General features: G+C 45.9%; 1 protein-coding gene across 3 annotated transcripts; it reads right to left on the minus strand.

Annotated features, from left to right (window-relative positions):
- Window positions 1-5,731: 5,731 nt before the first annotated feature.
- BACE2 (beta-secretase 2) lies at window positions 5,732-115,415 on the minus strand. Of its 3 annotated transcripts, XM_055279751.2 has the most exons (9): window positions 114,404-115,415; window positions 55,246-55,334; window positions 43,865-44,081; window positions 40,087-40,215; window positions 38,533-38,667; window positions 36,026-36,127; window positions 31,435-31,584; window positions 25,017-25,185; window positions 5,732-6,950 (listed from the first exon to the last, which is right to left on the minus strand). In XM_055279751.2, exons 1-9 carry the CDS (start codon window positions 114,713-114,715, stop codon window positions 6,697-6,699), a joined length of 1,557 nt encoding a protein of 518 aa, XP_055135726.1. In that variant the 5' UTR covers window positions 114,716-115,415; the 3' UTR covers window positions 5,732-6,696. The 3 variants fall into 3 exon arrangements, with proteins under 3 accessions (XP_055135726.1, XP_055135727.1, XP_055135728.1); XM_055279752.2 differs by lacking the exon at window positions 31,435-31,584; XM_055279753.2 differs by lacking the exon at window positions 25,017-25,185 and having other exon boundaries at window positions 6,753-6,950.
- Between the last annotated feature and the right edge of the window lie 28,764 nt (window positions 115,416-144,179).

Consider the following 144,179-nt stretch of genomic DNA (forward strand, 5'->3'; position numbering starts at 1 on the left):
TAGAGCAAAATTCCCAAAGGGAAATATAAAATAATTTTAAGCATTTTCAGAAATACAAGTTACACTTAAGAAACTTGTATTAAAGGATGTTAATCTGAGATAAACACAAAACAAACATTTTGCAAAGCACTACTTTTTGCATCTGTTTGAGAATACAGTTTGCAGCTCTCCTGCCAGAAGCAAAATACTGACTCTAGCACAGCAGAAAAGGCATCAACTTTAAGAAAAAAACGAGTGGTCGCTTTCAATGACTGAACATAACATATTAAACTTTAAGAATTTTAACAATGCAAATTAACAGCAATAGTAGAAAATACATCATTTTAGATTATAAAAATTCAGCTTTTATTAGCACATGACAAATCTCATTCATTCGCTGCCCTCTCACATGTGCTGAGTAACTGCTACACAGAATTTCAAACCTCACTGATAAAAATGTGAGAGATGACATCTACAATTAGAAAAATGAGGAAAAAAATCTCGTTTTATACCACTAGCAACAAAGAACACAAAATTGTATTAAATTTGTTAAGAAATGTTATTTTGTGCAATTTTCATTATAGATTAATTAGCTTTGTTCACTTTTTTTCCTCCATCTTAAAGAGAGATAATCTTTTAATGTTTTCTTAACATTTCACTCGGGAACACTAATCTTAGAAATGCGAGGCTTGTGTAAAAGTTTACTTCAATAGGTACAATGTAGCAAGCGAAACCATACTCATATCAGGGAACTTGCAATAACCTCCACATATAGCACTCAACAGAAAAACGTAAGTCCTGACCTTTGGAGACACTTCCCTCCGTATGATATTCGTATCTGTCCATGCCTTGTGAATAAAAATGCATTTTTATTCCAACCCAAATGAAGAAAATCGTGTGGAAAAACATCAATGTCAAAGGCTAGGTTGCCAAGGACACTCAAGGTTTCTAGCCTTTTATTGATACCACTAAAGTTGACAGCTGTGCCCAACTTACTGAAATCTATATCATAAATCTATCATTTCTAATTATAAATCTATATTGGAAAAAATATTTTACTCAGATGGCTATGTGTGAGGCACACGTGTGTTCTACACAGTTTGGACTTTATCTGGTTGGTCTTACACAAATAATTATCCATCTGTAAAGGGAACTGCTCACTTCTCAGGGCTGCCCTGATTCCCAGAGGAGAGACAGATATTTTACCATCACACCCTTTCCTGAGATGCTGGCAGAGATACCAGGATGGCTGCTCTCACAATAGTGTCCAAGAAGTACCCAAGGCTCAACGGGACACCCAAGCATCAGGGACCAGGTACCCGCACGTCGCTCTTGCCATGGCTGGATTCGAATTTATCAGGAAGCTTTGTGATGTCTCTTGGCCCAGCCACTACCCACTGTGTGCTTTTTAAGCACACAAGTGTGATGTAAAAGTTACACAGTACAATTTCGTTTAGAAGCACTGGACGTCTGTGTGTAATAGCTGATAATAAGAAACCCAGAGGAAGCTCAGGGCAGGGAAGAAAATACTGTATTTATTGGGGGGAGTTACGTATCCTCAACACCTGTGATAGATTCCAGCCACTGATGCAACTTGAGGTTTTGCTGGCAGCACTACGCAGCGTGGCTTTGTTCCGACTTCCACATTCCACAGATGTGGCTAACAGCCTTTGTCCACCCCTAGGGTGACACCAACAGCCCACGGAGCCTGCTCACATCTGAAAGCCGTGGTTTCTGCTCTGCAGCCTCACCTGGAGAGCTTACTGCAATGCAGATTCCCTGTTCCCTCCTGCACTGACCCTGAATGGGGCTGGGTGTGCTCCATCCAGGACAACACGGACCTTCCGGGGACGTGGATCCCGGGGAGCAGGGCTCCCACGCTGACAGCAGTGAGACAGGAGGGAGCTCCTTTCCTGGGAGTCTCTGACAGAAGACATTCTGGAGACAGAAGCTGTCGGATGTTCGGAATGCACGGGCTGGGCTGGCTCAGCAGAGCTGGTGGAAACGGTGAGGGCCCAGCTGCAGTGCCTCTCAACGACGCTATCAGGAACTGCTGCCAGGAGCCTTCCAGATGCTCAGACTCCACAAGCCACTTTACCTGCCCCCTTTGGCCTCAGTTGCTTGACCCTTGCCTACGAACTTCCTGGTACACAACCTTGAACCTGCCTGTGTCCTGCTTGGGCCTTGAGGCATCTCTAGCTTTATTAGGACAGACGTGTTTTACACATGGCTGTCAAGCAAGTTTCTCTTGGCCTAATTTGTTCCTCTGACAAATAATCAATCCTGAGAAGTTCCTTTACAAAATACCTAAAAAGTAGACTGTGCCAAAAATGTGGGGTGAAATGAGGTGCCCACGGCATCCCGGGGACGTTCTTGGCTGGTGCGGACCTCCGTGCCCCACTGCCAACTGAGGGGTGAGACCTCTCTTCTGGCTCCTTCTTGCCCTGCCCTCTTTTCAGATTCTGGAACTTCCCAGGTCCCAGCCATCCTGTACTCTCCATCCGTTGAATGAACCAATCCTTGCTCCATGTGGGCAACACCCAGGCCGCCTGGCCACAGTCTCTCCCTTTGTCAAAGCTGTCACTTATACACGACTCCCGCTTGAATATTCCTGAAGTTTGGAATTGGTGGATCTGCAAAATAAATCACATCTCCAGTGGATTCAGCCACTTTAAGGGGAAAAGAAATCTAAGGATGGCTGGAATTAAACTGCATTTTCTTTCCTTTTTTGAGACGGAGTCTTGCTCTGTTGCCCAGGCTGGAGTGCAGTGGTGCAATCTTGGCTCACTATGACCTCCGCCTCCCCGGTTCAAGTGATTCTCCTGCCTCAGCCTCCCGAGTAGCTGGGATTTACAGACACGCACCACCACTGTTGGCTAATTTTTTGTATTTTCAGTAGAGATGGGGTTTCACCATGTTGTCCAGGCTGGTCTCAAACTCCTGACCTCAGGTGATCCACCTGCCTCGGCCTCCCAAAGTACTGGGATTACAGGCATGAGCTACCGTGCCTGGCCTAAACCGCATTTTCTAAAAAAAATGTTCTGCTTATTTTGTTAGCATACTTTTAATTATATTCTTATTCTTTCTACCCCTCTCAAAATGTATTTTTCCAGCTTGCCATCTAATTGGTAAATGGCTGTAAAGTTCAAACGTGAAATTCTTAAAACTCCCTAGAGACATACACAGTAACTTCTGTGGCATGGACTTTTCTTGGCATTAAAAAAAACCTAGTACCTCTCTTGGCCAAAACCCCTAATTTTACACTTTATGGTGTTGGGTTGTTTTTCAAAAACACAAAACAACAAAAAAACTTAGTGGCAAGTTTTTCCTCCAAACAGTTTTCTAATCAAGCCTAATAAGTTTGTGCAAGAGAAAACACATGGGGATTCCACTCAATTATTTGATTTCCACTAATCAGGGTAAAGTCTGTGAAACTCAATTACTGTTGTTTGTGGAACAGACTGTTGAACAGCGATTTATTCCCAATGATATCGAGTGGCACTAGTCCAGAACTTAGAACTGAACCACACGTGGCAGCCCCACCAAGCAGGGACAGGGAAAGAGGAATTTAACCAGTTTGCACCTGGCGTATTAAATAATTAAATCCCTCTTCACCTCTTAAATAAAATGATGGAATCCCCAACTCACAATTGCTTTTCAAAATCTATTACCCAAAGCACTGCGGAGTCATTAATGCTGTCTTCCTGGGAACTACTTTTACAATTTTGAACAGTAACTGACCCTAGATTTATCTCCAACCAAAACCTCTGTGTTTCACCATGAATCAGGTAAGGTCCTTCCAAGTGTTCAGAAGTGGAACCTGTTGTAGAAAAACATTCCCTGCGGTCACACACAGGGCATCTGTTTCTTGAGTGCTAAGTACTTGGTTTTGGTTCAGGAGAAATACAAAATTGTGTACAGTATATGCTGGGAGATCGGACACCAATCACTTGTGGCTCTTTTAAATTCCCAAGAATAAAAATAGAATTGGTCCCCATCTCATTTCTTGCTATTTTTAATAAATGGTTTCAGTTACTGAAGGCAGGATTTCATTTCAGACTTCCAAAGAAGTTATCAAGAAAATAAAGCAGCATCTTCAAATAATACCGTCTATATAGAAGTATCCACTTCCCATCAGACTTGACAAGGTTTCTGATAACAACCTAATGCTAAGTTGCACATTTTCAGGCAAGGACCGTCTTCCAGAATTTTCCACAGTGTATTACAAGGTAAAAATGACACCCTCAAAGGGTTGTTAATTCCTTTCCTGTTCCAAGCGAACCTCCTTGAAGGCTTGCTAAGCATCAATTTGCATAACTGGAGGAGGTAGGTGTCACTAACAGGGTTTTGACTGGAAGTCCGATTCTCAGCAGCAAGGCATGCCAGAAAAATGTCCCACATTCAATTGTCTATCTCATTCTTGTTGCTAAGTTATGCTTTTGTAGTTTCAGTATTTTCATCAAAATGTCACATCCAATGACATGCGATATGAAAAGATAAAGAAATCTGATATGAAATATAGAGCATGACGGCAAACTTCATTCACCTACTCTACCTGGAAACCTCACTTGTTACTTTCCTGTATTTTAAGAACTATGCCTGTTCATCTGCTGCAGGAGGAAGCTCCCCACCTCTGAAACCTAACACAATACAACAGAACAGAAGATGCCTGTATGAAGAAATAAGCGGGAAAACTAATCAGGGCATGTCTGCGATTCCCTCCTCTTATTTCAGGGGTTTGAATTTTTCACAGCAAGGGGAAGGCACAATCTAGGGGTGTTGGCTTCACTCCTGTGCAAAGCGGCCCACAAAACAGCAACCATGGAAAAAGCCAATGGGATGAGAATTGGACTTCCAGACATCTCTCCCTGTGAAATGCATTCTGAGATTATGAGTTCTCAGCAAGCTGAGAGCAGACGTGACAATGGGCCCTGATACAAGAGCCCCCTCCTCCCATTCCATGCCGTCATGTTCTTTCCAAGAGGCTGTAGCTCAAATCTTCTCTAGTGAAAACAGTGCAGAAGGTTCTTCTGGCTGCTGGAGAGTCTTCCAGGACACCATGACAAGCCGACGTGGCCTCCACGTCTCTTTGGCGGAGTCATATATTTCTCAGTATGGTGGTGACCCAGGGACCCAGGGAGCAGAGCAGATGGCTGAAACATCCACACGTAGCCTACTGGGAATACAAACGATACTTCTGCAGGAGGGGACACTTAGCACTTTTGGTGGAATTCTGTAATATAGCCAACCCACCCCAGAAGACATGCAAAGGGAACACTGAACTTGGCGCACAAGCAGGAGAGAGGGGATACTGTCTTTTAACTCTCCTCCTAATGCCATCAGGTCATATAAGGCTATGTCAAGGAAACGGCTTCCACTTTTCTTTGGCAAAGGCCTCAATAAGTGACAGAAAGTAGGGACTGCCCCCCAAGTAAGGCTACCACTGCACACCTGTTACCAAAGATTAAACACCCCCAAAGGAAGAAGCACAGAGGTCAACTGCTAAACAATTTAAGCTGATTGGATGGGTATGCTTGAGGCTAACCAGTTCTGCAAAGGGAAACACACAGCTTCGAAGCACGGGGATAAGTAGACGTTACCTCGTGTCTGCTGCACATCTTGCATCTTCCTTCCCTGACAGCTGGTCAGAAATAGGGGCATCAGGCCATTTCCCTGTTTCCCAACAGGGTAATAGCCAACCTACTTCCAGACAAGATTTGGAAAAAGAGACAACTAAGCTAGTGAAATAGAATAGTTTTTTCTCATCAAAACATGATTTATTAATTTTAAGCAAGAGTAAGCATATGTGATAGTGGCCAGCTTGGTGACAGAACTCTTCCTGGTCGATGCACAGTTCAGCACCTGTTGGGTCTTGGCTGTTGGGATAATTCTTTTGGGTAAAGGGAACAGCCATGGTCAAGGCTGCCTGCACCCCCACCCAGGCACAGAACCCTGGGCAAAGTCTTAAAAGAGGTAGTGTTTTTACTTTCGCACCAACAATACAACACAAGTATTGGGTACAAAAGAGGAGATTTCCTTCCCCTCTACCTCGGCGGGCAAAAGGCCTTCCATCTTCAGAAGAGGCTTGTGAGGACCATCGGTTGACGACCTCCTAGTGAATTCTAGCTCCCATTCAGAGCACAGAGAAACCCACAAAAGGGGCCTGTGGCTCTGTTTCCAAGTATGAAGGGTACAGCTTTGTTACATCCCCAGGCCCCAGGCTGATTCTCCTGCCATCATACTGCAAGCCTTCTTGTACCACTTTGACCCAGGTTGAGGTCTGGTGCAAAATACCCTCAAAGGCGATTAATACAACAAGATTCCTGTAAGCTAAGAGGGGTTATCAACTATATGCACTTATTTTTCCAGAGATTGAAGAGAGAAGAGAACTAGCCAAGGCTTGGTTTTGTTTTGTGTTGGTGGCACATGTGGACAGTTTGGCATAATGAACCCCATAGAGCCTGCAGCCCAATCCACTCTGTTTTGGTTTAGAAGGAAGTTTCTTTTTTAATTATTTTTCTTGGAAGTAGGGAAGATTTGAAAGCTTGAAAATCAAGAATCAAAAGACAGTGAATCTAGAAGGCATCTGGGAGCAGAACAGAGATTGAAGACGGGTGGGCACAGGAGGAAGCGCCGCCGTCGATCCCGGCTGCTGCCCTTGAAATGTGATTTTCTTAATAGCTGAGTTCATGGTTGCTTGAGGTCAGGCCTGGCTCTTCATTTCCAGCGATGTCTGACCAGAGAGGACTCATCATTGACGACCTCAGGGTCACGGGGGCGATGCTGACACCGGAACGGCAGCAGCAGCAGGACGATTAAGACAAGGAGGATGGCTCCACAGACGCTCATGAGCGCGTAGGACACGATCCACAAAATGGGCTCGCTCAAAGACTGAGCGGGGACACAGTTGCTGGCTATGTCCTCTGTTGAGAAAGGCCCGGAAATTTCAGACACTGCAGCACCTGCAATTTCTGGGGAGACAGAAAGGGAAAATCCACAGCTGTGAAATGAGCGATCCACCTCTTACATTGGACACAGACAGAACCCCTTGGTTTATTAAACCACAGTTAAAGTCCACTGAGGTCCCAGTGGCTTAGACAGCTCAGGAAGCACTGAGGGGGTCACGGCTCAGCGTGCCTTTGGGGGTCCAGTCCCTGCAAACTGGAATGATGGTGTGTTTTAAGGTATGTGGGTACTGAGCCTAGGTGTGGAGGGAAACTGCAGCAGGGCACATATGGAAGCACCCTGTGCTTCATGGAAGGCCAGTGACGCTGCAGTACTACACAGGTGAGAGTGCAGGTCAGCGCCTGGTCGTGACAGCTGTGTGGGTTGTGCTTCCTCAGTGGAGATGAAAAAAGAGGAGAAAGAGAAGGAGAGTTTACCACAGAAAGCTCAGTTGGACCTGCCTGTGTCATGGGGAATTTTCCCTGGTAGAGTCAACCTGAGTTCACTCTCTACCATGGATTCTACAACAGATAGGGACCTCATATCAGCCTGACTCATAGTCTTAGTGGGTTGTGAGACCTCCCGGGGTCAGGCTGGCTTGAGAGACCCTCCCTGCCCCACTCTTATCCTAGGTCTCATCGACAGCCAGGAGCAGTAAGTGAACGCAACACCTAATTCATGACATCACCGGTGACTAAGAGAAACAGTTAAAAGTCACCCGGTGACTTCTGCTAGAGACTCTTGAATAACTTCAAACCAAGAAAAAAGTTAAGATGATTTCTTAAAGCTGGTTTGTGGATTATCCGTAGACTTCCTTTCCCTACACTAGGCTTCTCTGCCCCTTTCAGGAATACGGAATCTTAAGCTTTACTTGAAATACGGAAAAGAAATAGGCCTCATTACCCATTTTTCCTATATTTAATCACAGAAATGAATATTTTGGCACCAGAAAATAACACTGCTAAGCATTTGATTTTTCTATAACTAAAGCCTCAAGATCTTCAGAGCTGCCAAATGATACCCTTTTCGATTGAGGAAAGAAAAAGTCAAAATAATAATGAGACCTGAAAAGAATGGTTTTAAAATCAGAGGAAAACAGGCTTGATTACTTTGCAAAGCGACTGCATTTTCTTGCTAATGTGGATTCTGTCATAACATGGCTTTCCTAAGTGCACTGAAAAAGAAAGGCAATGAACAACAGCCTGCCAACACCTGAGAACAGAAGGATGCACCCTGCAGTCAATCTACACTCCCATTTCCTGGTTTGTAGATAATGATCTTCTTGCTGTGTCTTTACATGGTGGAAGAGACAAGGGAGTTCTCTTGGACTGTCTTTAATAACGGGCAGTAATTCCATTTACAAAGAAAAGCTCATGCCCTCATGACCTAATCCCCTTCCAAAGGCCCCAACTCCAAATATCATCACCTTGGAGATTACGTTTCTGTTGTGGGAAGTCAGGGACCCCAAACAGAGGGACCGGCTGAAGCCATGGCAGAAGAACATAAATTGTGAAGATTTCACAGACATTTCTTAGTTCCTCAAATCGATATTTTTATAATTTCTTATGCCTGTCTTTACTGCAATCTCTGAACATAAATTGTGAAGATTTCATGGACATTTATCACTTCCCCAATCAACACTCTTGTTATTTCCTATACCTGTCTTTACTTTAATCTCTTAATCCCATCATCTTCATAAACTGAGGATGTATGTTGCCTCAGGACCCCGTGATGATTGCATTAACTGCACAAATTGTTTAAACAATATGAAATCTGGGCACCTTGAAAAAAGAACAAGATAACAGTGATGTTCATTCAGGGAACAAAGGAGATAACCATTAGGTCTGGCTGCCTGAGAGCCAGGTGGAACAGAGCCATATTTCTCTTCTTTCAAAAGCAAATAGGAGAAATATCGCTGAATTCTTTTTCTCAGCAAGGAACAGCCCTGAGAAAAAGAATGTGTTCCTAGGGGTTGGTCTCTGAAATGGCCACTCTGGGAATGTCTGTCTTTTACAGTTGCAGATAAGGGATGAAATAAGCCCCAGTCTCCCACAGCGCTCCCAGGCCTATCAGGACAAGGAAATTCCCGCCTAATAAATTTTGGTCAGACCAGTTGTCTGCTCTCAAACCCTGTCTCCTGATAAGATGTTATCAATGACAATGCGTGCCTGAAACTTCATTAGCAATTTTAATTTTGCCCTGGTCCTGTGATCTCGCCCTGCCTTCATTTGCCTTGTAATATTTTATTACCTTGTGAAGTATGTGATCTCTGTGCTCCACACCCTATTCGTACGCTCCCTCCCCTTTGAAAATCACTAATAAAAACTTATTGGTTTTGTGGCTCAGGGGGCATCACGAACCTGCCGACATGTGATGTCTTCCCTGGACACCCAGCTTTAAAATTTCTCTCTTTTGTACTCTTTCCCTTTATTTCTCAGACCGGCCGACACTTAAGGAAATAGAAAAGAACCTATGTGAAATAACATTGAATTATCGGGGGCAGGTTCCCCCAATAGGTTTCAACATAAGAATTTTGGCAGGACATAAACATTTATTCTATTGCACTAATTATGCAAAGGAGCCAGAAAACACAGTTCATAATAGGGAGCAAAATCAATCAGTTGGAACTTAGTAAGAAATGGCACAGATGATAGAATTAGCAGGCAGGATATCAAGATATTTATTATAACTGTATTCTACTCAGGATGCCAGAGAAAATGTTAGACATGTTAAATAGAGACACAGAAGATATTAAAGATATAAATCACATGTTTAGAGATAAAAATTGTAATATGTGAGATGAAAAATATACTGGATGGTTGTAAGAACAGATTATACACTGCAGAAAAACAGCCTAATAAATTAAAAAACAAAAGAAAACAATAGAAACCATCCAAAATGAAGCACAGAGACAAAAACCGAAAAAAAAAAGAGAGAGAGAGAACATCGGGAAACTGTGGACAACATCAAGCTGCTAAGTCATGCAATCAGAGAACTCAAAAGGAAGAAGGGATTGTGAGGCAAAACATATTTGAAAAAACCAACAAAATTTTCCAAATTTGATGAAACGATAAACCTACAGATCCAAGAAGCCCAAAGGACCCCAAACACAAGAAACATGACATAGATTATAATAGTGAACTGCTGAAAACCAGTGATAAAGAGAACATTTCTTAAAAGCAAGGAGAGAGAAAAAGGAAATATTATGTACAAATGAATAAAAATAAGGATTATAGATGATTTCATGTTGGAAGCAATGCAAACTAGAAGGCAATAGAGTAACATCTTTAAAGTACTGGGGGTAGAAAAAGCCCTGTTAACCTTCAACTCTATACCCAGCAAAAATATCTGAAAAATGAAGAAGAAATAAAAATGTTTTCAGTCATACACAAGCTGAGAGAACCCATCACAGATTTTCACTACAGAAAGCTCTTCAAGTAGAAGAAAAAGGACATCAGAAGGAAACTTGAATCTATACAAAAGAATGATGAACACCAGAAATGGGAACTATATAGTAGTTATAAAATCTTTACTTTTAATTTTAAATATTTACAAAGATAATTAACCAATTAAAGCAAAAATTATAACAATGTGCCAGGTGGCTTATAATATAGGCATAGGTGAAATGGATGACAATAGCACAAAGGGCTGAAGGTGAGAAATGGAAGTATATTGTTGTAAGGCTCTTAGACTATATGAAGTGGTAGACTGTGGTCAGTTAAAAAATTTACACTACATATCCTAAAGCAACCACTAAAATTTCACAATATAGAGTTATAGCTAATAAACTAGCCAAGGAGGTATAAAGAAATAGAAAATAATCCAAAAGAAGGCAGCAAAAAAGGAAAAAAGGGAAAAAAAATGGAACAAATGAGACAAAAAGAAAAATAGTTTTCTTTCTTGTGTTACTGGTTAAACACAGACATATCAATCATACGTTAAATATAAATAGTCTAAACCAGCATTTGGCAAACTTTTTCTGTAAAGGGCCAGATAGTAAATATGTTAAGCTTTTTAGGTTAGCTTCTTTTTGATTTTTTTCAACCCTTTAAAAATTTAAAAACTATTCTTACCTCACAGGCCATACAGAAACAAGCTACATGCTGGATTCAGCCTATAGACAGTTGTTTGTGGATCTGTGGCCTAAACATTACAACTAAAAAACAGAGACTGCTAAATTAGATAAAAAGCAAGATCCAAGTATATTCTCCCTACAGGAAACTCGCTTTTAATGTAAAGACTCAAAATGGTAAAACTAAACAGATGGAAAATAACTATCATATTCATGCTTATCAAAAGAAATTCAGAGTGGCTATATTATTAGACAGAATAGATACAGATCAAAAAAATTACTAGAGGTAAATACAGTAGTTTCATAATGATAAACTGTTCCCTTCATAAATAGGACATAAAAATCCTAATGTTTTTGTACCTAATAACAGTGTTTCAAAATACATAAAACAAGATTGATGAAAATGCAAAGAGAAATAGACAAATCCACAAATATAGTCAGAGATTCCAATATCCCTTTCTCAATAATAGAGCAAGTAGACAGAAAGTAAGTTATGATATAGAATACCTAAACAACACTATCAACTAACTTGATCTATTATAAAATAATCCACCCATCATAGCAGAATATACATTGTTTTCAAGAGCACAAGAAATATTTACTGTGATAGACTATATTCTGGACGATGAAACAAGTTTCAATAAATTTCAAAAGATTCAATTCATAAAAACTATATTGCCTGCTCACACTGAGGTTAAATTAGAATAACAGAAAGCTTCTGGAAAAATCCCTAATTATTTGGAAACTAAATAACACATTTGTGGCCAGGTGTGGTGGTGGCTCATGCCTATAATCCCAGCACTTTAGGCGACTGTGGTAGGATGATCACTTGAGGCCAGGAGATGGAGGCTGCAATGAACTATGCTCACACTACTGTACTTCAGTCTGGTGACAGAGCGAGACCCCATCTCCATTATATATATAAAATCTTTGTGTCCTGGGGTTAGGCGAAAAATTTCTTAGCTATAGTACTCAAAAGCACAATTTGTAAAAGGAAAAAAAGTGGATTTTATCAAAATTAAGTAAGAACTTCTCCCCTTTAATAGAAAATATTAACAGACTAAAAAGACTTGGCAAAAAATTTGCAAGCCAAATTTCTGATAAAGGACTTGTATTCTTAATATATAAATAACTCTGAGGACTCAATGAGAAAGCAAACAACCCTATACAAAAATGGGCAAGAACATTTGAAAAGACACTTCATTTAAAAAGATGTGTATGCATGGCAAAAAAGCACATGAAAAGATATTCAGGATTATTAGTCATTAGGGAAATGCAAATTAACATCACAATGAGACCGCTAAATATTAATACCTATTAAAATGAAAATACTGACCATAGCAAATATTGGTGAGGATGTTTAATAACTGGAACATTCATACACTGCTGGCAGGAATGTGACATAATACAGCCAACTTTGAAAATGAGTTTGGCAGCTTTTTAAGAAGTGAAACATACATGTTATATAATTCAACCATTCCACTCCTAGGTGTTTATCCAGGAGAAATAAAAAACAATATATATGTCCAAGGACTTGCATGCTATTGTTGATAGCAGCTTTATTTATAATTGCCAAAAAACCCAAAACTTGGCAACAACCCAAAAGTTCATCAACAGGTGTATGGGGATAAAGAAACTATAATACCTAATTGATCTGCAATAAAAATGAACTATTGAACATGAAACATTATAGATGAACCTCAAAACAATTTTATTGTGTGAAAGCAGTCAGACAAAATGGAATACATACTGTATGATTTCCTTTATATAAAATTTTAACAAATGCAAACTACAGTGACAGAAGGCAGGTCAGTGGTTTCCTGGGAATGGCACGGGGTCCATAAGACCTGGGAGGCAGGGAAAACAGCTCAATGCATATGATCACTACCTTGTTTGTGGCGATGGTTTCAAAGATGTGTACACATATAACGCTTATCAAACTGTATCCTTTCAGCATGAACTGTTTATTTTACACCAATTATATCCCAACAAAGCTGTTTTAAAAAGTCAAAAGAATAACATAGTCAAAGCATGTCAAAGAAGAACACATCTGTTATAATCTCATTGAGATTAGAAAAGAAAAGCCAAGGCCGGGCGCGGTGGCTCCCGCCTGTAAACCCAGCACTTTGGGAGGCCGAGGCAGGTAGATCACCTGAGGTCAGGAGTTCGAGACCAGCCTGACCAACATGGAGAAACCCCATCTCTACTAAAAGTACAAAATTAGCCAGGCGTGGTGGCACATGCCTGTAATCCCAGCTACTCGGGAGGCTGAGGCAGGAGAATCGCTTGAGCCCGAGAGGCAGAGATTGGAGTAAACTGAGATCACGCCATTGCAATCCAGCCTGGGCAACAAGAGCAAAGCTCCGTCTCAAAAAAAAAAAAAAAAAAAAAAAAAAAAAAAAGAGAAGAGAAGAAAAGAAAAAAGAAAAAACAAAGCAACCTCAGTCACGCTGACTACATGGACATTGATTTTAGTACTGTTCTTCCGGTTGAATGCCTGAGTTCATACCCATTTTTTCATATGTGCTGTGTGTGCTGTGTATAATGAAAATGCAAAAAAACCCAATAAAATTAATTTTCTTCAATGTAGATGTATTACTTTTTATTTTTTGAGATAGGGCCTGGGTATGTTGCCCAAGCTGGAATGCAGTGGCTATTTATGGGCATGATAGTAGCACACTGCAGCCTGAAACTCCTGAGCTCAAGCCATCCTCCCACCACCTCAGCCTCCCGAGTAGACATGTATCACTTTTATAGTTAGAAGAGTCATGGATTTTGTTTTTAAGTTTTTGAAAAACAGCGCCAGTTTAAGATGGTCAGGCATAAAGCATTATCTGGGAACAGCTGTATTCTCATATTTGCTAACTAGCTGCTCAGGATTAGAGGAAAGCTGATTTAAAATTCCTTCTGGGGGCTTTAACCAGGAATGCCATTCACTGCATGGTCTCTACATTTATTACTTATGCTACTAATTCTATGGTTTTAAAGCAGATTCTAATGTTTTATACTGGATTGATTTATGAGAGGCCATTGTATGCAGTGGGTGAGAGCATGACCCTGGGGCCAGACTTCTGGGGTTCCAATCCTAGCTCCCACATACAAGCTGTGTGATCTGGACCAAGTTACTTAACTTCTTTGCCCCCCAGTTTTGTCATCTATAAAATGAAGGTAGTAACAGCCCCTACACAGCAGTCTTGTAAGAACAATCAAGTTAATAGATGTTAAGCACTTAGTACGGTCCTGGGCTAAGATCAGTGCTATGTTAAGTGTCCGCTGTTACTAAATTGTTATTTTTAATTCTTTCATCAATGTCTCGAGTTACAATTTTAATTGTGTATTTTCTCTGAAAGGTCAGGATCTGGTTGATAATGAGTGCCCGTGGAAGATCTATAATTTTACCAAGGATAAAAATTATGATGGTCAGGTCTTTTTCCCTATAGCATACAAAATAATGAGAACTGTCCCCCCACACTGATTATCTGGTACTGAGATGCTTTCTGAGTAGGCATGGTTTACTTAGAAGAACGTTCTGGAGTTTCAGGATAGGGGTTCTGGACCCAGAGCCAGATTTTTTTTCTGCAACCATGTGAAAGCTATGGAATAACTGGGGCCCTTAGTGTTCTCTTCTGTAAAATGAGAAGAGTCATGGATTTTGCTTTGACAGAGCGGCCTGATCTACACCTTTGGGGTCCCCTGGCTTTGGTATCTTTTCATTGTAGTCTAAGTAGATGGCAGAGGAGTATCTCTGAAACTCTGCTCTTAACAGCTAACTTTCCTATTTTTAAACATGAGCATGTACCAGATGATCCACTTTCAACCTGCAGCAAGAAAAATTCACAGTCAAATGGCTGCCATAATCCATCATGTGCCTCAAGTTGTACAAGCTGAGATCTATACAGCTCTTGGGTGCTAAATGTCTCAATCTATAAAAAGAGATGGGTGGTATTTCATAAGCTTTGGATACATTAAAATAACAGAGAGTTGTCAATTTTAACACTCTATTATTTTCGTAGCCGTAGGACACTCGGCCCAGCAACACAGAGGCGGTTGAAAGTGCTCCAGTCCCTAGTATCTGTGTCAGATATGAGACGCTGGCCTGAGCCATAACACGCCCTGACCTCCAGCCAATCTGACTGCAGTAATGATTCTCAGCAGGGGTGGGAGTGGGCTGAGGAGAGGCAGGGGAAGCATAAGAGAAGCATCTGGGGAACTTTTTCCAAAATACCCATCACCTTCCCACCCACCGCCATCCTGCTGTGCCTTGGCTGGAAAAGGGCGTGAGGATGTTGACCAGGTGTATTTTGAAAAAGCTCCCCAGGAGATTCTATCAAGGAGCTCCCAATCACTGCTCCCCCCACCCCAACCCTTAGACTAACTGTCATCAGACAAACACAAATGACCATGAAAACACACACACACACACACACACACACATACACACACACACACACCACTGCGAGAGAAGGGCAGCTCCCAAAGATTTGGGGTCTTCAAACAGTGACTGGTGTGAAGGTAGAACCTCTTCCTGCTGCAACAAAGAGGAATGAGGATAAAATATAACTTTTTAACTCTATAACTGAGTCCAGAAGTAAGAGACATTCCTCAACCAGAAATGGGCCCTAGGGCTGGGGTTCCCATGACCGGGAGGGGCGAGAGACTTGACCCTGGGCACCAAGGAGGTGGGCACTGGGGTCAAGATGCCTGTGCAAGCCTTGCCCATTGGTGAAAGGAGCTGGGAAATTCTACCAACAAGGAAGCCTGGCTCAGCTTAGGGGCTAAGAGGTTGGGGGAGGAGGGCAAGAAACTCTCCCATGAGAAATGGAGCCCCTAAACCTCCACCTCAAACATGGCTGGCATCTAAATTCGCACCACCTGGTATACAAATCCCAAGACTCTCATGGTCTGCAGACACTCAGCAGAAACATACGCAAAATTGCTTTATAGCAACACTTTACAGCCCAAGGCACACTACACTCTCTTGGAAGAAAAAGTATGCTCCCTCTAAATATAAGCTCACAACAAAAAATTGCAAAGCAAATGAGAAAAAAGCCTACTATGAGAGAGCAGCCAGCAGACACAAAAACAAGATGAACTCCCCATCAGTGATGGAAAAATAGAACAATGTGCACAAGATTATACCATAGCTGTGTTTAAAGTGACTAAAAACCCATTAAAATACAATTTTTTTTAACTAAACAGGCTGGCTCAAAAGTTCATAAAAGAAAAGAAAAATTAAGAAAGAAGAGTTGGAAAGTTCTGAAAAAAGAATAATGAAAAGAAACTAATCCTATAAGATATATCAATGGAATAGTACAGAAAATCCAGAAACAGAGATACAGCTCCCAAATATTTACTAGAATTTGGTATGCATTAATTTTAGGATTTAAAGTAAAAAAAAAGATAAATTATTTGATAAATGTTGTAACAATGGGGTAGTCATCCTAGAGGAAAGAAGTTTAATCCACACATTCTATGCCAAGTTAAATCAAACATGAAAGTACTTGAATAAGTCACAAAACACTTTTAGTGAGGAAAGCCATTTAAAAGGTAACAGTAGTCCCAAGACCCTTAAAGCAAAATATCAAACTATTTAAATATAAAAAGTAAACATTTTTTACACTAAAACATGTCATAAGCAAAGTTTTAAAAATGTACAGTTGAGACAGAAATTATAGTTTCTTTTTCCTCCAAGCATATGGTTAATTACTCCATTACATAAAGAGTTCCTACAAATTAATACAAAAAAAGAATCCAACAGAAAACAATGGGCAAAGATATGAGTGGGTAGTTCATAGAAAAGGTCAAACAGTGACCTTAGTCATTGAAAAGAAACTCAATCTCACTCGTAGAAAGTGACACAAATTAAAACTACACTGAGATCATCATTTTTCACCTGTCAGATGACCAAAATTTCCAAGTAGGTTATCATCTACATTACAAGAGAAGGTATGGCCAGGTGTCAACGAGTATAAGCTCTATGCAAGGTAACGAGGTGATATTCATTAAAATTACAAATGTTTATACCCTTTAACTCAGCAATTCTAATAATTTAACCCAGATGTATACTTTCATATATGCAAATGATATATATAAGTGATGTTCACTGCAGTATTATTTGTAACAACAAAAGACTTAAAACAACCTAAATGCCTATCAATAATGAACTGGTTAAATAAATTAGGTGCACCCATATAATAGACGATGAGGCTCAAAAAAAAGGAAGAACTTTAGGCATTAGTACGATTACCTCTGAGGGAGTGGGACTATGTGCTATACCGTACCTTCTGAATATTACCTAGCCTTTTAAATTAAAGAAAAACTAAAAAGAAGATAAAGAAAATCCAAGTCACAATAAAATTGTTACACAACACTATAGAAAAGTTAACTGGCATATTTGTTTATTTATTTATTTAGAGTCAGAGTCTTGCTCTGTCTCCCAGGCTGGAGTGCAGTGACGTGATCATGGCTCTCTGCAGCCTTGACCTCCTGGGCTCAAGTGATCTTCCTGCCTCAGCCTCTTGTGTAGCTGGGACCATAGGTATGCTCCACCATGCTTGGCTAACCTTTTGATTTTTTGTAGACAGGGTATTACTTCGTTGTTGATATGGTTTGGCACTGTGTCTCCATCCAAATCTCATGTTGAATTGGGATCCCAAGTGTTGGAGGTGGGGCCTGGTGGGAAGTGACTGGATCACGGGGGTGGTTTCTAATACCACCCCCTAGTATTGTCTCATGATAGAATTCTCACAAGATATGGTTGTCTGAAAGTGTGGAGCACCTCCCCCCCCCCGCCCCCTGCTCTGGCCATGTGAAGACCGTGCCTGCTTCCCTTTCTTCTGCCACAATTGTAAGTTTCCTGAGGCCTCCCGAGAAGCAGAAGTCTGTACAACCTGCAGAACCATGAGCCGATTAAACCTCTTTTCTTAATCAATTACCCAGTCCCAGGTATGTCTTTATAGCAGCATGGGAATGAACTAACACAATTGCCCAGGCTAGTCTTGAACTTCTGGACTCAAGCGATCCTCCTGCCTCGGCCTCCTAAAGTTCTGGGATTACAGGTATGAGCCACTCTACCCGGCTATGGTATATTTGGAAAAGTATGAGATATAATTTCTAGAAATGAAAAATATAGTCATCGAAATGAAAAACTCAAAAGAAAAAAAAAGACCCCCAAACCAAAGACAATTAAAGAATCCAAAAATAATAAAAATAATGAAAACTAAAAGTATTAAAAAAACTCACTGAATAGGTTAAATAGATTGAACATAGCTGAACAGAGAATTAGGCCAATATAAAATGTATCTGAAGAAGTTACACAGAATGCAGCAAAGACAGAAAGGAAAACATAAATGAAGGGTCAAGGGACCTGAAATAAATAATGAGAAATCTCATTACTTCAAATGAGAGATCCAGAAGAAGAGACTAGAAAGAATGTGCATGAAGCAATAGTGGAAGAGGTAACAGCTGGGAATTCTATAAGATTGATGACAAAAGTCATGAGTTGTCAGATTCAGAGAGTGTAAAGGGTACAGCACGACAGGAAAATACCCTATCCCTAGACACATCATGGTGAAACTTCAGAACACTATTCAGAACACTAGAAATTTAAAATAAAAGCAGTCTTACTGGTAACTAAGGAGAAGCAACAGATTACCCTTAAAGGTACAATAGAGACCATCTAGGGTCTTTTCTTCAGCAATCATCACAGCCAGAGGACAACGAAACTGAATCTTCAAAATACTAAGGGAACACGGGCAATCTAGAATTCCATGTGTAGCTAAATTGTGATTCGAAATTGAGGCAAAATAAAATTTACCTTTCATAGTCTTTTATAAAAGACATCCAAAAGCACATTCTTCAGCAGAAAGAAAATTGCTGTGCAGTGTTCCACTGAATGGCAAGTCAACAATTGTTTATCTGTTTTCCTTTGGTTGACTTTTGGGATGTTTCTATTTTGATAAAAGTGATGGTTTTATGTATTTATGTAACTACTAAAGTATGTATTACTTAAGTTATTTTATGTGTAAAGCTGTTGCGAACCTTCTGGTTAAGTCTCAGCACACTTACATACTCATTTCTCCTTTGCATACACCTAAGAGTGACAACTGCTGGATTCTAGAGTAGGCATATGCTTAATGTTGAATGTTGATTATACAGTAGGCATATGTTTAATGTGGAAATTGTCAAAAAGCTTTTCCATTCGTACTGAATACTTTTCAGAAACTGGGAATCCCTAAATTTAGGACTGAGAAGGAAATTCCACAAACCTATCCTATGCATAATGCTCCATGGTGCAAAATGAGAAATATTTTCTTTAAAGTAAGAAAAAAGACAAAAAAGTCCATTATCACCATTTGTATTCAATATTGTCTCAGAGGGCATCACAAAAAATATAAATAAAAGATATAACAATTACAAGGGATTTAAAATATATTATTTGCAGATTATATGGCTGTTTTAATAGAAAATCCAAATGACTCTAAAAACCATTTCTAGAAAGGAGAACTTAGCAATGTGGCTGGATAGAAGATTAATATATAATATATAAAAGTTGCATACCCACATTCCCAACAACCCACAAGAAATGCAATGTAAAATAATCTCATTTGTGGTAAGAACTAAGAGGTATGTAGGAATAAGTCTATGTGTGAATCTTTTTGGACAAAATTATAAAACACTGCAGTAGGACATAAAAGAAAACCTAAACAAATGAAAAGATCTGGTACATTCATAGGGGAGACTTGATAATGGTAAAGATTTGGTTTCTTCTCAAGTTGATTCTGTAAGTTCAATGCAGTTGTAATAGAAATCCCAAGAGGGTTTTTCAGGGATCTCGACAAGCTGAATAAAAGGGCAAAAGTAGCCAAGAGAACTCCAAGGAAGAATAAGAAGGGTCAAGTCCCTGCCAGATATTGTCCTATAACTAAAAAAAAATAAAACTATATAGCTTAGTCCAGGGATAGACAACCTGACCAGTGGAATGGAACAGAATGCTCAGAAGTAGGCTCAGGCATAAATGGGGACTTGGTACATGACAAAGATGCTATTAAAATTCATTAGATACCTTGCAAAAAAACACTTAACTCAAGTCTAATTAAGCCTCTAGACTTAAGTTCAAGGAAATATGATGCCAAATCAATGTGGTATGTCATTAGGAAACAGATAAAACTGAATATGATACATTCTACAAGAGAACTGGCCTTCTGAAACAAAATCAAAAGCAAAACAGCTAATGAAAACATTTTGGGGACACCTGGGGAAATCTGCATGTGGCCTACATAGTCATGATATTTAGCAAATATTATTAATTTTTTAGGTGTGATTATGGTATTGTGGTTATATAGGAGAATGTCCTTATTTTTAAAATGCATAATGAAATATTTAGGGGTGAAAGTCATTATATCTGCAACTTATTTGCAAGTGGTTCAGCAAAAACTACATATTCACCTATACACACATACTGGTATATGGCAAAATGTTAAAAATTACTAAATCTAGATGGTTGGTATGCAGAACAGGATGGTATTATTTTTAGTCTTTTCTGTATATAAATTTTTTAAATGAAAAAATTGGAAAAATCAGAGGGGAAAACATCATATATTCAATAAGGATGCTGAGAAAATGGAATGTCCTTATAAAAATTAATTTCCTAATTCACATTTTGGAAGAAAATAGGAAAAATGTATACAGTATCTTTAGAAGAAAAAAATCCCTATTTTCTTGGATTAAAGAAGTATTTCTTAAATAAGCCACAGGGCATAATTCATGAGAGAAATACTGGTAAATTTGATTTCACTAAATTAAAGATATATATAAATAAAAGGCACCAAAACAAAGTAAAAAGTCAGGAAGACTAGATAGTATAACTCAGAAAAACTAATACCTCAGAAATATAAGGAAATCATGTCTATCAGTAAAAAGTATGGGTAGAAAAATGTGCGCACTATATTAGCAGAAAAATTCACCCTCAGAGAAGAAGCTCAAACATCCCCAAAAGATATCCAAAGTTGTGTGATCTTGAAAGTAATCAACTAAAATGTGACACTATTGCACATACATGGATTAGCAAAACACAAAGACAAAACAAATACAGTAATGCTTTCAGGGAATGGAAATTCTCATACAATGCTGATGTTTCAGCTACTTTAAAGACAAATTTGACTGTAGCCAATAACACTGAAGAGTTGCATAATAAATCATTTAGAAATTCCATTCCTAGATGATCTCATTCACCTACACAAAGACGTTCACTGCAGTACTGTTTATAATTGCCAATACAGAAATAATCCAAATGTAAATTAAGATAAAAACAGGTAATCTGGGTACATTCATAAAGTGAAATAGTATGCAGTCAAAACAAATAACCTAGGACTCATATCAATATGGAAGATCTAGAAAATGTAATGTCAAACAATCAAGTCGAGTTGACAAAGGATACACACCACCACAGCATTCCTATAAATTTAAAAAGAAAAAAAAATAAACCAAACAAACAAATCAACCAACCTAGGTTTTGTGATAAGTATATGGCAGGACGTTTCCAAGATGACTGTGGATGACTCCTGGCATTTACCTGCGTCGTCCCCTCCCACGTCGTATCAGGGTCATTGTGTGCGACCAACAGAGTGGGGCAGAAGTGAGAACATGCTGCTTCCAAGATTAGGTGATGAAAACCTGGGGTTTCTGTCCTGGGTGCCCTGTCATGCTCTCTTGGATCACTTGCTCAGGGCTGACCAGAGGACATCAGGCAGTCCTGGGGTGAGGTCCAAATGGTGAGGGAAGCAGGGCACCTGCCACCACAACAGTGAGCTCGGAACCAGCTCCTACAATGGACTTCAGACAGCTGCAGCCTCATGAGCAATGGTGGGCCAGAGACACTGGCGAAGCCCCTCGTCAACTCCTGGCCCTAAGAAACTCCACGAGATGGCCAGGCATGGTGGCTCACGCCTGTAATCCCAGCGCTTTGGGACACCAAGATGGGAGGATCGCTTGAGCCCAGGGGTTCAAGACCAGCCTGGGCAACATGGTGAAACCCCATCTCTACAGAAAATGCCAAAAATTTTCTGGGCATGGTGACACATGCTGTAGTCCCAGGTACTGGGGAGGCTGAGGTGGGAGGATTGCTTGAGCCTGGGAGGTGAAGGCTGCACTGAGTCAAGATCATGCCACTGCACTCCAGCCTGGTAACAGAGTGAGACCCTGTCTTTTAAAAACAAAACAAAACAAAGCCAGGCTGGGTGTGGTGGCACATGCTTGTAAACCTAGCACTTGGGGAGGCCACAGCGGGGCAGGGGGGTCGATCACTTGAGCCTGGGAGTTGGAGACCAGCCTGGGCAACATGGCAAAACCCCCTCTAGAGAAAACACAAAAAATTATCTGGGGCAGTGGTGCACACCTGTAGTCCCAGCTACTCAGGAGGTTGAGGTCAGAGGATCACCTGAACTAGGGAGGTCGACACTAAAGTGAGCCCTGATCATGCCACTGCACCCTACTGTAGCCTAAGTGACAAAGCAAGACCCTGTCTAAAAATAAAAAATAAAATAAAAATATAAAAAAGAAAGAAAGAAAAGAAAAGAAAGAAACTGCAGAAGGTGATAGAGAGTTGTGACATTTGGGGGTAAGTTGTTACATAGCAATAGATAATCAATACAAGGTCCTCATGCCCATCTAGTAAAATTATAAATGTACAGTAATTCAGATAAGAATATACACTCATCTCAGGATAATGAGTAATGCTGGGGAAGGGGGTGGGGTGAGACTTTAGCTATACTTGGTTTTTTATTTCTAAGACAAATTTTTAAAGAAAATATGACAAAATATTAAATCTAGATATTGCATAAATGCACACATAGTATATGATTTCCTGTAACAAGGTTTTTTCGTTACTTAAACATTTTATAATGAAAAATAAACACTTAAAAAAAAAAGAAAGGCAGCACAGCTATTCCATTTATTAGGGTTCTATCGAGCACTGTCTGGGGCCTTTAATTGCAGCCCTGAGGGAAGTAATTACTTTAATGGCGAAACAATCCACACGGAAGAGAAGACACATATCAGCGTTTTTTCCCACGGCTGGTAAAATCTAACATTTAAGTACCAAACCCTCAAGTACATTTTTAAAAAAGGAACAAAAGGTGTATATAAGAGCATCTAGCAAATAACTCACAGTGAAATTCAGGGAAAAAAAGTTGCCCTGCCTAGAGACGCCTAATATTACACCATTTCCAACAGTTATTCACTTAGAAAACAAATGGTTATTAGGCTCCACTGTATTAAGTGGACACTCTAATAACTGTTGCCATAGTAGCCTCTATTTAATGATATCTAACGAGAAAACAGAAATTGTGGGCAAAATTGCTTAAGTTCTTAGATTCCCTTGGTTAAAAAGAAGTAAAATAGTCACAGTTAGGAAATTCAGTGATATTTCAGTCCCACTTGCTGCCACAGAGAAAGGTCTCACTCAATGATAACTGAACAGGCTAAAAGAGTTATTGCACACGCAAAAGGTAAACATTTACTCATAGCAAAGATAAAAGCATGACAATGGGAAGGGTTCCAAGTCTGCTCACAAATGCAAAGTGAAATACGTCGGCACGGATATTTATGAAGACAAGTCATGATGTGTCATATACATACACTGGGTTGGATGATTTTATTTATACAGAATATGAATTGGCCTAATAGTCCACATGCAATCTTTCCTTTTAATATTTCTGTTCTCTAAATTGTTACTTTACTTTCCTGAAAGGCCATTCTGCTAAAGCCAGCTAATGAAGCATCCCTTATCTGCTTTATTTACCAGGAGTCCTGTTTTAAGACCATGTTTTAGGTATTAAAAAATAGTAACTGAAATCTCTCCCTCCTGGAATAATTCAGCTGTGGTCAACTTGGCATTTTGCCTGTGCACCTCATCCTGGCAGCTCTTTACCTGGGTTGAGATCAGAGCGAAGGTCTGAGTTGAGGCTCCCAGGATGGCCCAGCACTCTCACCTGTCCTCCAACAGCGTCTCACATCCGTCAAATTCCTACAAAACCCCCTTTCCTTCAACTGCATGGTGATCTTGTATTTCCCTATCGATTCCCAAATTTTGTTGTATTCTACCTCCTTGTCATCGATTCTTTTTTGACCTCACACTTAATTTTTCCCTCCTTTCACATATCACCAGCACAACTTTGGAATTCCATTCTGCTCGTGACTTCAAATCAAATGTACCAATTTTTTTTCGGTCTCTTGACACCTTATTTTGAAAGGCTGCAGTTCTCCTGACCACTTTTCTGATTCAGGCTCTTCCTCCACTTGTCTCCGGCAATTCAATCTCATGCCCACTTCTGTGATTTGCCTCTGCCTTGCAGGTTTGGACTCTCAGTCAGAAATACCTAATCCTCCCATTAAGCTGTGTGCGGTGTGAGCACTCCGTTTCAAGCAAACCGTGAAATCTGAAGACATTTTGAAGCTTATGGGATTTATCCACCCTCTTGACTTTCTCTGAAGACCTGCCAACCCTCCAGCTAGACTGCAGAGTCATGCTGCGGGCCGCCCTCACACATCTTTCAAAGGAATCCCACGAGAAACAGGGGTTCCTTGGTCTCATTATATTAGGATTTCAAGAAATCGCAACGATAGGTGTCCATTTCCTATTTCAAAATGAGGACAGCTTTACGGACAAATAAATGTACACAGCTTATATGTGAAATTTCTTCCTTACTCATTTTGCTTTAACTGTCAAAAAGTTGCAATTCAACTCCAAGGCTCCACGGCATATTTTTACTCCTAGTGACTATCAGGACTCACACTCAGCATTTCCCATGTGCTAAGCACTGAAGTTTCACATGGATGATGTCATTTAATTCTCTCAGCAACCCCATGATCCATTTTATTGAGAAGATTTTGATCACTGGTGATAGGAATGAGTGAAACAATTCAATGGTAATTGATTTGCCATCAAGAATTGCTTCCAAGTCAGCACATTTACATAAAGGACTCTTGTCGGGGATCCCTGTTTGAAGCTAGAATCACTCACCTGCACAGGGGCTCGCTGCAAAGCCCACCCTCTTCCGGGCTCTGTCAAAGATGACGTAGAAGCCCTCCATCACTGTGGCACCGATCACCAGTGCATTTGTGGATGGGGAAATGCCGAATCGGTAACATTCATAATTCAGGCCGGCCCCCATCATGGGCTGAATGTAAAGCTGTTTGTCGGAGAGAAGAGAGCAAACAAACAAGAAAAAGCACAAATCAGGCAATATCACAAAATTGCTGAGGTCACACGCATGCTCAGGACCCTCCCAGGTGCTGGGGGGAGTCACAGGGGAAGAAAGATGATCTCATCCTGCCATCCAGGAGGACAGAAGATCAAAAGCATGGTGATCAATATTATTGATCAGTGACAGCGCAGGTGACCCATATGCACCACCTGGAGTTACACACAGGTGCACACACCCAGAAGATATCTGTCCAACTGTCTGCTGATGAAAAGAGTCAAACTCTGTAAAATATTTTGAAGGGATTTATTCTGAGCCAAGTATGAGTGACCATGGCCCATGAGACAGCCTCAGGAGGTCCTGAGAACATGTGCCCGAGGTGGTTAGGGCACAGCCTGGTTTTATACAATTTTGAGAGACATGAGACATCAATCAAATACTTTTAAGATGTCCATTGGTTTGGTTCAGAAAGGCAGGACAAGTCAAAGTGGGGCTTCCAGGCTAGAGGTAAATTTAAAAATTTTCTGGTTGATAATTGGTTAAGTTTATCTAACCTGGGATCAATAGAAAGGAAATGCTTGGATTAAGAGAAAGGATTGTGGATACCAAAGTTTTATTGTGCAGAGGAAGCTTTTAGTTAGCAGGCTGTGAAGAAAAGAGGTTGTGAAATGTGTCTTACAGAATTTAAAAGGGTGCCTTCATATACACCATGGAATACTATGCAGCTATAAAAAAGGATGAGTTCATGTCCTTTGCAGGGACATGGATAAAGCTGAAAACCATCATTCTCAGCAAACTATCACAAGAACAGAAAACCAAACACCGCATGTTCTCACTCATAAGTGGGAGCTGAACAATGAGAACACATGGACATACGGAGGGGAACATCACACACCAGGGCCTGTCAGGGGGTGGGAGGCTAGGGAAGGGATAACATTAGGAGAAATACCTAATGCAGGTGACGGGTTGATGGGTGCAACAAATCACCACGCCACGTGTATACCTATGTAACAAACCTGCACATTCTGCACACGTACCCCAGAATTTAAAGTATATATGCATTTGAAAAAAAAAAAAAAAAGGTTGCCTGACTCTTAGTTGATTATCTTCTAGATCTGGAAAGAATAAAAAAAGGGAAAAGGGGATTCTCTATACGATGTAGATTTTTCTCACAAGAGACAACTCTGCAGGGCAATTTCAAAATATGAAAAGGAAATATATTTGGGGTTAAAATATTTTGATTTCTTTCCTTATTTGTCATGTGATGATGTTACGCCAGAGCCAGGCTGGAAAGCAGGCCATGTTATACAAGGTTAAATAAAACCCCTCTGGTGAAACTTTATGGTGTGTAGGGCAGACTCCCCAGGCCCCTTAGGTAGGAATTTTGGGCAAGAGAATTAAAAAAAAAGTCAAAGTTTAATCCTCATGTCCGTCTGGCCATCTGGCTATCTGCCCAGCGGTTATCCGCTGAAGACTTCACATGGCTCAGATGCTGCCCTCTGCACCAGCACTACAATGGTGAATGACACACGGTCCCTGCTCCCTCGAGGCTTCCAATCTAGGGGGGACCAGGCAGTAACCATAGGGTGGGAAGTGCCCCCACAGACCCCTTCTGTGGGTACTGCTGACCACTAATCACTTCCTCCGTGTGGAAGCTTTCTTCACTTGGACTCTAAGAGGGCTGCATTCTTCTTCTCCTTAACTCCCTGGCTGCTCCTTCCCAGGCACTGTATTGGATTTCCTTCATCTTCCTCCCCTGCAAGCATCGGAGCACTCTCAGGCTCTGGCTTCCTCTCAATCTTTCCTCCTTGGGTGACCCATCTGGCCCCACCCCATGGCCCTAGGTCACCCCGTAATCTCGCCTGAGACTCCCAACTCCTCCTCTCCAGCCCAGACCTGGGCCACCATTGCCACATGCTTGTGTCCGCCTGCCTGTCCACCTCTCAAATGGCATTTCCCGTGTAACCTGTGAAACCTGAACGCTGGCTGTTCCCCCCAAATCAGACCTCTCCCACAGTTCTCTGTCTCAGTAAATTCATGATTCACCCAGTTACTCAGGCCCTATAGTGCTGGGCCAGTCCTTTTCCCTCTTAGCCTGCATAGAGACTGTAACCAGATCCTTCTGAGCCTTCCTGTGAAACCGAAGCGGAATCTAATCACTCCCTCGCCTGACTTAGGCCAAGTCCTCACTGTCCTCATCCCTCGGGATCCACTGCAATGGCTCCTAGCTGGCCCAGAGCCCATCATGCGCCCCTCGGGCAGACAGAGTTTTAAAAGTAGGCAGCCTGATGGAGGCAGGACGATTTCCTCAGTGAAAAGAGGAAGAAGTAATCAACATCAGAGAGAAGACAGCATCTGTGGGTCAGAAGTTCTGCTGTTCAGGAGGGCCAGTTCCCACAGGTGCTATGCAGTGTTAAATGAAGATGAGTTGGCCATTGATATCTCTGGAGCCAAGAGTATGTGGGGAAATGGGTCAAACCTTAACACAATCAGTGAGCAAATCAGTATCCTATCAGCAGTAATAATTTCTTGGCTTTTGAATAGCAAATAATTCAAATGCAGGCAATTAGAGAGTATAGCAGCTGAGTATGACAAAATGCCACCTGTTTGGAGAAAAGCAAGAGTGCAAAATGAGTAAGAAAACAAAACTTCCTGTGAGTAATGATTAGCCTTAAAGGGCAGAGACAGGAAGAAAGACTTGGAGGAAAAAGGCAGACACACTAACACACAGAGTCCTGGGCCTTCCGGCTGTAGGGGGTTTGAGGGACTATGAGGGGTGATTTTGGAGGGAGCAGAAAAGACTGAGAGGAGACCAGCAGGGAGGGGCTGCCATGTGACCACACTGAAGAGCAAGTCAAGTAGGGACAAAGCAGAAGCTGTGAAGAAACCTTAGAGCTCCCCTGTGGGCTGGCGGCTGCTGTTTTGTAGCAGGCCACGTAGGATTCAGCCCATGGGATTTTGGAAAACAGTGTTGGGTATAGACAAAGTTTAAAGTAATTGCTTTTGACTTGACTCTTTTCTGCAGGAGCAATCGTTTGCTCACTTATTAGGGCTCATGTTTGAGAGGTCCCAGGTAGGGCCCCATCCTAAAACTCTGAGGACAAGAACGCTGGCGGTTTCCCTTGGTGTTAGAAAGGCTGCTGGGCAGAGCCTTTCTGCTGGGAAACATGGAGCATGTGGGGTCTCACCAGGTGATCTTTCCCAGCTTCCTATTGGAGTCCCCTCCCAGAAAGGGAATGGAAAGCAAGTGGAATGTGATGCTGAGTAAGAAATCAGGAAAACAGCAGGCAAAGTGGATTTTTAAAAATCAAGAATCTGAACATGTCAAAGACAACCAAAAAATATCTACCATTATAGGTGAAAGCAATAATGAATTCTTATGCAGAGATGTGCAAATGAGATGAAATGCTCCCAAACCCCTCTCATTCTGCTCCTGAGCTTGCCCAGTGCTGGGTCCTAAAAGCTATTGAGGAAGGCAAGCAAGCCTTCCTGGCTGTGACCCGCCTGGACTGAGAGGTTTCCCCCTAACGCCTGCCTTCTCCTCCTGCTTCTTATGAGTCCTTGGTGCCTGACATTTATTCAGCAGTGCACACCTGGGTCCTCAAGCTGGGTTTTGACATTATTACACACCACACTGATGAAATAACGTCCACATTTTGCCGCTCTACTAGCCAAAATGTAATCATCAAGAGCACATGATTTTTTTTTTTTTTTTTTTGAGATGGAGTCTCACGCTGTCATCCAGGCTGGAGTGCAGTGGCACAATCTCAGCTCACTGCAACCTCTGCCTCCCAGGTTTAAGCGATTCTCCTGCCTCAGCATCCCAGGTAGCTGGGATTACAGGTGCCTGCCACCAAGCCCAGCTAATTTTTTGTATTTTTAGTAAAGACTGGGTTTCAGTGTGTTGCCCAGGCTGGTCTCAAACTCCTGACCTCGTGATTCACCCTCCTTAGCCTCCCAAAGTGCTGGGATTACAGGCATGGGCCACTGCACCCGGCCAAGAGCACATGATTTTAAAGATGATTTAAAGATGCTGAAGACATAGCATTGTAACATCACTCAGTGCAGCGCCATTCATCCAAGCATACTGCATTCTTCTGAAAATGTGTTTGGTAGGTATTATTGTTTCTCCTTTATAGTTAAAGAGACACAGGCAGGGCTAAATGCTTTGCTCAAAGTTACGGCGTGAGGGAAGGGCAGTGCTGAGCGTGTAACTCAAGCCTCTCCTGAGAGCGTGGTATCTCCTGTCGGCCTGAATTTCTCCTGAAGCTTTCAATTCTTTCCCCAAGATCTCTCCTTTTCTGGAAAACACATCCCCACAATGTAAAGATGAAAATGGGAAAAGGCAGTAGTACCATTTACTTTTTTTCTCCTGAAATTACGCCTCCTTCTTTGTCCCTGCAGTCCAATTCCCTTTATCTCAAATTCATCAATTGCAACAAAGACACATTGATGTGTCCATTCCTGTACATCAGTACACAAACAGTTCTGATGTACTTTCCCTCCACTGCCTGGTGGCATTGGGGAAGGAAGGACAATCTTTTATCCCCACAGCTCTCATCTTCAAGGAATTTATAATTAATTGAAAACGAAATAGAAGTTAAGAAAACAGAAGTCAAATGAAAAAGGCAACAGCATAAAACGTACCCTAAAGATAAGATTCCATGCCAGATGAGCAGACCAGAAAATATGCGTGCTGAGTGGGAGGTGCAACCTCACAAATGGGTTATTCTGCTCGGCATAGTTTCAACAAAAGCTGGGTTGTTTGAGTTGAGTCTTAAAGGATGGGAAGAATCTGGATATACGGGCAGAGTAAGGAAGGGAGGGCATTTCAGGCAGGGGGGTTGGTAGAACAAAGGTTAGGAGATGGTTGCAGGCGAGAGGCCTTGAGGGTCAGTGGCCACCCAGCAGAGGGTTGGGGTGCAGTGAAAACACTGGGGAACTAGGAGGGGTCTGGTGGGAGGCCATGGACAGCGATGCCAGGAGCGAGCCCTGAGCATTTAAATAATGGGGACGCACTGCTTACTCATAGCAGGGGAGGCTCGGGTGAAAGTGGTGGTCTAGGAAGATGGATCTGACAACAGTATCAGAAAGAAGAGAGGGTGGGGGCTCGGGAGCACAGCAGCACTCTGCAGCTTACAGAGGTGCTGGTGAGAGCCACACGCATGAGGGCTCAGTAATGGAGGGGAGGAGGAAGAGGTGAGAAACGGGACTGAGGAAGACAGATGTGGTCCATTTCATTAGACGTGTAGGATAAAGAGGGAGTTAGTGGGTACTGGGAGTATAGGAAAAAAATGATGTCTTCATCTTGGGCAATCTAGTTTTTTTTTTTTTTTTCTGAGACAGAGTCTCACTCTGTCGCCAGGCTGCAATGCAGTGGTGTGATCTCGGCTCACTGCAACCTCCGCCTCCCAGGTTCAAGCAATTCTCCTGCCTCAGCCTCCCGAGTAGCTGGGATTACAGGCATGCACCATCACGCCCGGCTAATTTTTGTATTTTTAGTAGAGACGGGGTTTTGCCATGTTGGCCAGGCTGGTCTCAAACTCCTGACCTCAGGTGATTTGCCCGCCTTGGCCTCCCAAAGTGCTGGGATTACAGGCGTGAGCCACTGCGCCCAGCCCACTTTTATTCTTTATACATAAACAGGAAAAATGTATAAGGGTGATGTGGTAGGTGTGACAAAAATGTCTCCAGGTCTTCCCTTTTCCTTGTAGCCACACCCTTGGCAATGTGGCTCCGTGGCTCCTCCCAGTGCGAGGGGCATCTTTTCCTCCATCCTCGGAATCTGGGCTAGTCTTGGGCTTGTTTGGGCAGCATCATGGAAGAGACAGTGGCCAGTTCTGGGCTGACACTTCAGGAGCCCCTGTGTGGTTCGTTTCTCTCTCCTAGGTCCCTGTTACCACATGTGACTCAGACACTGAATGGAGAGAAACGCATGGCTCTGTTCCTCCATCCACCTCGTCACCAGATATGTGAGTGAGACCATCCTACACCAGCCTGGGCGGAGGCCAACAGGGACCCAGCCAACCACCAGCTGAGCAGAGACACGTGAGTGAACCCGGCCAAGGGACACCACCCTGCCTGGACTCAGCGGCAGTAATACGTGTGGCTGTCTTTTGCAGCATTATTGCGGTGATAGAGATCTAATACAGGTGTGACATCTATTACACGTGTCATGCATGGAGTGCTTTCACTTTTGCATGATAAAAAGAGCAAAGCACAAATCCCATCTCGTACCTGAGGCAGGATTGTGATACGGAATGACCTGCTGGAGTTCTCGTCTCTCAAGTAGATGGAGATTTTAGGGAAGTAAGACCAAGGTGTTTCCGAATTCGTCCAGCACGCCAGCTGGGACCCAGTCCAGAAACCGTCAGAGAATTCTGGAATCTAGACAAAACAAGATCACATGAGAAACCATGACTAGTCTGGCACGTCAACAGGAAACAGCTCCAGGCTCTCCTAGCCACCTCGCCAGATGCCCACAGGGATAAACAATGTTTAATTTGGATGGAATAGCAGGGACATTAGTCCCCTGGAAGAGTGACAGTGATGACAAAATAATAATGATTAAAATTGTCAAGACACATGAAGTACCTACTAGTACTAGTATTAGACACCTTTATAAGACCTTTGCAGCAATAGTTACTTCAATTCTCAACCAGCGTGATAGCATTATCCTCATCACTTTACAGATGAGGCAACCAAAGCACTAGAGGTGAAGTAACTTGCCCAAGGTCACACAGCAGAGGGCAGAGGCCCTTCAGAAGAGAGAAATCCTAATTGTGGCCCCCAAGGCCTTTCTGCTTTTCACTTGCCCTCTGAATTCCATGAGCCCAGCAAGTTGCCTCCTGGTACGAGCCTAGTATGGGCCCTCTGCTCTTTTGGGACATTTTTCTCCTCCTCCAGATCTCAGGTCAGATGCCGCTTCATCCAGGAAGTCCTCCCTGGCTTCCTCTTGTAACACTAAAACACCACCATGCCCCTCTCCTTCCTGGCCTTTCTCCTTGTGGCAGTTAACAATTTACACTGATTGGTGTGATACACTTCGGTGTCCTGCACTAGAATCCAAGTCTTCTCAGGACAGAGATCTGTGGCCTGGCCCCTGCTGCAGCCCTAACACCTTGCACACAGAAGAGACCTGGGAAATATTTGTGGAAAAAAATAAATGGCATCCAGGGACAAAAAGGTGGCCGGCAACACAGGACATCCACCAGCACCTCTCACCAGGGAACCGGAAGGAAGGTATCATCTGCCCATATCCACTAGTTGCTGAGATGGCAAGTTAAGGACACCTGCGTGACCTCACAGGCAGGCTCCCGAGCAGTCCGCCCTGGGCCTGCCGGCTGCTGAGGAAGGATTGTGTCTGACGTGTCTATTGTAGCATACCCAGGGCAGGGTCCCGCGTGGGGCACAGCAGGAAAAGGCCATGGCTGGGAGGAGGGGGTGTCTGTCCAGGGAGCTTCCCCAAGGAAGAAAGGCGTGAGCTGGGCTGGAGGGCCAAGCCAGCGCTGGGGAGGGGTGTGGTGGGGGTGCTGCAGAAGACGCTGCCGTGGAACCTGCCCGCTGGACATGGCTGGTGCTGAAGACAGACAGGAATGGAAGATGAGGTGGGGAGGGAACGAGGGGTGCCACTGTGAAGGAATGCCAAGCCGCATTTCATCTGCAGAGGGCTGAGTTCTGCAGCACATTGATGTGGTTCATGTGTCCAAGTGCACATGTGGGGCTCACTAGTCCTGAGTCCCCTGAGGCCAAGTGTACATGTGGGGCTCACTAGTCCTGAGTCCCCTGAGCTCCAGGGGATAGGCCTGGGCTAGACACACACTCCAGAGGCACTGACAGGTGAGCAGGAGGTATCGATGAGGCTAAGGATGGGATCACGCAGGAGGGTGTGCAGAAAGAACAGGGGGCTCAGGCCAGAAAAAGAAGCTCCATGAGGAGGGGCACAGGGACAGGGAGAGTCCAAGGAGGGGGCAGATGGGTCTTATAGAAGCCAAAAGGACAGTTAGAACAGAAGACAGGAAAATGGGACAGAACACTGCCAAGACCAGAACTGAAAACACACGTGGGTGCCCCTGGATGCATCTGCCGATGCCCACACACTGAATATCGGGGGTGGCACATGCCACGTAACCATGCAGACTGCCGACACCTGCCCTCCTCACCAGGGCGTGCAGCTGGGGAGAAAGCACCCTGTGGTTGGTTCATCCATCCCATGTTCTCCACTCAGACCATTTGTGACTGATTTGTGAAATTTCTAATGCTGGCATTAACGCATCTTTGCTTTGTAAAAAAGTGAAGTCTACTGAAGATGTGCACCACAGGGAGAGTCCCTTCTCAGACACGCTCATAAGAGGTGGGATGGTTATTTTGCTGGATTCGGCGAAGAGCTTTGGTGGCCAGGTCTGCAGCGGGACACAGGGCACAGAGCTCAGATGACAGCGCCATGACCAGCTCCAACAGCAGGTGGATAATGAGGCTCCGAGGGGCCACGTCACTGGCCTGGGCAGCTCACTTCAGATTTGGATGTGGGACTTACTGTCCCCAGAGCCATGGTCCTTAACTAAAAGTCTGGCAGCCTCCCTGGGGGTGAAGCCACGTGTCCTTCCTTGGGAGCCAGTTTCGACCCTCAGATCACACAGTTTTAAAGTTAGAAGTCATCTTCAAGTGGGTATTATTTTGTGTCTGGATTTACTCCTTGGAGAAGCGCTGGGCCTGAGCTACGCGGGCACTGCGGCAGGGTGGGAACGAGCCCAGGTCTCCGGGCCTCTGCACGGGCTACACCCTGTACAATACTCCCTGCTCCAGGTTCATTTCTAAATACAGAACTCCAAACCTTTTATTTCTAGAATCCCATCTGAACAATCCATGCCGGGGGACAGACCTCCACATTTTCATTGTCTTTCACTCTCTGAAGCCAGCCCTCCCCTTAACCAGAAGGAAACCCACGCCAAGAGGGTTGGCTTACCGGAACTGGTAGATAAGAAAAACAAACACAACTTTTGGTCCAGAGACAGTAAGACAGACACACAATGTGGCCTTTGTTATGCTTTCCCTGCCCAAGACAACCTTCCCATGTTTCTCCCTCCTGACGCAGGCACCGACTGAAATCAGAGGATAATTTTAGACAAAGCAAACAAATGTTGTGATCTCATTCCTTCTACCTCGTGGTTTTCGGCTCAGCACATGCCACGATGAGCTTGGGAGTGCGAGCGCCCCACAGCCCCGCAGCCCGCCTCTCACGGCACAGGGGCCTGGCGGTCCACGACTCGCTGGATTTTCACACTGTGCTTCAAACACGTCCTCGGGATGGTGGTCAGACTTTTCCATTCAGGATATGAAGTTGGAAGATGCTCACGTTACTTCTGCTGAGGGCATTTTTACTATTTAAGAAATGAGGGTATCGCTCCTTATTTCAAGTAGGGTCTGATTTTCAGCAAGCGTTCTAAACTTAAGGCACTAAAAATGTTACCTGCCACTTTCTCTGATTCAGCAGATAGTGGGAAAGATGGAGACTCTGCCGTGGCTTCAGCTGCAGCTGCGCCAGGCGGCTGGCCGCCTTGAGACCTGCTGCTTCAAAAAGGGCCCGCGTCCTTTCCTGCTTATTCCCCCTCTGTGTCCGTTTCATCCACGTGCCGCTCTTCCCGCAGCAGTTACAGGTGTTTGAAGTTCAGGACAACCCAAAGCCCTCTCCCGCTTGTCACGCTTCTGCTATGAGCTGTAACAAGGCAACCACCATACGTGCTCCTGTCGGCCACTCTTTGAATTCAGCCATCACAGCGGAGTAGCGGGACAATCAGCGCCACGCCAGGGCTGCAGTACAGGCTTTGTGCAGGAAACACTTTCTGACGATCTCACAAGGAAGGCCCTGAGTGGACAGATGCTATGAGAACACTCAGGAAGCCAAAAGTCTTGTTCATCTCGCATCTAAACAAATAGCAGCAACGCCGTGGTTGCACGTTTAATGGAAGCTCCAAGTATCTACTAAACACCAAGCATTTGACCCAAAACTCACAACCACCCCTCAGTTGAGAATACGGAGGCTCTCAGAGGGTACAAAACCCCTCCCCAGGCATCCAGCTAAAAGTGGCAAAAACTAGACTAAATTTAATCCTATTTCATCCCCAAAGCTGTGCTGTATCCAATGGTTATTGCCCTGAACTGAGTGGAAAGTTGGGGTCACACCAGGAATACCATCAGCCAGGTCCCCAAAGGCATGTTGTCCACAATCATAATTTTAATTGTATTTCAGAGCATGGCCATAAAATAATTATTAGATTGGCTGATTGTTCTTTGTCTTCTGTGAAAAAATGGTATTCTTTTATACAAACAGAAGCTAAGATACTAGTGCAGGGATGAAGGCCACAAAGGAGTAAAATGTTTGGTTTGTTTTGTTTTAAAGGCTATAAATGTATTATTGATTCATTGTTTATTCTAACATAGTTATATTACCAAGTATTGTTTTTCGCAGATTAAAAAAATACTATACCAACTGAACTATTATTTGAAATACTAGAGGGCATTGCACATTCAGATCCAAGTCCTCTGAGGTTCATGAAGGTATTATTTGCTAACATCAAAGAAGGGGATTGTGAAATTAACAAGTAATAGTTGAAACAAAACCCTTCAAAATATAAAGAGTTCAAATACATATAAAATATATTTACATATTCCACCTATACTATTACATATAAAGTATATAAATACACAATATGAAAATTTGAAATACATGGTGGAATAGTTCAGAGACGCTCAGAACACGCAGTGCTGCTCCTCAGCAGGTGACTGTAACTCAGCAACTCGGGGACCCGTGAGTGTTCCGAGGACTCACCAGAGATGCGCGGGCCACAGCTTCCACCACTGCATCAAACACCTTCTGGGGCAGGCGCAGCAGCGTGGTGCCACTGTCCACGATGGCCTTGTCCGCGTTATACTTGAACCGGGAGAGAAAGGGAAAGATGCGTGAGTGACAGTGGCACTCCCCGCCCCGTGTGGCTCCAGCCGCCATCACCATCTGTCTGTTACACACAAATCCAGGAAGCCACACCAGTTGTCGCGGACTGTGTAGTTCATTCATGTTCTCAGAACTGGGGAACCAGGGGTCTTCCAACCAAACACGCTCACTTCAGAGACAAGGAAACGGGCCCAGGAAAGGGAGGGGACAAGGCCCAAATTAGCAAATCAATAGTCCTCCCAAGGCACAGCTCTTTCCTTACTCAGAGGTGCCCGAGTTCCTTCATTGAGGACCCCCCACTCCTGCCCCAGGGCACAGGGAAGACCTATTTGTCTTTTGAGGCTGAAATATATTAAAAGCCACTTGTACAAACTGTACACAAATCAACTCTCTATGACCTCACTAACGAAGAGAAGAAGGACGGACAGTTTTTCAACAGACATCCCATATTTGCATTGGGAACAGAACCAGAGCCACAGTGCATCATAGACTGAGACACACACAGGCGCTGCCAGCCCTGTCCCCACCTGCAACATTCTTCATGTGGCAGAGGGAGGAGAATGGACACCAGTGGCTAACACCAGACGAGCCACCCCAACCACTACGGGCACAGCTGTGTGGGCAAGTCTACCCAGGGATGGAATGAGTCCTGGGCGACTTGATTCTCCTGCTTTAAGGCAAATCCATGAGTCGCATGACCAATACACCAATCGGGTCAAAAGGAAATAAGGGAGGAGGGGTTCAGAATTTTAAGAAAATGAAATGTACCAATGTATTAGTATTCTTCACAAATATTAAATTATTTTCAGTGTAAAAGCAAACTTAACTTAAAATATAACTTAGCTTGTTCAAAAAATTTTCAGTTTTTTAATATGTAAGAAAAGTAAATATGTAAAATATGCAAACTGAAATGTTGCGCTAAGATGTCTTGGGGTTTGTTGTTTGTTCTTTTGTGGGGTGGGCAGGAAAGAACCTAGAATCTAAGAATCACACCTCCAAATACAGGCTTTTCCTCTCTAATACACACACACACACACACACACACACACACACACATACACAGAGGTTTTGTATTTTGTTTTACATTCGGACACTTGATTCTACCACTGGGTTCTTAATTGACAAATAAGTGCCTCTTGACAATAAACACAGATTTGCAATCGTTTCTCAGAGGTGTCAGGCCTCTGAGCCCAAGCTACACCATCATATCCCCTGTGACTGTGACCTGCACGTATATGTCCAGATGGCCAGAAGCAAGTGAAGAATCACAGAAGAAGTGAAAATGGCCGGTTCCTGCCTTAACTGATGACATTCCACCACAAAAGAAGTGAAAATGGCCAGTCCCTGCCTTAACTGATGACAGTACCTTGTGAAATTCCTTCTCCTGGCTCATCCTGGCTCAAAGGCTCTCCCACTGAGCACCTTGTGACCCCCACCCTGGCCAGCCAGAGAGCAACCCCCTTTGATTGTAATTTTCCACTACCTACCCAAATCTTATAAAATGGCCCCACCCCTATCTCCCTTCACTGACTCTCTTTTCAGACTCAGCCCGCCTGCACCCAGGTGAAATAAAAACCTTGTTGCTCACACAAAGCCTGTTTTGTGGTCTCTTCACATGGACACACGTGACAAGAGGTACCTGCATATATGAGAATTGATGTTGGGATGTGATGGGTAATACGAACAGAAGTGCTAATAGGTTGGAATATAATGAAATCCCCGTGGTTTTTATAAAGCATTCTGAAAGTGCTATAGAAGACTGAGGCTCTCACAAGTCATCATAATGATAATGTCATAATGTGTCACGAACAACCCAAAACTCAGTGAGAAGGCATGAACGTGGTCCTGAGGTTTGGTGTCAGAGCTCTGCATGTGGCCACTTTAGCACTACCAAGCCACACACATCTATACACCATGACTGTTTTTTAGGAAGAATTCGGTACTCTGGGGGCCAGGCTAGCTGTGAATGGAGGATAAAAAGCTGATGATCTTTGCGGTTTCATTTTGCTTAATTTTCGTCCCTCTCTGTCCTACACTGATTAAAAATCTGCTTATTTCAACCTCTTAAACTGAGCTTAGGGACCATCAGTCCAAGATGAACGAATGGTGAAAGGTGTAGCTCAGATAGTCCTCTTCACTCACCATTTAATGGTAATTTTGCCCTATGAAGATAAGTGGTTGGGAGGATGCAATATTTGGGGTGGGGAGGGAGGACAATTAATTGATTTCAACTTACTGTACAGCAAGTCCCTCCATCTTGTCATGTAATGAGCCTTTATCTTACGAGGTAATGTACCTTCTGTTGGCATCTACGGGTTCAGCTGGCATATTTAAGGGACCCAGACACACACAGAAAGACACAACAGAGACCGTAGCATAAATACCTCTCTGCAGTCCAGATTAAGGCTTTGGCCTCCGATTTCCAATTTCAGAATTTCTATCTGGTAGTACCACTCTTCCTTAATAGGGGTGTACCAGATGTCTCCTTTATACAAACTTGGTTCAATTCCACCCAGGACCTAGGACAGAAAATATTTTCAGGTATAAGAGAAAAAAATACACAGACATATCAACAGGTTACACAGAGAAGCATGCACTTGTAAAGAGAAACTTCACTGCAATCAGGGCTTCTACTTCGTGACGACGTCATGAAACAAATATCAATGCTTAAAAAATAAACAAGGAGCCAGGCGCGGTGGCTCACGCTTGTAATCCCAGCACTTCAGGAGGCTGAGGCGGATAGATCATGAAGTCAGGAGTTCGAGAACAGTCTGGCTAGCTGAAACCCCGTCTCTACTAAAAACACAAAAATTAGCCGGGCGAGGTGGCACGCGCCTGTAGTCCCAGCTACTCAGGAGGCTGAGGCAGGAGAATCGCTTGAACAGGGAGGTGGAGGCTGCAGTGAGCTGAGATCGTGTCACTGCACTCCAGCCTGGGCGACAGAGCGAGGCTCCATCTAAAAAAAATTATAATAAATAAAATAAAATAAAATAAACAAGGAATTTTATGGGTCCACATCTGCAAAGGTCAGATGGTATTAGGCCCTCATCTAATCAAGATGCTTTGGGGGTTTCTCTTATCCAAAGAAAGTACATGCGAGTTTAGCTTTACAATATTGAGATTTTTCCTTCAAAGAAATGCAATAAAACAGTTAACCACACTGACTGACAATTATTTAGTTCCTTGGAGATCAGAGAACAGAAGAACCAGCACTTCCCTGATCAAAGCTTCATTTTGCAAACTCATAAAACATTTCCTCATAAATCCTATGCTGTCCTCTGCCTGGAAATGGTAGCAAATGAAAGTAGCTGAGGACCAGGGGTGCAGATCCTGCCTCTCATAGTCAGACAGCAAAGGGACTGGCAGCACTCTCTTCTAGTGCATTCTTCTGTCCCCTACTACTTTTGACGTCTGGGTGCCGGGCCCTGGAGGGAAGCTCAGGCTCTAGGGCCTCCGTAGTGCTGATGGTCTTGGTTCTGTTTCAGTAGCAAACACCTGTGCTGTGGTGCGTGTGTGCCTGTGTGTGTTGAGAGAGAGAGAGAGAAAAAGGATCTACAAGGGCCCCTGCTTCCCCGCCAAATTTATGAACTCTCCTTTGGCCCCCTACCCACAGTCATGGCCACTCACCACACCTCCCATCGTTCCTCACTTTTCCCTCCCCCACCCACAGAAAGCAGTGCCCTTCCAAGGGCCGTAAAGAAAAGTTTTAATGGAATTCGGAGAAGCGATGAGAATCATCCTTCCGGATGGCAGGATGACATAAAGGATTGCCTAATTTTAGCCATTTTTAAAAAGACCTACTACAAGGAGGATGAAAGTTTTACAGTACCTACGCACACCTACATGCCTAATATTTCTGCTCAGGTGTTTAATACAACAGAAAAAAACAGCCCATCCATCTGTGATTTTTCACCCCTTTAAGACTAAAAGATACCCACAAGACTACCTCCGTTGGTCCCAGATCCAGCAACGGGCAATCCGGCTCCACACATCTGCATGGAGAAAACGTTGGGGATGTTTGCTTGTGTCACCAGGGAGTCGAAGAAGGTCTCCAGAGAACTTGATGGCTGCGGGAGGGCGACAGAGAGGGACACCTGCCTAGGACTCACAGTGTAGACATGGGTCACCCAGTGTAGACACCACACACCACAGAAAACATTCCTGGTGTTTATACTCGATTTTTTCATGGTTCAACAATACACCAGCTTGTGATCGGGTCTAGGAATTCAGAAAGCCCCAGCAGAGCTTCCCACTGGTTGGCATTCTTCCTTTGGGCACGGCTCTGTTGTACAAATAAGATCGTATTTCTGGAAGCCATTCGACGCAGTCACATCTATCATCATGACTGCCTTGTGAGGGGGTGTGAGAAGCCGTGGAAGTGGGTTACCGTGGCAGGTGGTGGATCCTAATCTTAGGCATTTGAGAGTAAGGAGAGAAGAGTTTCTCTAAGAGCTGCCATGGCCGCAGACATTTTTGTTTGCCCGTCAGCCGCAGCTGTCCACCATGCAAATGAGAGGTGGCTGACCCAGGAGGACAGTATCCCCCGGGCCCCAGAGCCTGGGGTGAGGCTTAGCTCTGCCAGATGAACTCTGGCAGGAAAGAAGCAGGAAAGGCACAAATCTATACTCCAGGAGCATAAAAGCCTTCTTATTCCCCCAAGGCCAGATTTCAGAAGCCCTCATGTGCTCTGTGTATCCCTCACATCCAGCAAGACATACAGAGGATGCCCTCATTTCTCCAGAGAGACTCACAGGGAAGCAAGAAGGTCTGCAAACAGCTGTGAGGTGCGGGTGTGCCAGGGGTGCCAGCGGTCATGTAGGAAGTCAGTGATAGACCTGAGTTTAGATTTTGGCTTTGACAACTGAGAGACACTGGAGTTGGTGACCCTGAGTTGTTAGTTTTTGATGAAAACATAATTAACTATAGTAGCACGGATGCTACAGGCATCCCCTGGGTGCCCGTGGTCATTCACAGGAATGATTATTTACTATCTGTGAGAGCTAAAACTGTGATTCCAGAGGGAGTGAGGGGGAACTCCACCATGGAATAGATACGGATCTTCCCATTGGTGTAGTCCTTTTGTGTTTGACCTCCTACTTGTTTCATCTCAGCTTCTGCAGAATTCCGAGGCAGAATCTAGCACGATTTCCATATGCAATCTCTGTCAGAACATTTGTGGGCGTTTGGGTCAACCAGTGAGACAAAATCATCTCTTGGGATAACAGGGTGGGCCTGGGGGTGCCCCCAGCTGGTGTTCTACCCATCTTCTTGAGAGGCAGTAGACCAAAGCAAACACGAACGAGAGACCAGCTCTGCCACTTGCCAGCCGAGTGACTTGTTCCTTTGCTTCCTTCCCTGTGAAACAGGGATAAGGGCGGCTGCCTGGAGCCGCTCTGGGGCTTAAATGGGCCAATACCTATAAAGCACTTGGAGCGGCACCTGGCACACAGTGAAGGAGCTGCAATCATTCTGTCAAGTCCTTCACTAGGGCTGTGCCTCGGGATCCCTCTAGGGACTTAAAAGCATCCAGGTGCCCACGACCAACCCTGAGAGAACCTGATTCAGCAGCAGCGGGGCCCAGGCAGCTGTAGTGTTAGAAGCCCAGTAGGTGTTCCTGACACAGCCTTGTCAGGAAGCCCCTGGAATGGACCAGGGGCCACCACACAAGCTGACCACTGCAGGGCGCTCAGCCCACCTGTCTCAGAGACCCCGGTGGGCAGTCTGCCCCGCCCACCCTGCAGGCCCTGTCCCCAGCCACACTCTGCTTCCTGTGAGTCCTATTGCTCTCTCCTCAAACTCTGGAAATGGGGAGCCAATTGTCAGTCATCTTGGAATTTCAAAATGAAAAGATAAAATGTCACACGGAGAGTCAGAAGGTCTGAGCAAACCCAAAGGGGTCTGTTCTCACAGAAGCTTTACATATTATTCATTCCAGGCAATTTAGGTTTACTCTATCATCTTCCAAACAATTCGCATAAAACCAGTCATATACATCTTTCATTTCCAGTCACATACAGATAAAGCATTTTGAAAATGTATTTAGGAACGCAAGTTTTCATCCGTCTGCAATTCCCTATGTTGCAGAGGACAAAAGGGTTCATGAGCCAGCCCTGGCTCTGCAGACAGTGAGAAGCTCCATGCTCTGACTTCAAAGGGGCAGCAGCTCACTGACCCTCAATCCCCACATCTTGAAAATGGGGAGAATAAGGCCAGGCACAGTGGCTCATGCCATAATCCCAACACTTTGAGAGGCTGATGTGAATGGATCACTTGAGCCCAGGAGTTTGAGACCAGCCTGGCCAACATAGTGAAACCTCATCTCTACCAAAAATACAAAACGTAGCCAGGCATTGTGGCGTGTGCCTGTGGTCCCAGCTACTTGGGAGGCTGAGGTTGGAGAATCACTTGAACCCAGGAGCCAGAGGTTGCAGTGAGCTGAGATTATACTGCTGCACTCCAGCCTGGGAAATAGAGTGAGATTCTCTCTCAAAAAAAGAAAAAAGTAAAAAGAAAAAGAAAATGGGGAAAATACAACCTGTAAGAAAATGGGGAGAATACGACCTTACCAAGTATGCCTCACAGGGGAGACACGAGCACGGAGTGACCCACATCTTATCTTGCATCTTCTCAGCCTAGGGCCTAATAGGCTCTCAGTAATTGTGATTCTGTCTCCTTGGAGGGGCCAAGGGTTGTAAAATTCCTCTTGCCCTCCCCACCCCACCCCATCTGCTCATGAACTTGAGCTGGAACAGATGCTCTTCCAGACGGGAAGACTATCCTCATGGGACAGTGGGAGCCCTATTGCTCCAGCAGTCACTTCTGTTTCCTTCCACACGTAGCTCTGCTTCCAAGCCTAATGCTGAGCCAGGAGAGGCCAGGGCGTGGTGCCCAGGTACGGGGCCAGGAGAGCTGGTCTCCTTCTGCAGCTCTCGATGCATGCAAACCCATGTGGACTCCAGGAGCCCAGCACACACCCCTGGTGTCTACTCCCGCCTGACTTTGGCAATGCCTCCAGGTGGAAGTTCCTCTGCCTGCCTCCCTCCTCCTGCATACAGACATTATTTCCTTTGGGTACACCCCAAGTACAAATATTTGGGGAACATCCAATTCTGTCTTTCCCCATTTGGGGAGGCTCTGGCGACGGCAAGAGCAGGGCTCCACAATTCCTCCAGGGCTCACCACCACTGGGAAGGGCTAGCTCTCCCCAGGACATGCCTTCAGGCTGCCCATATTCCCGTGCTGGGTGTCTCCTCTGAGGTATCCCCTGTAGAGCCAGGAAAACAGGCCACGTCCCAGCCTGGCGGAGGGCACCATCCCCTGCCTGCATTCCAGGGCCACCCGCAGGCTCCATCTTCACGCAAACGTATGAATTTAATAAATGTGTTTTCTTTTAATCCTACCTTAGTAAAAACTCCTAAACACACACCACAATCTACATGATTCAAATTCTGTTAACATTTTAAACTATAAAACGAAAATAAAACAAAAAGTTAATGCTATTAGTCTCTCTTACAGCAAGGTTCCAAGAATCATGCTGTTTACCTTCAATTTAAAAAATGCTTGGAAATATAATTGTGTGAATGCTGGTCTGTTTCCACCATGTGGTTCCCACTGTCTCCAAGAACAGCCCAAGACTCATGTGTCAGCCCTTTAATGATTGATTTTCAGAATCTCGTCCTATTATTTGATTTCCTTAAATCCATGGATTAGCCTTACCTTGGCAAGTGTGGCATAAGCTAGGCCAAGTATTCCATTCCATTTAATCCCAGGCAAAAAGAAATTCTCTGATTCAAAAATAGTGGCAATGTTGACAAGAAAAGAACTATTGAAGCCTTTGGGGATGGTGACGAGGTCTTCTCCAACGAAGCCCGTCCAGCTTCCTTGTGTGTACTTCACTGTGACGTCAAAGCCCTTGGAGCGGTATGTGCTAGACCTGGAGAAAGAAAAGAAAAGCATGTGGTATTCATTTTATTTTATTTTGTTTTTATTTATTTATTTTTGAGACGGAGTCTTGCTCTGTCACCCAGGCTGGAGTGCAGTGGTGTGATCTCTGCTCACTGCAACCTCCGCCTCCCGGGTTCAAGCGATTCTCCTGCCTCAGCCTCCTGAGTAGCTGGGAATACAGGCACACATCACTACGCCCAGCTAATTTTTTGTAATTTTAGTAGAGACGGGTCTTCACCATGTTGGCCAGGATGGTCTTGATCTCTTGACCTTGTGATCTGCCTGCCTCGGCCTCCCAAAGTGCTAGGATTACAGGCGTGAGCCACTGCGCCCGGCTAAGCCCCTTGTATTCTTTTATGTATCCATGTTCCCGAACCACGAAGATAAGGTTGCCATGTCCAAGGCAGCTATCTTAAACACAGAAAATCTACTGTAAGCCTGTAAGCCATTCTTTATCACGAACAGCATCAAAGTTAACAAAGCAACAGCTTCCCCCAAAAACATAATATTTGATGTTTTGGTAACAGTGTTTTCCATGTCATGTGGAAGGGATGCACTGGTGTAAACATGTGGCTTGAGTCTAATTTTTCCCTATACCCAAGTTAAACCCTATAAGTCAGGTGCTTTGCTGGGCCACTGTAGGACATGACCCTTTGAAGGACACAACCCAATCTGGGCACCTGCCTGGCCCTCCGACTTTGCAGGGCTGCTGCGCTGCTGCTCTGTGACACAGGTAGGTGCCGGCATCCCAGAGGGAGGCTCCACCAGCCTGTGCCTGCAGCAGCTGGGGTTCAGGTTCACATATACAACTCATGTGACAAATAATGACCAAGCCCTACCTGCTGAAGCCCAGGTCCTTTATGTCACAGGTCCTTCTCAAGGTTCTCCCCCAATGCCCCAAAGGTGATTATACTCACACCAAAATATGGGCAGTGACGCTAATGGCATGCCAGAACATGAATCACTGTGACATGACCGAGAGCCTGACACTCACATGGCCCTGGAGGTAAGAGCTACTGACGCAGAACGACAGTCACAAGATCAGAGGAAAGTCCTGCCCCCTCAGTTTATGCTGCAGTGAGGAGAGACAATGAATGCGGGAATGGTGGTTACGGGGGCGACAGCCACCCAGGGAACAAAGCGGGCAAGGGGACCTCAAGTGACCCAGCGGTTGGAAAGAACTCTTGGATCTGACCATGTCTGCATGAGACCTGAATGAAGACAGTGAGACCTGGGGCTCTCTAGGGGCAGAGCCTTGTGGAGAGAGGACAGCAGGTGTCACGGCCCTGGGGAGTCCCACCCTGCAAGGTCATTCCTATGCCCATTTGAGTTTGAAAATTGCTGGAATGTAGGAAGGAACCTAAGAAACATCTCTAGGCAAATGTCTGTGAACTCTCAAACCACGCTCCTTCCAAGAAAACGATCACAATCGTAAGCTAAATATCAAATCACCCAGCAGATCACACTAAAGGGATCCTGCTCACCTGCAGGCTTGATTTCACTGTTTTAATAATCAGTCCGCGAACACTAACACATATTAATAAGTCTTTGTTGTGGGATTACATGAACTAGTGCAGTCTTGCTTAAGGTCAGTAAAGAAGTTTGGAGATGACATGATCATTCATTCATTCATTCATTTATTATTTCTTTTAAAGAAAAGGTTTTGCTCTGTCATCCAGGCTGGAGTGCCATAGCACAATCATGGCTCACTGCAGCCTCGAACTCCTGGGCTGAGGAGATCCTCCCACCTCTGCCTGCTGGGTAACTGGGACTACAGGCGCACACCATCAAGCTCAACTAATATTTTTCTTTATTTTTTTGCCGAGACAGGGTCTCATTACGTTGCCTGAGCTAGTCTCAACCTCCTGGGCTCAAGTAATCCTCCTGCCTTAGCCTCCCAAAATGCTGGGTTTACAGGCATGAGCCACCATATCTGGCCTTTTATTCATGAATTCATTCTTGGTATATCTCATAAGCGTTAAAAATGTTAACTATCTTTAATTCAGTAACTGCACTTCTGAGAATCTGACCCTAAAGAGACACCCAGGAAGCAGACAGAGGTTCATGTGCCAAGATGGTCGTGATGTTTTATGTATAACAGCAAACAGTTGGAAACCATCCAAATGCTCAGTAACAAGGAAACAGTTCAGTAAATTACAGCATATCCATATGATGCGCTATTATGTGCCAAGGAAAAAATGTTTCTTTTTCTAAGAAATTTTAAATGATGTAGAGCAAAAGTTAAAAGAAAAATAAGTCAGTGAGACAGACTCTCCTTCAAAACTCTTTATCCCACTCAAATATTAACAGTGGCCAGCTGGGGTGGCAGGACTGGGGGTGGGAGGACTCCTATTCTTGTGGTTAGGTACCTCCATTTTTGCATGTATTATTTTTATAATCAGGAAAAATATGTTATTTTACGAAGGTCTGGCAAACAGATTTTGGGGAAACCGCTGATTCTAACTTCATAATGGGGTACAGAATATAAAGATGGTTGGCTTTTAATATTTGCCTACTGTCTTGGTTCACTCCACTGTGATCATAAAGTAAGAGAGGGATTTGGTGAATGTTTTCTGTACGCAAATCTCCTGACAATGGGCAGGTACAAAAACAGCAAAGTGACCACAGAGGGACCTTAGAGGACTAAGGGATCCACCAGAAATTACCCAGGTAACATGCAGTCAGGTCTTTGAAATGGGGTATTTGAAGATTGGTGGAATGCCAAGTTTTAGTGCCAATATAAATTCAGATGTGCCTGCCACATGGGAGGAGACGCACACGGTTATGTTGAATAGCAATAAAAATACTGAATTATTCAGTCCATTTTGACAATTTCGGTTCATTCCTCAAGTTCTGAAATATACGAAGACTAATTATCTTGAAATGCTTGGAGAATATGATCTAGAACAGAGGTTGGCAATTTTTTTCCATAAAGAAACAAATATTAGATGTTTTAGGTTTGTAGGCCATAGGATCTCTGTGATAACTACTCAGCTCTCAAACGTAATGTGGAAGCAGCCACAGACAATGTGTAAGTCAACTTGCATGGCTGTGTTCTGATAAAACTTTATTTACTAAAACAGGCAGCAGGTCAGATTTGGCTCATGGGCTAGAGTTTGCCAACTCCTGGTGTCTTAGTCCGTTTTTACACTGTGATAAAGGCATACCCAAGACTGGGTAATTTATAAAGAAAAAGAAGTTTAACGGGCTCACAATTCTACGTGGCTAGGGAGGCCTCACAATCACGGTAGAAGGTGAAAGGCATGTCTTACATGGGGAAGGGAAGAGAGAAATGAAAGCCAGTTAAAGGGGTTTCCCCTTATAAAACTATCAGATCTCGTAAAACTTATTCACTGCCACGAGACAGTGTATGGGGAAAAACTGCCCCCTTGATTCAATTATTTCCCAATGGGTCCCTCCCACAATACATGGTAATTATAGGAGCTACAATTCAAGATGAGATTTGAGTGGGGTCACAGCCAAACCATACTACCTGGTCTGGTAGAGTAATCGTTTGTTGTTGTTGAGATGGAGTCTTGCTATGTCACCAAGGCTGGAGTGCAATGGTGCCTTCTCGGCTCACTGCAACCTCCGCCTCCCGGGTTCAAGCGATTCTGCTGCCTCAGCCTCCCTAATAGCCGGGATTACAGGTGCATGCCACCATGCCCAGCTAATTTTTGTATTTTTAGTAAAGATGGAGTTTCACCATGTTGGTCAGGCTGGTCTCAAACTCCTGAACTCAGGTGATCCACCTGCTTCAGTCTCCCAAAGTGCTGGGATTACAGGCGTGAGCCACCTTGCCCGGCCCTGGCAGAGTAATTGTATCTTTCCTAAACAGTCTAAAGTGCTATGACTTCCTTTTGAAAAGTTTAGTTTCACTCTGTCCAGGCTATAGAAAACTCCGTAGAATTTGTAGTGTTAGTAAGAACGTGAACCAGCCTGCATATCTATTTAGTATGTCTTCTCTAGTTTCCTGCTCATGTTGCTGGTCTCCTTACAGAGGGAGCACTCTGGATATTTTGGTGTCATTTCCAGAGAGACCAGAGGCAGCTGGAGTTATGCTGCCTGCGCTCAAATATGAGTTTAATCCCTTATTAGCTGTGTGACCCAGGGCCAAGTTATTTATTTCTCTATGCCTCAGTTTCCTCAACTAAAAAATGGTGATAATATAATACCATCCCTCGTGAAGTTAATTACGCAGATTAAAAGAGTTAATACTGTAAAGCATGTAGAACAAAAGCTTGGAACACAGGAGATATGCCACAAAATAGCTGCTATTATTATAATTAATCATTTGCTGCCTTTTTTCAGTCTATGAGTTATTATTAGAAAATTCAAGTCTGGTAATCCCAGCACTTTGGGAGACCGAGGCAGGCAGATCATGAGGTCAGGAGATCGAGGCTATCCTGGCTCACACAGTGAAACCCTGTCTCTAGTGAAAATACAAAAAATTAGCCGAGTATGGTGGTGGGCACCTGTAGTCCCAGCTACTCGGGAGGCTGAGGCAGAAGAATGGCGTGAACCTGGGAGGTGGAGCTTGCAGTGAGCTGATATTGCGCCACTGCACTCCAGCCTGGGCAACAGCGCGAGACTCCATCTCAAAAAAAAAAAAAAAAAAAAAAAAAAAAAAAAAAAAAAAAAACTCAAGTCTGTTAGGCCATGTTTGCATTGCTATAAAGGAATACCCAAGGCTGAATAATTCATAACGAAAAGAGGTATGATTTTGGCTCATGGTTCTGTACGCTGTGCATGAAGCATGTTGCTGGCATCTGCTTCTGGTGAGGCCTCAGGAAGCTTCCACTCAAGGTGGAAGGCGAAGGGGGACACAGTACATTACATGGTGAGAGCTGGGGCAAAAGAGAGAGGAGGAGGTGCCTGGCTCCTTGAAACAACCAGCTCTCATGTGAACTAACGGAGTGAGAACTCACTCATTGCCTTGATGAGAGCAACAAGCCATTCATGAGGGATCTGTCCCCATGACCCAAACGCCTCCCCTGAGGCCCCAGGTCCAATACTGGGAATCACATTTCAACATGAGATTTGCACCCAAAGCATACCATCAGAATGTTTTTGTTTGTTTGTTTGTTTGTTTGTTTTCTGGAAAATGCTCCTATAGATACTCTTACTGAATCTAAAGCTGTCTCATTCTAAAGTCCAACCACCCCATGAAAGGAGCAAATGTGTGTGGGGTGACTCAGCTAAGGAGGTCAAGGAGAGGTGGTGACGCTTCAAGCTCTTGTGCAACCGGTGTCTAAACGGCAGAGTTCCTCTCTGCCCTGCACCAGCGCTGTCCAGCAGAACCTCTTGTGACGACAGAAATATTCTGCCCAATACGCTGGCCGCTTGTGACTAATGAACGCTTGAAATGTGATTATAGTGCAACTGAAAGACTGAACTTCTATTTTATTTAACATTCATTTAAATTTAAATAGCCACATGTGACTTGTGGCTAGCCTTGTAGAAAGCACAGTCCTAGATAACATTAAAAAAAAAAAAAAGGTAATTCTCAGTTCATATTCATATTCTCTGGGTTCCTTGAACTAAACCTCTGAGTAAAACCCCAGAGAAGAATCATAAGTGACTCTAGGGGTTATTATTAGCGTAGAGTTTCCAGCACTTTAAATAAAAAATATGCCTTCATCTTCATTTTCTAACGTCCCACCTCTTGGGTCTAAAATGCTTTGGCTCTCAATTGCTCTGCACAATAATTAAATACATGGAGCAAGAAACCCGGATGGGCTTCTCCTTGGCAATGTCCATTCCGGATGCTCAGAAACAGCAATCAATCAGGGATATGGGTGGCCAGGAAAAAGCCCGCTCACAGTAATAAAAACACTTTGAACCAAATTCAGAAGATGTTCTGCCTCTGATAAGAGTGCTCAGGGAATGCAGGATTAAAAAGTGAAATCAATTGAACTGAGGGGAAAAGAGCTACAGAACATTTTATTATTTCAAAAGAAACCTGCTGTTGGTTGCAGAGAACACGAAAAGAGAAGGTGGATGTGCAGAATTCTAGAGTTCAATCCTTGGGTCAGCTCTGGTTCTCCTAAGCCACTTGACCCAGGGAATGCTGAGTCTCCTAAAGAATTCTGCTCAGGACTTCCCTGGGGCTCTCAGGGTCTGAAATCTACCAGTGGGCTTACTGTCCTGGCCTAGATGGCCAGATGCCCCTCTTAATCTTCTGTGATTCTCGAAGTCACCAGACCTGAATGCATGAGACCCCCTGAGGTTCAGGGTCAGCTCAGCCTGCCCAGCCTGGTGGTTCATCAACATCCTCAATAACGTTAAATACTCACAGGCTCCAAAACAGCAAGTCCCCTTCTACCAGGAAAATGATGGACATGCTTGAGAAATGATCTCAATAATCAGGTAAAACTATCTGTCCTCATTGAATGGAAAGCCATTTGATCTGTATCCAGTTTAGCCTCCTTAAAGAAGTCCCTAATTTCACTTACAAACATTAGTTGACGAAAACAAATTGGTCTCTTGCTCTGTGAACTTCAACCCGGATATAGTACAAAAGTAAGGAGACATTTTAATGGAAATATACTTAATTTCCTGAATAGATTCGTGGAGGGTCAAGGGATGAGTATACTGGATCTCTCTTCAAGCCAACTAGCTGGAGGTGAGATTTTATTGGCTAAAATAGATGTACATTTAAAAAATACATGATCTTTTCTTTTTTTCTTTTTTTGCTCTATAGTAACTCACTGGAACATTCACCACCATGAAAAGATGGATTCTGATAAAGACGAGCTCACAAATGACTAATGGTAGCCTGACATCTCATTCCATAAATCAAAGAGATATTGTCAAAGAACCCCACGCCAAATCTCCAATTACTGTAACATGTTTCAGGAAGCATTAGACCTGAATATCCAAAGACTGAGGACGTGAATCAGAGGCGGACAAACCCAACCAGAACCTTATTATAACTAAGAGAGATCAGAAGCACAAGCAAATACAGACACATCACAGGGCAGAGAGCTGCAGCTCAGAAAAGAAACCTTTGTCAAAAATTGAGAAGGCAAAAGGACAGTCTCTTGGCTCCCATCAAATACAATGGTTGAAAGTATAACTTAGGCCAACTCTAAAGTTAGATGAAAGCATTAGACAAATTAATTATACATAATTGACATTGAAAGAAAATATTCATATCTTTCAATCATAAAGCATATCAACCATAATAAAGCATGTAAAAAGCAGATAAAAGGAAACAAGTTAATATCAATCTAAGAAAGTAGTTAACCTGCAAAGCAAGCATGGTAGCAGGGATGCAGTTGAAGGAATAGAACTCGCCTCAAACTCAGAAGTGGGATGCATCACATCTGATTCAGCCAAGAAGAAACCTTACAGTTCTGTTGAAGAATGGTCTCTTGAAAAGAAAGGCGGTACCAGGGTAGACACCCAAAAGGTGAGTGATGTGTTATATGTAATAAGTCAGTCTCTGCAGTACTCGCAAATAAGGAAGGTATGCTGAATTTGAATGGTGGAAGTGGCAATGGGGTGAAACCAACCATTGAGAGGCTTTCCCTAGACACTGGTGTGTTCTTTCTCTTTTTATTTACCCACAAAAGGAGAAACAGATCAGGACCTTGAGTGGTCAGAATGGTGGCAAGGAATCCTGAATTATCTTGTGAGATTAGCAGGAGGGAAGGCTTAGTCATCAAATGAGTTCTGGATGATCCCAGGAGTTTTCATATTCATCAAACGCATATGGACTAGAGAAGCCCAAAGGATGGAAAACAGGAACCATCTGCCACTTGAATGCAAAACTGATGATGGACACAAAATCCACCTGAATAAACCAAACAGGGCTAGCAGGTAAATAAGAGAGATGTGTCCCACGGTAGCCTGAAAGAGAACCACAGCTCAACCAAACACTGAACACAGTTGAAGAGAGCTGAGAAAGATGCTGGGTTGTCTACGGTTGATGAAATATTGCACATAGTCTTGATAATGCGGAGTATTATTTACCCTTGAAGGTTTCAACAATGGCATCTGCATAGCGAAAGGATGTGTGGATTGAGAAGCATACTTTGACCTTGATGGACTCTGGCTATGAGCGGCTGCCACAGAACTGCTATTTATCTGCCATGAAAAAAGTAGCCATCCACAGGGCTTGACTTGCAGGGTTCCCTTTAAATCTGGAAAGTAACTATCCACATCACCCTAACCTTGACTTTACTGTGCTTTACTGTTTCTTTCTATTGTATCTTGCATCTACAGATGATGAGAGAAAAACCTGTTCTAAGGGGAAAAGAATTGCTAAATGAGAAAATGCAAGCTCCACGTGTGTTGGTTCTGCCCCTATGTGCTGAGTCCCAGTGAGAGGAAAACGTGGAAAACGTGTCGTATAGACTAGAGTCCGGCAGTGGAAACAACACAGGGCTGGGACCATCAGGGACTATTCAGATAAGCGGTTCTCAATGGGGAAGGTTCCGTCCCCTAGGGGAAGTTTTGGAAACTTTGGGGGTGTGTTTGATAAGCATGCTGGTTATGCTGGAATGTGAAGGGCGGTCGTGCAAAATGAAGTATTGTTCCCGTCCCACACCGCTTTCCAAAGTCGCTCTGGGCATCAACATGGGTGAAATCTGCTGGATCATCTGGGCACAGAATGCACCTCCCATTCACATGTACATACAACCTTTTCTACATAGGTTTAGTATACATTGCATATTCGCTACTATGGAAATCCAGGGAAGCTGATTCTCTTTCTGTTTTTCTTGGAACTTTCCTAAGATTCTTTTCCATTTTGGAAAATCATATCAGCAACTGATAGAGTTTGGATATCTGTCCCCTCCAATTCTCATGTTGAAATTTGATCCCCAGTGTAGGAAGTGGGGCCTGGTGGAAAGTGTTTGGGTGGTGAGGTCAGATCTCTCAAGAATGGCTTTGTGCCTTGCCCATAATAATGACTGAGATCTCACTCTGTTAGTTCCAGGGAGGGCTGATTGATTGTTAAAAAAAAGCCTGGCACGTCCTTCCCCTACCCTTGCTTCCTCTCTCCCACGTGATCTCTGCACACTGGCTCTGCTTCACCTTCCACCATGACTGGAAGCAGCCTGAGAGCCTGGCGCCATGCTTCTTGTACAGCCTGCAGAACCATGAGCCAAATAAACCTCTTTTCTTTATAAATTCCCCAGCCTTGGGTATTCTTTTATAGCAGCACAACAGTCTAAGACAGCAAGCTGAGCTGCTTGGGGTGTGTGAGTCTAAGTCAGCTTGCCTTGATCAGTCTACACTGGGTGTACATGTCCATGGTGACGTTAACTCACCTCCAGCATCTGCCTACTGCATGGTCTACCAGCACCATGGAGCCAGGGTGTTCATGTACTGAGGTACTGATTACCCGGTTATACATTACTTCCCTTGTATTCCCGCCATATTGTGTCAGGGCACTTTGAGCTGTGTATGTAGACAAGTCATATGACCTTTGCATTCACTTCAGGGAATGACAAAGCACTTGTTATAAAAAGCGGGTGTTGGCTGAAGGTTTGGGGACTGCTGGCCTCAAAGCTTGAACTTGGGCAAGTCCCCTGTCTCTCTGAACTCCTGTGCTGCAGGAATCAAAATGAGAGGTTTGGACCTACTCCAAGTCCTGTTCCATGATGAGCAGTCCAGAGTGAACAGTTGGAGGTAAGGACTGTTTGGGGACTGAGGACTTGGATGAATCACAGATCTGAGTGGGAAGGGGCAGCATAAGCCATCGTAAACCAAACCTCTGCTGCACACACAGAGAGAAACACCACCACTACTTCTACACACGTTTGTGGTTATAGCAACAGCTGGGCACATAGTGATCATAGGCGGGTGTTGTATCCGGGAATATCAATGAAGAAAGCTTACCAACACATGAAGCCATAAACCAAGCTATAGGTTCCTTGAGGGAGGGGCCAGCCATATTTTTCTGAAGCCTCAGAGCACTGGCCACCACAGCCCTCTCCCCAGCAAGCAGCTGCAGCCATACGTGCAGGAGGCCCCATCATTTATGGCACCAAAGTGGAGCCTAGGATGTGGTGTAGGCAGAACAGATATACAGGGTTTCCTCTATGCTTTCTTTCATACATAGCAAATCATCTTGCTTTATTAAATTGCCTGGCATTTTCAGAAGACTTCAGCTATTCTTTCCCCCTCCTTTTGTCCCCAACTAGAGCTGGCCTTTATTCCCTGGAACAAAACACTGAGGATAAGGAAAGCGAGAAAGGGAAGTCAGGAAAAGAATTTATAGTAGGGAAACCCAATGTGACAGTTCCGAGCCTCTAGATGGTTCATGACCCTAAAAAACAAACCAGCATGTCAGCTTACCTGTTCTGTCCGTTGAATTTAAATTTCAGGATCATAAAAATAGTTGTGACATCAAAACGTGCACAGCATTAGAGCAGCTTCCAGTTCACAGAGGGCAGTGACTCTAGACCCCACGGGCTCCTGCAGAGCTGAAGGCTGCCACAAGCCACTGGGAGCCTCCCCACAACCCCACCCAGGGCTGCTCAGAAGTCTGCATGGGCAGGGCTTGTTCTATTCCAGAGACCTCCATCTGGCTCCACTTTTCTTTCTCAACTCCACCCCATACTTTCTCACGTGCAGCCCCAGTCTTGGCCCTTAATACTTTGTGCTCACAAAACTCACTCTTCCAAATGAGTATTGCAAACCAACCCACAGAAATGGCTTCCATGAACCACAACTTCACCCCTACCGAACTATGCGGAGGTGGGTTTCCATATATCCCTTCAGCTGAGGAAGCAACCCCACACCCTTGGCTCGCCAGAGTGGCCTCACAGACTCCCAAGACCTCGTCCCCTGCTCCAGCCCACCTCCACTGCAGAACTAAAGCTGCTGCAATAAACACCAAAGGGCCACAAGCTCCCTGCAACTTGGGATAACTAAAGGAGTTGTGTTTGACTTGGATTTTTAGAAAATGAATCTCAGGTAAATGCGTGAAGGCTATCAGGAGATCCCTGCTGTGGATTTGTGGATGGAATGAACATGTATATATGCATACACATGTCCACATGTATGTATACATACACATACATATCAGTATCCCCCTTAAAATGAAACAGCTTTCTGGCTGTTATACTCTGGTGCATTTTGAAGCATGTTCATCATGCAGTGCCCCGGCCCAGCACACCAGCCAAGGGGCCAGCGCTTACCTCTCTGTGTCAAAGTACATGTCTATGTAGGAGTGCGGGGCTCCTGCCACGGCAAAGTTACTGCTTCCAGTGTCAACGAGAATCTGTAGCTTTTATGTTTTAAGGAAAAAAAAAAAATAGAAAGCATCAAGTTATTTTAATAAGGCAATACTCTTGAATAATTTTTTTAAAACTAAGTACCAAGAATAATTTATCAGTTGGAACAAAAAAAAGTATACTGACAAGGAGAATACAAAAAGCTATTATAAAATTGAAATCTGAACAAAGTCCATGAAGAAGCTTGCACTGGTGAGGGGAAAATGGTCTTGTCTCAGATACACACTGAGCCTTAAAAGAGAATGGATTCTGTTAAATAACTGGGTTTCCTTTTTAGGCCCTTGGCGCTTGAAACCAAGACTGAGCCCTTTCTTATCTCTGGGCTTTCGGCCAGGTTTAGCCCTCCACTGGGCTCACCCTCCCCTTGCTTTTCCAAATCTTGCCTGGAAACCCCGATCCAACGTGACCTCCCCTCCCCAGGATACCTCCCAGCCTCCTCCTGGCATGTGGTGGCCCCTCACCTCCCTGCACGGCACCTGGGAACACCTGTCACAAGTGTTGTTTTTTAGGTTATTTGAGATATAATTTGTGTATAATAAAAATGCAAGATCTTAAATGTTCGCCTGGTGAGTTTTGGCATGTGTCCCAAACCAAGATGCAGAAACTTCTATTCACCTCAAAAGGTCCCTTTATGCCCCTTTCCCTTCTGGTCCCCAGAAGCAACCACTTTCTGGCTTTTGTGACCATGGACTGGTTTCATCAGTTCTTGAACATCCTATAAATGTAATGATGTAGGTTTCTGTGTGTTTGTTTTTTTTAGCATAGCTTCTTAAGTGCAACTTGTCTTTGAGATGTCCTCATGTTGCATCAGCCCTTTGTCTCTCTTCACTATGCAGGGACACACCATGATTTGCCTCTGCTTTTGATGGGCCCTTGAGTTGTGTCCAGTTTAAGGCTACTATGAATAAGACAGCTATGGACACACTGTACAGGTCTTTTTGCAGACATATATTTTCATTTCTCTTGGGTAAATACCTAGGAGTGAAACTTTTTGGATCATAGACTAGATACATTTTTTTTTTTTCTTTTGAGGTGGAGTCTCGCTCTATTGTCCAGGCTGGAGTGTAGTGGCACGATCTCGGCTCACTGCAAACTCCGCCTCCCGGGTTCACGCCATTCTCCTGCCTCAGCCTCCTGAGTAGCTGGGACTACAGGCGCCCGCCACCGAGCCCGGCTAACTTTTTGTATTTTTAGTAGAGACGGGGTTTCACCGTGTTAGCCAGGGTGGTCTCGATCTCCTGAAGTCGTGATCCGCCCGCCTCGGCCTCCCAAGGTGCTGGGATTACAGGTGTGTGCCACCGCGCCCAGCCGACTAGATACATTTTTAATGTTTTAAAGAAAACTGCTGAACAGGTCTGCTATGTGGGTCCACCAAGTTATATTCCCATGAGCAGTGGATCCATGGGCCATTTGGTTTATTTGCTCCGTATCCTCCCCCAGATTTGGTGGTGTTGGTCTTTCCAATGTGAACCATGCTAATGGGTGTGGAATGGTATCTCACTGTGGTTTTAATCTGCAGTCCCCTAGGGACCAATGCTGTCGGGCTGTTGCCCAGTATCCCATTGTTTCACTCATCTTCCCCAGTGAATGATGTCTCAGGGCAGGTGTGTATGTTACTCATCATTTTATGCCCAGCATCTATCCCAAGTCCAGACACATGCCCAGTTGTTTACAGAATGAACACATCTTTTAGAAATAAACACAGACCACATAGATATAGCCCAAAAGGTTGAAAAACAAGTTTAAAAAGCTATAGACTAAAGAAATCAAAATAGGCTGGGCACAGTGACTCACGCCTGTAATCCCAGCACTTTGGGAGGCCGAGGTGGGCAGATCCTGGCTAACACGGTGAAACCCCATCTCTACTAAAAATATAAAAAATTAGCCGGACGTGGTGGCACGTGCCTGTAGTCCCAGCTACTCGGGAGGCTGAGGCAGGAGAATTGCTTGAACCCAGGAGGCGGAGGTTGCAGTGAGCCGAGATCGCACCACTGCATTCCAGCCTGGGTGACAAAACGATACTACATCTCAAAAAAAAAAAAAAAAAAAAAAAAAGATCAAAATAGGCAAGTTTTTGCCTAGGATTATCTTATCAACAATTATAAAATAATTTTGCCAAGGACCTCAGTTTAGGTGGGTCCAGTGTTTGTCTCTGAGCTGACCCATCAGCAGGATCTGACTCAGTCTCGCTCCCTCTTCCTGGAAATATTCTTCACTCTGGATCCCGGGGCCCCACACTTTCCTGATTTCCTCCTTCTCTGATTCCTCACTTTAGTCTCACGGCCAGGTGCTTCTCATCTCCCCAACCTGCTGAACTTTCCCGGGGCTCAGCCCAGGAATCACTTCTGGGATCCATCCACTCACACCCTTGATGTCCCCACTGAGTCTCAAGACTTTAAATGCCATCCGCATGTTGACGACCCCCAAGTGTACATCTTGGCCCCGGCCTGCACATGCACTCTGGGCTCTACCTATTCCACGCTTTTCCCTGGCTGGCTAATAGTCATCTTTTATGGGTTGAGATGTGTTTTCCAAAAAGAGATGCTGAAGTTCCTAACCCCTGCACCTGTGAATGTGCCCTTATTTGGAAAAAAGGTCTTTACAAAGATAATCAAGTGAAGGTGAGGACCACGGGGGTGAGCTCTAATCCAGTATCACAGGCGTCCTTCCAGGGAGATGAAAATGCACGGAAAGCAGACACACGGGGGGTGCCAAGTGACCGCAGAGACAGGGATGGGAGTGACGGAGCCACAAGAATGCCAAAGGACTGACAACCATGGCCAGGGGCTGGAAGAGTAAAGGACGGCTCCACCTGGAGTCTCAGAGGATGCATGGCCCCACCAACACCTTGATTTCAGACTTCTTGCCTCTAGAACTGTGAAAGAATACATTCCTGGGTTTTTTTTTGACAGTGTCTCACTCTGTCACCCAGGCTGGAGTACAGAGGCACAGTCATCACTCACTGTAGCCTCAAACTCCTGGGCTCAAGGGATCCTCTCACCTCAGCCTCTGAAGTAGCTGGGACCACAGGCGTGCATCACTATGCCTGGCTAATTTATTTTTATGCTTTGTAGATATGGGGTCTCACTATGTTGCCCAGGCTGGTCTTGAACTCCCGGGCTCAAGTGATCCTCTGGTCTTGGCCTCCTAAAGCACTGGGATTACAGGCATGAGCCACCGCACCTGGCCCATTCCTGTTGTTTTAAGCTCTCAGTTTGTGTACTTAGTTACAGCAGGTCCAGGAAACATCTTGAGATGAGACATCATCTCAGGCCTGGCATGTCCCGAATTGAGCTCCAGCTGCCCCCACCCCCGCTCTCCCGGTGGACTTGACCATCTCGGTCAACAGCAGCTCCATCAGGTCAGGCCAGGCCATGCCGGAGTGATGCCTAGGGCTTCCTTCCCCTTACGCCTCACATCCAGGCACCAGGAGGTCCCAAGGGCTCCACCTTCAGGTTCTGGCCCACACCTGCCCACCCCTCACCTCCTCCAAGGAGACTGTGGGGGTCCACACCACTGTCATCCCCTCCTCGTCCTCACTGGTGTCTCTGCTTCCTTCCTAGGCCTACTTCCAACCAGCAGCCACCACAGTCCTATTACAGTTAAGTCAGAGGGAGTCAGTCCTCCACCTCCCATGGCTCTCACGTCACCAAGAGTAACTGGCAAAGTCCTCACATGGCCTGCCGAGTCACTCGCCATGCCCTGACATCACTCCTCCCAGCCACGCTGACCACCAGGCCACTCCGTGAATGCCCCAGACATGCCCCAGAGGCAGGGCCTTTCCCCTGGCCACCTTGCTGGGGCGGGGGCTCTTCCCCAGGATACCCAGGTCCACGTGGCATGGCCCATCGCTCCCTTCCAGGCTTCCTTCAACGCCACCTTCTCCGCGAACCTGACCCTGGTTGGCCCTTTGGGAGAACTGCTGTTCCCAGTCTCCTGCCAGCCTGTGCATCCCTTTCCCTCCCATAACATCACACCTTTCATGTAACAGTGACAGCAGACACTGAACACCGCCTGCAGTGGGCGGGGCACTGCTGTACGTGCTTCCTATATCCATTAGCTTATTTCAACCGCATAACAGAGCTCCGAGGGCAGCACAGTCCTCACTCCATGTTACAGATGGAAAGACTGAGGTGCAGAGAGTCTGACTTGCTCAACTCTACAAGGGTAAGTGGCAGAGCTGAGGCTGGAACCCAGAGTCAGACTCCGAGCGCATTCTTGTAACCAACTCAGCCACTGCCTGGGCCCCGTGCGCAATCATGCCATTCACGGGGTCCCGACAGCTCCTGCTGTCTCCGCCCCACCAGCGTGACGCCTCCCTCTGGCAGGGATTTTTGCTGTTTGCTGCTCTGTCTGCCATGCATGCCTACAACAGGGCCAGGCACACGGTAGACACTCACACATTTGTGGAATCGACAACGAAATTATTCGCAAAGGTAAAATCAAAGACATTCGTTTTGCCCTTGGTAAAAAGATAACAGATTCCAAAAAAAATAAACAAGCAAGAATAATGCAGTCTGTGCACACAAACCAGCTGTGTGTATGTTCTGCACACACAGTTTTCGAGCTGCTGGCAAAAACAGTCAGGCTCCTACTTCCCTAATCTACTAAGTGCCATTGCCCCTTCTCCTACAGGAGGCCGTGGAAATAGTGGAGAGGAATGAACGACAGTCCTGGGCATCTGCCAGGGGCGATGCTATAACCTGTGGTGACACCCGTTTTCTCAAACGAAAAGCTACTTTGTGCCTTCAGAGAATTCCCTCCCGACCAATGAAGATCATGTTCACAAAAACTTTGTAGGAATGGTAGAGAAACAGATTTGGGGGATGAAGATTTGAAGTGAATCTAAAACAATGGCAAAGGCACTCTACTTTTTTTTTTTTTAATATATTTTTTTTTGAGATGGGGTCTCACTATGTTGCCCAGGCTGGTCTTGAACTCCTGACCTCAAGTGATCCACCCGCCTCGGCCTCCCAAAGTGCTGAGATTACAGGCGTGAGCCACTATACCTGGCCAGCAAAGGCACTCTAAATAATGAGACTATAAATGTTACTTTAAACATCTTAGTTTTAGTAAATGAATGCTCTATTCTTAATTTCTATTTACAAATACACAGCTCCTAGAAAACGCGTAAGATCTCGCTCCTTTACAGAGGTGTTTGGGTTGATTTCAGAAAGAATGTAATCTCACATATATAAAAATATATTTACATATATATTATGTATTATATATGATAATTTATTATCTGGTTCTTCATCCAAATATAGATGCTCAACAGCCCCAAGTTTCAAAGTCACAATTTGGGTTAGATTTAATCTTAATTTCTCATAAACGTACAAAATGGCATGAAAGATTGTGAAATACATATTTGATTTCATCCCCATTTCCTGACATACAACTCCTAAAATCTCTGGAATCTCCAAAGTGATGTGTTTTTGTATGCTGTGAGTTGACTGATGGCTGGCAGCCCCTAGGTAGCTTCCGGATGGGGGCTGGTCACCAGAAAGAGCAAGGCGGGATTAGAGGACTGGGACTTTCAGCCCCACCCCCAACCTTGGGGAGTGGGGAGGAGCTGAAGGTTAAGCTGATCACCAATGGCCAATGGCTTAATCAATCATGTCTACATAATGAAGCTTCCACAAAACCCCAAAAGAACAGGGTTCATTAAATTTCCAGACAGCTGAGGTTCCTGGAGGGTGGCGTGTACAGGGAGGGCACGGAAGTTCTGTACCTGTCCCCCTATACCTCACCCTACACATCTCTTCATCTGTATCTTCTGTAATGCCCTTTATAATAAACCAGTGTATGTGTCTTCCTGAGTTCTGTGAGTAAATCTAGCAAATTGATCAAACCAAGGATAGGATCCTGGAAATCTTCCATTTGTAGCCGATCGAGCAGAAGCACAGAGCTCGCGACTGGCACGGAAGGAGCACGGAGCCCGCGACTGGCATGGAAGCTGGGGGCAGTCTTGGGGGACTGGGCCCTCACTCTGGGGTCCGACGCCATCCCCAGGCAGACAGCGTAGGAACTGAACTAAACTAGAGGATACGCAGCTGGTGTCTGTTGCAGAATTGATCGATTGTTTGTCGGTGAGGAGAAATCCCCACACATTTGGTCCCGGAAGTCTTCTGTGTTGATCGTTGTGGTGTGAGAGCAGAGGCAAACAGTGTGTGGTTTTTCCACTTAGAGGAACCAAACAAATCTGCATTGACATGGATTTTACAGGAGAGAAATTGTTGGAGGCTGAGTAATTCTTGTATGTATCAAATAGTCAGTAACAGGTCAAAGTAAGTGCAGGAGATCCGTCCCTTGGTCAGTCTGGTTGAACCAGATATTCCTGAAGGACAGGGTTCTCTCTTTTTCTGCTCTTAAATAATAAACACTAAGTTATCAGTAACTCACTGCAACCTGATTCTCAAAGGGGGCAGGCATATCAGAATCCCTGCACCATTTTTTAAACATTCCCCCAAACTGAATCATTTTAAGAGATGAATTTATCAATTTGCATCGAATTATACACATTTTTCCTCATCCTATCTCTTCCTATGTGACACTGTCTGCTATAATGTATCTTCTTTTATTCTTTTCATCTTTACTATACAGATTTCTGGTGTTTAATAATTGTCCTAGTGAACTGCAAGCTTTACATCTATTTTTAAATTATTCTAGTCATTTTCTTTACAATTTTATGTGATATCTCTTAACCTCTTCTCTTGATTTAGCAACTTAGAATGATATTTTTGGGATCCCCACTCTGCACACTTCTAAAAAAATCAAGATGTGGCCGGGCGCGGTGGCTCATGCCTGTAATCCCAGCACTTTCGGAGGCCGAGGCAGGCAGATCAAGAGGTCAGGAGATCCAGACCATCCTGGCTAACACAGCGAAACCCCGTCTCTACTAAAAATACAAAAATTAGCTGGGCGTGGTGGCGCGCGCCTGTAGTCCCAGCTACTCGGGAGGCTGAGGCAGGAAAATCGCTTGAACCCGGGAGGCGGAGGTTGCAGTGAGCCGAGATCACACCACTGCACTCCAGCCTGGTGATAGAGCGAGACTCTGTCTCAAAAAAAAAAATCAAGATGCTTGGAAGGGACAGGGGGTGCTCTAGGATAGGGAGCGATGGGAAGAAGTGCTGGATTATAACATTATTTTTATTTTCATGATATGCCTTTTTGTAATTTTACATAATGCATGACCATCTTTCTTTTTTACCTACCTGCCAATATTTTTTATCTATTGTCTGTCAGAATTTCCTTCCATTAAGGAAGATGAGGTGGTGAATGTACCAATGTCACCAGGAATCTCAGTCCCACCAACCTCTCCATGGGTTACACTGTTGTTTATATATTTTCAAGATTTGCTTTTGATACCCATATTTCCCACAGTTGCTTAGTCATTCTATAAGGAAAGAGGTTCTCTCCTTCCTACCAGTCCTCCTGTCTCTGACTTCACCCAGCTCCCCAATGGCTAGGTTTTGTTCAGCCTCCCACGGGCCCCACCCAAAGTCGGACACCATCTTCCCCAAGGGCTTTCATGCTTGCGGGCGCCTATCCATGGCCTTTACACTTGGAGAATGATCTGCCTGGGTTTTGTGCATTTGGGTCGTATTTTTTTTCTTAACACTTTATATCTATATTTCTCCAGTGTCTTTCAACAGTGAGTATTTGTGGAGAAATCTAAAGCATGTCTTATTTTTCCTCATTACACGTGACTTTTTCTCCTTGGATACTGAAGAATTCTTTCCATAGCCACAAAGTTCTATAGTTGTATTGTTTATATTAGAACCATCGTTCTATAGTGTTACTGACATATCTTAACATTGGTTGGTCTAATTCAAGTTTCCTGGAAAACGGGACTCACTTTTTACATTAATTTCTTATGGCCGCCTTAACAAACAGCCACGAACTGGTTGGCATGAGATAATAGACTTTTATTTTCTGGCAGTTCTGGAGGCCAGAAGTCCAAAATCTAGGTGTGGGCAGGGCTGCGCTTCCCACAGAAGCTCCAGGGGAGGGCCCTTCTCGTCTCTCCCAGTTCTAGTAGGGGCTGGCAGCCCTCAGGCTGTGTCATGGAGGTATGTCCCCAGGCTTCTCCCACTCACTTGCTGCTGGCCGGCGCCTTTACTTGCTCCGTCCATCTTCAAGGCTTGCTGGCCTCTAGGCCTCCTCGTTGCCTGCAGAGCTGGCTCTGTGACACCTTTGCAGCCAGCTTAGGATTATCACAAGAGCAAAAGCCACTTCTACGGCTGATGTGAAAAGAGCAAGGGCCGGGACCTAAACCATCACTGGGAGGAGGCTCCAAAGTACCACGTGTCCAGCACCCAGGCTGGAAAGCACCGAGGCTCAACCAGCAGATACCTCGCCAAAGCTGCCATGAGCTGCCATAGGGAAGGCACAGGGCCCTGAGTCTTCACCACTGTCTCTGTGTTGGGGATTTAAATGCTTCCTGGAGGTGAGATGAATTTTGAAGTTGCTTGGCTAAAATGGGGTAAAGAAGGAAAGGAGGGGAGTAAAGAGGTAAAGGAGAGACAGAAAAAAAACACAGAAAAATTCCTTTACAAGGCAAATCAGAGAATATTAGGGCTTGAGAAGAGGACAGTGTGGATATTAGGCAAGAAACATCAATCGCCCTAAAAAGATAACTAATTGCACAACAGTAGGAAATACGTTTTCTTAGCCATTAAAAGTCACAGATAAGAACAGCTATAGATTGGGCCGGGAGCAGTGGCTCATGCCTGTAATCCCAGCACTTTGGGAGGCCGGGGCGGGCGGATCACGAGGTCAGAGTTCGAGACCAGCCCGACCAACATGGTAAAACCCCGTCTCTACTAAAAATACAAAAATTATCCTGGCGTGGTGGCGCATGCACCTGTAATCCCAGCTACTCAGGAGGCTGAGGCAGGAGAATTCCTTGAACCCAAGAGGCAGAAGTTGCAGTAAGCCAAGCTCGCACCACTGTGCTCCAGCCTGGATGACAGAGCAAGACTCCATCTTGAAGAAAAAAAAAAAAGAACAGCTACAGATTTCTGAACAAGACCAGCCTTCCTCCCTGTGCCCACTGTCCATCGTGGAAGCTGTTTCACAACCATTTCTGGGTCTCGCTGGCAACTCTGCACTCAGTAGCTCAGGAGACCCCACACCCGGCCGGTCAGGCTGGCAATGCACGTCCATGCTGACTGCGACTGCGTAACTAGACAGGGCCAAGGCAGGAACAAGACTTGCCCTCCACACAGCAGCCCTAGTGACAGGGGGACTCTCTCCAGAGACGCTTCACCCTGCTTCCCTCCATCTGAAGTTCCACCGCAGCCTCTGCATCGTCTCATGACCGGAGCTCTTTCTCACACGCCCAGACCCGGTCCTGCCTCTCAGGGGGTGTCACTCCTCTGCAGAGGCAGGGAACACAAATGCAGAGAAAGTCAGACCAAAGTGTGGACTGCATTCTTTCACACAGGTGATTTCTTCTCATTGCCCAGGCATTCAGCACAACCATATCTTCCGTGGCAGTTCCAGCAAAAGCTGATTTTCAAGAAGGTTCAACTCAGAGTCACAGCTTGGCAAAGCCAGTCACCATGATGATCGTTCCTAGAGCATATGATCTGAGAGAAATGGCCCCAAATAAATAAGGCGGCCACAGAATCAGGCAAGGGATGAGTCTCCAGGGCACAGTAAATGCTCTGGGCCGTGCATCACATCGTGTGTCTGAGCGGCCCACAGGAGCCAACACCATTTTCTGCGTGGTGACACTGGAAATGGACCTTTCTCATGTTGAATTCTAGCCAAGACTATTACCCACTTCTGCAAGTAGCCTCAACCACAGAGATAAAAAAAATAGTAATGCCACCTGCTCTATAAATTTCACACGAGGCACTCTCAAACAACGGAAATCTCAAACACCCCGGCTGTGGGCTCCTTCCAGGTTCCTCACCTCACGCCACATGCTAGCAATTTAATCTGCCCCTTCCTTTATTCTAGGAATTTCCAAAATTATTTCCTGCCTCTTTGGGTTCAACGTCACGTGCATGTATGCATGTGTTCACACATACACACCAGCCTAGCCCTTGGCCATGTCCCTTCAGCTACATAAAAGGTCATTGAAAAGATATATTCTCAAATTCAGGGAATGTTCTTAACTTCCAAGCAAAGCATAACTTAAAATGACTCAAAAGCTCATACAATAGACAGATCCCCACTTTACAACTGAGGAAAACAGAAATGCCTTGGAGACGTGAAACGACCCAGGGAGATCCTGACGTCCCCACCCCTGCTCCCTGCTTCTTTCGTGATACTAGGGAGCCTCCCATAGAAGTCACATTCCATTTTTCCAGAACACAGTCACAACTAACAAAGACCTGTTTTCCAGCAGAAGCTGGGTGGAGTCTTCTACCTTGAAAATCACTGGCTTTTAACTACTCCAACCCTGCCACCAACATCAGCGGCCTCGAGGGCCTTTGCAGGGCAGATGTGGGTCTTTGCTGTGCTGAACCTGGGGCATGGGGTGACAGCAGCAAAGATGATGGTGCCTGTGTCCTGGCCCCTGCAGAGTGCAGCATCTAGTAGGGAGAATGGCCCGTCCACCAGGACCTGCCCTTAAAAACCATCTGTGATCCAAGCTGCCAGAGACCTAAGGAGGTGGAACTGCAGGAACTGAATGGCTAATTTCTTCTCGCCTTCTTAAAAATGGTGAAACCCAAAACACACTCCCTCCAGCTACTCTTCCTTCCCCCTTCGCGGTCAAGCATCCAGCAGTGGGCCACCTCCCGTCTCAATTCCTCTCTCCCTTTCTCTCCTCCACCTGCAGAGATGGAGCTTCTGCCTCAGCTCTCCATGGCCGGCCAAGCTCACCAGTGACCTCTGAGTTCCGGGCCCACGGTCATCTCTGAGCTCTCCCCTGACCTGTCCAGCCTGCAGGCAGTGCTGGCCGCAAGTGACCAGGCCTCAGTGAAGCTTTGGAAATGCGCCCTCCTGGTTTACCCCCCACAGTCCTTCCTTCTGATCTCTGCCCTCCCCCCATACCTCTTCCTCTAACTTTACATGGTGTTCCCAAGGCTTTTGTGCCCCTGTCCTGGGTGCTTCACTGTCACACAGGAGCCTGTCTTCTCCAGATAATGTCCCCAGCACAGTGCGCCCTCCATCAGAGCTGACAGTAGGGCCACGTGTGGCTCATCTCTTTGTCACCAGTACCTCAGACAGTGCCTGGGAGCCTAGTAGGTGCTCCCTAAACAGTTGTTGAATGAATAAATGAAAGTCAAGGTTAGAGAGACGTTCATGCAGTGAAGAGCAAGTGGGAGAAATGCACACTCCAGGCAAAAGGAAGGTGGCTTGTTCATTTCTAAAGCGAATCTCTTGAGCACCTACCAATTATACAGAAAATCTGAGAGTAAAAGAATTTCGATGATCTATTCCAGAAGATGTGTGAAAATTCTATGCCCCCACGATGAAAACTGTTCGCCTTTGGCATAGACATCCTCGGCAATATGCCCCAGTTCCAGCAGCCCCACCCAAAACCGCATCATCAGATTTTACAAAATAATTATAAAACAGGGAGGACCATTATGCACACGTCACAGGTGGGCAGGAACTAGACATGTCCTGAATGTGGACATCTTCCTCCTCAGTCACAAGCCCTTTGAGAACAATTCTACCTCCCGTCACACAAACTCTGTCCCCACTTCACTGAGTGGAATGACTGAATGCACGCAGGGCTTGGGGTCCAGTCTCCCTCCACCATTCATGTGCCGGTGCCTGGCACCTGGGAGAGGTGGGTTCCTCTCCCCAGGTCTCTCTGCACCCTCCCTCCTCTAGGAAAGGGGGCAATGACCATTATCACGGGGTGCTTGTGAGAAGGAAATGCTGTGACACACGCTCCTCACAGTGCTGGCTCATGGTGAGTGAGCAAATAAACTCTAGCGCCGGTTCCACGTGCAATTTTAGCCAGCAAGGTGTGAAAACTGAGTAAACTGAGTCTGGCTCCTGGTGACCAGGGACACACAATCCATAGCATCCCATGGCACTAAAACCTCTGGACAAGGAAAATGGCTGATTCTGGAGCAATTTGATTTGATTCTTCATGAAGAACCCTTTAGAACTGTTCTCCCCATGCTGGGCCCTGCCCAGACAAAGCTGACTCTTTTTTTTTTGAGACGGAGTCTTGCTCTGTCACCCAGGCTGGCATGCAGTGGCGCGATCTTGGCTCACTGCAACCTCCACCTCCCAGGTTAAAGAGATTCTCCTGCCTCAGCCTTCCGAGTAGCTGGGACTACAGGCACTCACCACCAAGCCTGGCTAATTTTTTTTGTATTTTAGTAGAGACGGGGTTTCACGATGTTGGTCAGGCTGGTCTCAAACTCCTGACCTCGTGATCCGCCCGCCTTGGCCTCCCAAAGTGCTGCGATTACAGGCGTGAGCCACCGTGCCCGGCCAGCTTACTCATTTTTTTAAACAGCATGATTTGTGGGGCTTGATATTCCTCATTTTGTTTTGATGCAAGTAGAAACCACCTCTCACCCCTTCTGCCCGCTGGCTGAGAGTAAATGATAAACCGTACAAAGGCTGTTGCCTTTGAGACCCATGCTAAGTCCTGCATTCCCCAGAAGGCCTCCCAGCTGCAGCTCTGATTTCCTCCTCTCTGACAGCTCATGCCCTGATTTTTGGTGTCCAGGGTCGTCTCGTGTCTTTTATTGTCCTCTAATATTTCCCGGTTGCCTATCTTTCCTCTCAATGAGCTTGTAAATTCCTTAAGGACAAAGCTCTTCTTCTTAGCCTCTTTTTGATGGTCCCCACAGTGCCTACAACTAATAGGAATTCACTAATCACTTGTTCCTTCAGATGGAGAAGCACGTCCACAAGCCCCCACCTGGGAGCAGAGAGAATGCCAATTAGGTCAACAAACCTGCCAAGAAGTTGGAAGTAGCTGGAGAAAGTTCAACAGGCCAAACTCCTAAATCTTGTGTGCAAAGAATTAATTTAGATTTTCTAGACACGGCTAGGGCAGGCTAAACTTAGTCAACCTCCCAGCTGCTATATAAATAACCACAAACTTGTCTCTTAAATTCCAAGTACAAGCAAAGCTAGAAGCGAGAAGACAGCAGAGATTGCTGGTGGCCTACCCATATTCCTTGGGCACTCACTTCAGCTTCTGTAACCTCAAGAGTGAGATTATCTAGTGTCCAAGTTAGGTCTGATGTGCCAGGGAGTGAATGCTCCTGGAAGCAGCCCTCGACCAAAAATAAACAGCTGGTGGGTCCAAACCCTTGCGCCCTTACTCTCCAGGCAAACAGTTTGGAGTGGTCTCTGTGCCATCCCCCAGAAGTCCTTGGTGGGGTTGAGCCCCAGATGTGCACTGCAATAGCCCACTCTGAGTGCACCCTGTATTGACCTCCTCCTCCCCCACTACCTCACTTCCCTGCCTCCTGCCAGTGTCTCAGGGTAGGGAGAGTGAGAGAAGTTTTACTCACACAGTCCTCATCTTATGCTCTGCTATGCTCTGAATGTCTGTGCCCTGACCCCTAACTTTGTATGATTAACCCTTATTCCCAATGTACTGATAATAGGAGGCAAGGCCTTTGGGAGGCAATTAGATCATGAGGGTGTGGCCCTAAGAGACAGGATTAGTGCCCTTACAAAAGTACCTGAGAGTGCTCTCTCATACCTTTTGCCATGTAAGGAGACAGAGAGAAGGCACTGATTCTATGAAGCACGAAGCCCTCACTGGACCTCAATCTGCCAGTGCCTGGGTCTTGGACTTCCAGCTCCCAAAACTGTAAGAAATACATGTCTGCCATCAATAAGCCACCCAGTCTAAGGTATTTTGTTATAGCAGCCCAAATGGACTAAGAGAAGCTTTCTGAAGGCCAAATATCCTTTAATGCAGAGACTATGAAATAAACAAGAAAACAGTGGTCGAGAAAGCCAAGAGCCTCCTAGGCTAGAAGCCATGGTCTAGCCACCAATCTGCCACCTGGATGAAACCTGAACAGACTGTGGACGTCTCCCACTGTCCTTTCTTAATCTCCAGTTGATGCATTGGGCAATAACCCTACAGAAAGCCATTTGCTAATTGCTGCAATAAGGTAAAATGTTGCATTAAAGGGAAAAACTGGGTGATTCATCTAGTTAGTGATTAGCAGCCTGAGATTTCTCAGATATTACTCTATTTCAGCAGGTTAACAGATAGGAAAATTAGCAGATAATTTAAATAATGGCTCATTTAACACAACGATTCCTAATTATATTAGCAGCCCATCTGCTGAAGTCTGCCGGCAAGCTGAACGCACAGCAGCAGTGGCCTCTGCAGCCCAGCCACGTGGGGCTGTTTGCCCACAGTTATTACATATGATTGTAGGCACTGATTCTGTTAATCAGGCTCTTTCAGCACTTCCGTTCTAGAAATGAATCTCATTTACTTAAACACATCTTGTTGAAGAAAGCAAAAATAATTGTCATGCGCCATTTCTCCACAATCTAAAATTAAGGTTGTTTTTATAAAGGGGGGGGAATCATTTTCAAAGAGCGCCACTTAACACAAACAGATGTTACAGAACTTAGCTAAGAGGAGCTTGATTATACAATGTATTCCGGCTGTGTGTGCACGTGTGAGAGTGTGAGCCATTTCACTATTGCTGTACAGGCTCCTACTAGAAAGACACATGTTGAGAGACACATGGATACCCGGGCTCCTCTTGGGAAAACCACAACTGCCAAGTGTGGTTCAGAGGTGCCCAGGCTGTTCCCAGGGGGAGGCCTGTGTGGTCCCCGTTTGTTCGGAGATGATAAGGAGTCCATTCGAAGGAGGAGCTGCCTTCTGGACATGGGAGTGGCTGACACTACCTCTTCGGGTTTCAGTGCAGAGATAAGGAATGTCAGTCTGGTGGATAATTTGATGCGTGCCTTGTTCTGCAGAGTGATGTATTTGAGAAACAGCCCTGTAATGAGAAAAAGCCGCACTACTCCTCTTTAAGTTCAAACACCACTGTGCCAGGCACTTTTCTAGAGGCAGTGAAGCGGGGAGAGGGGTGGGGGTGGGGGGAATGGGGATGGGCTTGGCTGCCTGGTTCTGGAACGTGGTGGTTTTCCGCCAAATGCTTAGCATTTAGCAGTGTTCACTTAAAAAAAAATCAACACAATATTTATACATTTGGGAAGGTGAAAAGAATACCTTCTTATAAAGGTGCAAGGCGGCCATCCTGCAGTCTGGGAAGTGTGCCTTTGTGCAAGACCAGAGACAGGCACTTTGAAGGAGGAGGGATTGGGGAAGGAGCTTTATGCTGAATGGGTTGGCTAAACATACATATTCAGCAGGTTACAGGAGGAACTATGAATATTCATGAAGGTGGTCCTTATGCACGCATATTGAACATCCATGTTACATGCCTCCTGTGTTCACTCTGGGCTGGAGTCTTAACATTTAAATGTATCACAATTAGGCCCTAAATGTCAAAAAGGTCTTTTCAGGACTTGAAGGCACTCAAGTAAGCAGCCTCTGTAAAGCAGCCAGAGCCAGTCCACTGTCAGGGGTCTCTTATCTGGAGGAGGTTCCTGAAGTCAGTCTCCTGCCCAATCTGAGCTGTAGTCATGGCTGTGGAACGGGGTCAGTCAGCGTCTGTGGGTGGATGAGCTGCAGTCATTTGAATCTGGCTGATCTCGGGGCCGATGCATGTTTAGCTGCTGGAGAAAAAGAAGACGCTGTGGCGTGAGAATGGAATCAGTTCTCTAAGTGTAGAGTACGCGGCTCGACCCTTGCCTGGCATGGCCTGAGGTTGCTGCTTATAAGTTGGTATCTTGTTGCCACAAACAGTCTGTTCTATTCTCTATTTTAACATTAGTACTGGTCAGTCGTTGTGCCTAAACCATAACAGGGAGAAAGCATAATAAGGTGTGTCTGATCTCCTGTCCCATCATGGCTGAGAACTAAGTTTTTAAGTTTTTTTTGGGGGGGTCTCCTTGGCAAAAAGAAGGTCTGTTCAGTTGGTGGGGGGCTTAGAAGCTTACTTTTAGTTGACCGCAGGTTGATAACAACTGTGGAGGTTGAAGTTGAGGGAGCAGTATTTAGGGTGTAGGAGGCCCGTTTTAAGAACCTGAGTTCACTCAAATCCAAGTCCCCAAACCCTAATTCTTCTGGACCTGGGAGCTGTCATCACTACCTCTGCAGCTGAAACCTCATTCCTGGGGTGATAGGTTGGTTAGGGGGGAGAGGGACCTCCCTGAGTTTTGAAACTTTCCAAATAACACACATCAATTATGAAGAGTGGAAAGGACACATTTCTACAGCAGTGAGAGGTTTCATCCCAAACCCATAGAGAACACCCTTAAAGATATTGGGAACGATGTCCTTTCATAACATTCACAGGATGCGAGTTTCATGTTCATTTCCTAGCCATGGTCCCAGGATACACCTGTGTCTTCTCCATACAGGAAAGAATAGTGACTTCAGGCTGTGCTGGACCGAGATTCTAACCCCAGCTCAACCTCTTGTTAGCTGCAGAATCTGAGGTTTGCCACCCTCTCTGAGCCTCAGCCCCCTTGTCTGTACCTTGGGCTAATAAAGAGTGTTGCTCTGAGCATCGCACCTTGTCCTGCCTCTAGAAAAGTGCCTGGCACAGTGGTGTTTGAACTTAAAGAGGAGTAGTGCGGCTTTTTCTCGTTACAGGACTGTTTCTCAAATACATCACTCTGCAGAACAAGGCACGCATTAAATTATCCACCAGACTGGCATGCCTTATCTCTGCACTGAAACCTGAAGAGGTAGTGTCAGCCACTCCCATGTCCAGAAGGCAGCTCCTCCTTCGAATGGACTCCTTATCATCTCCGAACAAACGGGGACCACACAGGCCTCCCCCTGGGAACAGCCTGGGCACCTCTGAAGTCCTCTCTCCTCTCTTCCCAGCCCGGCCTGGGCGAGTGGAGTAGAGCAGCAAGGATGGACTTTCCTGCTGATGGATTTCACGCCCTCTCCCACCCCCAGAAGGTGCAGACACCTGCAGTCACAGGGGCTTTAAATACTGTTTTCACCCCTGCAGAAGACACCGTGTGGTCCTGCATGCACTGCCCACATCCCTCTCTGGTGGAGGCCAAGGTGTGGGGAGAGCAGTCAATTGGAAGAGAAAGAGAAGCTGATTCTAAGGGTAGGCCACCACCCTTAGAAAGGTGTGTCTGTGGGTTTTCTTGCTCTTGGTCACATTCTTACATGTGGGTGGTGACTTGGTTTGTTCCACTTAATGTCCTAAGGCTCTATTCCTCCTCAGGTGGCTGTGGATGGGAGACGACTTTTGTCTGCATTCCTCTTTCTCCCTAAGGCCCTAGCAGTATGAGCTTGGTTCAGGGCTGCCTGGCCAGTGATAGGCAGAACCAGGGCCAGAATCAGGCAATGTCACCACTGTCATCGGGGCCACAGAGCGGCATGCCTGAAGACAGGGTGTCCCAGCTGAGAGCACTGGCTGCTTGCCAAGAGACTGCATATGACTGCACTGCCTTCAGGGATCACCCCCGTCCAGGGTCTGATTCTCGCTCTGCCTCTTGGATGCAGAAACCAAACATGGACTGAAAGGGGAGCAGCCGTAAGCAGCCTCACTCCAACCAAGCTTCCGCAGATGTGGGCTGGAGGCCAGAGAGCCTGTGTTCCTGTGCAACAGGGGGATATTCAGTGACAGGTGAGCTGGATGTTTTCTTCTGCTCCAACAGCCCCTCTGAAGACAGCCTGCACCAGGAGGGAGATCAGTGGGGCAGGGTTGGGGAGGCAGAGAGAGAGAACAAGGGGTGCTTTCTCTATAGAGCATGTACTGTCCCACTCTCTACCTGGGACTGGAGTTTCCCTGGAAGCCTCTGAGGTTACACAATCTGTCTTCTAGCAGGATGCAATCCTACTGACTAAGGAATGAAGACATATTTAAACAGTCATGTGTGAGCACATTCACTGATGCCAGTAAAAACAATTATCCTTTTCCCATGCAAGAGAAAATTCACACTCAACCACTTTTAAGAAAACAAACTATTAAAAAGGACAAAAGAGCTTTGACCTTCATACTTTGATGATAGTTGGGGAGGGGGAGAAGTAGAATAACATTTCTATTAACAGGGTTAGTTAGCTTCTTCCTTTCCCAAGCGACAACTAAAGCCACCCGGAAAGAACCCCTAAGAACCCATTATGCATTTCCCAAAATTTTAGGACATCATTTTACCTACAAATTAGTTCTTTCTGCACATTTTCTAAAGAAATGTGAATAAATTCTTATCAAAAGTGTAATGTCTTAGTTCTCAAGATGTTTCTGGAGTTTCACTAAATGTTCTCTTTTGCTCAAGAGTTGATGACAGCAATTGAAGAGCCACTTCAAACCTCAACTTACAGAAAAAGAACATCATTAACTTTACCCTGGTTGCCAACATTCAAATTTTGTCACAATTTTAAATAAATGTAAAAAAAGAAAGAGATAAGGCATATACACCTGCTGCAGCATCAGGCAAGATTTTCAAGTTACTGCAATTAATAAGATGGTTACTCCTTGCAATTATTCTAGATATTAACATTCATTTTTTCTAAAATGTGGTAAATACACATAACTTAAAATTTACCATCTTAGCTCTTTCTAAAGGTGAAGTTCAATGGCATTAAGTACATTCACATTGTTGTGTAACCATCATCATCACCCACCTGAGGAACTCACTTCATTTTACAAAACTGAAACCGTTACCCATTAAACAACTCCTCACTCTCCATTCCTGCAGACACCACCTTTAATGTTTCTGTCTCCATGAATTTGCCTTCTCCAGGAACCTCACATAAATGGAATCATCCAGTGCTTGTCCTTTTGTAACAGTCCTCTATCACATAGCATAAGGTCTTCAAGGTTCTTCCATGTTATAGCATGTGCCAGAACTGTCTTCCTTTTTAAGGCTGAATAATATTCCATTATATGTTGCTATGACCTGATTGTTTGTGTCCCCTGCCTTTTGTTGCAATCCTAATCCCCAAGGTGGTGCTATTAGGAGGCAGGGCCTTTGGGAGGTGATTAGGTCATGAGGATGGAGCCTCATGGATGGAATTAGTGCCCTTATAAAAAGAACGGAGGAGCTCTCACCGTCTTTCTGCCATCTGAAGATGCAATGAAGAGCAGGCAGTCTGCAGCCCAGAAGGCGGCCCTCGTTGGACCCTGACCATGCTGGCACCTGGATCTTGGGTTTCCAGTCTCCAGAACTAAGAGAAGTACATCGACATTATTTATAAGCCACTCAGTCTAGGGTACTTTGTTAGGACAGCCCAAACTAAAACATAAGTATAGACCAGAATTTTGTTTATCCATTCAACTGTCCACAGACACTTGTGTTGTTTCCACCTTTTGCTATTGTGAATGATGCTGCTGTGAACACAGGTGTGTGAATATCTCTTCAAGACCCTGCTTTCAGTTCTTCAGGGGAGATTCATTTTTTCAATAAATATTTATTTCTAATAAATATTAAGTGAGCAGCTACTATGTGCCTGAGTCATAGAGATGAAGAAGATACAGTGTTCCCCATTGAATTCATGACCCGATGTTAAGACGGAAGATCAGCCTTCTCTTTCATAACAGTTTTCAATTCCTGTGGAATTGGCTTTTGGACTGGTGAGGGATGAAGGACAAGCGACTACAGACAATTCATGTGAGGTTTTCCACTCAAAATTTCATTTCTCCTCAGCCACCCGCTTAAAAAAAATTAGCCCTTCTGTTTATTATAATATTTTTCAAGGCAACAGAATAATTATACCATATAAGACACAACAGAAGTAGGAAGGTAAATTTTCTAATGGGGAAGCGAATTGCCAATCACACAATCTGTTATTTTCAATCACACACAAGATGACGGAATAATCGTCGTATTGTATTTAAAACTGACCTGCTGAATGGCCTTGCAATTTTACCACATTTTAGCAAAATGAATCTTCACGTCTAGAATAATTGCAAGGAGCAACCATCTTATAACTGGGGTAACTCAAATTTATCTCATCTATGAAAATACATTATAAAATATTGATTAAGGTTGAGGGCTTTGAATGCAGAAAATGTGATTTAATTTCTAAGTGTTGAAAAGGTGCAAACACTTCTGAGCAACAATGACAATTATATGTGAGTATGTTAATGATAACGACTGATAAGCTACAAATCCTAGTACTCACCTGAATGTGGAATGCTGTGACCTAGCTTTACAATGAAATCTTCTTAAAATCTAAAATTTCATCTTCGTTTTACATTCATCTTTTTGCGTGGGATCTGATCAGCCCAAACTGAATGCGCAACACAGAAACACCATTGTGTTCGATTTGCTGCCCTTCGCTAATTTCAGGCCAGCCATTTAAGAAACAGGCTATTTCTATGTGGCTCATATAACGCTTTAATGTTTTTTTCCATGTTAAACCCACGAGAAAAAAAAAAGTATTTTAATAGGCATATGGTGATCAAAGATATCATTCTCTTCTAAAAAGACTTTCTTAAAGCCTTTCCAAGGGAATTTCTCACAAGAAAGCATTAAATCTCTATTGACTGACCCCTACATTTTTATGGTGTCCAGATATTTTGAAAGAATGCTAACCCAGAAGAGAAATGACAGATGCATCCCTCTTTGGCTTCTATTGCCAGCAAAATACAGATATTTTCTTTAATTATGGTATAGAAAAGTCATAAAGAAATCTTTCAGAACATTCTAGAGACAGGAAAAATGAAGAAGACTTGGAGAAAAAATTGCAACATACTAACCTTGGCAAAGTCTTCAACATACGTGTGAGAGCCCTTGAATGTGAGTGTTAAATATGTTTGCTGGAGCAGCAGTGGAGACAGGTACCACCCATGGTCCTAGCTCCAGCCCCTCTCCGTGGGCACTGGACCACCCCACTCAGTGCCCACTCAGGACAGCATGCCCCTAATTCCCTCTCTTCTGCATCATCAGTTTTTTCCCCTCTCCCAGGATCACTCCCCCTTATTACACATGGGACATCATATCTCCCATCTTGAGAAAGAAAATGCAAACTCTTGGCCGGGCACAGTGGCTCATGCCTGTAATCCCTGCATTTTGGGAGGCCGAAGTGGCCAGATCACCTGAGGTCAGGAGTTCAAGGCCAGCCTGGCCAACATATTGAAACCCTGTCTCTACTGAAAAAAGAAAAAAAAAAAAAAAAATTAGCCGGGTGTGGTGGTGGGTGCCTGTAATTCCAGCTACTCGGGAGGCTGAAGCAGGAGAATTGCTTGAACCCGGGAGGCGGAGGCTGCAGTGAGCCAAGACTGCACCACTGCACTCCAGCCTGGGCTTAACCCCACATTGTCCTCCAACCACAGCCCTATCTCTCCGTTCTCCTCCACAGTAAATCCCCTTGAAAGAGCTGAGTGAGCTCACAGGCTCCAGATCCTCTCCTCCCTTTCTCTCTTGGGGCCACCACCTCCAAAAAACAGCTCTTCTCTCTGTAGCAATGTCCTCTCCAGCCACAGCTGACCTGCTGAGGGGTTTGACGTCCTTCAAAACTCCTTTCCTCCCTGCCCCATCCCCGTCTCCAGGTATCTTGCCTCACCAGGCTCCTCCTCCTTGGGGCCCTTTACTGACCCTTCCTCACCTCCCCCACCTCTAAGTTTTGGGGTGTCCCAGAGCCTGTGCTGGGACCTCACCTCCTCTCCCTAGGCTCAGTCCATGGGAGCGCGTGAGTGCCACCTCTGTGTAGCACACTCTCAAAACTCAGGTGTCTCTGGGCCCAGAGGCATGATCAGCTGCTGCAGGTGCTCTCCCCATGGGTGTTAGGAATGGCACCTCCATTTGGCGTTTCCAAAACCACACTCCCCATTCACCCTCGCAGCCAGGCAACTCTCATCAACAGCACTCCCCCGCCTTCCTCAAGCCTTCCTCCCCACAGCTCACCTAGCATGCTTCACCACTCAGGCCGCCTTGGCTTCCTCCAGCACACAAGCACAGCTCGTCCTCAAGGCCGTCGTGCTGGCTCTTCCTTCTGCCTGGACACCCTTCCCCAAGCACCTTGCTCTCCCACCCCTCCTTTTTCAGGTCTCTGCTCCAGAGCTCCCTCATTGGAGATGCCTTCCCTGGTCACGATAATTATGAACTTGTGACACTTCCCTACCGCTGACACTCCTTTGCCCGTGTGGTAATGTTCTTCATAGCATCTATCACCATCCTTTCACAGTCTCTATCACCATGCCTACAACACGTTGTCCTGCCTGTCTCTTTCATGAAAGAGTAAGCTCCAAGAAGGCAGGATTTTTGGTGACTGTTGCACCTACTGGATGCTCGGTGCCTAGAACAGGACCAGGCAAGTATCACGTGTCCATGAAATATCGATTTGTCAAATGTTTGCAGTCACATGTGGATTACAGTAACTTCTCCAAAACAATGACCAAACTCAGTCACTGCACTGGATTTTATGAAGAAACATGAAAATCTTAGGGGTCATCATTTTGTCCTGGCTGATCACTGGAATCACCTCAGACACTTAAAGAATATATACATCTCCAGCCCAGAGAATGGTGCCTGGAATCCATATGTTTAACCAGGTCCCCATGTAACTGCTGATCAGCCAGGTCTGGGGAGCACCGATTGGTCCCATCTCCCAGTGACCGCACTGCTGTCTATCAGCATGCAGAGGTGACAGTGTTTCTGCTGGGTTTTTCAGTGATGGGAAGTGCGTTACCTTATGACCTAACTTGTTACAGTGTTAGGGCATATTTTTCACCACGTGCTCCCTTTCTCAGTTTAATTCCACAGTATTTGTTGAGGATCTGACCAGTGCCAGGAGCGATGGCCTATCCAGAAATAAACAGCTAGTGAAAGAGACTTGGTGCCTGTCCCCAGGAAACGTCCAGTTGGCTGAATACTTCCCATCCCCTCCTGCTTTCCAGCAGACCCAAGCCTGTCCTCTGCAATAATGCCCTCTTCCACCTGGCTGGCAGCTCGTTGAGTGTAGAGTGTTCCCTGACTAGGACCCACGGCATCCGTCTGGGGTGGAGGTGGGTGGGCTGCACACCCCCTTGAAATCCTCCAAGCATTGGTCGTGTGATATGATTTCCCGCTCCTTCCTCATCATGGTAGCATCTGAAAAACTCATCTGGAGTCAATATCCAGCCCTCACACCACCTTCAACAATCCCCTAATCAAACATCTAACCATCAATTTCTGCACATGGCAGCTAAGCATTAACCGTAACAAATAACAAACAGCTCACTACGGTTATGCCTGATCATTTAGCACAAAGACTTTTGAAAATAATTTATAGTGAAAACTGTCTTACATGATTTCACAATTTCCTCAAACAGGAATTATATAAAAACCAATTTCAGACAAAGATGGGATTTGCACTTAATATTTTTTGGCATCCCAATATGCTCTGTTCGTCCAACACCAGGCCTCCAGTGGTTAGCATTCAACCGAAGTTTTGAAACAACCAAATTTTAATTTGAATCATTGAAAATGACCCTAAAACATGCTGGGTTGGCTAGTTTGGGAAATATTGATTACTGCTTAAAACCCTCATCAATTAACTCAAACATTACCTCCCTCCACTGTCAACACAGATTTTCTTTGGAAAAGGGCCTAAGTGCAAACTGTAAAAAATCCCATTTCACCACATAATTTCCTGAACTTAGATTTACAAGCAAAATGGTCTCGCAGCTTTTTGGGAGGATGTTCGTATGTTCCTAACTAGCTGCGCGTTGCACCTCTCGGCTCTTGGACCTAATAGGGATTTGAGCTGGCTGCCCCATCTTAAATCTCCTCTCCCCTGAGGAGCCTGCCAGGTTTTGAAGATCAATGAACTTCCCAGACGGAGGCGAGACAGTAAGAGTCATAGCTGAAAGCCTCATAGGTTTTAAGTGCTGGGTTTTGTACCAAACATTCCAATCCTTTTTGTCTCAAGTGCTCAGAAGGCAGGCAGCTCGGTGGCTTCAGCCCTTGGATAACTGGCTATAAAAGAAGCTATAACCTGAATGTCACGACTTTGCCCCAAGTGGGATGTGTCTTGATTTTTGAAAAACAAACTCAACTCTATTTAATGCATTTCTCTTTAAACCACCTCTACTACGATCAGAGCTGCAGGGCTGCTGGGACACCATGGATACTAAGTATGTGTCTGTTATATTAATATGCATTTACCAAAGAACAAAAGACTTCATAAGATAAACATTTTGCATGGTCCAGAGGATAAGACAGGTAGGATATGACAGCAGAGGGGCAACTGTGTCCCTGAAGGCCCTCCTTGTCTCCTCATTCCTGCCCACATAAAATGGTCTGGTGAGCAATGGGCAACTAAGAAGGCTAGGACCAGGATACCCGAGCAATGGAAGCTGCAGGAGGCTGTGAACGCAGACAGTGGCTGAGCCGGCCCGGCTGTGCGTGCTTGAACCCACTCAGGGCCTAGGTCAGAAGTGGGTTTGTGAGTCAGCGCAGGCTGCCAGAACAAAGCACCGCAGACTGGGCAGCTTAAACAACAGACGTGTATCTTCTTGTGGTTGTGGAGGCCGGAAGTCTCAGATCAAGGTGTGGGCAGGTGGCTTCCCCCTTGGCTTGCAGACGGCCATCCTCTTGCTCCTCTTGCTGCTTCTTCACATGGCGGTCCCTCTGCGCACACCCCTGGTGTCTCTCTGCATGTCCTATATAAGGACACTTGTCAGACTGGATCAGGGCCCACCCTCATGGCCACATTTTGACTTCATGACCTCTTTTAAGGCCCCATCTCCAAAAACAGTCATATTTTGAGGTACTAGAGGTTTAGACTTCAACATATAAATTTGAGGGACACAATTCAGTCCATCACAGGGGGCCAGGCTAGCACAGTGCAGGGAAGAGGTCCCGAGACCTGCAGAACATGGGGTTTCAATCCAAGACCTCATGGGTGCACCTAATCCGACATCCATAGTAACAGAAGATAGCAATGAAGACAGCGGAGTCCACATTCGCTTGACTTCTAAGTTTCTACAGCCCAGTCCATTCTCTACAAACCGAGGTAAACTAAAATCTGAATTTAAATGATCAAAATATTTGGACAGACTCATAAACTAAACGAAGTTTCATTCTGAAATAACGATGACCGGCTGTATTTATCAGAGTCCAGCCAGAAAGAGAATTCTACTCCAGAGGGTTTTTTTTTCTTTTTTTTATTATACTTTAGGTTTTAGGGTACATGTGCACAATGTGCAGGTTTGTTACATATGTATCCATGTGCCATGTTGGTGTGCCGCACCCATTAACTCATCATTTAACATTAGGTATATCTACTAATGCTATCCCTCTCCCCTCCCTCCACCCCACAACAGGCCCCGGTGTGTGATGTTCCCCTTCCTGTGTCCATGTGTTCTCATTGTTTATGTCCTTTGTAGGGACATGGATGAAGCTGGAAACCATCATTCTCAGCAAAGTATCACAAGGACAAAAAACCAAACACCGCATGTTCTCACTCGTAGGTGGGAAGAAGAGGTTTTGATGGAAGGGCTATTTGTGGAGGTGTGAGCAGGGCACAAGGGACCTATGACAATGGCAGCCATCCCCGCCCCTGGCCTGAGGGGCAGGGCACACACCACCTTGCTTGCCAGTGAGAGCCGGGGCTGGGAGAGGCCCTGCTTTCAGAAGCTGGAGGTGCAGAGGGAATCGAAGCCCGGCTAGAACAAGCAGGAAGGGTGAGTGGGATCCATGCACTGGCTTTTCTCTTGCCCTTCTGAGCTGAATTAGAAGCCAGAAGAAAAGGAAGTCTGAACCACTCTTGGAAGCTGGCCTCCCTAGCACAGGACAGAAGGAAGCTACCCCAGGAAAATGCCCTACTCCTTGGGCAACCACAAGGGGAGGACATTGGGTGGTACTGCTTTCACCGGGGCACCCAGACAAGACACTTCCGTCCAGGTGCTGGGCAGAGCCCCACTGCCACCCCCAGCGGCATCCTCAGCACCTTGCAGACCCCTGAGCAGCTACCAGCAGAGCTCAGTTCTGCCTCCTCACCAGCCTTCCCCTCCTCCCTGGGGCTCCCTCCAGAAGGAGGCAGGGAGGGAGGGTAGGAAGGCGCAGGTGGAGGAAGATGAGGAAGGGACTCCGGCAGCCAGCTCCTCCCGGCACCACAAGGAGGAAAAGGGAAAGAGGAGCAGACGCTGGGCAGCACCTTGACCTCTGAGAGGGTTCCTGTTAAAATGATGAGTTCGTGTCCTTTGTAGGGACATGGATGAAACTGGAAAACATCATTCTCAGTAAACTATCGCAAGGACAAAAAACCAAACACCGCATGTTCTCACTCATAGGTGGGAATTGAACAATGAAAACACATGGACACAGGAAGGGGAACATCACACTCCGGGGACTGTTGTGGGGTGGGGGAAGGGGGGAGGGACAGCATTAGGAGATATATCTAATGCTAAATGACGAGTTAATGGGTGCAGGAAATCAACATGGCACATGGATACATATGTAACAAATCTGCACATTGTGCACATGTACCCTAAAACCTAAAGTATAATAAAAAAAAAATAAAAAAAAAAAAAAAAGAAGGCGGTGAACCATCATTGAGCAAACTATCGCAAGGACAGAAAACCAAACACTGCATGTTCTCACTCATAGGTGGGAATTGAACAATGAGAACACTTGAACACAGGGTGGGGAACATCACACACCGGGGCCTGTCGTGGGGTGGGGGGAGTGGGGAGGGATAGCATTAGGAGATATACCTAATGTAAATGACAAGTTAATGGGTGCAGCACACCAATATGGCACATGTATACATATGTAACAAACCTGCACATTGTGCACATGTACCCTAAACTTAAAGTATAAGGAAGGAAGGAAGGAAGGAAGGAAGGAAGGAAGGAAGGAAGGAAGAAAGAGAGAAAGAAAGAAAGAAAGAAAGAAAGAAAGAGTACAGAGAGCCACCAACAAATCACCCAAGTTGCCTAGAAGGGTGATGGTTATTTGGTTGAACCTCCAGAAGCAGTCTGTTTTTGCTAGCAGTACTCATACTAAAATTAAAAACAAAAAACAAAACAAAACCAAAAAAAGGCGGCGGTGCTGAAACTCGAGTGGGTGTGTTCATACCAGCTGGCTGGAAAGAGGGGTCAAATACGCCACCCGTAGAGTAGAGACTGCATGGAGACCCCCGTTGGAAGCTGATATTTATGCTTTAAAAAGATTGTTCGATTCTCTCTGGAACTGCTTTGGTAGAGGAGCTGATTAAAGAAGGCAGCTAGAAAGCCCTGTCAGGAACAGACAGGTGAATGCATCACTCCTGAGCGTCTGTGATGTTCTAGGATCTAGCCTGAGTACCCAGATACACTATGACTCAATTCAGAAACAGGCAATTTCTCTTGAATCAGACGAGGCCCATCATTCCCCACAAGGCTTCAGAATTCTCAGTGACAAGTGACTTTGAAAATTTGGCGATAAACTGGCCCATCAAAAAATATATATTTTGGGGGCTGGGCACAGTGGTTTACACCTGTAATCCCAGCACTTTGGGAGGCTGAGGTGGGCAGATCACTTGAGGCCAGGAGCTCGAGACCAGCCTGGCCAACATGACAAAACCCTCCTCTACTAAAAATACAAAAATCAGCCAGGTGTGGTGGCTCGTGCCTGTATTTCCAGCTACTCGAGAGACTGAGACACGAGAATTGCTTGAACCCAGGAGGCAGAGGCTGCAGTGAGCTGAGACTGCACCACTGCACTCCAGCCTGGGCCACAGAGTAAGACTCTGTCTCAAAAATAAAAATAAAAATAAATATTTTTGAGTATTTAACTTCTATGTGTGTATATATCTACCCCTTATGCATATCCTCCCTTTGTACATCACATACATTTTGAAATTTATAAAACACACAAGAGGTAGCTTAGTACACTGGTTCAGGGCAGACAGTGAGGGACCAGCCAACCTGCTTTCAAATCCTGGCTCTGCCCTCATGAATGATGTTACCTCAGCCATATAGCTGATCTGTGCTTCAGTTTCCTCATCTGGAAAAGTCAACTTGCATATTTCCTAATGTCAATCAGTTACTAGCAAACTAACTGGAACGTACAGCTTATTTCCATTTTTTTTTAACACAAGCAACATTATTTGGAAGATTTTTATATAGGTAGGAAATTCTGTCCCCAAGTTAAGGGTTCCAAAGTATTTTATAGGTAGCAAACTTACTCCATTTTGGTAGTAGAAATCAAATAATGATGTAAACATGTACAGATATCATCCTCAGAAGACCTCTCCATAGCGAGAGATTTTACGTTTCTCACTTAGCATTAAAATATCATCTTAAAGGGACCTGGTTTGTGTTTATTTTTTTCAATATCTACTAAGTACCATACCACTGCCAGTCACTTGCTAACACCATAAATGTCAGCAAATCTGGAACTGTGACTTTCTGAGAAATAAAATCATGCAACTCATCTTTAGAGACCGTGTTTCTCAAAAAAAAAAAAAAACCTAATTGGCTGGGTGCAGTGTCTCATCCCTGTAATCACAGCACTTCAGGAGGCAAAGGTGGGAGGATCACTTGAGCTCTGAAGTTCGAGACCAGCCTGGGCAACATAGTGAGACCCCATCCCTACAAAAAATTAAAAACGAGCGGGGTGTGGTGGCATGCACCTGTGGTCCCAGCTACTCGGGAGGCTGAGGTGGGAGGATGGCTTGGGCCTGAGAGGCTGAAGCTGCAGTGAGCAGTAACTGTGCCATGGCACTCAGCCTGAGTGACAGAGTGAGACCCTGTCTCAAAAAATAAGATAAAATAAAATAAAAGACAAACCAGACTGATGCCATACAAAATCCTGGAAACTGAAGCCACCAGCAGGGTGCAAGCGAAAGAACATGCGAGGAAGCACCAGCTGTGCTCACTGAGCTGCAGAATCAGCGATCCCTAGACCCCAGACCTCTGCAGTGTGTCACCGTCAGTGAAGACCAGGACACCCGGCAGGTGAACCAAACGAGGTTTACCTGTGTTTATCACAACTTACCAAAGCCAAATTCTTTATTGCTTTAGGCAAAACAAATTCAGACATTCTAATTTCTTCCTGCATCCTCTAACTTTGGAGACCTTTGTCCTGGGCAGTTTCTTGGGAAAGACACCTCCATGTGCCATATACTACCTTCTTAGGTGAACAGTGGTACACATCTATCCTCTTTTCTCCACCTTGCTGTTCTCACTTGCAGTATCTAAAGATATTCTCAATCATTTATATCATGTTCGATGGTGTAGATTTACCACAGTTTAATCAACCAGTCCCCTTTCGAGGCACATGTGGGTTATTTCTAATCATTTGCTATGACAGTCGTGCCATGGTGAATAGCCTTGTGAATTGCTTTTCATATTTTTCCCCAGTATAATGTTTGTATAGACATCCAGAAGTGGATTTCTCTCTTTTTTTTTTTTGGTTTTGTTATTTGTTTTGAGATAGAGTCTCATTCTGTCACCCAGGCTGGAGTGCATTGGTGCAATCTTGGCTCACTGCAACCTCTGCCTCCCAGGTTCAAGCAATTCTCATGCCTCAGCCTCCCAAGCAGCTGGGACTACAAGCATGGACCACCATGCCCGGCTAATTTTTATTTTTTATTTTATTTTTTTTTTTTTAGTAAAGACGGGATTTCACCATGTTGGCCAGGCTGGTCTCAAACTCCTGACCTCAAGTGATCCGTCTGCCTCGGCCACCCAAAGTAGTGGGATTATAGGCATGAGCCACTGCGCCCAGCCCAGAAGTGGATTTCAGAGTCAAAGGATAAATGTACGTAATTTTGCTAGCCATTTCCAAATTCCTCTCCATAGAAATTATATGATGGAATAACATTTTAATAGAACCCTCTCTTGCCATACCACTGCTTTCTAACAAGCCATGTAAGTCATACTTCTCCACCCTTGCATGGTATCTTGGACAAAGTCTACATTTTTTGAATAGCTTTGTGGTCATACATTTGATTTTAGGCATTTTGAGTCCAGTACTATCTCATATCAAAGTTTCTATCTGGCATCCAATGTGACGGGCCTGATTTAGGCTTGGCGGTCTAAAGTCGGGGAGGAGAGGTGTTGTGGTTGGATTTACTGCTGTTTCCCCACTTTGTTCATGACTGTGCCTCTGACCTCACCAGGATTGAAACAGGGAGAATGGAGGTGTGAGGGGCAGGAAGTTTTGTATTTGACTGCACGGTTGGTTCACTCTGGGCGTGGCTGACTTCACTAAAATTGAAACACAGGGAATGGAGGTGTAAGGGACGGGAAGTTTTGTATTTGACTGCACAGCTGGTTCACTCTGGGCGTGGCTGGTGTCCACGTACCAACCCTTCCCCTAATGGGTCCTCCATGAGTTCTTCTGAGCCACTGCCTGGACATCTCCCATCTGCAGCTTCCTGATACAGACAAAACCTCAGGTGGCCAGCCAGGGACTTATCACTCCCTCCTTAGTCTCTACCACCTGACAGTCTAACCCAGAGGTCAGCAAGCTTTTTCTGTATAGGGCCAGACAGTAAATATCATAGGCTTTGGTGAGACGGCATCTGTGTCGACCACTCACCTCTGCCATTGCAGTGTGAAAGCAGCCTCAGGAACTATGAAACAAACCAGCATGGTTGTGTTCCAATAAAACTTTATTTATAAAAACAGGCAGCTGGCCAGATTTGGCCCACAAGCCTTTCTTTGCCTACCTCTGGTCAACCCCATATTAACTCCCTTTGGTGCTCTTCTCATGGTGAAGGGCTTGACCTGTTCCTGATGACCAGAGTCTAGATCCCTTTAACTGGGTCCGCTTCTTCCCTGCTGGAAATAAGTGCCCTGCCTGCCAATAACATCAACAAAAACAACAGTAAACAGACTTTCAGATGTGTCCTGCCATGCTTTGCTGATTTTGAAGAAGGGAAAAGAATGGCAAATTGCCTTAAGGTACTTTATTATTATTAAGCTATTATTTTTTTTCTCAAAAAGTATGAGGGTGAAACATTTAGAATATTTTTGGCTACAAGTAAACAGAAAATTATAGATTTAGGATGGCTCAAATATGTAAAGGAAGCCTCTAGTGTTATCAGACCAATATCTCAAAAACATCAGCGTCAGCATCACTGCTGTTCCCTGACCTCTCTCCCAAAGTCAGAAGTCAGCTATCTCTGTTGAGGGCCTTGTATTTTCATTAAAGTCAGAAAATGGGGAAGTATTATCTTGGTCACACTTGACAGTTTTATCAGGAAAATATAAGCTTTCTCTAAAGTCCCCCAGGAAACCCTCATTTAGGATCCACTGTCTACAGCAGTGTCCTTTGTTGCAAAAGCAGCTACAGCAAAAAGCTTCAGGCCAGAGGAAAGCGACCTGAGAAGGTGTTTTATTCAGTCATCCAGCTGATATGGTCAGGTTACGTGGAATCATTTTCCTTGCCATGTTTCAAAAACTAGGTATGATAAGGTCAGGTGGGCATAGCTACCGTAATAGACAGCAGAGGCAAAGCTGCAATCAGAATAGTCTGACTCGTGTAGAGCTCTGGCATGGGTTAATTAATCACGGTGCTCCTGGAAGTGAAATTGATAGGAAGCCTACTGCATTCCTACTTAATTTATACAAGCAGAAAACTTCTAGGTCAAATGGACAAAAGACTAATTTGAATTATAAAAACAGAGAATCATGGCCCTTCAATCAATCTCCAGACTTGAGCTAGTTTACAGCCCCAGAACCCCTTGAATGAAGGGGAGGTCGGGTCCCCTTGAGGAAGGACCCCACTACATTACCGACAATTTATGCAGTGAATCTTTCTCCCATCCTTCCCCAAAGAGACCTTTTATCAGAGTAACTGTGCATTGGAGAAAGGGAGATGATCAGACATTTCAGGGACTACTGGACACTGGCTCTGAGCTGACGTTAATTCCAGAGGACCCAAAATGTCATTGTGGTCCTCCAGTAAAGTAGAGGCTTATGGAAGTCAGGTAATTAATGGAGTTTTAGCTCAGGTCCAACTTACAGTGGATCCAGTGGGTCCTCGGACTCATCCTGTGGTCATTTTCCCAATGCCAGAATGCATAATTGGCATAGATATGCTTAGCGGCAGGCAGAACCCCCACACTGGCTCCCTGACTGGTAGGGTGTGGACTATTATGATGAGAAAGGCCAAATGGAAGCCATTAGAGCTGCCTCTACCTAGAAAAATAGTAAATCAAAAACAGTATCACATCCCTGGAGGGATTGTGGAGATTAGTGCCACCATCAAGGACTTGAAGGATGCAGGGGTGGTGATTCCCACCACGTCCCCATTCAACTCTCCCATTTGGCCTGTGCAGAAGACAGATGGATCTTGGAGAATGACAGTGGGTTACTGTAAGCTTAACCAAGTAGTGACTCCAATTGTAGCTGCTGTACCAGATGTGGTTTCATTGCTTGAGCAAATTAACACATCTCCTGGTACCTGGTATGCAGCCATTGACTTGGCAAATAACTTTTTCCCCATTCCTGTCCATAAGGCCCACCAGAAGCAATTTGCCTTCTGCTGGCAAGGCCAGCAATACACCTTTACTGTCCTACCTCAGGGGTAGGACAGTAAACTCTCCGGCTTTGTGTCATAATCTTATTCGGAGAGACCTTGATGGCTTTTCATTTCCATGAGATATCACACTGGTCCATTAGTTTGATGACATTATGCTCATTGGATCCAGTGAGCAAGAAGTAGCAAACACACTGGACTTACTGGTGAGACATTTATGTGCCAGGAGATGTGAAATAAATGTGACTAAAATTCAGGGACCTTCTACCTCAGTAAAATTTCTAAGGGTCCAGTGGTGTGGGGCTTGTCAAGATATTCCTTCTAAGGTGAAGGATAAGTTGCTGCATTTAGTCCTGCCTACAACCAAGAAAGAGCACAATGCCTATTTGGATTTTGGAGGCAACACATTCCTCATTTGGGTGTGTTACTCCAGCCCATTTATCGAGTGACCCGAAAGGCTGCCAATTTTGAGTGGAGTCCAGAACAGGAGAAGGCTCTGCAACAGGTCCAGGCTGCTGTGCAAGCTGCTCAGCCACTTGGGCCATATGACCCAGCAGATCCAGTGGTGCTTCAGGTGTCAGTGGCAGATAGGGATGCTGACTGGAGCCTTTTGCAGGCCTCTATAGGTGAATAACAGTGGAGGCCTCTAGAATATTGGAGCAAGGCCCTGCCATCTTCTTCAGATAACTACTCTTCTTCTGAGAGAGAGCTCTTGGCCTGTTACCAGGCTTTGGTGGAAACTGAATGTTTCAAGTCACCATGCAACCTGAACTATCATGAACTGGGTACTTTCTGACCCATCTAGCCATAAAGTGGGTCATGCACAGCAGCACTCCATCATCAAATGGAAGTGGTATATACATGATCGGGCTCCAGCAGATCCTGAAGGCACAAGTAAGTTACATGAGGAAGTAGTTCAAATGCCCATGGTCTCCACTCCTGCCACCCTACCTTCTCTCCCTTTGCCTGCACTGATGGCTTCGTGGGGAGTTCCCTATGATCATCTAACACAGGAAGAGAAGACTAGGGCTTGGTTCACAGATGGTTCTGCACGATATGCAGGCACCACCTGAAAGTGGACAGCTGCAGCACTACAGCCCCTTTCTAGGGCATCCATGAAGGACAGCAGTGAAGGGAAATCTTCCTAGTGGGCAGAATTTTGAGCAGTGCACCTGGTTGTGCACTTTGCATGGAAGGAGAAATGGCCAGATGTGTGATTATACACTGATTCATGGGCCGTAGCCAATGGTTTGGCTGGATCATCAGGGAATTGGAAGAAGCACGATTGGAAAATTGATGACAAAGAAATTTGGGGAAGAGGGATGTGGATGGACCTCTCTGAGTGGTCAAAAATTGTGAAGATATTTGTATCTCATGTGAGTGCTCACCAATGGGTGACCTCACCAGAGGAGAATTTTAATAATCAAGTGAATAGGATGACCCTTTCTGTGGACACCACTCAGCCTCTTTCCCCAGCCACCCCCGTCATCGCCCAATGTGTCCATGAACAAAGTGGCCATGGTAGCACGGATGGAGGTTACACATGGGCTCAGCAACATGGACTTCCACTCACCAAGGCTGGCCTGGCTATGGCCACTGCTGAGTGCCCAATTTGCCAGCAACAGAGACCAATACCGAGTCCTCGATATGGCACCATTTCTAGGGGTGATCAGCCAGCTACCTGGTAGCAGGTGGATTATACTGGAACTCTTCCATCATGGAAAGGGCAGAGGTTTGTTCCCACTGGAATAGACACTTACTCTGGATATGGGTTTGCCTATCCTGCACGCAATGCTTCTGCCAAGACTACCATCCGTGGGTTCATGGAATACATTATCCACTGTCATGGTATTCCACACAGCATTGCCTCTGACCAAGACACTCACTTTATGGCTAAAGAAGTGTGACAGTGGGCTCATTCTCATGGAATTCACTGGTCTTACCATGTTCCCCCCATCATCCTGAAGCAGCTGGATTGACAGAATGTTGGAATGGCCTTTTGAAGTCACAATTACAATGCCAACTACGTGACAATACTTTGCATGGCTGGGACAAAGTTCTCCAGAAGGCCATGTATGCTCTGAATCAGCGTCCCATATATAGTACTGTTTCTCCTATAGCCAGCATTCATGGGTCCAGGAATCAAGGGGTGGAAGTGGAAATGGCACCACTCACCATCACCCCTAGTGATTAAGTAGCAAAATTTTTGCTTCCTGTTCCCATAACATTAAGTTCTGTTGGACTAGAGGTCTTAGTTCCAGAGGGAGGAACACTGCCACCAGGGGACACAACAACAATCCCATTAAACTGGAAGTTCAGATTGCCACCTGGACAGTTTGGGCTCCTCCTACCTTTAAGTCAACAGGTTAAGAAGGGAGTTACAGTGTTGGCCGGGGTGATTGACCCAGACTATCAAGATGAAATCAGTCTACTACTCCACAACAGAGGTAAGGAAGAGTACTCATGGAATACAGGAGATCCATTAGGGCATCTCTTAGTATTACCATGCCCTGTGATTAAGGCCAGTGGGAAAGAAACTACCACAGCCCAATCTAGGTAGGACTACAAATGGCCCAGACCCTTCAGGAATGAAGGTTTGGGTCACTCCACCAAGAAAAAAACACACGACCTGCTGAGGTGTTTGCTGAAGGCAAAGGGAATACAGAATGGGTAGTAGAAGAAGGCAGTCATCAATACTGGCTACAACCACGTGACCAGCTGCAGAAATGAGGACTATAATTGTCATGAGTATTTTTTCCTTGTTTTGTTAAAAACATGTTTGTGCATGTTTATACTTGTACTAAGAAAATATCTTGATTTTGTTTCCTTTTTCCTTTAGCATGTAACATAAGATTTACTGACTTCAAATCAGCATTTAAGTATTGTTAACTTTATGTAATAGTATTTGAGTTGGGGACTGGCGTGTTTCAGGTTGTACAAAGAATAGTTGTAATATGTTAGGCATAATTATGACCTTATTATTGTCTTTATTTGAAGATTATGTATGATCTCAGATGTGTATGGGTTCAAGTTGACAAGGGGTGGACTTGTGATGGTTCATACTGAGTGTCAACTTGATTGGATTGAAGGATACAAAGTATTGATCCTGGATGTGCCTGTGAGGGTGTTGTCAAAAGAGATTAACATTTGAGGCAGTGGGCTGGCGAAGGCAGACCCACGCTTAATCTGGAGGGCACCATCTAATCAGCTGCCAGTGAATATAAAGCAGAAGAAAAATGTGAAAAGGAGAGACTGGCCTAGCCTCCCAGCCTACATCTTTCTCCCATACTGGACGCTTTCTGCCCTTGAACATTGGATTCCAAATTCTTCAGTTTTGAGACTCAGACTGGCTCTCCTTTCTCCTCAAGCTTGCAGACAGCCTACTGTGGGATCTTGTGATTGTGTAAGTTAATACTTAATAAACTCCCCTTTATCCATATCTATGTCTATATCTCTATCTCTATATTTATATCTATCTCCTATTAGTTCTGTTCCCCTACAGAACCCTGACTAATAAAACAATGAAAATATTTTCTATACCTTGTCTCCATACAGTCCTTAACTTCCAATCAAATTTTAATGCTTCTCTTTTAAATACAAACAGCCAATAATCATGAGATAGTGAGGAAAGCCTCTAGCATGAGACACAAAGACCATGACAAACACACTGAAACAAGGAACTTGGAGGAGACAGATAAAAAGCAGGAAGCAGAAATCAAATGTTAAGCAAAATCATAATTTTCTCAGAGAAATATAAGAAGATGTGCAACTTTGAAGCAGGAATATGGTGAAAAACAAACAAACAAAAACAGAAGCATTCAGAGAAAAAGAAAGTGATTCTGAAAACTAAAATGTGGGTGGCAGAAATGAAAATGGAGAGAAGAACAAAAAGACAGACAAGGGAAACAGAGAGACCAGACTAGAAGGTGCAACATCTGAATAATGGGAGGTCCAAGAAGAGAGAACAGGCAATTACTAGACAATTTCTCAGACATGAACGTTATGAGTTTCTAGACTGAAAAGATTCACTAAGTGCCCAGCATTTTTTTTTTAAAAAAAGATCCAGACTAAAGACACACCAACAAGAAATTTCTAAATACCAGGTCAAGAATATTTCACATGTTTCTGCAGGGAGAGAAAACAGTTCATATACAGTGAATCAGGAATTACAATTGCATCAGACTTATCAACAGCATCTGGAAGATAATGTGAAAATACCTTCAAAACTCTCAAGGGACACAAGAAGATGCTGCTTGGCCACAGGAGCAAGACTGCTGGCCTCCAATCAGTCTTCTGGGCAGGCCTCTGATGCAATTACAGGGCTAAGGAACCACAGTAACCAATGTGCCATTGGCTGTGCTAAAACCCAGTGGCCCCAGGAAAAATCCTGTTGATGCTGGTTTGGAGCATGAGGCTTAAGGCTGAGGTTGAGCAGGCCCCTGTGGAGAGGCTAAAGCAACTCCATCCTTGGGTTTCCACCACCATGTTGACTTCTGATTGACCCCAGTTCCTGGAAGGCTTCTAAGGTTTCTGTTATCTATTGTTCCTTATGTAAGAGAAAGTACTTATTGGTAAATCCTGCCCTTAGCTCAGGCAATCCCGCCCTTAGGCAGATTCACATAGGATTCTTGCCTTTTCGACTGCCATAGACATTCCTTTCCTACGGTATGTAAGCCCTGGTCTGGGGGGTGATGGGTGGGAATCCACCATCTCGTCTCGCCACCACTTTAGACACAGGCATGGCTTCCATTCATAAGTCCCTATTAAATATTTCTTTCTGAGAAACTGGATTTGGCAGCCTCTCCCTCGGCCTCTCAGCTTCCTTGGACTCTGGGGTGGTTTGTGTAGGCCTGCCAACCACGGAACACCCTGCCTTTCCCTCGGCCTGAACACAAATATTGGGAGTTTTCAATTCTCTACTTAGCCTCATGGTTCATAAACCCCGGCAATGAGGCATATGTCCATGGAGGCAGAGATGAGCAGGCCCCAAGTGAAGCACCACCTCAGACACAGAGGGGAAGATGTGGGTTCTGCTGGGCACAGAGTGATTCCAGTCTCTATAAACACAGCCCACAGGTGCCTGCAGCCCGACCATCCTGAATGACACTGCCTTCTCTCCTATTTGGGTGCAAAGAGCAAGAAGGAGGGATCATAGAAGTTGACCCTGGACTACAGGGTCAAGCCAAAATGTACATATATTGACTAATGGAAGGATGATAACAATATTACATACTTTTAAAATGTGTGTGTACTTAAGAACTGATGTTATACAGAATATAACCGAACTATTACATAAATGTACATATATTGACTAATGGAAGGATGATAACAATATTACATACTTTTAAAATGTGTGTGTACTTAAGAACTGATGTTATACAGAATATAACCGAACCATTACATAAATGTACATATATTGACTAATGGAAGGATGATAACAATATTACATGCTTTTAAAATGTGTGTGTACTTAAGAACTGATGTTATACAGAATATAACCGAACTATTACATAAATGTACATATATCGACTAATGGAAGGATGATAACAATATTACATACTTTTAAAATGTGTGTGTACTTAAGAACTGATGTTATACAGAATATAACCGAACTATTACATAAATGTACATATATTGACTAATGGAAGGATGATAACAATATTACATACTTTTAAAATGTGTGTGTACTTAAGAACTGATGTTATACAGAATATAACCGAACTATTACATAAATGTACATATATTGACTAATGGAAGGATGATAACAATATTACATACTTTTAAAATGTGTGTGTACTTAAGAACTGATGTTACACAGAATATAAACGAACTATTACATAGTAAATTCTCATGTATACAAAAGCTGTGGGAGCTATACTTTGGTAAACTTCCTGATGGATTTCATGGAAGTGGTAGTGGGTCAGGAATTTAACACTTGCTTGTAACTTTGTTGTGCTGCCAGTTAACCATACAAAGCCCAGCCATTCTAAAGGGTTTGCAAGCTCTTACATTCAGAGCACTCAATTCTCAAAGGTGGTTTTGTGGTTGTTTATAACCTCAAACACGATCACCCTTTGCCCCCCAACCATTTTCTCTTGCTCAGTATCTACACATCACATCTTCACCTTCCAATAAAAGTTCAAAGTACTACACAGCAGTGACAGGCACACTCCAAACTCACAGAGGCTTTCATGAGTTAGATTCTAGAGCCTGTTAGCAGGTTAGGATTTTAAAGAACAGTTTTAAAACTCTGTTTTGTGATTCCTGGGCCAAAATAATGCTCTCAAATACGTTCAGTGGTAGAACATATTTGATCTTTCATTCCTCAAATATCATCCTAACTTGTGCCAGCCATGGTTCTAGCACACGGTGGCTGTTCTAGACACAGAGTAGCTACAGCAAACTGCCAGCCACACCCTTCCTGGGCACCTGACTCTATAACCTCTAAATGCAAGCACCTATGACTCTCTGCGGATGGTTTCTTTGGCCAGCTATTGAGCCAGAAATGCTGAAGAGTGAACCCCCTGTGAGCTGCCCTCTACCCATAGTTGGCAGGAGAGGGTGATAAGGCCCAGCTGCATTGCCCCCTAGTCAGCACAGCTGAATCTATCTGATGTCACCTCTCAGAGTTCCCCAGGGGGGAGTGGGCCTCAGTGGCCCACATTTATAACCTCCTCCATGACACACACTCTTACCTGCGACTCCTGGTGAGGCAGGAGGCGGGACTTGATTCCAGAGGCAGGGCTTGGACATAGGACCAAACTGAGCACTAGCTAAAACAGGTCATGGCGGGCAGATGCAGTTTTCCATAGGACACACCCACCAGCAGGCCATGTCGGTTTACCGTTTCCATGGCAACACCCAGAAGTTACCACCCCTTTCCATGGCAATGAACCCAATGGCCCTAAGATTACCACCCTCATCCTAGAAGTATCTGCGTACACCGCCCATTAATTTGCATGTAGTTAAAGGTAGGTATAAATATGACTGCAGAACTGCCTCTGAGCTGCTACTCAGGGCACACAGCCTATGGAGCAGCCCTGATCTGCAAGGAGCGGCATCTCTGGCGCTGCTGTGCACAGCTGCTTCCATGAAAGCTGCTGCCTAACACCACCAGCTCACCCTTGAATTTTTGGGCAAATCCAAGAACTCTCCCAGGCTAAGTCCCCATTTTGGAGCTTGCCTGTCCTGCATCATCTGGCAACCAGCAAAGGGACAAGGACAGCGGAGATGGTGGCAATTGACAGAGAGGCAGCAATTGGTGAGAGACAAGAGACAGCAGTTGGCAAGACAGCAAGAGCCGGTGAAGCAGTCTGTGATTGAGGATGTAAGATCTGTAACACCGAGGAAGTAATAATAAAGGGCTGCTAGCACTACCGAGCTATAACCCTAATCAGTGCCTCTCTTCACAGCCATCATCTTTCCCTGGCAGGTAGTGAAACTGAGTGGACAGCCAAGTGTCCACAGTATAGCTGCCTCGTGTGGGACCCACTGCTCCAACCAGCCAGCCCCCTACACAGAAGCTGAGCACCCCCAAGCTGGGGAACCTGGAGAGACGTGCACCCGGGTCCCACGTGGAAGACTGGCTGGTGCCACTTTGTCTTCTGTGGATGGGTGAGTGTCCCCTTTGCAACCTCCCCCAATAATATCAGCTAAGCTAGGAAATAAAAGCCTTTGGCTAAGTGGTCGGTTCCCCACAGTTTAGGTGCCTTGAAGCACATTCTTGCCACCCCTTCACCTGGTTCTTTCTCCTCTGACTCCATTTTATTGCTCCACTTCGGTTTCATTTTGCATCCTAATATGTATGTTTTGTTTGGAGTCTTATGCTTGCTTTCGACTTTCTGTTAACTGTATTTGGGCAATTGTTTAAGGCAGGACACTTGTTTGTGAGAGGTCCCCTGTTGTGTTGACTCTGGGACACCAGAGTCACGTTGTTCTATGTTCTGTAACCTGGTCTTGGGTTCACGGGGTTGGCCGCCCCCTGGGTGCCCCAGGGTTTTTGGCACTGCTGTGCACAGCTGCTTTGGCGAGGGCATCCTTGTTGGCTGAAACGCAGGCATTCTGGGTTCTCAGCATCAGTATTATAGGCCACCCTCCAGATGCTCTGGGGTTTTCAGCACTGACATTTCTTCTAGGATTGTGGGTTATACCCCTTTCGCTAGGCGAATATTGGTCTTGTCTTTTTCCACCCTGAAGTTAGGAGTATTATTTTCCTAATAGCCAGTTGCAAGCTCCTTCCTGTGTACTGTCTTATAACTCCCTTGCCTAAGCTGCTCTCGGTCAAAGGAACTGGGAGCTCCCAGGCTCCCGGCCTGGCAGTTGGCCACCTACAGTGGTAGACAAGGGGCCAGCCCAATATTTTTTTCAGTATCTCCACTACTGGGTAGGTTCTCCAGCAAGTCAGAGCCTCTGAGGTCTCCCCTTGGGCAACGCTGTTTACCCATTTCCCTTCCTCCATTTGTTTAGCCCCCCTCTCCACCCAACTCCAGATCTCTATGGAATTTAGGCTCAACATTCGACTGCCCATTTGTAGCTCATAATCCATTTCTATAACACCTTGCTATCTATATTTACACCTTTAGAGAACACGGGAATTTAAGGGGGAAGAGTAACTAGGCTTTTGCTAATCTTGGGCTAATTAAAGCCCTCTGTAGAGAGATCCTTACTACAGCCATGGGAACAACAAGGAGCATCCCAAGGGACTCGCCACTAGGGTGTCTTTTAAGCTATTGGAGCAAATTCAAATTTGGCTTAAAGAAAAAGAAACTCATTTTGTATTGCAACACCATTTGGGTTAAATACAAGTTAGATGATGAATATATCTGGCCTAAACATGGTTCTATATACTATAATGATATTTTACGATTAGGCTTATTTTGTAAAAGAGAAGGAAAATGGGAAGAGATCCCTTATGTACAGGCTTTTATGGCTCTATACTGGATCACATTACTTCCAGGCATTAGAATGCCATGTATAAGGGATCCCCAACTAGCTGCTCCCCATAGAAAGTTTATAAGCCTCCCCAGAGTCTCTTCAGTGCCCCATTCCTGAGTGGGGGTTCTCGCCAATTCTCTAATGAAAGATTCCACCCCAATATCATCAGGCACCTTTCCCCCCTATCCAACTAGCCCTAGCCTATACCCTCCGCTGCCCAAGAAAATGAGTCCAACCAGTACACCAGGAGTGGGGCTCCACATCAGCCCCTAAAGTCAAGCCTGTGTCCACTGTGGGAAGTAGCTGATGGAAATGAGGGAACACTCAAAGAGTACATATGCCATTTTCTATGTCTAATTGGACCTTATAAAGGAAAGAATTGGCCAGTTTTCAGATAAACCAGGAAAGCTTATACAAGAGTTTGTTACGTTGACTATGTTCCTTAAAGTGCCATGACTTACAAATATTGTCATCCGCTTGCTGTGCTGTGGGGAAAAAAAAAGTAGAGGAAAAAGTGTGTGGTTAAGCCAGTCAATTACGACAAGGTTAAAGAAATAACTCGGGGAAAAGATGAAAATCCCGCTCTGTTTCAGGGTCCTTTCGTTGAAGCACTCAGGAAATATACTAATGCAGGCCCAGACACCCCAGAAGGGCAAGCTCTCCTGGGTATACACATTTTATCATTCAATCTTCTCCTGACATTAGGAGGAATCTACAAAAAGCAGCAATGGGACCTTCAAGTCCTAGGAAACAACACTTAAACATAGCCTTTAAAGTTTACAACAATAGGGGCAGGGCAAAAGAGGGGAGTAAAAAGAAATAGCCAAAAAGTACAATTGTTAACTGTGACTTTAAGGTCCCTTCCCCCTCAGGGTTACTCATCTTGAGAAAATGTTACAAAATTAGCATCTGGGATGTCTAAACAAGACTTGATGCCTGACTTGCTGACCCCTGGGCCAGAATCACTGTGCCTACTATAAGCAAAAGGGCCCCCGGCAATGCGGATGTCCTAACTGCTCTGGTGAGAGAGAACAATAACGACAAAAAGCTTCCATCAATACTAGAGCTGACCTTCTTCTACCAGCCCCAGTGAGCTGCTTAGCTCAAGCAAGTTTACTGTCCCAGAGGATGGCTTTCCACAGTGGCAGATGAGCAGCCGCCTGAACATTTGCTCTAGTATTTCCACTGCTGAGTGTGCTCTCCAGTGGCCTGGGGACTCCAGAATCTCCTTTTGAGCAATGCAGTTTGCTCCCTCCCCTTTTTAGTTGATGCTACGGGATTCCCTGTCCTGCCTCTTCCTGTTTTCCATACCTATCGGGGCAAACAAAATTTGGCCAGGTAGATGGGTCCCAGTTCCGTAAATAACTTGAATCCAGTTGTCTTGTATAGGTCGTTTTATTTAATACGTTTTTGGGTATATGTACATGTATTGTGATGTGTGTTGTGTCTAGCGTGCTATCAAATTGGCTTACAGATAAAAAAATGCTCATACATTCAACAAATAAGACTACTGAAAGCTTATTAGTTTGAAGAGAATCTTGTATCTTCCAAAATGTAACTTTAGGATTTTTACCCAGGTAAAAATAACTGATGTTCATAGGCTTTAAAATGGTTAAAATGGCTTTAAATGGTGACCAGCTTTGCATGGTATCTTGGTTCTCGGTGATCTAGATAAAGTTAAAAGTGAAATAATTAAATACATGTAAATGGGATATGCTTAATGTATGGTTTAAAATCATAAAATGGTAGAATGGTTCTCATCTATAGAATGACTATATCTAGTGTGATGTTCATGACTTCTTCCTTCCTAGGTTTACATAAAATGTGCTAAAGAAATGTATTCTTTATTGAGAAAAATTTTTTTGTCTAATCTGGAAGTTATTAAATGGGAGGTTCAAAACATGAGTGAACCAGTGAGTAGAAAAAGAGATGTAAAGAACATTATGAATAGAAAATGTATTTTTTGTTTGTTTTGCAAGGAAGGATATAAAGAAAGAGTAATTTTATATGTGGAGAAATCTTATATAGTAAATTCCTATCCTAGAGTAAAATAACTTTAAGAAAGAGGTAGTATAGAACATGTCAGGAAATTCAACCACGTTGTAGATGATCTAAGTCATCTGCACAGTGTGGATGAGTGTGGAGGTGGGTGGGTACTCATTGGCCCTTGAACTCCTTTTGAGCAGTATGGAAGCCAAGAACTAGAAGCCAGGAAACGGGGTTGTAAAACTGATTTGCCTATGGATTTTATGTGTTGAGCTGCTGTGGTCTTGGCTTGTAGTAATTACCTATATGAACCTTCCCCCTCCCCTTTAGAATTTAGGACAGGTTCAAAAGGCCCTCCAATATAAAAATAAAATACTGTCCTTCCCCACAAAGGAAAAAATAGCTCCCCTGTTAAACCAGGAGACTTAGTCTTCCTAAAACCTTAAAGACAGGGTAAAGACAGGGATCCCCCAAGAATCAATTACAACAAAATGGAAGAGCCCTTATCAGGTACTGTTAAGTACCCCCACTGCTGTTAAACTTCAGGGAACACCTACTTGGGCACACAGATCCAGGACTAAACCTGTTTCTTATGAGTCACAGGCACAAAGGAAGGACACTACAACCACAACCAATATCAGTAAAGCTTTGGAAGACCTCTGCTACCTATTTAAAATAATCAACACTCAGCCAGAAGAGGTAATGTAATGCTGTAGATGGGAATAGGAGCATTAATCTTGCTCTTCTTCCTGACTGTAGTACTTCCTTTCTATGGCTTTAACCGGCCACCTCCTCCTGGGAAACATCTCCTGTGGGCTTGTTGGGTACAGAGGCTACTCTAAGACCCAACCAGATACCATGATGCCACTGTTAATTCTGTTTGCTCTTCTAATTAACCTAAGCCAGTGTGTATGTGGACGGGGAGGGTGGACAAAATTCTACAGTAAATATTTCAAAAATTATAGCATCACAGAATCATCTTTATGGTTGCTAGATTTGTCATCAACACCCCCAGGATAGAGAGTTTCATCTTCTGATCCATCTGGAAAAATCTCAGGACCATGTCCCCAGACTTCCTAATTAACCATAGCAATCCCAAAATACCCAAAGCCCTACTTGTGAAGTGGAACTCTCCCCCACTTAGTGGATCCCACCTGAACCCTGCTGTCCCCCTGCCTTGACCACTATTATCGGAATCTGGGAAGTTGGGCATCTATATCTCCAGTGCACTCATAACTCTAGATTTTGCATCCACTCTTGCATTAATGACACAAAAGTGGAAGCTTCCCTGCAATGCTCTGATCCAACTCTAGTTGCCAAGTTTCCAAGACCACAGGGAGGTAAATGAGATTCCATTTGTAAGTGAAAAGACCATATATGGTACCTTCTCCCGGATGGGAACATACAAAGGAAAAACAACTGCCTGATCTGGGAAGGTGACAGTACTGCCTTCTTCTAGAAAACAAAGATTGTTCAACCACCACCATGAGAACAGGTGGAAAATATCTCTATAGACCCAACCTGGCAACGAAGTATAAACGTTGCACCCTGCAGGGCTTCTCTTGGTGCCCCAGCTGGGCTCATTTTTGTTTGTGACCATGAATGGGAAGAAGTCACACCCTGTAACCACTCCAACTCCCTAAGGAGTCACCCCTTCTTTAAGGAATAACTTTCCCTTGTATCTAAAAAACTTGGAACTGACGTGAATGAATGTTGGCCACTCTTGCCCCTCCAGGGGTCACAATCTAGAACCCCTAGGACCCAAGAATATCAGAAATAAGTAAGCAATAAAACTATTCTGGCAGGAATCAGGGCCGCAATAGGACTAGCAGCACCCTGGGGTGGCTTTGCCTACCATGAGTTAACGCTAAAGAACTTGGCTCAAATCCTAGAATCCTTAGCCACCAACGGAGCTCAGGAATTAAAGCGAATTCAAGAATTCCCCAGACCCTGGTAAATGTAGTTGTCGATAACAGACTAGCATTGGATTATTTACTAGCTGAACAAGGTGGAGTCTCGTGCAGTTATTAATACAACCTGCTGCACATATATTAACTCTGGACAGGTTGAGGTTAACATTCAAAAGCTCTATGAGCAAGCTACCTAGTTACATAGATAGAACCAGGGCACTGACCCCAACTATATCTGGTCAACCATCCAAAGTGCCTTCCCAAGTCTCACCTGTTTTTCACCTCTTCTAGGACCTTTGACAACTGTCTTGTTACAAATTTTTGGTCCTTGCTTCTTTAACCTCTTAGTAAAGTTTGTGTATTCTAGATCACCACAGTTCCAGAGACAATGCTGGCACAAGGCTTCCAGCCCATCCGGTCCACTGACACGGAGAATGAAATCGTCCTGCCTCTGGGCCCCTTAGATCAGATATCCAGAGATTTTTACTCCTCCAGTACTAGGCAGGGCCTACGTCCATAAACTCAGCAGGAAGTAGTTACAGAAAACAGATCTCCGCCCTTCTGCAGCCCCCTTAAGATTAAGGAGGAGTATCTAATCTCTGAAGGGGGAATGAAGTAGGAGGCGGGACTCAACTCTGGAAGTGGGGCTCAGGCACTCAGACCAAAGTGAGCACTAGCTAAAATAGGTCAAGGGCAGATGCCGGTTTCCATAGGACACACCCACCTGTGTCAAGTCCGTTCACCATGGCCCTGGAAACACCCAGAAGTTACTGCCCCTTTCCATGGCAATGACCGGACAACCCAGAAGTTACCACCCTCACCCTGGAAATGTCTGCATAAACTGCCCCTTCATTTGCATATAATTAAAAGTGGGTATAAATACGACTGCAGAACTGCCTCTGAGCTGCTACTCTGGGCGCACAGCCTGTGGGGTAGCCCTGCTCTGCAAGGAGCAGAGCCTCTGGTGCTGCTGTGCACGGCTGGCCGCTTCAATAAAAGTTGCTACCACCACTGGGTTGCCCTTGAGTTCCTTCCGGGGCAAAGCTAAGAACCCTCCTGGGCTATGCCTCAATCTTAGAGCTTGCCTGTCCTGCATCACTGGGATCATCTCCCAGTAAACTAGCCACACTTACACCCATGTCTCAGGGCCATTTCTGGAGAAACCAGCCCAGGACACTGTTGAATAAAACACACAAGAGTCTCTGTGGTCTTCTCCACCCCACCCCACACCGGGCACTGTCAGCTTGATTCTCCTTTTTAATTGCCTGTAAGCAGGGTAGCATAATGTCTTCACATTCTTTGTAAGGCCTTTGTTCTACTAAAATCTAACCTCAGAGCACAATTTTAAACTAGATGAGAGAGGAGCTGCGCCTGAAGCACTGCAAACCTTCCCCACCATACGTGTGCACTCACCCTGACACCCTCCACTCTCCCTGACACCCTCACTCACGCTGACACCCTCACTCCTCACCCTGGACACCCTCACTCCTCACCCTGGACACCCTCACTCCTCACCCTGACACCCTCACTCCTCACCCTGGACACCCTCACTCCTCACCCTGGACACTCTCACTCCTCACCCTGGACACCCTCACTCCTCACCCTGACACCCTCACTCCTCACCCTGGACACCCTCACTCCTCACCCTGACACCCTCACTCACCCTGACACCCTCACTCCTCACCCTGACACCCTCACTCCTCACCCTGACACCCTCACTCACCCTGACACCCTCACTCACCCTGACACCCTCACTCCTCACCCTGACACCCTCACTCACCCTGACACCCTCACTCACGCTGACACCCTCACTCACCCTGACACCCTCACTCACGCTGACACCCTCACTCCTCACCCTGACACCCTCACTCACCCTGACACCCTCACTCCTCACCCTGACACCCTCACTCCTCACCCTGACACCCTCACTCACCCTGACACCCTCACTCACCCTGACACCCTCACTCCTCACCCTGACACCCTCACTCCTCACCCTGACACCCTCACTCACCCTGACACCCTCACTCACCCTGACACCCTCACTCCTCACCCTGACACCCTCACTCCTCACCCTGACACCCTCACTCACGCTGACACCCTCACTCACCCTGACACCCTCACTCCTCACCCTGACACCCTCACTCACCCTGACACCCTCACTCACCCTGACACCCTCACTCCTCACCCTGACACCCTCACTCACCCTGACACCCTCACTCACCCTGACACCCTCACTCCTCACCCTGACACCCTCACTCCTCACCCTGACACCCTCACTCACCCTGACACCCTCACTCACGCTGACACCCTCACTCCTCACCCTGACACCCTCACTCCTCACCCTGACACCCTCACTCACCCTGACACCCTCACTCACCCTGACACCCTCACTCCTCACCCTGACACCCTCACTCCTCACCCTGACACCCTCACTCCTCACCCTGACACCCTCACTCCTCACCCTGGACACCCTCACTCCTCACCCTGACACCCTCACTCACCCTGACACCCTCACTCACCCTGACACCCTCACTCCTCACCCTGACACCCTCACTCCTCACCCTGACACCCTCACTCACCCTGACACCCTCACTCACCCTGACACCCTCACTCCTCACCCTGACACCCTCACTCACGCTGACACCCTCACTCACCCTGACACCCTCACTCCTCACCCTGACACCCTCACTCACCCTGACACCCTCACTCACCCTGACACCCTCACTCCTCACCCTGACACCCTCACTCACCCTGACACCCTCACTCACCCTGACACCCTCACTCCTCACCCTGACACCCTCACTCCTCACCCTGACACCCTCACTCACCCTGACACCCTCACTCACCCTGACACCCTCACTCCTCACCCTGACACCCTCACTCACGCTGACACCCTCACTCACCCTGACACCCTCACTCCTCACCCTGACACCCTCACTCACCCTGACACCCTCACTCACCCTGACACCCTCACTCCTCACCCTGACACCCTCACTCACCCTGACACCCTCACTCACCCTGACACCCTCACTCCTCACCCTGACACCCTCACTCCTCACCCTGACACCCTCACTCACCCTGACACCCTCACTCACCCTGACACCCTCACTCCTCACCCTGACACCCTCACTCACGCTGACACCCTCACTCACCCTGACACCCTCACTCCTCACCCTGACACCCTCACTCACCCTGACACCCTCACTCACCCTGACACCCTCACTCCTCACCCTGACACCCTCACTCACCCTGACACCCTCACTCACCCTGACACCCTCACTCCTCACCCTGACACCCTCACTCCTCACCCTGACACCCTCACTCACCCTGACACCCTCACTCACCCTGACACCCTCACTCACCCTGACACCCTCAAGTCTTCACCTCCCTGGCTGCAGCCTGGGACACGCTTTCCCTAACTTCTGAAGGCTCAGTCCTCCTCATGCCAATCTCAGCTCAAATTGCACCTCCTCAGAGAGGTCTTCCCTAACCGCCCTTACAAAGCAGGATTCTTTCACCCATACCCCTTCCCACATTGCACTGTCTCACGGCACTCCTCTAAAAGTCTGTTTACTTCTTTAACAATCTGTCTTCCTTATAAGGAGAGGTTCTGTAAAAGCCAAGACTATCTCTGTCTAGTTGACTGTTGCATACCAGGGCTTAGACCAAGGCCCTGACATGCAGTAGGTGCTTAATCGATATGTTTTGAGGCAAGGTCTTGCTCTGTTGCACATGCTGGAGTGCAGTGGCACAATCACAATTCATTGCAGCCTTGAACTCCTGAGCTCAAGTGATCCTCTTGCCTCGGCCTCCTGAGTAGCTGGGACTACAGGCATGCACCACCAAGCCCGGCTAATTAAAAAAAAAGAAAAAATTGTATAGATGGGAACTTGCTATGTTGCCTAGGCTGATCTTGAACTCCTATCCTCAAGCAATCCTCCCACCTCGGCCTTCCAAAGTGCTAGGATTATAGGCATGGGGCCACCACACCCAGCCAATGTGCTGAAGAAAGAAAGAAAAACATGCTCATCCTTTGAGTCAGGTTCAATTTTTTTCTCCTCTTTAATCCCCAGTCACTCCAGTTATAAGTGATTTTTAACTCTTCTCACACTTTAATGCATCTAGCAAGAAGATCCACGTGGTGTTAGGAATAAGACAGGACCTTAAGGATGGGGGAATCAGCAGGTGTCAGCGTGCCCTGTATGCTCAGGGCAGCTGTTTCCACTGGACATTCTCCCTTTGCCTCTCTGGGCAGTGACTCCTAGGCCAGCCGACCTGCTGTGTCGAGTAACCAGGATTTCTCAATCTTGGCAGGGTTGCCATTTTGGACCAGATCGCTCGTTGTTGTGGGGCTGCCCTGTTCGGCAAAGAATGCTGAGCAGCACTTCCAGTCTCCACCCACAGGATGCCAGTAGCACCCTCTAAGTTGTGAGAACTCAAAATGTCTCCAGAGGATGCCAGATGTCCCCTGGGGCGGGGATACGATCAGCCCGGGTTGAGATCCATGGAGCCAGGTCTGTTTGCCACCGTGGGGTGAAGCTCCATTCCCCCCTTAGGAGGGCTAGGAGGCAGCGTCGTGGGGCCACAGAAGGCCTGGCTTTGCAATCAGAGGCCAGGATGCACATGCCTTCAAGACACAGACCCAGATTGTTAGGCCTCTAGTTCTTGGGTTTTCTGTTGTTGCTGCTGTTCCGTTTTGCCTGTCTTCCCTCCCTTGTTTACTATCAGCCTGGAATTTGCCCACTTTTTCTAAACGAAGATTTATGGAACGCTTACCACACGGCTGACGCTGTGCGAGGCTAAGGTTCTAATACACCGCGGCTCACTTAACTCTCGCAATACTATAAACGCACACTGTTTCATCTTGACCCTTTCTTGGGAAGGTGACAGAGAGGTAGGAAGGCAAACATCTTGTGTGCCCCATCCCAAGGGTGTTACTGGTGGAATAATATCCCCCCCACCCCAGTTTCTAATTTGCTGTAGGCTGTGACGCTGTGGGGCAAGACTCAGAGTCCTGTTGAAATTAGGAATAAGTGTGCTGTGAGGGAAGGGCTGCCTTATTTTAGAACACAGATTTTCTGAATATCTATTTTGACAGGTTAGATCCTCTCCCCTTCCTGCCTGCCTTCTGTCGATTTTCAATGTCTTGATAGTGTCCCACCCGAGTGGCCTTTAGAGATGTGAGTTGTGAGGCACTGGGGATGCAGGCAGACATCCTCCAGCCCAAGACTGCCTCATTTAACAGGGATTATTTCTGCATTCTGGAACAAGCCTCCATTTTCCCCAAGCAGGATTACTCCAGAGAGCAAAACACAGCCCAATAGTATCACATTTCCTTTCTGCTTTAGCAAAAATAACCACTGTCTCATTCAAGGGAAAAGGCCGCCAAACAAATTTGTTACTGGAACCATTTGTAACAGCTTCTAGTGTGCACTGCCTTGGAGCAAGCGCACTTTGTAGAGCAGGGATTTGCAGTTACTTGGGCAACAAGGTAACCACTGATCATTACAGGAAGCTTCAGAAACTGTGGGACCAGTGTAGAAGAATGGAGTATCTGTCCAAACTAAGAATAAAAACAATGACACTTGTATTTTGTATGTCTTTGTCACTTTGTCTTTCTAGTAATTCATTTTTCTTGATATTTACACCTTGCGGCCCCGTGATAGACTGGAAATCTCAAAAACACACGTTCGGCACCAAGATTTTGAGCAGCACCACCTCAGAATGAGATCCCTAGAAAAAACTGCGTGTTTTCCACTTGCCCAACACAAGGAGTTTTTGGAACACGATCTGCTTGAGGTGGAGATTTTCTAGATGGGCAAAGAGAAGGAAACACTGAACCTAGGAACAGTATTCAGGAAGACAAAAGAACACAGCCTTTCTGCACAGGAAACCACTGAGCAGAGGGGAATCTGGCCTCTGCAGTGGCCTCCAAATAGAGTCCAACGGCTGGGGCCAGCGTGGCTGCTTAAAGGGGACTCAAGGGATATAATAAAATGCAGATTCTCAGGTCCTAGTGCAGAAGTCTCACCCAATAAGTCTGGACTGCATGTGGGAACCTGTATTTCTAGGCCCTTCTGCAAGGCATTCCTGGTCTTTCCAGGAACCATCGGCAGCTGGTTTGGGGAAAGGAGCAACGACTCCAAGTGTGACCGGTGAGCTGGCAGCAGCCACCCTCAGCTCTGCTCCCGGTCACTGAATCCGATTCTGCATTTTAACAGAACCCCAGGTGTGGCACCCACACAAAGCTGAAGCAGATTGGTCTGGGGGCAAAATATTAGAGCTATGGAGATTCTCTCAAATGAAATAGATGATGTCATTGACTGTTAAGAGCTTCTAGAAGGAATCTGAGGTCACTTGTTCAAATTCCCTGATTTACAGATGAGGAAACAGAGGCTCAGACAGGTCAAATGACTTCTCTCCAATACCCAACATTCGGCAAGTAGCAGATCTGGGACTAGTACCCAAAGCACCTAGCTCTCCAATCACTGCACAAGCCACACAATTCTGTCTGCTTCTCAGTGGCTTTTCTGATTCAAAAAAAGCTTAGGAATTTCCCCAGGAGGCAGCACGATGTAGTGGGAAGGGCTCTGGATGCCTCTCCAAGGCTTCTGGAATTCATGCCCCAGGAAAGAAGCCACTCTCCTGCCAGCTACAGGTGCTCACCTGAAAAGCAAGCCAGACCATATTAACCCTGGCATTGCTGGTACCTGGAAAACTTTCTGATTCAATGCTTTCCACCTCCTCCTACCCCTCGCCACCCCCATGGCATGAAATCCTGGGGGCTGCTTTAGAAATTGTTTTCTTTGGCTGCTGGTGGGGGTTTGCACAGCTGGCACACTGCACCAGTGTCCTGCCTGCTGCCAACAAGGCCATTTCCCAAGCACTGGCTTTGGAGAAGCTGGGGCTCTGAAGTGGGAACACGAGGCTGCCCTTAGCAGGCCAGGTGTAAGTTCTCCCCCTGCCACTTTCAGCCTAGCGTGAAACGGGTGGAGTGTGCATTCCCACTTCCCTTTATGCTTCCCTGGAATGATGGTGCTGCCCAGGGCATCGCCACGTTACTCTCTAGACAGTCTCTTTGTCTTCCTGCAGTGGCAGCACTGAGGTTGTATATTTCTAGGTGCAGGTATATGATCGCCATACAATAAAAATCTGAAAACATCCCACCCGGGGCCTGGGCTGGACAGCGAGCATTGGCACAAGACAAACCCACTCATTGCATTTCCTTTATGTGGTTAATGTCAGCACTCCCAGAGTATTCTTTCTTCTTTTGAGAATTCTAAAAGCAAAAAAGTGACCATTTTTTTTGTATTGAGTAGCAATAGTCAAATATCAAAATAGTACATCTAGGCCAAGAGAGGATGAAGGGGAGCCAGGCCAGGAAAGTCACCCAGAAGAGGTGACACTCTCTTCCTCAGGTTCCACCAGAAACATGCTTATACCCAGGGAAATTATAGAAGGGGTGCCAGGCTGCCCACCTGCCTCACAGGTATGCCCTATCGTCCAGGTAGTATCTGTTACCTTAACATACAATGAGCCCCAGTGTCTCACCAAGGCCGGGCAAACAGGGTAACCCAGAGGAGGGATCCATGACACACAGCAAGGGACTCAAGGACAGGCAGAGGCCCACAGTCAGTCATAGGAGCCTCAGGTCACCTGGAGAGGGGCCTCACTCACCAGCAAGCAGGACCACCACCCCGCTCCTGCTGTACCCAGTGTGGGGGTGGGGCAAGAGTCAGTGCACACTAACCCCCCACCTCTTCTCCAGCACAGGTAGACCCTGAATTCAGAGGACAAAGGCTTGACCTGCTCTGGTCTATGAATGAGATGTTACATAAATCCCAAGACATGCTGTCAGATACCAGGGAGAAGGAGAAAAACACCACCTTTAAATTCCTCCCCGTCCACCCCTGGGAGCAATGCAGCTAGGTACCACCACCACAAAAGAATAACCACTTGGCCGAGCATGGTGACTCACGCCTGTAATCCCAGCACTTTGGGAGGCCGAGGTGGGCAGATTACTAGGTCAAGAGATCAAGACCATTCTGGCCAACATGGTGAAACCTCGTCTCTACTAAAAGCACAAAAATTAGCTGGGCGTGGTGGCACACACCTGTGGTCCCAGCTACTCAGAAGGCTGAGGCAGGAGAATCGCTTGAACCCGGGAGGCGGAGGTTGCAGTGAGCCAAGATCGGGCCACTGTACTCCAGCCTGGCAACAGAGCGAGACTGTCTTAAAAAAAAAAAAAAAAAAAAAAAAGCCACTCATCACAACAGCTAGCCTTATCCTTTTGGGATCATTCTAGGAGGAAAAAGGAAAAATGGGCAGGCAAGAGGAAGTGAAGCCAACCTACCTACAACAAGGAGATCACACAAGGAGATCAGGGATGAGTATGGCGGGAAGTATGGGGGGAAGCACCTGTTTCATATCAAATATATCCTGATTGATAAGGGGCTTGCCTTATAATGTGTTTAAAACATGAAATACTGAAGCTTTCTACATCCATCCCAACATAAGTGTTTATTACTCATAGGTATTTAAATATCATTGATCTAATCTTGCACACATTGGATTTCTCTCATATTATACATTAATTTCAGCAATTCTAGAATGAGTGCAACATGATATGGGACATTTTAAATTCTTTTTTTCGAGACGGAGTCTTGTTCTGTCACCCAGGCTGGAGTGCAGTGACACGATCTCGGCTCACTGCAACTTTTGCCTCCTGGGTTCAAGCAATTCTCCTGCCTCAGCCTCCCCAGTAGCTGGGACTATAGGCATAAGCCACCATGCCTGGCTAATTTTCACATTTTTAGTAGAGACGGGGTTTCACCATGTTGACCAGGCTGGGTCAGGTCAAACTCCTGACCTCAGGTGATAAGCCCGCCTCAGCCTCCCAAAGTGCTGGGATTACAGGCATGAGCCACCGCGCCCGGCCTGACATTTTAAATTTTTAAGCAGTTACTTTCCAGCAGGAAAAACAATACGGAAGTACAAAAGGGAAGCAGAAACCCTCCTCTCTTCCTTCTCCCACCCTAAGCCCCAGGGCACTGTCTTGCCACAGGCTTCATATTAATACAGCACTAAAATCATCATTTGTTTATTGCCTGTGATAAAAATTACACTTGAATCCCAAATTGAAATTATTAACAATTAAAAGGTGAGGTAGAATCAAAGAAAAAAAAATCCATAGAATGAAAAACTTAGAATGAACTTGTTGTGGATTAAATCATGTTCCCCAAAAGATATGCTGAAGACATAACTCCGGTACCTGTGAACTTAACCTTATTCAGAAAGTGGGTCTATGCAGATGTGATCAAGACGAGGTCAGGTTAGAGGAGGGCAGGCCCTAATCTAATGACTGGTCTCCTTATAAGAAGAGAGGAATTTGACCACAGAAACTTACACGGATGGGAGAGATTGGAGTGATGGCGGCCAAGGGCCAAGAAATGCCAGCAGCCATCAGACACTAAGAAGAGGGAAGGAAGGACCCTCTCCCAGAGCCTCCGGCGGCATAGTGTTTCTGCTGACACCTTGCTTTTTGAACTCTGGCCTGCAGAATTGTGAGAACAAGTTTCTATTGTTTTGAGACCAGGACATTAATGCAAAAATTAGAAGATTATCCACAGCTGAGGAAAGGGAAGACGAGGGAGGTTACACACTTGCTCATGGTCACAGGTGTGACACTAGTGTTCAGGACCTGTAATCACGCCAGGATGCTTCCTGTCAAACCACATCATCTCCAGAAGCATGAAGATGGTTCTTCTCAAAAAGTTACTGTAACTAAAACATTGCACCTAAGGAGGAACCGCAGTGAAGGGCAAAGACTGAGCTGGGCAGACCCAGATTGACAGCTCCGCCCTGCTTTGCCTTCACTAGTGTGGCCCTGGACAAACTACTCTGCCTCTCCAAGCCTCGGTTACCCCGTGTGAAAATTAAGTCACATTATTGTGCACATTTTCCAGGACGTTGCAAGGATACAATGAGGTGAGCCACGCAAAGCGCTTCACATGCCCTTTGAGTGTCCAACACTCCATCAGCAAGAAATCAAGGTCAGCTCTTGATCTTATAAACTATTTCTCAGACTCCTGTCCCTCCTTGTTGTTTCAAGCTGATTTCTTGGCTCACTTTTCCCAGTCCTCTGTAATACAGTCTTTGATGAATTCTTTCTCTAAAGCCCAGGAGCTGCCACTTCTCACTCGAAGGAGCTGGTGGCAAACTGGCTTTGACTTTCTTGTTCTTTCAACCTCAGTAATTGTTTTTTCTCAGTCTTTAATAGTTTACCATTTGAGGTGGCTCCCTCAGGTTTCTCCTTGCTGGGATTGCCTTCTTGTTTTCAGCCTCACCTACAGTCAGCTCCATTTGGGGAGCCTGGATGGCTTCTTCTGAAGAACACAAACTCTTATTGCATATGCTTGATCCATATTTTCAATACAAGTCTTCCAAATAATCGTGTACTAAGAGGCTGATAATCAAGTGAATGCACCATGATTAAAATAGGATTCGCCAAAATAATTAGGTGGCCCTTTACATTCAAGTGTTCAGGTATGAGAATAGTTTTGCTGTCTGCTTCACCTGTCTTAATGGAGATGACAGAAAATCTTTCAGAAAAAAATTCCCAAAGGCTTTTTCTGAAGCTACTACAAGGTATATGGCTGTACACCTTTTCCTGTCTTCAGCTGGAGTTATGGTGTTAACATGAAAGTCTCTTTTTTAATAATGGAAATTGCTGTAATTATAATTACTTTAGAAGAGTGTTATTATTATTAAGACCAAATTGCACAGTTCAAGCAGATGCTGGTTGAAAGAACCGTTCAAAAGTTCTACGGTTCGAAAGAACCCACATAATGGGATCAGCCACAAACCTGGCAGTCATCTCCATGCCAACGTGGCCCTGCTCGCCAGCACGCAGGCCTTGCAGCTCTCACGCGGGCTTCTGGGCACATGCCTGTGACTCCTCACAGAGTCACTGGGCAAACAATGGACCTCTAGTTCCTGATTAAAGCCTTCGGGGAACAAGCACACTTCCAACAGTTGACGTTCCCATAAAAGAAGGGGAGCTGGAGGGCTCTGGTTCCCGTTGAACCTCTCCTCTCAAGGCCTCTCCCATGCACACCTGGATCCAGCCCTTCATTCTGTTGCTCATTCAGCAGTGCTGAAGGAAGGAGGAGATGGGGGAAGAGCAGGGAGTTCCGGAGGGTCCAGTTGCAGTCATACATTAAGTTTCTAACACCTTGGGGTGTAAGTTCAGGGTTCTCTGGCTAGAAAGGGTAGTTTGAGGCCCAAACCAAAGAGATCAGGAGGCATGAAGGGAAGGAAGTCGTTATCTGCCTGGTGGTTCAGAACTTGGCTTCTGAAGTTCAGCTCCCTGACTTCCATTTTTGGCCCTCCCTCTTTCTTGCCCTGTTGCCCTGGAAAGTCATTCAGTCTCTCCGAGCTTCAGTTTTCCCACCCCCAAATGCATATAAGACCCCCGAGGGGTGGCGGGTGGTGGGTAGGGATTCCTGGGACAGCACACCTAAAGCACAGAGTGCAGTGCTTGTCATGTACTGAGCTTTCAGACATTGTCTATGACGATTACTTAATTCTTGAAAAATTCTTGGTTATTTATCGCTTGAATTTACAATTCCATTTTTCTCTCCACCTAAGCAATTTTTATTTTAGGCTTCAGAGAATCAGCAGAGAATAAATGCATGACTCCTGGCCATTAATAGAGCAGGAAAGCTCACTCCAGGTTCAGAAGTCACCTCACTGCTGCCCCCTCTAGCCAGCTGCTGACACCCTGCTGGTGGCCAGAGACAGTTCAGGGCAACACAGGCAGGTAGTTAATCCTAATGCAGTAGTCAGTAAAGCCTGACTTTACAGTAGGCATTGGGAAAGATTTTGCTATAAAGCAGCTTATCGCTAAACCAAGCCAGGAAGGAGGTACAGGATATTTCGTTCCCCATCACATGTAAAAATTAAATCTGTCTCTGTAGAAGCAGCCCTCCCTGGAAACATGCTAATGGTTGAGGAAGTAATCTTGCACCAACTACTGCCTTGGCGATGGTAAAGACAGGAGCCTAGGTACTCAATACATTTCTGTTAATTAAATTAATTAAACCTCATCATTTTAAAGTAAAGGTCATTGAATTAATTAACAGGCAAGTTATTATTTATAAAAGCTTTTTTTTTTTTTGATTGCCCAAGTTAAGTATTTCTTAGTCCTTCTTCAGGCTTCTTCCTTTCCCCTTTGCTCTGGAGGGAGGGTTTCAGGGCTGCTTTTATCATAGCCCTCAGACCACCCAAATTTACTTTTAGTAGAGAGAATTCCCTCGCATCAAAGCACACATGTCAAATGGGGATTCATTCAAGGCCTGTTCCAAAAGATTCTCTGGAGGTCACAGAAGAGGTTCTTCCTCAATATCTTGTCATATTTACAAGGTTCTCAGCACTAGGCACATGTTCCCACGTGTTGGCTGCACCAAGACCACATCTTACAGCCAAGTTAAGCTCCCTCAGCTGAAGGAGATTCCTATGCCCTCCCTCTAACCATCCACTCCCGGAGATGGCAAAGATCACTCACGTGGCTTCCCATGACTTAGATGAAAGGCAACTAGAATCAAAGTTTGAATATACGCTTTTGAAGGTTTTTTTTCCCCTAAACTAATTAAACAACTACAGAAGTTATTCGGCAGTTTCCTTTTTTAAAAGAATTAGCATGGCATGTCTTTCCTCTTAAAGTCTTGAATAATTTAATGAGAATTATACAAAAGTCATGAGTATGTTCTATTTATGGGGGAATCATAGCTGAATCAAAACCCAAATGACAATGTTAAAAATAAAAATAAAGTATCTTCAAATACCGCATTCAATTGAGCAAAGGACTTCAAATCCCACTTGGATTAGATAGTTTGAAAGTAGGAGGGGAAGCAGATCAATTGGGATTTTTTTTTTTTTTTTTTTTTTTTTCAGATTACTGTGCTTGGGAACATTTGTTTCTTGCTACAAAAAGTGTTAGTAAATGAACATCAGAGTAAGAGAAAAGGAAAGCTGTTTGATTTTATTTTTGTGTTGTAATCGGGATACCACTTGGTCCCCGGACAACTCACTCAGCCCCTATTTTTTTCCTGGTAGCTGGACTGCATTTCACACTCTCTGCACACCCGCGTGTAGATGCATCGCTCCGTGCAGAGGGGCAGGGCCGCCGGATGAGCGAGGACACAGCTGACAAACCAACTCGGAGAAAGCAAAGCGGGCGCAGGGGAGACGCTGCTCCTTCCTCAGAGCAGCAAGCGAGCCACTTCTTAACCGGGTTGCTTTTAGCTGAGCTCATGCATAAATCCTTTTTAAAGGGTACTGCGCCTTTGGAAGCCGGCCACGAGCCTCTTTAGCAATGAGACAGCATGGTGGGGGGGCGGGGGGGGAGGGAGAGTAAGAACACGAGGTGATTTTCCCCATAATAGCCCGTCGCCCAAGGCCCACCGCTCCGTCTCCCGCTGGAAGTAGGTGTCGCCCGCAAGAAGGAAATCACGTTATTGGAGGCGGCAAGTTCCAGGTCTCCTCTCCCGCCCAGCCCCGCGGAGGGGGAGCTCACAAGTTCTGAAACACTCGCGCACATCCCTCCGTGCGCCCCGGGCGGGGGCTGCCGTCCTCCGCGACTCAACAGCGAGCGCCCCCGCTCCCCGGCCCACCCGAGCCCCTCTGCGTTCCCCGCTCTTCTGTGCGGGGACAGCTGCTGCTTTGGGGGCGACGCTAAGCCGCGTGGAGGCGTCTCTGGACAGCCCCCTCCCTCCAACGAGCCCGAAAAGCCCGCGGCAGCAACCGGGGGTCCCTACCTTCTGCGGGGGGGTCCCGATCAGCATCTCCAGGTAGTAGCCGCGGCCAGAGTCCCCCTGGAGGTTGTCTACCATGGCCAAGAAGTTGGCGGCGCCCGCGGCGGACGCCAGGGCAGGCTCCAGGGCGAGCGCCAAGCCGTCGGCGTGGCGCTCCGCAGGGGTCCCGGCTTCCGTGGTGGGCGCAACCACGCGGTTCGTGGCCGCGGCCACCCGGAGGGGCAGCGTGAACGGCGCGGGGGCCAGCTCCGGGGCGGCGCGCAGGAGCCACTGGGCCAGCAGAGGCAGCAGCAGCGCCCGGGCCAGTGCGCCCATGCCCACGGCGGGGCCTGGGGGGCGCGCCCAGCCCAGCCGGTCCCGTCCCGTCCGGCAGCCGCGGCTCAGCGACTCGGCCGGCGCGCGGGGCTGCGGGCAGGGATGGGCGCGCACCGGGACCGGCGGCGGCGGGGAGGACGGGAGGAGGGCCCAGGGGAGGAGGCTCGCGGGAGGGGAGGAGGCTCTCGGGAGGGGAGAAGGCGGAGGCCGGGGAGGCGGGCGCGGAGGCGCAGAGCCGCCCCAGCCCGCGCCGCCAAGTTGGGCAAGTTCTTCTCCGCTGCCCCCTCTGGCGGCCGCGACTGCCCCGCAGCGGCCCAGCCCCTCCCCCGCGGCCAAGGTCACAGCGGGGCTCGGGGGCCGCCGGGGTCCACCTGCGCCTGCCCTGCCCACCCTCGCCGGGCTCAGGCCGCGCCTCTTCCCCGGGAAACTCGAGTCCCGAATTTCCTCGGAAAGCGCCCCAGCGGCCACGGCCAACGGATGTGACGAGGCTCGTCTGATACCGGGGGAAAGTTTCGAGAACCCTTAAAGGGGAAGCGAGGGCCTGAACTAGGGCTCCGGCCCCGCGCGCGTGGGGGTCCGCGGGGGTCTATTCGCCCTGCAGCGGGGGGGGCTGCCGGGGGTGACTCGGAGGGCAGCCAGGAGAGTGGTGGATCGGGAAGGAGCCTGGAGCCTCGCGCGCCTTTCCGAGCCTGCGCCTCCCGTCGCCAAGCTCCTCCGCCTCATTTCAGTCGCCGGGTCTGGCTGCTTTCGAGGCGTTTCCCGTGCGCTGCCCCCGAACCCCCGCCCCCAGTCCTGTCCATTTCCCGGCCTCATCACCCGGCGGCCCCTGGGTGGTTTTAAAGAGGTCTCAGTGGAGGCTGGGAGGGTGGAGGGTGGAAGGAGGCAGAGGAGGGTGCGAGAGCTTTGGAGAATTTTCCCTAAAAATCGGAGGAGGTGGGGGGCGTGGCTGCTGCTGGCGCCTGGCCCCAGCCTCATTGCCCCACCTTATTCCCTCTGCTGCCCGCAGCTAGCTGCGAACCTGGGCTTCCCCCCAGCCACCTTTCCTCCACCCCCGCCCCCTTCGCCCCCTCCGCCGCGCCCCTGTCCCTAATACAGGTCAGATGCTACTGGAACGCTCTCTCTCCCCTGGCACCGGGCCCTCAGGCCACCTAATAAGTTGCTGTCAGGATCCCAAATCAGGGCCGCGAGTCCACCCTGCTGCGATCCCTGCCCTTCTCCCCCACCTCCCCTTCTATCCCCAGCCAGCTCTCCGCGGACTATCTAATTAATACTCGTTTAGCCATAGACACCAAGACGCAGAAATGTGTTGAGTAATGCAAACAACGAGGGTTGTTTTATTTTAGATACTAAAGGCAGGGGGGGCAATTATACAAGCTAAAGTTCATTGATTTCTACAGAAACAAGGAATAGAAAATTCTTTCTACCTCCTCCAGCTGAATTATGTTGGCTGTTTTAAAAAACAAACAAGCCCATCTTCAAACAGTGGGGAGTTAGAAGCCAAGCTTCCCGGAATCACTGCAATTTTCAGCTACTTCTACTCAAGATTTGATTTTTATTCCTGTGTTCCCAATTTTAGAATCACGTCTAGCTCTGCAAGGGACCCTTATGTCAGAGATCTTCAACTGTATTGATTTTCTGATGACTTTAACCATAAATCACACTTGCCCCAAACCGTACCTCAACTTTAACAAATCCCCAGCTCCACGAAGAAAGGCATAGCTGGATCCCGTGATATAACTTAAATTGATATTCTCCATAAATCTGCATAGTTATTCCAGAGCCCTTCTATTCATATATTCACGTTTCAGATTTAAGGTTGTAGAGGGAGTGTGATTTTTTTTAATGATTATTTATACTCCTTGGTGTCCAGTCTTGAGGGGTCCAAAAAGACATTCAGACAGCTCTGGGAAGGATATAATCTTTCTGAAAAGCACACGAAATGTATTAGGGCCATTGATAAAGAGGCATTGTGACATATAAGTTTAATACTAGAGACATTTGCTCTCTCTAATAAATAAAAGCCACAAGGGAAATTTTTAAAAAATCAAGTCTAATTAAAGTTTGTACTAGAAACTCGTGACTCAGTCTAGGGTGAGTATTCGTAAGCTTTTCATTTTAAGAGGGATGGTTTGGGTTTGTGGGGAAAAGGATGCGTAAAGATCCAGGGACGGAGGAGCACACAGGCTTCCATGGATGGCAGAGCTGTCTTGTCAGAAAATAATGCAAGCTGAAGGACAGCATTGGGTGACTGTCTCCTTGGTTGTCTCTGTTTTCATGAATGGTCTTAGAGCACATGATCCCTATTCAAGCCTATGGTGCTGGGTAGATTTGGGAGACAATAATTTGACTTTGCAGGTGTTGGAACTGAAATGATAAGTGGCAGCCCTCTCATGGAATAGCATTGATTTTTAAACCATGGTGACCGATGCAGGGCAGAGAAAGGAGAAGGTGAGACCCACCTTCCTGACCTCACCCCTAACATCAGAGGACATGGGATACTGCCCTGCTCTTCCTCACTCCACCAGAGCCTCCACCTCCTTCCCTTCTCCTTGCAGCCTCTCAGCACCTTCGTTTTCAGCCACAGCCTTCCTGAGTCCACTCAGGAAAACAAAAGCCCTGCGATTAGATGGGCCCTCTCTCCTTGGAAAGAACAAACATGGTGGAGAGTGAGGAAGGATCTCACCCTCCAGCCCAAATGACTAATAGAAGATTCCTGGTAGGAACGTGTGGCACTCAGCCAGAGTCACCATCCCATGTTCCACTGATGTTTGTTGTCTCTCACTGCCAGCTCCCAGTTCCTTTTACACCTGCAATTGTAACCGAGCCTATGTTAGATGAATCATAAGGCGTTTGTTTTCCTTTATCGCGGTCCTTGGCTTCCTCCAGGCATGCCTGTTTGCACAGTCCTTTTAATAGAAGGGAGTCCCTTGTCATTAACTTTATATCCTGTCCCCAAGGCTCCTCACGTGATTAATGAACTTGTTTTTCTTTTAAAGAACAATGATCTTTAGGTTAGGCAGGTCTCTTCGATGGCATCCAGAAGTTTGATCAGGCTGGGCCGAGGGACGCGAACAGCTTTGATCATGGGGGATCTTACCTCCCACATACTTACCTTACCCATAGAGGCCCCAGCTGTGGTCTTGAATTGATTCAGAAATTTCAGTATTTTGAATTCTGTATTTCTGAGACCTTTAAAAAAAATGATCCTTTGGTATATCTGCTGAAAAGTTCTGGAAACAATGAGTATCCTTAGTATCATATTAGGGTTACTAAATATCACTTCCCTCCAGAGAGAACCAGGGCTTTTTGGAGAAGGCTGATTTTATAAACTGAATAAGATAACCCTAGAATATCTCATCACACCAGAAAGCAAGGATGTTATCAAAGATTTCTGAGGTCTTGTCATAAGCTGTGGCAAAACGGAGACGATTTAAACATCATTAAAGGCAGTAACTGCAATGCCTCAAAAGACTTCAATTGTGTTGAAATCTATTTGCTCATAATGTTCTTTTTAAAAGTTCATTGATTATCTTTGAAGAATGCTAAGAAGCCCAACTCATTATTTTTAAAAGCTGGCAAAGAAAGGAAAGGGATCAAGCATTTATTATCTTGACTTTCCTGTACAAACTATACCTCAGTATAAGCAAATAGTAGATAAAGGTGAGTTTCTCTTTGTAAAAGTATTGCGGCTAACAGATGAAGGGACAATAGAATTAGAATGTTGCCATTTTACTTCCCTTAATGAGTTAATGAATCTGGACACCGAATGTACATGGCTGATGATATTAGAGAGAGAGGGAAAGAGAAACACCCTGACATTCTAAGCCTTCTGATGGAAATCCACAATGCTACCAATCTATGACATGTTATCGCCAAACAAAACAAAACAAAAAAACCCTGAATCTGAAAAAGCCTGTACATCACAGGTTAGCAATCTGCCTTCTTGGGGCCAAATCTGGCCAACTGTCTGTTTTTATAAATAAAGTTTTATTGAAACACAGCCATACCCATTCGTTTAAGTCATAGCAGCAAAGACAGAATGGCCCACAAGGACTAAAATACTTGCTATCTAACCCTTTTCAGTGAAAGTCTGCCAACCCCTGCTATAGATCAAAAGAATCCCAGTACACTATCAGTCTCTTACAATAGATAGACCTTGTTCAGTCCTGATTTGAACAAAATGACAAAGTTGTTTATGAAACAATGAGAGAAATTTGAACACTGGTTGGATGATATTATGGAATTATTGTTAATATTTTAGGTGTGATAGTGGTATTGTGTGTGTGAGAGCTCTTATCTAGTGGAGACACATGCTGCCATATTTATGGATGAAATGAGACTTGTTTCAAAATAATGTGGGTTGGCAAGGATTTCAGGCAATATTCTCAGCTATTTAATACAAATAATGGCCCTATTAGCAGGCATTATTATCATTCTCATTTTACAGATGAGAAACTGAGGCACAGAACTGATAGTTGATTGGTGAGAGGTGGGAATGGTATTCAGAACCCTGGGTCTGATTTCAGAGCCTATACTCTTCATCATGGAGCCCGGGCCACCCTTTGATGTGAACTTTCTGGAGCTCATGGACTGTCCCAGCTGCAGAGGGCTGCAGAATGCCACCTGCATTCTGGCAGGACACAGAAAGTGCAATAGGCCAGTAGAACCCTACAGGCTGCATCCATAACCAGGCACTTAACAGACATATGCTGAACCCTTCCTGTGCCAAGCTCCACGCTAGAGGCGGGCTCACATGGGCGAATAACACCCAGAAAGCCCCTTCCATCAGAAATTACAATTTGGCAGGAGACAGACTGACTGTAAATATGTTTCCTTTTTGGGAACACCACTCTAGCTTCTAGGTGGAGGAGAGTTGGGGGTGGTGAGGCTGGAGACAGGGAGGCCAATTGGGAAGCTGCTGCGAGGATCCGTGAGGACAGTGGCGATGGGCGTGGGAGGGGGAATTTAGCATTTAGTGCTTAGGAGATGAAGCCCTCGCAGCACAGGGAAGAAGCATCATAGGACTCTCATGTGATGGGAGCACTCAACACACAGCCATCTGCATCATAATCTCTCCTGTTTGCATGGCGCTGGTGCTGTTCAATTTTCAGAGCAATATCACAAATCCTGCCTCATTTTGCTCCTCAAGCAGTGGGAGGCAGGGATGGTAGGGATGATAATTTTCCTTATTAAAGGAAATTGAGGGACAGGAAGGCTGAGCTCCCACCATGTCCTGGAACTCTTCTCCTTCAACACTCCCAGGTAGGCACCATGCACCTGCATCACAGAGGAGGACGCGGACGCACAGAGTTGATGACTCGTCTAAAATCACAGTGAGGAAATGACGAACCCGGATTTGAACCCAGTCAGCTGCAGAAGCCTAAATATTTTTTTACCTAACCCATGTTGCCTTCTTCAAATGACTAATTAGGCACATTTGGGAACAGAGGGAAGTAGGGATTCACCTCGGACTTCCTTTAAAGAACAATCTTTCCTCACGTATTTAAAATAGAGTCCCATTTACAGAAAGCCGTGCATGCTTTCGGGAGCGTATCAGTTGGATAAATAAGGCCCGTTACTATATATTACATCAGCAAGGTCCCAGCTAGGCAAGGTTCTACCTTGAGAGGTGGGTGGCTAAAATCATAGAGGTTTCCAAATGTCTGTTTATCATCAGCCCTCCTGTTTGAATGAGCGTGGAGATACCCCGTGGAGGGCTCAGTGGCTCTGAGCCTCAAGACCTGGGGTCAACTTCTGATTCTGCTTAGACCATTGGCATGTTCCGGGCAATTTTCTGCCCCCTGAGCTCTGGTGTCCTTATTTCCATGTCTACCGGCCACCTCCAAGGGCGTATTCTCATAGACTCAACATGAATGGCCCCTCCTGAAGTTGTGTGTCAGTATGGCTTCGGTGACTCACTGCAGTGGGCTTCCTGAGGATGAAATCATAGTCTACAGTCTCTCAGTTCTGTTTGTTCCTAGTTTAACCATTCCGAAGCCAGGATGCAGATGCCACTGTAGTGTCTTATATTCTCCATGCCACAGCCATGGCGTGGCGAGGGTAGGCATATTGTTGCAATTCCTGGTGTCATGATGAGAAACGATCTCTCCTGACATTTTAGTTACCAAATGACTAAGGGTCATTGGAGAAGGTGTCTAACACCTTCCTGTTGACAGCTTCTGAGGATGTCAAGAGAGCCCCAGTGTAAACATTTTCAGGAAGGTGTCAGGGGCTGGGGGTATTCTGGAGACCGTGGGAAACTGCTTGTAGTGAGGAGGACAGTGTCCCCCAAGGGTGTCTTTGCCCTCATCCCCAGAACCAAGAAATAAGTTACCTTACGTGGCAAAAAGAACTGTGAAGATGTGATTCAAGGAAGATCTTTGAGATGGGGAGGTTATTTTGGTTAATCCAGATGCTAGCCCAAGCTAATCAAGTGCGTCCTTAAAATCAGAGAACCTTTCCAGCTGTGCTCAGAGGGTGCCATGACTGTGGAAGAATGGTGGGTCAGAGAGATGCAACGTTGCTGGCTTTGTAGCAGCGGTAGAGGCTATGAGCCAGGGGACACGGGCTGCTCGAGAGGCTGGCAACAGCAAGGAAGCGGACTCCAGGAAGCAAAGCAATCCTGTGACCCCTTGACAGCCCAGTGAAGCCTGTGGCAGACCTCTGACCCAGAGAAGTAGAAGACAAGATTTGCTTTGTTTTAAGCCACAAAGGTTGTGAAAATTTGTGACTGCAGTGTATAGGAAACTCATACGCTACTCTTACAAAATTCTCTGCCACCTGACATCTTAACGGCAAAGAAGATGATAGTGCATGGAAAATCATGGATATTGATGACTCCAAGTCCAAATGTGATTCAGAAGAGTTAGCCTGAGTGTGGAAAATGTTAGGAATTATTTAACAATTGATTTCACCTATATATAATGTTTGTATAAGAACGTCTAAATAGGGCCCAGCCTTCTTCATACGTGCAAAACAGAAATCCTAAATAATAATAATAAAGTATCATGGTTTAATGGTAGCATGCTTTCAGTAGTACATGAAAGGATGGTTCTTTTGGTCGAGGCATGTGTCTTAGTATCATTAGAGCTGGTGAAACTGGGCAACACTTGGAACATAGCAGTCGCTCAGCAGACACTGGTTTTCCTTTCCTGAAAGTGTCATCTAGGGTTTTAAGCCTGTGACCCCTTTGGCTATGTGTATCTGTGACTTTTGGGGTGCCTATGTCAACAGCCTGCCCTCCTTATTTCTTGGGCTTGGTCTGAACGCCCTCTGTTTCCCACTCTGTAACTGCACTGTCACCTCTCCCAGCGCACCAAGAACACTGTCCATTTCTTTTCTTTCTTTCTTTTTGGTTTTTTTTTTTTTTTTTTTGAGAGGGGGTCTCGCTGTGTCTCCCAGGCTGGAGTGCAGTGGCGCGATCTCGGCTTACTGCAAGCTCCGCTCCTGGATTCACGCCATTCTCCTGCCTCAGCCTCCTGTGTAGCTGGGACTACAGGTGCCCGCCACCACGCCCGGCTAATTTTTTTGTATTTTTAGTAGAGATGGGGTTTCACCGTGTTAGCCAGGATGGTCTCGATCTCCTGACCTCCTGGTCTGCCCGCCTTGGCCTCCCAAAGTGCTGGGATTACAGGCGTGAGCCACCGCGTCCAGCCCCTTTTCTTTCTTTTATATTATGTTTATTGAGACACGGTTTACATAAAGCAAATTTCACCTTTTTAGGTATGTAGTTCTTTGAGTGTTTAATTATATATATATATAAATATGTAATATATATTTATGTATATATTAAAGTATCCCCCCCCTGTACTTTTGGGGGGTACCAGTGGTTTTGGGTAACGTGGATGAATTGTGCAGTGGTGAAGCCTAGGTGAGGGAATGGAATTATCTTTAGAACATGCAGCATCCTTCTGGAATTCGCAAGGGTTTTCAGATCATCGTGATTAATTGGTATTAATGCCAATGCAAGCAGGAATGAGGAATCCTGGAGTGGTGAAATCTGAAGTGGGTTGCTGGCCACAGCAGACTGACTCCTTTGGCAACACAAGTGTTTCATGAATGTATTCTATTTATTTGGTCATTTTCTGAAAGTCTTCATCTCTCCCCTTCCCTGGTAAAAATCTGGAGGAAGACCAATGGAAGCTCGAGCCTGCAAAAGTGTCTGTTTTCACAGGGACCATTTGGAGATTGTCTTTTGGGCAGATTTATGTGTTGATCAGAGGAAAAAAGTAAAACAGTGAAGGAGGGAGGGAAGGGGGAAAATAAGGAAGAAAGGGCAAGAGAAAATGCAAGTCGGACTGCAGGGCACAGCTGGGCATCTGCATGTTCACACCCTCCCCGGTAGATTCTTGTGCTCAGCAGAGTTTTGGAACCCCTGGCTGGTCCTGTTTAAATTAGATCAATTTAATGAGATCAAGTGCTTCAGGGCATCTGGCCTGGCAGGGCCCTTAGCCGACAACAGGAACCCCAAGAGAAGAGGGCAGTGCTGCAGTTCACCCTACGATGCTGATGCTGTGATGTAAAAGGTGGGAGAAGAGGGCCTCCAGCAGCCGTGAAATGCTCTCCTGCTCGGCTTTGCACGTGCTTCTCTGGACTTCCCAGTGCCCTCTCAGAGAAAGCCCTAAGATCTCACCACTGCAGAGGCCAGAAGTGGGGTTGGGGGTCAGGAAGGGAAAACCTGGGACAGTTGTGGGAGAATTAATTAGAGAACCTCAATAATTCCACCACAGGGTCCCTCACAGAAGGTGACTATCCAGCCTTGGCCTGCAGATTGACCTTCCACAGCCACTTAGCTGGCTCAAGTGCCAGCTGCCACCTGGCGCATTGGAGCTCAGCCTTTATCGCGCCTGCCTCCATCCTACCTCTGCACCACACCCAAAGGGGAGTGTGCCCGCTACCCTTGCCCACAATTCCATTCCCTTCACTGTCTCCCAAAGACTCCTACTAAACTACTGACAGAGAGAGCCCACACTAGCTGCCCAAATTCATCCACCTTAGCTGGCACATATCAATATGGGTAGATGGTAAAAAGACCCCAGACACGGGATCCGCAGCTGAGGAAGGGCCCTGGAGAACCTAACAAGTCATTCTACTATTTCCCCCTCTCAGGTAAATTTTAGAAGCTATTCTATCAAGGAAATAAGAGCTTTTACTTAAGAAAAATAAAAGAGCAATAGGAGCTAAAAAAAAATCACTGGAGATAAAAGCATAATTTTTGAGAGTAAAAGAAAAGCTGAGTGGACGCAGTAAATGGCAGAAGGGACTAAGCTAAAATCTGATGTCGTGAAGTATTGGTTTAGTGTAGTTATCACAGCCTCTGAACAAAAAAGCAAAGAGATGGAAATGATGAAAGGAACAAAAAGAGATCCAGGAGACTTTTCCGTCCATGTCACAGGAGTCCAAGAAAAGAGAACAGAAATGGTGGAGGTAAAACAAAGATCAAAGGAACAAGAAGTTTTCCTTGAGCTGAAGAGATCAGATCAACAATGCTTGTCAAATGCTTGGGGAGTTATTTTAAAAGACACTTAAGAATTCAAAAGATAAAGAGAAATTGTTTAAATGTGTGGCCAGCTGGTATGAGACTCTCTAGAAGACTAGATAGTAGCAAACACTACAGCAACAGATCCCAGGGAAAGTGACACACTCCAGAATTCTATATCCAGCCCAACTATCTGTCTTGTGGGAGGAAGCAGAAAAACTATGGTTTACCTTCCATGTGCCATCACTGTATTTTTACTCACAAAATACATCAACCCAATGGACAAAATGAATCAGAAGGAGGAATTCAAGAAAAAGAAGGTGAAGTATCTGAGAAACAATCGTATAAGTGAAACAAATGAATCTGAACAATTGTGGATAACATGACCAGAAAAAAAGTACGGTCAGGCATTGCTTAATAATGGAATACACTCTAAGAAATAATGTCATCCGGAGATTTCATCATTGTGTGAACAACATGCAATATACTCACACATGCCTAGATGTCATAGCCTACTACACACCTAGGCCATAAGGTATGGACTGTTGCTTCTATGCTACAAATCTGTAAAACATGTGATTGTACTGAATACTGTAGACAATTGCAAAATAATGGTAAATACTTGTGTATCTAAACATATCTAAACATAGAAAAGCTACAGTAAAAATACAGTATAGAAGATAAAAAATGGGACACTTATGTAGGGCACTTACTATGGATGGAGCTTGCAGGACTGGATGTTGCTCTGGGTGAGTAAGTGGCGTGTGAATGTGAAGGCCGGGGACTTTACCGTCCACTACTGTAGACATTATAAGCACTACACACTTAGGTTACACTAAATTTATTTAAAAATTTTTCTTCCTTCAAAAAAAAAATTTTTTTCTTCCTTCAATAATAAATTAATTTTAGCTGACTATAACTTGTACTTTATACACTTTATTATTAACTTTTTGACTTTTATAATCATAACTTAAAATACAAACACATTATACAGCTGTACAGAAATATTTTCTTTACATCCTCATTCTATAAACTTTTTTCCATTTAAAACATTTTTTATTTTGTTTATTTACTTTGTAAACTGTTGCACTAAAAACCAAGACACATACACACATTAGCCTAGGCCTACATGGGGTCAGGATTCTCAGTGTCACGGTCTTCTGCCTACACATCTTGTCCCACTGGAAGGTCTTCAGGGCCGATAATGTCTCCTGTGATAACATGAACCTGCTTCTGGATACCTCCTGGAGGACCTGCATGAGGCTGTTTACAGTTAACTTTTTTTATAATTGGAAGGAGTATACTCTAAAATAATGATTAGAAGTACAGCAAATTGATAAACCAGTAAAGTAGTTGTTTATTATTACTACCAAGTATTACGTGCTGTATATAATTGTACGTGCTTTAATTTAATTTTATTTTTTTCTTTTTTAAGATGGAGTTTCACTTTGTCACCCAGGCTGGAGTGCAGTGGCATGATCTTGGCTCAGTGCAAACTCCACCTCCCGGGTTCAAGCGATTCTCCTGCCTCAGCCTCCTGAGTAGCTGGAATTGCGGGTGCCCACCACCACACTCAGCCAATTTTTTTTTTTTTTTTTTTTTTTAGAGACAGGGTTTCACCATGTTGTCCAGGCTGGTCTCGAACTCCTGACCTCAGGTGATCTGCCCACCTAGGCCTCCCAGAGTGCTGGGATTACAGGCGTGAGCCACTGTGCCCGGCCCTGTGTGTGCTATACCTTTATATGACTGGCATCACAGTAGCTTTGTTTACATCAGCATCACCACAAACACATGAGTAATGCATTGAGCTATGACATTATGATGGCTACACTATCACTAGGTGATATAATTTTTTAGCATCAGTATAAACTTATGAAATCATAGTGGTATATGCAGGGGGATTGTGTTGACCAAAACGCCATTATGCAGCACATGACTGCAGCACAAAATTGAATCTAAATAATTGTTGGTAATATGACGAAAAGCTTAATGCAATTATTAAGAAAGGAATCTTGAAATAGAGATGTGATCTAAAAAGACAGAACCACAAAACAACTGAGAAAAAATATTTCAGATTATTTCAAGTATTTTATTTTATTTTATTTTATTTTATTTTATTTTATTTTTGGAGATGGGGTCTCACTCTGTTGCTCAGGCTAGGGTGCAGTGGCACAATCTTGGCTCACTGCAACCTCCGCCTCCCAGGTTCAAGCAGTTCTCCTGCCTCAGCCTCCTCGGTAGCTGAGATTACAGGTGCACGGCGCCAAGCCGGGCTAATTTTTTGTGTTTCAGTAGAGACGGGGTTTCACCATGTTGTCCAGGCTGGTCTCGAACTCCAGAGCTCAGGCAGTCCACCCGCCTTGACTTCCCAAAGTGCTGGGATTACAGGTGTGAGCCACCACACCCAGCCGTCAACTAACTCTTTGAGTTGGAGGAGTAGGGTAAGAATAAGGGGGAAAAGGGAAGGAAAAGAGAAAAAGCGTCTGGCCAGGAGTGTGGGTGGGGCTGGCGTGTGATAAGAGCAGAGGTGGGGAGTGGGGAGTGGGAGAGAGCTTAACAGGGATGGGGAAGGGAGGTCACCCCAAGGATTGCATTGTCACTCAGGATCTGCCAGCTGTGTGCTCCCCAGCACACCATACCCATTCTTCACACCTTGGCTTCCTCCTCTGTTAAATGGGAGATAGGGCCCAGTTCATCAAATATTTGTGAAATTAAGTGAGAATACGTGTAAACCACCTCACATAAAGCTGGCAGGTTTTAAGCCCTAGTCACTAGGTATTATTTTAATTAATACTAATTACTATTCCTGATGGTGATGGGATAATATAGGTTCAGACATATTTTTAAACTCTTTTTACATAAACTTAAACCGGAGGCTGGGGTGGTGTCCCTCTATGCTAAGCCACACAAATGGAACCTGGCTTCCCAGCGTTGGGTTGGGTTGGGTTTGGAGGGTGGAATTTGTTTGCTTTTTCTTCTGGAAGGTTGGGGCTCCTCCTGTTCCCGCCCTTTCAGGTGGGTGGAGGCTGATTCCAGGGTAGGGAAGAAAGCACTTAACAAAGAAAGTCACACCTTTATTATTCTCCCCGGAGCAGAGAGGAGGGTGTAGGCCTGTGTACACAATGCAGTTGCAGCCATTTGTTTTTAAACTGCAGACATGGGATTGGAACCACACGCCGACACTGTTCCTATTAGTTCCCTTGAGCCATCCATATCCTGCAAAGAGCCTCAGTCCCTTGCATGATGATGAGAAAAGGTCAAAAGGTCTCCTACAGATCTGGGAGCCAGTTGCTATCCTCTGGGTAACATTCTCTTTGGAGTCACTTAGGAGAGTCGGGGTGGGCACACCAGGGTTTTATCAGGATGGGGATCTGGGAGCTGGGACGCCCACCATTCAGCCTTTGGAGCTTTCTGACAAAGGAAAGAACCTTGGTAGAAACTTATCTCCTTGGGAAATTTGTTTAAAGCTAGGTAATCACTGTTATCCTCATTACTGTTTACCAGCCTCAAATCACTCAATCTCAAAAAATTCTTAAGGAACTGTGGATTGTGGGTGCTATCACCAACCTACGAGTGAGACCATCGACACCCAGGGAAGTGAAGGAACTTGCCCCTCCTGGGTGGAAACACTGGATTCCAGCCCTGGAGAATCAGATCCGTGGCATAACGTCAGGAAGAATTTAAGGGCAGCACGTTTCTTTTATGCTTTATTGCTATTTTTAGATTATTTTCATTTAAGAAAAGAACTTTAATTTGCGTCTGAAAAAAAATACTTTCATGTATCTATACTTTATAGAGATGAACAGTAGAACAGTAACAACGTCCCATGAAATGGGAACAGCCCTGCCTTACCTCTTCTTGAAGGCTGGTGGCTTTCTGTTTATGAATGTAGTGATTTGCTCATGAATTTGTCTTTCCTTCTGCTTGGGAATTTGATGGTCATAGTGTTTTTATTTTCCAAACTGTCTGTGAGGGACCTCAGCTGCGGTATTTTGTACGCAAAGCTCAAAGGTAAACACGTCATATCCTCAAGTTTCAGCTGCCACCTCATTGGATATTGAACTTGATGGAAACCAAACTGGGAATAAGCTTCCATAAGCCAAGGAAGGACTTTGGGCTGGGCACGGTGACTCAGGCCTATAATCCCAGCACTTTGAGAGGCCGAGGTGGAGGATCACAAGGTCAAGATATTGAGACCATCCTGGCCAATATGGTGAAATTCTGTCTCTACTAAAAATACAAAAATTAGCTGTGCATGGTGGCACGCGCCTATAGTCCCAGCTACTCGGGAGGCTGAGGCAGGAGAATCACTTGAACCCAGGAGGCGGAGGTTATAGTGAGCCAAGATCACCCCACTGCACTCCAGCCTGGGCGACAGAGCAAGACTGTCTCAAAAAAAAAAAAAAAAAAAATCTTTGGCTGCAAACTCCAGAATGGAATATTTTATATTAGTTCTTGAATAAAACTTGGAATCATATTTAAACCCCAGTCCCCATCTGACCTGAACCCTTGGCAATATTTGATGCAGTGCTGACCACTCTAACTCCTTTCTCTTGATTTCTGCAATGTCTTTCTCTTGGTTTTTCTCTTCCCTCTGAGTCCTTCCTTCTCAGGTTCTTTTGTGGGTTCCTCCTCTTTTCCTCCACTTCTTAGTGCTGGAGATGCCAGGGTGCAGTCCCTGGTTCTCTCCTGCACCCCCGTCCATTGTTGATCTCTGGGGAATCTCACCCACATTTCAATCTTGACTCAAAATATCTCATCTGTTTTAGTTCCAGCTCAGACCTCTCCTGAATGCCCACCACTCTTATACCCTCTGCCTCTTTGATAGTCCACTGGGCTTTCCTCACATCCATCTCAGATTCTACAGCATCCACATGGAATTTCTCCTCTGTCATCCCATCTCTTCCCAACCTGCCATCCTCCTCACCTCAGCCACAGGTCCCATCGGTCCCTCTTGTTGTTCAGACCACAGTTTGGAGACACCCTTGACCCTTCTTTTTCTCATACCACACATGCAGCCATCAGGAGTCATGCTCGATCTACCTTCAACCTTTACCAGAAACTGACCAACAGCTTCTCACCTCTCCACAGCCACCTGGCCCCAGCTCCCATCCTCTCTCACCTGCCACAGCCTCCAGCAGGTCTCTGGCCTCCACCCTTGTCCTCATGGTCTGTTCTCTGCCCAGCGGCCCCAGTGATGTTGTTAAAATATGGCACAGAGTGTCGGTCCTCTGTTTAAAAGCCTGCCATGGTTCCCATGGGACTGCATCTTACAGTGGTCCTTGAGGCCCTCTGTGGTCCATAAGCCCCCTTGCTCTCCTGCTGCAACCTGTTCTGCTCCAGCTCCTCAGGCCTCCAGCCTCATTGTCCCTCTGGGGAATGATCAGGTGGGCTCTACCCGTAAGGCCTCCTTGCAGCCCCTTACTTCTACCTGGAAGGCTACCTGCTAATGGCGCCAGGACGAACACTCCTACAATTCCTCAAGTCCTTGCCCAGGGGGCACTTCCCATTTCCAGTCACAGCCAGGCCCCTTCCTCCCTGCCCTGGCCCAGGCACTCCCTGACTCTTACTGTCCCCTATGGTTTTGATTTTCCTCTTTCCTTTTTTTCTTCCTTCTTTCTACCTGCCTGTTTGCCTGCCTTCCTTTCTTTTTTCCTTTCCTTTCTTTCCCTTCCTTCTTCTCTTCCTTTCCCCCTCCCTCTTTTCTTTCTTTCTTTCCTTTTCTCTTTCCTTCCTTCTTTCTCTTTCTTTCTTTCTTTCTTTCTTTCTTTCTTTCTTTCTTTCTTTCTTTCTTTCTTTCTTTCTCTTTCTTTCTTTCTTTCTTTCTTTTCTTTCTCTCTCTCTTTCTTTCTTTCTTTCTTTCTTTCTTTCTTTCTTTCTTTCTTTCTTTCTTTCTTTCTTCTCTTTCGTTTCTTCCCTCCCTCTGTCTTTCTTTCCTTCCTTCTCTCCATTTGTCCCTCCCTCCCTTCCTCCCTCCCTCTCTTCCTCTTTCCCTTCTTCCATCCTTCCACAGCTCTAATCATTTTATGACAAACCACACAAATGGATGGCTCATTGTGTTTGCTGTGGACGTTCACCATCTCACTGTGCCCTGTCTCCCTGCATACCTCTCTCCCCAGCACATAAGCTCCATGAAGGCAGCAATCAGTCTTTGCCTATTCTGTTTACTGATGTATCCTGAATGCCCAAAACAGAAGGTGGCATGTCACAAGTGCTCAACACATATTTGTTGAATGAATGAAGGCATGAATGAAAGAAGGCGTCACAGGGATTCCAAAGGAACTGCCAGGGCCCTCTTCTTTACTGGATTCCTAGCTTGTCCTACAGTCTGGGTGACCTTTGCACATTCTCCTGGCTGCTGCAGTTCCTGCCACTCTGGGCTGAGCTTAATGTACTACTGGGGTCAACCCAGACCCTGCTGGCCACTCTGAGTCCAACAGGGTCCATCTCAGGGGTGGGAGACACCATTGCTCCCTAGTTGTGCCAAGCCATCCATGAAGCCACTAAAACGGCAGGGCCCTGAGCCCAGCACACAGACTGACTCTTCATTTTCTACTTGGCAGGAGGCACTTCAAGTACAGACAAAGAGAAAAGTCTACCAAGGAAAGGGAGAAGAGCAAGCTGAGGACACCGAAGAATCTTGTTTGGGATCTGCAGATAGCAACAAGAATCTTTAATAAATAAGACTCCCATTAAAAATAACTTCACTTTGGGAGGCCGAGGCAGGTGGATCACGAGGTCAGGAGATCGAGACCATCCTGGCTAATATGGTGAAACCCCGTCTCTACTAAAAATACAAAAAAAAAAAAATTAGCTGGGTGCGGTGGCGGGCGCCTGTAGTCCCAGCTACTCGGGATGCTGAGGCAGGAGAATGGCGTGAAGCCAGGAGGCGGAGCTTGCAGTGAGCGGAGATGGCGCCACCGCACTCTTGGCCTGGGTGAAAGAGCAAGACTCCGTCTCAAATAAATAAATAAATAAATAAATAAATAAATAACTTCATGAGTTTTAAAAAGTCATTTTCAGATGAACAGGCACTAAAACTTCTGATTTGGGACAGAAGACTGAAAACACAATTTTTTCATTGTCTTTTGTCACTAAATACATAGGATTTTGTGTAACTCCTCTTTTATTTGTTCATGTAAACCCAGTTGATTTACGGGGTATTTTGTTTTTTTAAGGCATAATTCTTTTAAGTCCACTTATTTCTTCCTATGCCTGCCTACTGATAAGGTTTGGCTGTGTCCCCACCCAAATCTCATCTTGAATTATAGTTCCCATAATCCCCACGTGTCCTGGGAAGGACCAGGTAGAGAAAACTCAATCATGGGGGCAGTTTTCCCCATCCTGTTCTCACTCTCGTGAGTGAGTTCTCATGAGATCTGATGGTTTTATCAGGGACTTCCCCCTTCTCTGAGCATCCATTCTTCTCCTTGCTGCCGCCATGTGAAGAAGGAAGTGTTAGCTTCCCCTTCTAAGTTTCCTGAGGCCTCCCTAGTCCTGCATAACTGTGAGTCAATTAAACTTCCTTCCTTTATAATTACCCAGTCTTGGGTATGTCCTTATAGCAGCATGAGAACAGACTAATACACCTACTTTCCATATTTAATATTTTGTGCTACCATATCTATAAAAAATTGTGCTGTTAATATACACAATTCTGAAAGTGCTGTTAGTATGAGCAGATCTCAATGTGGACATTCAGGTTAAATGATCTTCAATTGTCCGTCCAGCCAGAGAGAACACAGGAAGATGCTGGGATTAGGTCTTGACTTCCATATGCTTGCAGATTCTGCTGGGAAAGAAAACAGAAGAGGAAAATGGAAATTGCACGTATGTGGGGCCATCTGTGGCTTGGTGATCTTGGCTATCTTTTCTGCACATGACCTCACTGGCCTTCAATCTCAATCTGTCTCTCTCTCCTTTCTCTCTCCCTCTCTTTCTCTCACTCCTTCCCTCTCTCCCTTTCTCTCTCCTTTCTTCCTTTTTATGTCCTTTGCATGTTCTTAGGCCCACTTTCATGTCTGTCTTCTATCAATGAGGGTTACTGACTCTGGAACCCCAGGACCAAGCATCTCAGGCAAAGCAGATAACTTACCCGGAGAGAGCAACATTTATTGTTGCTGGCTAACATTTATTGAGCACTTACTGTATACAAATGCCAACGCTTTACCTTTACTAAGTCATTTAACCCTCCCAGCAACCTGATTTTAACAGATGAGGAATCTGGGGTACATAAGGGTTACATCACTAGCCAGAGACTAACTGGCAGTGGTGGGGGAAGGTAACTGATATGAGATGATTTTGTATTTGAGAATATTTTGCAAAATGTAAAATCCTATACAAACTTAAATAAGCATCAGAGCTCTGTTATTCACGCATCTCTAGGGAATAGGAAGCTTAGATGATTTCAATACTTGAATAAAGTATTTTACTGCATTAATAGCTTACAATATTAAAATAACGATGTTGCAGGGTACGATGGATGAACAGTATCATCAGGGGCTTCAGCAGCAACTCTTCGGAGCTCTTTCTGGGTAGCAGATGTGACAGCTGCAGCAGTTAGGTTCTCCTAACCCACAACAACCCAAAGGTACTTTCACTGTGACCACCCCACAAATGAGGAAGCAGAGGCTCTAAGGCTTAGTTACTCAGGCAATGGTATCCTCCATCCCTCCAAGCCTTGACCTGTGCTCCACAACTGCATCGTTGAAAGTGATCTTGGGCTTTTTTCCCCAACAGCTGCTCATATCGGGTTCCATTTCTCCTCCTGCTGGAGAAGCCTCACCAGGTCCTGGTGCACATGGGAAGGTTTCCCTGACCACCCCAGGCTCAGAGACCCCATTCTCCCCCATCACACACACACACACACACACACGGGGACACTCAACCTCCACACACACAAGCACACATCACACTTACACACTGTCTCGCCACACCATACTACACACCTCACATCACACACCACACACACATCATATGTACTCCCTTACCACACCATACTACACACCAGACATCACACACTCAGACACACACATCGCACACCACACACACATCATATATACTCCCTCACCACACCACACATCACACCACACATCACACACTCAAACAGCACACAGGACACACACGCTACACACCACACACATAGCACACACACATCACACACACCACACATATGGCACACACATTGCACACCACACACGGCGCATACATTGCACATGCAATGCTACACACACACAACACACACTACATACCACACAAACACATCACATACTACCACATACAGACACATACACAGCACACCCATACACATCAGTATCTCTTGATGGCTCGTTAGCCGTAAACCACATTGCATCTGCTCTCACACCAGCCCCGTTGTGCTCACACAGGCTTTCACTTGGTCCTGCCCCAAGCACCTTCAGGACAGGTGCTGCCCCTGAGGCATATGGCTGGTCCCTGGCTGTCCTAGACTGCTCGTCATGTCCCCCCTGCCTCGACCTGTGCTCTGGAGAGCTGGTGACCATCCAGTGCCATTGGATGGGGCTTCCATGTGGAATGGCCAGAGGGGCTGGACATTTTCTGAGGCACAGACTATGGCTGGCTGCTTTTGGCTGGTGGTCCCTTGAAGCCAGCCACAAGCAGAACCCCGGAGACTGACTCAGTTTCCCCAAGACTACTTGACTGAGGGAGGGCTCATCAACCCTGGCAGGTTTTTCTCAAACACTGCCTGTCCTCCCGGTCCTCACCTCACCTGCATCCTGTGCTCTCCATGCCCACCAGGAGGGAGGAGAAAACCAACCCCAATGGTGCCCGCATCTGGAATCATCTCCCTGGCGCTCAGGTCAACAGCTTTTCCAGGAACACTTGATGTGAGCATCTGCAGCCTTTGCTTCTCATTTCCTCCTGAGCAGAGCCCCTGGGATGCTATGAAGGAAAGCATATGGAGGGCAATGGAGACTCACAGATTAATGCTTGGAATTCTGTCCCATGACATCCCATGCTCTGACCTTGTGGCACAAGGGCCTTTGGACGCTGCAAGTGGTCATAGAGGCTGACAGTGCATGTGCGGCATGTTGAGCTGGACTTCTTCTAAGCAGCTACAGTATCAGCTCATTGAGTCTCCATGACAGCCCCATGTTGACCTGGCTTCTTCTAAGCTGTTACAGTATCAGCTCATTGAGTCTCCATGACAGCCCCATGTTGACCTGGCTTCTTCTAAGCAGCTACAGTATCAGCTCATTGAGTCTCCATGACAGCCCCATGTTGACCTGGCTTCTTCTAAGCAGCTACAGTATCAGCTCATTGAGTCTCCATGACAGCCCCATGTTGACCTGGCTTCTTCTAAGCAGCTACAGTATCAGCTCATCGAGTCTCCATGACAGCCCCATGTTGACCTGGCTTCTTCTAAGCAGCTACAGTACCAGCTCATTGAGTCTCCATGACAGCCCCATGTTGACCTGGCTTCTTCTAAGCAGCTACAGTATCAGCTCATTGAGTCTCCATGACAGCCCCATGTTGACCTGGCTTCTTCTAAGCAGCTACAGTATCAGCTCATTGAGTCTCCATGACAGCCCCATGTTGACCTGGCTTCTTCTAAGCCGTTACAGTATCAGCTCATTGAATCTTCCCAACATCATGCAAGGCAGATCTAACAATTGTCACCCTTGTTCACAGATGAGGAAACTGAGGCACAACTGGCAAGTGGCCGAAGCTGGTTAAATGCTCAATGAGTAGTTGTTGAATCTTAGAATGAAGAGGAAGCTCGTTTCGCTCCGCAGCAGCGGCAGGGAGGGGCTGTCCTCACCCACCTACACTGTCTTTGAGCATTTGGTGCCATGTTGGGATAGTGAGGCTGCTTTTCACAGGGGAAGCTGCAGTGTCTCCCGGGGATGGTAGCCTTTTCGAGAAGCAGAACCAGTTAGCTTGCAGAAGTGGGGACACGACTGTTCTGCGTCTCCCTCTCCACGCACCCCCACTTGCAGAGACAGCCGCTCTGTCATTGAACCTGCATGAAATGCCTTGTGTCTTAGGAAAATGAACAGTGTCTGTTTATCCAAGATGAATCTACCCTAAATAAGAATGTATCAACCTCAGACCACATTGTGTCTGCAAATATTTTTCTCCATTTCCCAATTGCTTAATGGACAAAGGGGGTTTGGGGGAGCTGGGGAGAGCTGGGCAGTTCTCACTGAGCACCAGCGCTTGTTCTCGAGCCTGTAGTTTTTGTCTCCATGGCTGCAGAGACTGGCCAGGGTCTCACCTGCCATCCACTTTCAGAATGGTGGAAACAGTTGAAAAGAACATTGCAGTGAAGCTTGGGCTGGTTTGCAAGCAGGTCTCATCTTAGAAACCCTCCTTGCCCCTTTCATGGCAAATGCTCACTTTCTCCAGACCCCCTTGCTTGTGTGGGCAGGGGTCAGTAGGCACGGGGCTCCTTTTTAGAATATGGGTGCAAATATCACATCAGTTTGCATAAGTTAAGTCTCCAACTGCTTTTTCCTCCTGTGAATCAAACTTGCTTTTTTCCTGGTTAGAATATTGTGAAAGCAAAACAAACAAATAAACAACAACAACAAAACATGTGGGTTGTTTCGCCTGCTTGTGCATATTTCTTTCAGTGGGGTCAATGAATCTCCCATTGTTTGCTTCTACAAGCCCCTCGTTGTGTCCATGGGTAGCCCTGTACCAGGTAATGAAAGGATTTCTCTTATGTTTCTGTTCTTTGTTTTCAAGGAACAACAGAGAGATGGTATTTCCAGACAAGGGAATAAATTCCCGGAAGCAACTGGCCAATAAATGAAAATCCTGGAGAACAGAGTGGAAGAAACCCGTATTCCACGTTTCCTGTTGATTTTCTTTCCTCCCTAAACACTGACCTCCTGCAGTCTTCACTAGCAGGTATGCCCATTTTCCTCCCTACACCACCGTAACCTGTAGGTCCCTAACTTCCAGACCCTGCTCAGGGTTAAACAAGCTGGACACTGAACAGCCCGTGGGGGGTGCCATGTCTAGCAAGTCCATGGGAATGAGAACCCTTGGGTTGTGCAGTCCACACCCTGCACAACTCTAAGCTACTTTAACTCCAGGCTCAGAGCCAAGTGAAAATGCCAGCTTTATTATGCTAATTAGACTAATGATCTGCTGACTTTTTGGAGTAAGAGGCTTTGACCTCCCTGCTCAGCACAACCAGAATGAGGAAGCTTTCAGAAGACAACAGCACCTCAGGGGGCCCCTAGCAGCCTCTTCTGCCCCCAAGCTGAGGAATCTGTCCAAAGGTTGCCAACTCAGGCTGGGGTGGGGTGTTGTCAGCTGGGCCTGCAACCCTCTTAGGTGTCATCTGCTTCGTTATCCTCTTCTGGCAGGGTGTTCTGGCCTCCAGAGCATCTGGATGGGTTCCAGGATATAAATGTGACACTGTCATTGCATTAAACTAGTAGAGCTGAATCCCCTGAAAGCAATCGTAGGACAATGACAAGGTTTTGGCAGCTGCAATCTTAAAGACCAGGAAGTGAGATGGGTACATACCTAGGATTTGCAGCCTCATGACTTGTCAGTGCCCTGGGGTTGAGCGGGAGCCTCAGCAGCTGGTTTCAGTTCCCGACCGGTGCTGGGCTGGGTGCTCCTGGGGGCTCCCCTTCCCTGCTCGGGTGCTCCTTGTCTTTTGAGGGAGCTAAACGGTATCCACCACGGGCGGTGAGGGTCTCTCTGTCCCTGTGGCTCCCCCAACCCCATGTCCATCTCCTCCCTTCTCTGCCATCATCCTCCCTTTCATGGCAATCATCCTGCTGCACCCCTCACAGCTGATCTCTCCCCGAGCCTCCGGTGGTGTGATTCATCTCCCTCTGGTGGACTCAGGACTGGCCACGCTGCTGCCTGCAGCTTGCACTCATCATAATAGCAGCCACAACTAACACGTGAATTGCTTTTCAGAGTTCAAGGAGGTTTCCAGCCTCACGGTGCCCTTGGATCTTTGCAACAGTCCCTTGAAAATGGTAGAATCTGGATGCTTTTATACAGATGCATTTATTAGATTTAATAACCATATTACTTTTTCAGGCATCACATCTTTAAAACAGACTTTTTTGTTGATCAATATACAATAAAGCTTTTTAAGAGTTTATATAATCTACACTAAATCTTTCACAAAAGCTAGGAGTAGAATATGAGTATAATAGCACCAATTACTCTAATTTTCTCTTTACCATAGGGCAAGCATAAATACCCTGCCTTTTTACAGTGCTTTATACTTTGCCAGAAAAAAAACAAACCTACATTTAATTCCCAATATAATAGGCTCATCCAGCAATCTTTTGAGGTGAGGGAAACAAGACTTATTATCTCAAGTTTACAGGTTGAGGAAATAAAGGCTTATATAAGCGAAATAATTTGTTCAGAGTTGCAAATACCTGGTAGATAGCAGAGGTAGAGTTTGATTAAAGTTTCTGACTTTTAAAATGATAGACCTCAATTTCTTTCTTAAAATTATGGTTTTTTGACATAGATACAGAAAGACAAGTGCCTACATATGGTCCTCCTCAAATGCTGCCATTCACCATCCATTTTTCTCATGTCCTGCAGGAAAGGATCCCCCACCCCACGTCACCACACAACTTTTTGACTCGTATTTGTCACTCTTCTCTCCAGTTGCTTCCATGGGAGCAGAGAGGCTGACCACAGTCTTGGGCAGCTCCAGTGTGCCTGGCGTGGCACTGCGCACAGAGCTGAGTGGGTCTTGCAGGTGGCAGAATGTGACCTCACCTCATGAGTAGGAAGGGAGGGCTTCTCGGACAATTTCTCATATTCTCAGAATAAATGAGGATGAGGGCTGGGCATGGTGGTTCACATCTGTAATCCCAGCACTTTGGGAGGCTGAGGTGGATAGATTGCTTGAGCCCAGGAGTTCAAGACCTATACAAATAATAATAATAATTTAAAAAGCCGGGCATGGTGGCACACACCTGTAATCCCATCTACTCAGAAGGCTGAGGCAGGAGGGTTCACCTGAGCCCCGGAGGTCAAGGCTACAGTGAGCCATGATTACACCAATGCACTCAGCCTGAGCAACAGAATGAGACTCTGTCCAAAACAAAAAAAAAGAAAAAAAGAAAAAAGCTGGGCACAGTGGCTCACGCTTGTAATCCCAGCAATTTGTGAGGCTGAGGCGAGAGGATTGCTTGAGTCCAGGAGTTTGAGACCAGCCTGGACAACATAGTGAGACCCTGGCTCTATGAAAAACACAACAAATTAGCCAGGTGTGGTGGTACACACCTGTAATCCCAGCTGCTTGGGAGGCTGTGGTGGGAGGATCACCTGAGCCCAGGAGATCGAGGCTTCAATGAGCAGAGATGGCACTGCTGTACTCCAGCCTGGGTGACAGAGCAAATCCCTGTGTCAGAAAGGAAAGGAAAGGAAAGAAAAGAAAAGGGAAGAGAAGGGAAGGGAAGGGGAGGGGAGGGGAGGGGAGGGGAGGGGAGGGGAGGAGAGGAGAGGAGAGGGAAGGGAAGGGAAGGGAAGGGAAGGGGAGGGGAGGGGAGGGGAGGGGAGGAGAGGAGAGGAGAGGGAAGGGAAGGGAAGGGAAGGGAAGGGAAGGGAAGGGAAGGGAAGGGAAGGGAAAAAACGGGAGTAGCCACATGATTCTGTCATTTAAATCTCACAGGGTAACAGAAGCAAATCATCAGTGCCTGTCCTTGAACTTGGTGAAACTGTCTCAGCCTCATGACCTGTGGTACTAGACAGAGACCATGACACCTTGTCTATCCAGAGTGTGGGAGCACTGTGTGCAGTCAGCTCCTGGAGGCTTGTCCTCAGTAGGCTTAGGGCGTGAGGAGCCCTGGAAAGCCCAGGACCCCATGGAGGGCCCTGGAGAAACAGCACCTGTGGCTGAGGGGTTCACAGGCCCAGCGGGATCCACTCAGGTAGGCGCTAAAGGCAGAAGTGAGGAGGGGTGGATGTTGGAGCAGAGGTACACTTGGGGTTGGGGAGCCGGTGAGACAAAGGTGGAAAATGAGGGGACGCGGTGATGGGATGGGGTCATCTTATGATTCGTCCTTGCTGAAGTAGGAGCGCCTACTTTACCGCAGTTGCTACTGAGCTCACTATGAGATCTAAGGAAGAACTAGAAAGGCCAGTTTTGTGACTGCTGTCCTTTCTTCTTCTCTGTACTTTCCTAACCTGGCTCTGAATGCTTTGGTGCAGGAAACATTTATGTCACCTCCATCCTGCCTGAGCGAGTGAAGCTGCCAGGACGCCTCTACTCCTCCAGCAGAAGGGGGCAGGTGGAGTCATGGTTCTCCTCCGGGCTTCCTTCGGAATAGTCTGTCTCACTGGGGCTTGATCAGTGTCCCAGTTTCCCGTACACCTTCAATCTCCAAACTGTGTTCGGGAGCATTTTTTAATGTTTATTTTTAACTCAGATGCCCTCCCTTACTTATCACACCACGCGGTAACTCCACAATCACATTTGCTGGAGGAATTCACCTCCATGTCATCGCGATCCCCCAGAAGCATTTGCTTCCCATTCCTGCCTTGAAAGACGTGAATAGTAAACACTGGTTTCTGTAGGCACCACTGATTTCCTGATTTAGTTTTGATCTACCTCTAGAGGAGGAAATGCGTTCAGCATCGTATTATAAATGGCAGGTTGATGCTGTAGGAAGAACAAGGACTTGGAAGTCAAATAAGCCTTGAGCAATCCTCTCTAGCTGTGGGACTTTGAGTAACATTTCTCGGCTTCTTGGGACCTCAGTTTCCTCCTCTGTAAACTGGGCGTGTCTTCCTTCCCTCAAGATCAACAAGAGGAAATGCACTGTCCTGCATTAGCATGGCGCCCAGGGCTTGGCACTTGGGGGCCACTCATGGGAGCCCACTTTCATGACCCCTCTTCCTACTAGGGAGAGTGGGGAGCCCTGGGAGGCAGGTCCTGCTGTCTGTTGAGCAGCACCTTCCACCCCTGAGGGAACCCAGTGAGGCCCTTTGATCACCAGCAGCCACCAGAAGCTGGGAGGGCCAGGAGCTGATTCTCCCTGGGAGCCTCAGGAGGAGCAGCTCTGCCCACACCTAGATGCTGGATCCCCAGCTGAGAGAATACCTTCCTGTCATTTAAGCACCCCCAGCTTGTGGTACTTTGTTATGGCTGCCCCAGGAAGTAAATACAAGAATTGTGTCTGAGGGCCAGCCCCAGCCCCTCATTTCTGTCCCGGGGAACGCATAATGATGGAAGAACACACACTGCCTCATAGCAGGGGCAGCCTGGCCGTTGTCTCGGCCACGACACTTGTTGTCATGCCAGGAGTCTGTGACACATTCCTGCGCCTCTGACCCTGGCACCTGGATGGGGCTTTCTGGGCTGCTGGGACTGCCAGCATCCCCGTAGGGCAGAGGTCCGACACCCTATGGGTGTCTGGGCACGGGTGAGAGGGAGAAAACAAATGGTAAAATCTCCAGCGGGCATTGGTCCTATACTTTCTGGCCAGCGAGAGAATCCTCCCACAGGCAGGTCTGAGACAGTCTTCTGAGTAAGATTTCTTTGGATGGAGAAGTTTTATGGGGGAGAGACAGGGTTGCAAACAACTGATTCAAGCCATATCCTTTCTTTCCCAGGTGAGGTCACCTGTAGAGGTCATGCTGCTGAGTCTCGAGTCCCTGAGTATATTCAAGACGTGGAGCTCTCTTTTCCCCATCCTGCTTTCTTTCCAGAAGTGCCTCTGATGCATCCTCCCCTTCTCTTTTCTCCACATGAAGACGTCACTGACCATCTTCTCTAGTTTGCCTTCCAACATCGAGTGCCAAGTGCTTCAAAGGTCATGGTGCCCTGGGGCCGACAGCTACTTATGTGGGCATTTGTAACCAAATAAATATTGAAATGGCCCACAAAGCAAATGTTAGTGGTGACCAACAGCGGTAAAACTGGGGACATGGGACCCTGAACCTTCTTGAATGTTCCCCATGAGACCCTGGGCCGACCTTCAGGTTTTCCAGTGTGATCAGAAAATCCTCCGTGGCTCCCAGCCCCAGCTTAGTCTTTCGACGGTCCTCAGACTGAAGCAAGGGACAGGGAGGGAATTGTCCAAGATTTTCTAGCATGCTGAGAACACTTACCACGGGGGAGCCTGGCACATACTGGCTCTTTGATGCATGTATATTGGTCTCAAGTAGCCAGAAGCATCTCCTCTGAGAGCCCTTGCCCTCCAGTTTAAATGACAAATGGAAGGGAGTGGGTTCTGGAAGGCCCCAGGTGGGCTGGGGGCGGTTCTGGAGACCAACTCCAAACTCCTCTTCAGGAGGACTGTTGGTCAGATCAGCTCTGTGGCCACCTGGGCCCTGGAGGGGAGAGATACAGGCAGGTGTGGCCCCCCAGGAGGAAGAGCACCATGTGAGGGTGAAGCCCACAGCTGGAACCAAAAGGCCTCAGGAGGGATCCTGGCTCTGACATCTCCCAGCCGTGTGGCCTTGGGCAAGGTCCCTGACTTGGACCTCAGCCCCCTCATCTGTAAAATAGGCAGAACAGTAATACCAACCTTGTAGGTTGTATAGAGTTCACATACATCAAGCACTTACCACAGTGCCTGGCGGACCGCATGCCCTAAACACACAATCCATGAAATGAATCCATCAGCAAGCAGCTGCTGGGGGCAGTGTGGGGCAGAGAGGCAGCTGCCTGCTGGAACTGGCTGACAGGGGGATGAGTGTGCAGCAGGAGGAACGCTCTGCACAGAGGACACTAGGTAGCGTCACCTGTCACCTGTCTCTTACCCTGTGTCTCCACTGGAATGGAATGTCAGACTCGCACCGTGCATTCCTCTCCTTGCCAAAACGCCTCCTCCTAGCAGTGAGCAAGAAAGTTGTTCGAGTGGATGAAGCCAAAAGCTCATTTGGCAAGAGTGCTGTTTTGGAAAATGCTTAGCGGTGTGGGCTGGGATGAGGTTTTCTTTGCCTTTCCATTATTTCTTCAGCTTCATGTAACCCTGACTGAGCGATGCTCAGCAGAGTGAAGGCTGGGCAGCAGATGGACAAGATTTTCTCAAACTCCTTTTTGAGCCAATTTCAAAATAGAGAGAGGGAAAAATCCTTGTTTTCTCTTTTCGGTTTTGAGAGGTTTCATATGCAGACACAATTTTAAATTTTGTTTTTTTGCCCCCAGTGAGATGTTTGGAGATGGTGGTACTGGAACAGGAAGGAATTTATAAGCATTGGGGAATTTTTCACCCCAATGCCCATATCCTCCTATAATTCAAGAAGTGAATGGGTAGTGTTTTTGTTTTTGTGAGAGGGGTGGTGGAGGGTAGAGAGAGAAAGAGAGAGAGGCATAGAGAGATTACATAGAGATGTCCAAAATGAACACAGTAAAAGCCAGTTTTGATTAATTCTGCAATATTAAGTAGGCAGCCAAAAATTTTGGTCTGCTTAATTCTTAGCTCATCTAAGTCTCCAGTTGACTGATTGATTGATTGAATGACTTATTCAACATGCGCCAGCCAGACACTGGTCTAGGGCCCAGGAATTCAGCAATAAATGAAACAAGACAAAAAAAAAAATGCCTCTGTGAACCTGACTTTCTTCGGCAGAGGGTGGGGAGCTGTGGCACAAGGGGGGCCACATCCCGGCCAGCCCATCCCTGCAAGCCACAACACACAGATGATGGCCAAGGAACTTCCAATTCCTTTCACAGCCTCTGCCTGTGGCCCCACACTCTTGGCTCCCTGTGCAGATAACAACCCCCATCCGGGTTTAATCCAGGCTGAAGCCATAAGGGAAATCAAAAGCAGCCATTCCCACAGTGGAATGTTTGAAGAATTCTGGGTCAAGAAAAGTTCCAGTGGCAAGTGTCACTCACCCACACCAAGCAGGATGCAGCCTGCTGGGCAGCATCCAACACATTAAACTCCCTGTTCCGTCCAGTTCCTCATGGTGCATACTCTGCGCGCCATGGGAATTTGGGACTTTCCAGTCCCATGCCTGGGAGTCATCCATCAATAGGTGAGTTGAATGTCTGCTACCGTTTTTTATTTGCTTCCAATTTAATGATGTTTATCCCCCAGGGACATTGCTCAATGAATCCTCATTCACAATGTGTCAGGCACATGCTAGATACTGTGGGAACAAGGGGATATGGCAGACTCAGTTGTTCCAAATTCTAGCAAGCTCTGGATCTGAAGAATTCTGGGGTTTGCGGTGATCCCAGGACTCAAACACCACCACCACCACTACGAACAACAATACAACACAGTGCTGACAACCACAAGAATGACAGCAACAGAATACATGGCAGCAACAGACACTGCTGGGCGTGGAACCGGGCCGGGAGTGTGAGTGGCTCTGCAGACGGAACCCGGCATGCTGAGCACGGTCAATTTCTCTGGCAGAATTGAAGGATGCTCTTTGGGCTAACAGTATCCTCAAAAGCCCAAACTTTCGCCATAAGAGTTGAGGAATGCGGAGGTAACAGGAGTCAAGAGAAGAAAGAAAACAAAGGACAGCCAGCCAGAGGGCTCCGCAGGGATAATGACTTGATTTGGAAACGGGTGTAGCAGAACCTCTTCTGCCCCAGTTCAGGTCCTCGAGGCACTTCTGTACCTTGTGTTCTTTTGGGGTGAATCTGACCAGCTTCGCACGTGTGCACCCGACAGTGCCTCACCTGCTCACGCCTGCCTCTCTCGCCTCCCACCCAGGGCTTCCCTGCTGTCACCACACAGGGCCCTCCTCAGAGCCACTCCCACGCAGTGTGACCTTCTTTAAGGACAGGGTGGTGTGGGGGGGTGTACTCTCCAAGGGATGCTCCCGAGAGGTTTATAAGCCTTCCAGGGTGCTGTCCTGGGATCACACAGGCTGTTGCAGAAGCCACACTGACGATCGGCCTCTCTGCAGCCCCGCCCCGCCCCGTCCCTCCCTCCTGTACCGGGATTTGTGCTCATCAGTCAAGCAATAGCCCAGGAGCACTCTGCCTTGGGAAACTGGCTCCAGCCTGGGGTGCCGCAGCACCCATCTCCTGAG

This window comes from Symphalangus syndactylus, chromosome 5 (assembly GCF_028878055.3).
Source record: "Symphalangus syndactylus isolate Jambi chromosome 5, NHGRI_mSymSyn1-v2.1_pri, whole genome shotgun sequence".
NCBI classification, from domain to species: Eukaryota; Metazoa; Chordata; class Mammalia; order Primates; family Hylobatidae; genus Symphalangus; species Symphalangus syndactylus.

What these genes read in the sequence shown, in the direction of transcription:
- BACE2 (XM_055279751.2), bottom strand. Translation starts at nt 114,715, where the DNA reads ATGGGCGCACTGGCCCGGGCGCTGCTGCTGCCTCTGCTGGCCCAGTGG. An exon ending in TCGGGACCCCCCCGCAGAAG is followed by an intron (nt 55,335 to 114,403) that starts GTAGGGACCCCC and finishes AAAACATAAAAG; the next exon opens with CTACAGATTCTCGTTGACAC. An exon ending in GTATCACAATCCTGCCTCAG is followed by an intron (nt 25,186 to 31,434) that starts GTACGAGATGGG and finishes TCCGACAAACAG; the next exon opens with CTTTACATTCAGCCCATGAT.